This window comes from Hyperolius riggenbachi, chromosome 7 (assembly GCF_040937935.1).
Source record: "Hyperolius riggenbachi isolate aHypRig1 chromosome 7, aHypRig1.pri, whole genome shotgun sequence".
NCBI lineage: Eukaryota > Metazoa > Chordata > Amphibia > Anura > Hyperoliidae > Hyperolius > Hyperolius riggenbachi.
The window spans coordinates 111315798-111437099 of NC_090652.1; the positions used below are offsets into that span (position 1 = coordinate 111315798).

Genomic DNA, 121302 nt, shown 5'->3' on the forward strand with positions numbered 1-121302 from the left:
CGGCCGGCGACGGCCAAACCGGAAGTGTTTGCCGGCGTGTCCTGGAGCATCGGAGCGGGGCTGCGAGGGCTGAGGGAAGCCCCAGGTGAGTAAATCTCATTTCACTTTAAGTAGTGGGGAGCCTATCAATGGTCCAGAGGCTTCCTGTATCATCCTACAGCCATCAGTGCTATGTCCCTCTTATCTTCTGAGCGCGAGTGGGGCCGTGGAAGTATGTTTCTCTGTACTGGGCATGTGCAGGTACACTAGTGCACAGAAGAAACCCATTCAACTTGCTGAGTCGAATAGGTATAGAGGAACCCAGCGCTGGATCAGTGGGCTGTAGGAGGATTTGGGAAGTCTCTGGACTTCTGGAAAAAGTATCTCACTTTTTACTTTTTTCACTTCAGGATTGCTTTACGAGAAAAGAGGTGCCTTAGGGAGCTGATGGGTAAAACCAGGGTGCTTACCTTCCAATAAATGACACAATAATGGATGATTAAAATCAATTAGTTCTTAGCCCTTATTCACAACAATGCATTTTAACAGCAGATGCAGAGGGCTTCTTCAGGTGAAAGTCTATAATTATGTTACTGTATTGAAAGCTAACAGCCATTCTGAAGCAGAATCGAAAATAAATAATTTTCCGCTTTCTATCATGTTTAGTTTCAATGTCGTGTTTTATAAATTCACCCTTACACTGCTCACTCCCGCTGGCCGCACGTGGTCCCGTTCTAGTGGGAATCAAGGCTTGATTTCTGGGGACGTCTTGGGTGGCTTCAGCCAAAGGGAGCAGCTGGACATCGAAGAGGGTTTACTGTATAGGTAGGAGGAGGCGGCAAATTGAAAAGAGAGTCTGCAAAAAGGAGAAAACACATAGAAGAAGGGTTCTGTTGTTTAAAGGAAACCAGAGACGCCGCTGTAAAAAGATTTTTTACTTACCCAGGGCTTCCTCCAGCCCCATGAGCACTGATGCGTCCCACGCCGTCCTCCCACGTGCCTCTGTTCAGCGGCAATCACTCCTGGTAAACTGTCTCAGTCGCGCTAGCTGGCTCTTCTGCGCATGCGCAGCCCCTCCACGCCTATGCAGAAGAGCCCGACTGGCTCGGCTGAGCCAGTTGCCAGGAGTGATTGCCGCTGAACGGAGGCACGAGGGAGGATGGCGTGGGGCGCATCAGTACTCATGGGGCTGGAGGAAGACTCGGGTAAGTAATAAATCTTTTTACAGTGATGTCTCTGGTACACTTTAAGAAAGCTGTATATGAAAGAGAGGGGATGCTGTGCATGCGTGTTACCTATGGATGAGGGGGCTTCACATGAAATGGGGGTTCACTGCTGCACATGGATAGGGAGCAACAAGAAAGTTGGCCTAGGGGCACTAAAAGTATAAATCCAGCCTTGGTGGGAACCAAGCCTTACTGAGACTCTAATGTACCATTTATTTAAAACAATCAAACCCTATTTACCATATTGAAGCACTTGGCGCCACTTCTTCAGTTTCCCAGAATGACATTCATTTAGGTAAAGACAACATTATACATCTTTGCTGTAGAGCTGACAACGCAGTGTGCAGTCTTCCCGCTCTGCCTATAAATACCATTATGATGCAGCAGAAGGTAAGCAGTAATTGACACATATTGGTGTGCTTCATTTAAGTCTAAATGAAAGTCTGTTTGCCTTTGTGATCGCTGCACATCATCTGGCAGGTCAAGCTTTATTTATAGAACAGGAGTCTATATCAAGAATGGGAATCTATTTATCTGCATCATTATTTGAGCGCATGACACTTCTAAGCAAGAAGTAATTTCACAGGACTTTCCTGTAAATCCACCTGTCTGCTTGTTGTGAAAATACAATGAGCGTAAATCCACCTCTAGTTTCACCGAGCTTCCTACACCAGGAACCAAAAGGGAAACGCTTATCACATTTTCCTAATGTGCCAGGATTGGCCACTAGAGCTCAATGCATGAGAACACCACTGAGCCGAAGATCTCAATATAGGAAAGCACTCCTCGGCAAGGCATTTATGCAGGCTATATACACGCAATCCTTTTAATCCGTTAGGCAGTCAATGCAATAAACACATCCACTCTAACAAAACTGATTGAAAAATGAGGCCTCAGTTAATTGATTTCAATCTAATTTTAGTCCGATAGATGATTGGTAAAGGCAGTGGGGTATCTAGGGAAAACAGCATCTATGGCAAATGCTGAACTGAAAATAGGGTTAGAGGTGGCAGGACTGATGCTACCATATGGGCAACCTGGGCAGATGCCCAAGGGTTTCCAACTCAACAGTGAACCCCCCCCCCCCCCCCAGGTGACCTCCGAACCTAACTGTCTTCCCTGGACCTCTGCAATGTCTTAGGCAGAGTAGCCACTCCCGGTGGACATGCTCCTCTGTCACTCCATGGTTCCATGCACTCCTGTCTTCATCCACTGCTGGCTGCATCTTATCTATGTTATTACATAACAACATGCACCGGGGCACAGAGAAGATGCAGCCAGCGGTGGATGAACACAAGAAGCACGGCTCCATAGACCGACAGAGAAGGGACCAGTAGTCAATACTCTGCAGAATACATTGCAGGGAGAACAGTTAAGTTGCAGGGTGATCTGGGGGGCCCGGCAGCTGGCTTGGGGTCTGTTTATCATTATTGAGATTTTGTTATCGACCCGTGCCAATTCATTATCCAGCCGGGGCCCTTTATTCCTGGCACCCTTTTTTCATGCACCTGATTTAACTAGGCAGCAGAATGTCCCCTAAATAACAAGGAAGCAACATAACCCCCAAATGAAAGCTAGGTAGCATAATAACAAATTTAAGCAGGTTTTTCCCCGAATAACACAATTAGACCACATGGATAAAAACAGATCCTATTATAGACTCCAGTAACAAGCTAGTGCTCATGACAGACCTTGTTAACAGATGGCATCTCCTCACCATTTCAGTTAAAGTCCCACGAAAGACCCCTCATCATAAACCTCCAGTAGAAGGCTGCCCCCCCCCATTCCCCAAATAGACTCAAGTGACAAACAGCACCCCAAATAATGTACAGCCCTCTTCTTAAAAATTCTCCTCATTTGTAGAGATGGCAGCACTGACAGAGCTTACCTGTCTCCACGCCATCAAGTCTCCAGCCACTGATCTGCTCACCCCCACATCATGTGACGCAGGGAGCAGAACTGACATAGGGGGCCAGCCAGCTGCTCTGATCTCTGGGGAAGGGAGGAGGGATCTATGTGGGGAACTCCAGCGATGCTGTGGTGCAGTGCCCCAAGTAAGCGATGCCCATGGCACATGACATGCCTGTACCCCTCTAGATACACCTCTAAGGAAAGGTGGTGATTTTTATCAGTTGGGTATAGGGAGGAGTGGAGAAAATTCAACAGCTGCGTAGCTTTACATCAGCTAGTGGTCGGAGCATTTTTTTCAACCTTCTAATAGATTTCTGCTGAACTCTGATCTCAATCACAGGGCCAGTTCTAGGAACAATGGGGCACCCAGGGCAACATTGCAAACCTACCCCAAAGCGGCATTCGGGGCTGCCAAATTCAGCCGACATCCCACCAGGGCTCTCCCTGGTTTTCCCCCAACTTCTCACAGGGAAGCCTCTTCTCCGTTACCCAGCTTATATTATTACATGTGAGGATTATACGGGAGTGCACAGAGCCATGGACATATAGAGGAGCGTGCACTGGAACAGGTGAACCACTACACTGCAGGGGCCCCAGGTGTCAAAATGAAGTTGGGGGACACATGGAGGAGGTGGCAGTGTTCAGTGACCCTGGGACAATTGCCCAGGTTACCCATATTGTAGCACCGTCCCTGCAAAATAGCTACTCCATCACCAGTTATATCTTGCATTGGGCTGCCCTCGTGTATAGCCTCTTTTACTTGTGCCTTATTTTGGTTTTGAATACTGTGAGAAGGGGCTAGAATATTTTTGGTTATTATTGCCTTCCACACTGGAGAGTGTAAAAAATAAGTACAGCCTATTTACGTTTGATTATCTTAAGTCTTTTTTTTTGCCCCACTTCCTTTAATGAAATAGCACTTACCAAAGTACGCTAAATCCAAAGACCAATATTCTATACTTCTACTTATTGATCTGACCTTAGCATTTGATACTGCAGATCACTCCTTACTCCTTCAGACTCTCTCACCTTTAGGAATAAAGAGCCTTGCATTTTCTTGGATTTTTACATACCTCTGCGGATGGTCCTATACTCAGGGCCGGATTTGTACTTTTTACCGCCCAAGGCCAACTATACTGTCTGTATGGTTTTTATATCTATGTGCCCCACCTGGTCATGGAAAAAAAAAGAGGTTGATACATATGAAATAGGAGGCTGCAAATGGGGAGCAACACAAGAAAAAGGGAAGATGATGTCCATGCAAGCTGTTCATGAAAGATAGAGGCTGCAGCACATCGATACACATGGAAGAGGGGGCAGCACATGGAATGAGAGAGGCACTGTTGTACAAGGAAGGGAGTCATAACACATCTGGCCTAGGGGCAGAAAAGTATAAATCTGGCCTTGCGTATCTCTTCACTAATTTTCAGATACAACCACAACCTATATTCTACTACTCTCCCCCTTCTATTCTCTTCTAGAGTCACCACTTCATATCCATGTAGAAAGTGCTTCTCATAGAACTCTCCCCTCCTCTCTTATTCCAACCCCCCCCCCCCCCCACACACACACACACACACACACACACACACACATTGCATTTGAGACACGAACACCATACTGTAAAAAGGTAAAAAAGTCAACTGATTGCACTACTAAATGACCTTTCCTTATTATTCTGTATTGCTAGCCTGTGACTAAAGTTATTCCCCATCCCCACCCCCTTACTCCTCATTGCAACTTTATTTACATGGTGTCCAGTGTTGCTTGCACATTTTTGCCAGTGATTTTCAAATCGAAAATGCTATTTTCGATTTTGAGAAAATATTCACGAAAATACCTACCGTATTTTTGCAATATGGCAAAAATTTGCGGAAACACATAAAACTATATTTTAACCATGAAAATTCACAAAAAGCTCAAAATTGATTATTTTTTTTAGCTCAAAAATTTGTAAAAAATCACACTTATTACAAAATTATTTTATATGGCATTTTCGCTCAAAAGTTGAAATTTAACACTATTTTTACGAAAATCAATGTGAAAAGTATATCGGCATTTTCGGTGTTTATCCCTCTCTTTTGCTGCTGTGCAACAACTGAATCAGAAGACTAAGCAGCTGTTCAGCAGTCCTAATGACATTATTTACATAACTATCATTTTAAAAGGCAGGACGTCCCACACATTTTACCAGTGTGCCTTTTGCTAGGTATAGGGCTGATTTCTTTGTCTTACTTTAATTCTTCTGCAACTACCCAAGATTTAAATATCCATAAATGACGAAATGATTAGGCCAATTGCTCATGCAAGCCTGGGAATATCATAGCTGGGTCAAAGTGAAGAATTCTATTGGTTCTACCATAATGCAGGTCTTATGTCTTTCTTAGCAAACATTGAGTCATAAAAATCCTTACATGATTTCCTGGCTGGGACTGCAGCTTCTTGTCTCATGATCCTGGGCTGTGTGACTTTCTTCTCTGTGCCAGATTCGCTATCATCAGTGATATCCACGATGGGAAAAAAATGATTTTCAGATTTACTAAGTAAAACAAATTCACAATGACACATTAGTCATTCACAATGTGATTCCTGGCTTTACAGTGGAAGTGATGGCTAATATATATGTATACAAAATGTCCATGAAAGTTCAAATAACTATAATGTTAATCTTATTTTGTGGGATAACAAACAAAGGAGTGCATCATCCCACCTTAAAGGGACACTTAAGTCAAACCAAAAAAAATGAGTTTTACTCACCTGGGGATTCCAATAGCCCACTGCAGCTGTCCGGAGCCCTCGCCATCTCCCTCCGATCCTCCTGGCCCTGCCGGCAGCCACTTCCTGTTTCGGTGACAGGAGCTGACAGGCTGGGGACGTGAGTGATTCTTCGCGTTCCTGGCCACAATAGTGCCATCTATGCTGCTATAGCATATATCATATACCATATAGTAGCATAGATGGTGCTAATGTGTCTGGGAACGCGAAGAATCACTTGCGTCCCCAGCCTGTCAGCTCCTGTCACCGAAACAGGAAGTGGCTGCCGGCGGGGCCAGGAGGATCGGAGGGAGACAACGAGGGCACCGGACAGCTGCAGGGGCTATTGGAAGACCTAGGTGTGTAAAACTCATTTTTTTTTGTATGACTTAAGTGTCCCTTTAAGCCCAATCTACACGATACGATTCTTTGTGCGATTCGATTACGATTCTATTTACGATCCGATTAAATCCGACATGTCCGATCAGGATTCGATTTGATTCAATTCGATTTGCCAATGCAGAACAATGGCAAAGAATCGTATAGTGTAGATGGGGCTTATTATAGCCCCTTCTTACAAAATCTGGGTGGCTAGGAGGGCAAACCCTCCAAATATTTGGTACCACCTTCTCTGCTTTTAACATAGGGGGTATCTTATAAAGTGTAGGTTTGGGGTTACAATTAATTACAAAGCACTCTTGCCTCAATATTGAGTGCAACTGACTTGTCCCACTTCTGTGTGTCCAAAATTATGTGTGGGTAGTATAATGAAGTGGAATGATGTCACTGTCTGTTCACCAGCTTAATAAGAAAGCAAACGAATAGCCACCCTCCACCCACCTCCACCACTTAAAGGGGAACTTTAACCCAGAATTGAACTTCATTCCAATCAGTAGCTGATACCCCTTTCCCATGAGAAATCTTTACCTTTTCTAGAATAGATCAGGGACTGCGTGACTGATATTGTGGTGAAATCCCTCCCAAAGTGGCATGTCATGTCCATGTTCATGACAATTTCCTTCCTGTGAACAGTGTTGCATTGTGGGAAATAACGGCCGTTTCCAACTGCCAAGCAACCAGTATCTCCCTGTGTGCAGATGTATAATCTATAAATATAACAAAAACAACCTTTTAGCCTATCGCATTGTTAGGGGATGTGGTTATAGATAATGGCAGCAGTGTTGCCAACCGCCCGTAAATTTACGGGCAGCCCGTAAATTTGTATACAAATTAAGCTGCCCGTGAATTCCGTAAGGAATTCAGCAGCGTCCGTAAAAGGGCGGCCAATCGGCCGCCCGCTCTGTTGCAGGACAGCAGCGCAGTGGAGGAAGAGCTGTGGGCAGCGGTGGAGAAGGGGGCAATCTCCCCCCCTTCTCTCACCTTACTGCTCTCCCTCCCTCGCTGACTGTCCCCCTCTGAGTGACTGGCAGTGGCGCTTGGCAGCGGGCGGGACTTACCTTCCGTCTCGCTCCTGCGCCGAAAGTTCTGCTGCTCTGGTCTGGACCAGACCAGAGTAGCGGCAGATCATCCCGCGCCGGCGACGAGAGAAGACGCAGGTAAGTTCCGCTCGCTGCCGGCTGCCACTGCCACTGGCTACATCTACTGGGGACATATACATCTGGCTACATCTACTGGGCACATATATACCTCTGGCTACATCTACTGGGCACATATATACCTCTGGCTACATCTACTGGGCACATATACTTCTGGCTACATCTACTGGGCACATATATACCTCTGGCTACATCTACTGGGCACATATACATCTGGCTACATCTACTGGGCACATATACTTCTGGCTACATCTACTGGGCACATATATACCTCTGGCTACATCTACTGGGCACATATATACCTCTGGCTACATCTACTGGGCACATATACATCTGGCTACATCTACTGGGGACATATATACCTCTGGCTACATCTACTGGGCACATATATACCTCTGGATACATCTACTGGGCACATATACCTCTGGCTACATCTACTGGGCACATATATACCTCTGGCTACATCTACTGGGCACATATATACCTCTGGCTACATCTACTGGGCACATATATACCTCTGGCTACATCTACTGGGCACATATACATCTGGCTACATCTACTGGGGACATATATACCTCTGGCTACATCTACTGGGCACATATATACCTCTGGATACATCTACTGGGCACATATACATCTGGCTACATCTACTGGGCACATATACCTCTGGCTACATCTACTGGGCACATATACATCTGGCTACATCTACTGGGCACATATATACCTCTGGCTACATTTACTGGGCACATATACATCTGGCTACATCTACTGGGCACATATACATCTGGCTACATCTACTGGGCACATATATACCTCTGGCTACATCTACTGGGCACATATACATCTAGCTACATCTACTGGGCACATATACCTCTGGCTAAATCTACTGGGGACATATATACCTCTGGCTACATCTACTGGGCACATATACATCTGGCTAAATCTACTGGGGACATATATACCTCTGGCTACATCTACTGGGCACATATACATCTGGCTACATCTACTGGGCACATATACATCTGGCTACATCTACTGGGCACATATACATCTGGCTACATCTACTGGGCACATATACATCTGGCTACATCTACTGGGCAAATATACATCTGGCTACATCTACTGGGCACATATAACCCTGGCTACATCTACTGGGCACATATAACCCTGGCTACATCTACTGGGCACATATAATCCTGGCTACATCTACTGGGCACATATACCTCTGGCTACATCTACTGGGCACATATAACCCTGGATACATCTACTGGGCACATATACCCCCTGGCTACATCTACTGGGCACATATAACCCTGCCTACATATACTGGGGACATATACCTCTGGCTACATATACTGGGCACATATATCTGCTGGCTACATATACTGAGGACACTGGCTGTTTGCCATTATGTGCATTTACTGGTGAAAAGCTGTCTCTTATGTGCATTTACTGGTGAAAAGCTGTCTCTTATGTGCATTTACTGGTGAAAAGCTGTCTCTTATTATGTGCATTTACTGGTGAAATGCTGTCTCTTATTATGTGCATTTACTGGTGCAAAGCTGTCTCTTATTATGTGCATTTACTGGTGCAAAGCTGTCTCTTATTATGTGCATTTACTGGTGAAAAGCTGTCTTTTATGTTCATTTACTGGGGAAAAGCTAGCTCTCATTACGTGCATTTACTGGTGAAAAGCTGTCTATCATTACGTGCATTTACTGGTGAAAAGCTGTCTCTCATTACGTGCATTTACTGGTGAAAAGCTGTCTCTCATTACGTGCATTCACTGGTGAAAAGCTGTCTGTCATTACGTGCATTTACTGGTGAAAGGCGGTCTCTTATGTGCATTTACTGGTGAAAAGCTGTCTGTCATTACGTGCATTTACTGGTGAAAGGCGGTCTCTTATGTGCATTTACTGGTGAAAAGCTGTCTGTCATTACGTGCATTTACTGGTGAAAGGCTGTCTCTTATGTGCATTTACTGGTGAAACGCTGTCTCTCATTATGTGCATTTACTTGCCATGCCCACTTTAGTCGCCACAAATTTCCTCGAACATGTTGCCCCCTACCCTTTTGACTGCCCCCTCATATGTGCCAGTCTAGAACCGGCCCTGTACCCCTGCCTACATATACTGGGCACATATACCCCTGGCTACCTGTTCTGGGGACATCTCTCCCCCTGGCTACCTGTTCTGGGGACATCTATACCCCTGGCCACCTATTCTGGGGACACCTATAGACCTGGGGCTACCTATTTTTGGGGAACCACTGCTGTCAGATTAAATGTATTTTGGAAGAACCTCTGCCAGATTACGTGGATTTTTGGTGAAATGCTGTAAGATTACATGTATTTTGGGGGAAGGGGGGGAAACACTATGGCAGAGCTCAAACTTCCCTGGCAGACCTTTCACAGCAATATTAAAATAATGTATATTTGGCCCCACCCATGACCACGCCCACATTCTGTTGTGTGGCCACGCCCATTTTTCGGCTTCGCGCGGCGCAGGGTGTTTTGTCAGTAAAAAAAATCTTTTGGCATTAAATTTTTAGGTATTTGTCAGTAAAATATAACGTGAAAGGTTGGCAACACTGCATGGCAGTTGGTGCTGTCAATTGTTTCTTGTCTGCCAGTAGTAAAGATGATGACATGCTGGCTCATTGTAGACCAAACAACATGAAAGAATTGCATGGTAAATATCAATTATTTCTTGATCTCGCTTCTATTTCTTAACTTCTCACTTTGCAATATATTGAACCCCGAACCATTTTTGGTAAAGTTCCTCTTTAAAGAGACTGAGAGCCGAGTAAATATAATAGATTTTAACATTCCTGGGGATTCCTCCACCCCCATCCTGCCTTACGCATGCGCCTGCACAGCACAGAGGGAGCGCACTGCGCTTGCGTCAACTGGCCCTGACTGGTCGAAGCTACGAGACCCAGTACCGGCGATAGCGAAGGCGGAGGACGGTGGCGTGCGAGCAATCCATGCGGATGGGGCTGGAGGAAGCCCCAGGTATGTATAAATCTATTATTTTACTTGGCTCTGAGTCTCTTTAAGTAAATAGGTAAATGGGGTCTTTTAACTGATCTCTTACATCTTTACCACAAACAATTAAAGTGGAATCAAACACAAGGATGTTATAATATTTAACTTTTTTCCCTAATGACGCTATAAGTTGTTGAGGTGCTTCTCTGGGTCCCCTGTCTATATCTGCCGCTTATTCTGATTACTATAAGTCAAGTATTCTAAGTTGCTGAAAGTCTTCTTCTAAGATGATGGAAGAATCTTTTAATATTGTTGATATACAACACTCTCCCATTGCCTTGTAAGACTACTTTCAGTTTTTTATGTTGATTGCAGACTTGTGACCAGTAGCATCCATCCTCTACCAGCGCCAATGCTTGACTAATGTATTCCCGTTGGCCCCGCCTACATTGATAGATGTGATGGAATGATGCAGCAAGGTGGTATGTCTGAGTTACAGAAGTGGCATTGAGAACTCATATAAGCCCCAGAGGGAGGAGTGGATGGTCTCTTACTGCAGCTAAATGCAATAATGACCAAATGAAAAAATCAATTTCAGCCAGGTGCTATTCCTTCCTCAGAGGTTGGCTCTGTAAACCAATAGGAGCGTACAATCATTGTGCAGTCCAACCATAAATGACTGGAACATGTGCCAGTTATTCTCTCACGCTTTCTTTCTCTCTATATATCTATATATACACAGAAAATCTAATGGTTGCAGCACAAAAACCCTCTTTATTCAGCAAATCAAAATGACATACAGCACTCAATGGCAATGTTTCAAGTTTCACACCGGAAACATCGCCATTGACTGCTGTATGTCATTTTGATTTACTCAATAAAGGTCCTTCCACACCGAGTCCATTGCGATAAGATTGCAACACATTGTAGCCGAAAACCGTGTGTTACCGCTGCGGTGTGACCATACGGTGAGTCATACAGTACAATGAAAGTATGCCTCATTGCCACTGTGAACACACAAGGTACTAAGTTAACACACAGCTTGGTGTGCGTTACTGCTTCGGAACCCCCCACACCATACTCGATGTGGTATGCCCCGTAGGAATATTGTTGCATTGTGTTGCAATGAAGTGATATTTTCTGTCGGATGCAATGCCATGGACTTGGTGTGGAAGGGCCAAAAAGAGCGTTTTTGTGCTACAACCATTTGAAGTTGGTGACACTGATATATATATAAATATATATATATATATATATATATATATATATATATATATATATATATATACTCGTGCTCAGAATGAGCACAATGGCCTTCTAGAAGATATTGAGTAGTTAATCAGTGCTGCTTTGCTGCTTAAAGGGAACCTGAAGCGAGTAAAATTATTTAAAATAAACATATGGCTGCAAATGAATATTACATAATACTAACCTCACCATCAGTTCCTCTCAGAAGCTCACCATTTTCTTCTTACAGTGATCCCTTGCAGTTCTGACAATATTTTGTCAGAACTGAAATATACCAGTTGCTGTTAGTTATATATCAGCAGCTGTCAGTTACAACTGAATGTGCAAGGTAATGTCCATGTTTCCTTATGGCTCAAGTGGGTGATATTACAGTTTAACAGTGTGCTGACCAGGAAGCTGTTTTGGGGTAATGGCCATTTTTAAAATGGCGGATGGAGAATTCCATTGATCAGAGTGGACAAACAGGACGCAGGAGAGGAGAAAGAGATTGATGAGTAGACTACACTGGAGGTAAGTATGACCTGTGTTTATACGTTTTTTTTTCACTTTATATTTTCAGTTCAGGTTCTCTTTAAGAGTCCAAAGAGGTACACAAAGCCTGACTGGCCAGTCAAGATCTAATCAAAGCCTCTCATTGGATAAGTGTTGTTCAATAAGAAATTTTCCTTACTTCCAACAAGGAAGTACCATCCTGCATCACTATGGGCTCTTAAGGACCCAATTACTGATATAGATTTCTTTAAAAACAATCTTTCTTAGTCTTTTAGCCCCCATCAGCTTACCATGATTCTGACTTGTCTGGTGACAATGGGACGTGGTCATGAAATATTTAAATTTTCCAAAAAATCTAAAATTTACATTGTCAAGTTTTTATCTTTCAAAAAAAGAAAACAGTTATGAGAGTAAATTGGCCGCTTTTGCCTATCTCTTCTAGTTTGTGGTCTACAGTGTTATAGTTCAATGGGTTTTTATAAATCGTTCAATAGATGCCACATCATTCATTGTGCATAATTAATTTTCTTTAAATAATTATACATTTCCATTAAAAAAAATCATATATTGATTTTAGACGCATCTGAAAAGAAAAAAAAACTGGAAAGCTTTATTAGCTTCATTAACTCCAGCCTAATAAAATTGTTTTCCGCATGCCCATTGTTAAATGCCAGATTGCTGTCTTCCTACATTCCCTAGAGCTATAAAATGAAGTGTCAAGATAGCACAGGGCACAAGTCAATCTGAACCCATTAGCTCCATCCCCAGCCTACTCCTTGCACATGGGGAGGACGGTGGCCTAGTGGGGCCACTCCTGCGCCGGGCTCAGGTTTCCAGAGCGCCTCACACTCTACAGGGTTAACAGCTCTTTGTAATCACTAAATTTAATCCTCAAATGGGCCAGAGGCTCACGTTGTTCTGATCTGGTAGAGGGAAAGCGTTAACTATTATCTGCTTCTAGCTTGACCATCTGCTGTTGTAGAAAATTCAAAACCCTAGAGATCTACTTATATCCACATCGTAAACGAGAAAAGATGTTTTAATTAAGGGAAATCAGGTTAACTTAGCTCTAATTTACAAGCCGCCTGCTTAATGAATTGTCTATGCTGCTCTCTCTTTGTAGAGAGTAAATCTGAGGATCTCTTTCAATGTGCAGTTCAGACACTAATTAACTAAGCAAAAATTTCTGTAGCAACCCCAGCTCCCTCTAATAGTTTTACCTAAAGCCAGCCTGGCCATTGCTTATACAAATTGCCAATTAAATTTGATTGATATAATGAAATTGGATTTTTATTTTTCACTTACCTTATCCATTCTCCTCACTAATTCCCTGGCACCCATGTTAAATAACTTTCGCCTAATGACCAAAAAAAAAAATAAAAAAAAATCCCTGAACACGATTGGTCATATTTAAAAAAAAGACCCCTGTTGAAAATGTTGTACTTACTGCTTTTAAAGGCAATTCTCTCCTAGCTACAAGAGAAAAAAAAATGATGATAAAATAAAAAACATTAAGTCCACCATACATTTCCAGCACAGAAAATGTTAAAGGAGTTTAAAAACCTAATGTAACATTAACAGTTTTCAAAATCCATATAGCTGCTTAATTAAATATGTTGTCCTGTTTATAGGATCTGTGGATAATTATTTAGAGTCATTTAATCTACTCAATTTACACGTTAATTAAAACAGAAAGCGTTTTTTTTTGAATGGTTAGAGAGTTTAACAAGGACAAATGGCACCGCCTAGAGGATGATTGTAGACCTACATCCCCCGAGTAAAAAGAAAAAAAACATGACAGGACACCTAACGCAAGACACTGCAATAAAATGATTTGTTTTAGTTTGCCGCTTAATTTGATGTAATCAATTTAATTGTAATTTAATATGCACTGAAATCAGCAGCGTTTATGTAGCATTCTCAATGCCCGTATTATCGGGAGCCGAGATTAGGTAGACCGAAGTCATAAACGCTGCTGTGAAACCGAAAGAAAAACAAGTTTTAAGTATCCCATGTGAAGTGCAAGCTGGAAGTTGTAGTTCTCCAACAGAAGTCAAACGTTGCCCCATTCAAAAAAAACAAAAACAAACAAGAATACTTATCTTGTTATGTTAGTAGTATTACTTTGCTTATATTCTATATTATTTTAGTTTTTTTCGTTGTTGTTTTTGTAAGTGTAATAAATAGCCTATATGAGCCGGTTATGGTTTCTTCTGCCTCATTAGAAAGCCCTTTCTAATCTTCCAGGTCTATCCTAACACTGGTTTTGTGCTATGTAGTGCTATAGCATGTTGTTGTTAACTACTTTGCGGTTGTTTAAGCATTGTTGTAGCTGTAGAAGAGGCTGGAAAGGAAAACACGAGAGCTTTGATTTAGTGATGAATTATGTAGTTCCCCACTTTATCGATTCTTAATTGTTTTCCTCCTGTTCTCCTTTCCCCTTCCACCCCATCTGTCCCTTTGTAGCCTGTGTGTGTTTTGTCTTTGTCTCTCCCTCTTTTATTGACACCTTCATTTCAATGTTCACTTCTGCCACCATTGGCAATCTCTTCTGCCCCATTAACTCATCGGCACGGGGGCTCCCCGGACAAAGAGCTGAAATAGGATCTGCGCCTTTATTGAATGTATTGTTTGCTGCCTAATTCCTCTTCGCCTGCGAATAGTTCCAGCAGCCCTTTTTATACACAGAGAGACCACTGGCTACATACAGCCTCTGCCAGGGCAGCCAAAACTACAATACACCCATTACCGAAACTTTATCTGCTGAGCTAACAATATAATACCGTAGTAATAATAATAATAATAGCATCAGAAAAGTCATCATTACACGTAAGTGGCTTTAATATTATTATTACTATAATTTAGAATTGCATCTATCCTATCCATACACAAACTGGGATAATCTAACACAAATCCATCTGAGAAAAATAGACTTCATAGTTAAAAACTAAAAATTGTAAAAAATAAATAAATGCCAAGTAGTCAGATAAATGATTATAATTATTACTATTATACATCCATGAAATATTACATTATTATTATTATTATTATTATTATTATTATTATTATTATTATTATTATTATTATTTATTTATTCATTTCAGAAATCCTACTAAAGTAAAATGTCAAATATTTAAAACAAGGATTTGAGATTCATTAACATTTTATAGTGTTTATTGAATTGTGAGATCATTATACTCTAATGGCAGCTAACAAGTTTCTATGTCCATATCTACTCTATGAGCAATTGCTGCTGGCTTTTTAGTGGGCTATATAATAACTGTTAGAGCTACAACACTATCCCTGTCTCCCACTGGTAATAACCTAAAATGGGTCTTGCACCCCTTCTGTTTTTAGGGAGGTCAGAGGATAGAACTCTATACCCTCTGCGTTACAAGGGCAGCTGGTGCAATTTAATTACAAAAAAATGGCCTTTATTTAAATGAGTTTACCTTCCAATATCACTACTTGAGTCGCCTGAAGTTAATCATTGAGAATACAATAGCTTGCTGAATAAGAGGAAGGCATTATGTTCATGTAGGCTGGACTGCTAATAAGATATTAGACATATTTTGAGCGCCTATTAAGTGTGAATGAAGGTATGCAGAATGTAATGTCATTGTAACAGGCAGGTAATTAGGTTAAGTAATTTGGGGGAAGCTGCAGGAAGGTAATTATTGGTTTACTGTAAAACAATAGCCAAAGGGCAGTGTGTTTATGAGGGCAATGACACCTGACTTCACATAGGAGTACAAGGCTTACTGCTTATTATGAAATTGCACTTAATAAGTAATTAGCAGTCAGGAAGTAAACATTAGTATGAAATGGTTCTTTCCTCTATAGCTAGAATGAGTAATGTGGATCCTCTGAGCTGTTGATTAACTCCTTCTTTATTATGTCCCCATATTTTATGTTCAAAATCAGTTTACAAAGCTTCACATTATATAACATATGGTACATTGTAAGGCTAGGGATGGACATAAAGATGGCGCGTTGCTTTCAAAACCCAGTTAGGAGCACTATCGCGAAAAATTGAAAAATGTAAAATACATGTGTGCACATACTTATAAAAAGTACCTTTCTTTTCAGAATAAAATGCACTATAAATTAGTTTTCTCCTATGTTGCTGTTGCTTACAGTAGGCAGTAAAAGTCTTGACAGATCTGACAGGGTTTGGACTAGTCCACTTCCTCATGGGGGAATCTCAGTATTTCCTTTATTCTTTACAAAAGCACTCCCTGGAAAAGATCTATACAAAGATGTGGGCAAGCCTGCCTACTCCTTTGCACGCCCCTTTTGCAGTTGGACTGAGCAACTGCTATTCAGTAAGTACTTTTAAAAATAAAGAAAACCCTGAGAATACCCCATGGGGAGATGGACCAGTCCAAAACCTGTCAGATGTTTACTGTTTACTGTAAGCAACAGGAGCATAGTAGAAAAGTAATTTATAGTGCATTTTAACTTGTGAGAAAAGTACTTTTTATACTGTATGTGTACACATTTTACAATTTTTTTGTGATAGTGGTCCTTTAAGTAATTTTTTAAAGTTGTATTTTGACCTTAGATAAAATATATAACTTATCATGCCCAACCCCATGGCTGACCTACAGAAAAGATCCATTTTAACTGTAGACAGAATTATGTAGGATAAGCACTTAGTAGAAGTGACACATGATCACATGATCATAACACAAGCTAATCAGAGACTTAAAAACCTGTCATTTGTTACTGGGATGTTACTTGAAATGATCTTTTGTGATTGTATCGGGTGACAGTTTACTCAGTCACTGTCCATATGACTATTCCTTTCTCTGTCAAGCAGCCAGTCCTGTCCTATGGTGAAGAGAAGATAGAGGAAGAGCAGCTGTCAGCAGAAAGCCAGGAATTAACCAATTTAGCAGATCACTATAGAGCAGTGACGGCTAACCTTGGCACTCCAGCTGTGGTGGAACTACAAGTCCCATGAGGCATTGCAATACTCTGACAGCTCTAAGCATAACTCGGGGAGGCAGAGGCATGATGGGATTTGTAGTTTTGTCACAGCTCGAGTGCCAAGGTTAGCCATCACTGCTATAGAGTGTGAACAGTGCTGGAGGACACCAGTAAACATGCTAGATTGTCACCTGAAATATCCATGAACGATCAGTAATCTAGTATGTTTACATAGCAAAGACTTTATGTGGTAGTTTTAGGAATTATTTGTTACCTCTGAATTCTGTATAATCCTACAGCAAAACTCAAAACAGAAAAGATTCACCTGTGTTCAAAAGTACCTTACTTATAATCCAGAAGTTGTAATCATGTGACTGTACTTTAATTGCATTCCAGGTTCCTGATATTTTTAGACTGATCTCTCAACAACAGTGATAGCCCTGCCCCATACCTGATTCAGGTTTAGTGGATGGTTCTAAAGGAGTCGATGGAAGTTCTACCTTTCCATGGCATGTGTATGGTCTGTGATCATGATCACACACCACCACAAATATTGTGTTCTGAGATGAATGGGGCAGAAAGGGACAGCAACCATACCGATCACGTGACTACAAAATCATGATAAAAAAAGAATCCTATGTAATAATTTCCCTGTGTCTCTGCGTCCCCTGTCCCTGTGTCCGTGCGTTTGTGCTACTGCGCATGTGCCGCACGGACAGCTGTTGGGATAGGGGGAGGACAGGGTCAGGGGGCCGGGTGTGTGTGTGCGTGCGTGTGAATGTGCGTAAGGGCGCGCTTGCATGCATGCTGACTTTTTAAACGGGCTTAGGTCACTTAAAGAGACTCTGTAACATTAAAAAGATCCCCTGGGGGGTACTCACCTCGGGTGGGGGAAGCCTCCGGATCCTAATGAGGCTTCCCACGCCGTACTCTGTCCCACGGGGGTCTCGCTGCAGCCCTCCGAACAGCCGGCGACTGTGCCGACTGTCAGTTCAATATTTACCTATGCTGGCTCCAGCGGGGGCGCTGTGGCGACTTTCGGCACGGAAATAGACGGAAATACCCGATCTCCGTCGGGTCCGCTCTACTGCGCAGGCGCCGGAAACTTGCGCCTGCGCAGTAGAGCAGACCCGACGGCGATCGGGTATTTCCGCCTACTTCGGCGCCGACAGCCGTCAGAGCGCCTGCGCAGGAGCCAGGAAGGTAAATATTACGTCACCGCTGCACGGAGGGCTGCAGCGAGACCCCTGACGGATGGAGGACGGCGTGGGAAGCCTCATTAGGATCCGGAGGCTTCCCCCACCCGAGGTGAGTACCCCCCAGGGGCCGTTTTGTCGTTACAGTTCCTCTTTAATGTACACTTAAATAGTTGTGGCTAAAAGAAGCTGATCTTATTAACTTCATTTCTGCTTATATTAGGCAGCCCTGAAAAACACTGTGGGAAGAGGCTGTGTGAGACTACTGCTTGTAGCACAATGTATGGGAGGGTGGGGAAATATTTGCACCCTCAGGCAGATCATATATAGAACTTATACAAACATTAGACTTTTGTTGATCAAAGCAATTATTTGCCATGATATCAATTGAGCATCTGGTGTGTATATAAGCATTCCCTTATATGGTGGTGATTGGACATGTTGGAAAACCATGCTGCTACAATAATTGTGCGGGGGGAGGGGGACTGAGAGGAGTATGGCAGCTGCCATCTTTATTTTTTACACATCCCTACCGTGGCGTAAATACAACTCATGGGACTCCCCCCCAGCAAAACTTTGATGGAGCCTCCCAATGTTCACAACCCATCCCTTGCCTCCTATTGGTGCCTTTCATGGCCTAGGAGCCCATCTCAAAAGGGTTATACAACAAGTGTGGCCATCACCATCTTCACACCCGTCACAAGTGTAGCCACAAAAACACCTGATCTGGAGGATAGTCCCCTGTATCGGAGGAAAGGAAGGTTAGTAGTTGCCCCCCACACACACACACAACTCTGGGCCCGCCTGCAGTCGCAGGGGCTGCTACCCTCTAGTTACGCCCATGCATTCCTATTTATTTGTTCAATATGGCAAATGTTATCTTAAGCAGGAACAAGCACAAGAATGCAAACAGTAGAGTCAGAATACAGTTAGAACTTCTGATCAGTTTACTTTTTCGGGGCAGTGATTCAGATCTTCTGACTGGAATGGGTGTCAGATAAAGTGAGCATCACAGTCCAACAGCACCTACAGTATACAGCTTGGCTTGGAACTTTACTGGGTATTACAGTAAGAAAAAAGACTTTAGCTATGATCACTTATCTCTTCTGAAGTGTTCCTTCTGTTCTGTCTCTCCAGAGACCCTTCTGACAGCTCCTTGGCTTCTCAGAGACTTCTTCCTTCGATATTGAAAAACTTTTTCTGTCAACTCCATGGATATTCAAAAAGTTCTGCCAACAGTGTTTGCTGAGGAGCCTACAAATATATCATTACACTGTTTGTCTGAAAACAGCAGAACTGAGTGGCGATTAACTCATACCTATGGATGCCTTTAGACCCACCCATACAGTTTTTAAATAGTACATCTAAGGTGTAACTTTCCATTCCAAAAATGTGAAAGAATCGGAAATGACCACTGTCACGTGTGCCGGAAGTGCCGCTCTCAATACATGACTTCCGGGTAATGAACAGAACTATGCAATGCATTCCTTTATACCCTTATAAGACAATCGTATATTACAAAAACCCCTGTTAAGAACAAATCATCAATAAGTATCTTACAAAGCAATATACTGTATTACAACTTTCAAATGGCTGTTTTGGCCTTGATCAGAACAAAGCATGCTCTGGAGATGAGTAGCTCGGGCTTGTGACAGAAGTAATACAGGATAACCCATTAAAAAAAATCCGATAGCCATATTTATAAATGGGGATTTGCTCTACTGGATAAAAAAATAGCATTCTTTCTACAAAGAACCGATAACACATTGCTTCTCTTTGAAAATTAACTTTTTCAGATAACAGGCTGAGATAACACAGAGCACAGGGCACTACAAACCATGAATACTATGAGTTTTCCCTGTTCTTTGTATAGTGCTGGCATAATCGGCAGTCAGTATGCCAGTATCCATATAGTTAAATAAATAATATAATGACAAAAGAACACAGTACTCAAAAGGCCTCTGCATGGGAGAATGCCGGGTTACAACCACAACATGTTTTGGGCAGCGCCCTTCCTCGGGGGTAACACCCGAGGAAGGGCTCCGCCCAGTGATGTAGCAATAGGGGGTGTAGAGGTTACGACCACACCGGGGCCCCTGGAACAGATGGGCCCACTAGGGGCCCTCCTTCATCCATCTTATTAGCTTTTCATTGTTGCTATGCTGGTATTGAGCACCTCTATATGTACCTTGAATAGTAGTAATCCTCAACAAACTGTACCCTCACTCTGATTACACCTCTCTGACACGGCAGCAGTCCTTGATAGGTTTTGAGGCTCCATATCAATAGAGTGCTTGGGGACCCATGTAAAACTCTCACTGGGGCCCTAAGCTTCTTAGTTACGTCACTCGCTCCACCAGCAACATATTGTGGTGGTACCCCTGCATGCTCCTAATACAAAGCTTGAATCAGAAGCTTATTGAGTGTTGTGTCCATTTATCATTACTGTGTTGCTCACAGGCTTGGTGAACCTGCTGGACACACAGCACTGGCTGGCAGTACAGTGTACTGTTGTGCCATCACCTGAAAGGCCACTACTTGTCTTGTACAGTCATATAAATAGCCAGCTGAATCAGCAAGGCGGCTGTGGAAAGCATTCTGCTACTTCAATTTTCATATAATGTAATGTATAATGTAAGTAATTTTATAGTTACAGTAAATGTTACTAAAGATGAGTGTCTATTTCAGTTTGCAACCAGTTCTGAATGTCTACTAAGGCCTTGTTCACATCTATGCAGCGCAGATGGCCGTGCGATCGGAACGCAAAGCGTACGGTCGCACGCTATCTGCGCTGCTACCCGCTGCGCTGCTGATCCCATCCATTGACAGTGAAGGGTCAGCTCTGCACTTGCGGGCAGAATGCATTCAGCAGTATGCAAGCGCATCATAGTGCTGCACAGCGCCTTTGATGTGAACGGCAGAAGGGCTGTCTAAGCCCTTCTGCCTTTCTAGCCTGTGACACGTCATACGCGCTTCCAAATGCGCACGGAAGCACGTATGATGCGAATGAGCATCGTTCACACTTTGTGCACTTCTGTCGGCTTTTTTCCAGCACATATTGTTAACAGATACATGTTGCTGAAAAAGAGCACACAGAAGCAGACAGAAGCGCATTGATATGAATGAGCCCTAAGTCCTAATAGAACTTGCTTTTTTTCTCAGCTATGAAATCTATACATTTTGGTGTGGTCTAAAATAAACTCCCTGTCCAGTAACAGCCAAGTAACTCCTCTTTTTCTATATGAGCAATTACCTGCACAAAGCGGGAAACATTACACTCTATATGCATTGTGCTGTTAGACTGTCTCCAATCATGTGATCATGGGCTTAAGCAGTCTTTGCAGATTCAACTAAAGTAAGAAATATGAGGTAATGTGCACAAAATTCACTTTATTTACACATCAAAAGAAGAAAAACATCAAAAGGGGATTTTTTATTGATCAACAAAAACTGGAATATCATGTTAACTACAGGCCTGTTTTAATCAGCTGGAACCTGCCTGGGTGACGTGATATTTAAATGTTACCTCTTAATCAGGGGTCTCAAACTCGCGGCCCGTGGGCCATTTGCGGCCCTCGATACAATATTTTGTGGCTCTCGCCGGCAAAAGCTTCCTTATAGTTCGCTTCAGTGCTCCCAAGTAATCCGCCGCATCCCTGCCGCTAAACGAGGGCTGCAGAGCCCCCAAATCGCCCGGGGGGCAATCCGCCGACATTTCCTGGAAGGGGCAGAGCTTTCAGCTTCAGCTCTGCCCCTCCTGACGTCAATCGCCGCACGGATCGCCGCCTCTCCCCGGCCCCTCTCTGTGAAGGAAGAGTGAGAGGGGCAGGCAGAGGCGGCGATGCGCCGCAATTGTGAAATTCCTTATGCGGCCCAGCCTCATCCTGACTTTGCCTCCTGCGGCCCCCAGGTAAATTGAGTTTGAGACCTCTGCTCTTAATGTGTGTGTAAACAATAGTAGTCTGATCCTATTTCTGTATAAAGTGTTTTTGTGCTCTACTTATGAGATTAGTGGTCCAAAAAGTTGTATTTCCCTGGTTGACTGCTACTGTGTTCCCCCACAGTGGGGTATCCATTGTCTCTCTCCAACTTGTCCCATCAAAACAGGTATGCTTTGCTTGGCCGATAGAGGCTGCTCATTGTCAGGTCATGTTTCACACATCTGTCTGAAGGTTGTACCAGATTTGAGGTGTATTTTTTCATTGAATGGTTTGCAGTCCCCAGGTTAAATACGGTATATATTTTTTTAGCTACAAACATTCCTATGGTAAATACTAAAGGTGGTAACACACCACACAATAAAAGGATTCAATTTTACGGCAATTCAATCAAAAACGGTTGGTTGTGCTGAAAAAATTGAAAGCTTTTTTTCATTCATTCAAGAAAGCTGATCGAATTTCCTGTTTTTATTCGATAAAAGAAAGAAGATTGGGAGTGTTGGATTTTTCTGATCAATTTATATGAAAATTGAATGGTGTAGGGAAGATTGTTAATAACTTACTGTACAGACCCAAGCATTTTTTTTTCTGAGTTTTCAATCATTTAATTGGGAAAAAATGGAACATATGTGTGCGGTAGATTGGTCAGATTTTTGAAATGTTACAATCAGAGAAATTTATTGCAATTCTTGAAAAAATTGTATGGTGTGTTGTCCCCTAAATTGTACTGTGAGTGTTGTGTTTCCATATGTCTGCGGTTTCAGCGGATGTTTTTAATATTGCAGGGGATGCTAGGTAGCTAAATTGTACTTTCTTTCTTCTTTCTGTCTTCTAAGGATGACTTTGCTTGTATCCTTTGTTTTATCCTAACATAACATAACCATCCCCCTCTCATGATTCACGGATGGTAATTACAAAAAAAAGAGTGTACCAAGTGATTTAATATGACAGCCACATACAAAATAAGGTTTACATGTGACAGCTGTGACATTTGAAGTCACATAGCAGAATTGAAAGCACAATAGAAGGTATTGAGATCATGCAAATTGCGGCCCTTCCTGAATTTTATTAATGATTACAAACAGACCCCCGTGGAACTTACACAGCCTGAAGTTTAACTTGCCACCTGTCATTATATGACCCTAATGGGCCAAATAGAAAGGGGTGGGCAAGAGTAATAAATCTTGTGTTTTCAATTATTTTCACTTTGATTTGCGGTAAAGCTTTTCACCATTGTGTTTTCTCCATCGTTTTGTTATTTTTACTTGTGTGATGTGCTAATTTTCTTACAGCCATAAAAAGTAAAATCGGGATGTTTGCTGAATGCACTGCAAGAAAATGAATTGCAAGATAAACCACTTGGGCAGGGCTGGTTTTAGTAACAACGGGGCCCCTGGTAAAAATTAACTTGGGGGCCCCAACAGACACCCCCCCAGACCAAAAAGCGGCATTAGGGGCCCTATGTTGCAGCCAAATGTCACCCCAGGGCCCCTGAGCTGGCTATTGTCCCAACCCCCCTTCCCCGATCACCCCCCAACTTAAAAAGAACTAGAGACAGGCTATATGCTAGCATTCTGCACCTGCACAGGGATGGAAGCCCAGCGGGGGGGGGGGGGGACGACACACGTGCGCCTGATGCACCGTGCATGTGTTGAAGGGGCTGTGACAGGCCGCAACTGGCCAGAATACTTAAGGGAATCGCTACTGAGCGAAGCCACCGGTGAGGACGCTGGAGGAAGCCCTAGGTAAGTATAAATACTGGCATATAGCCCATCTCAAGTACACTTTAACTGTGCTCCCTGGTACCTCTGCAATGGCTTAGGCGGTGTAGCATCTAACCTGTCCCGGGGGGGGGGGGGGGGGGTCTGTCAGTCCTTTGGCTCTAGTGCAGGGTCCCAGGGGAGCACAGTTAAGTTGGGGGGGGGTGGAGACACCTTGGGAGACCCTATAGGATCCGGGGTGATTGCCTCCATGGAAGCTCCAGCCCTGCATTTGGGTAAAAGTGAAGAAAAATCTTATAGTTGTTGAATAGTGAGTTGGGTTTCCTGTTGCTTATCTGGTGATTTGGCCAATCAGAGGAAATGCGCACAACATCCTTTTACATCCTTCCATCCTCTCAGTAAGAGGGCGGGAGAAACAATTGTGCTGCACAGAGAATCTCCAAAAGGCTATATATACCGTATATATATATTATTTTTTCGTCTCAAATATACTGTGATTATATAGTGCAGCGAAGAGGGAAAAAGAGATGGAAAGAGAAGGTAAACCAGAGATGGTGACTTTGGCCCTTCTGCAATTCACTTTTCTCCTAACTGTTCTCCTAGGAGATAATGTTTCATCTTCTGTTTAAAATAACTTTTGAGCACTCTGCAACTGAAAAAAAGTACCACAAAGTAGGTGAAAAAAGTACTGTCAAAATTATACCGGGTATTTTCTTGTTTGCTGGTGGCTTAAAATGCATTTTATTGGCAAGGTGTGAAATGTCACGTAGGAGAAAAAAGTGAATTGAATAAGGGCAAAAGTATAACAACATCTAACAATGCTGGTACATATTCATATAGAACAATTACAGCAAACACAAGAAACAATAGGAGGAGGACTCTGTTCTTACAACCTAGATATATTTTCCCATTTGTTTAATTCACAGGATTTGCACAGAGGTTCGCCTTGCGATTGATGCGTCATGTTGATGAATATTTTGAGATAATTTATATTAATACATTACAAAGGAAAACTACACATCATTCTGAGTGAAGAAACCTGTCTAGGTCACATTGGGTGGAAGCCCTAATTTTATTAGCTTCGTAAAGGCTGGAATTGTAGCCTGTTCATATGCTAATCCATATTATTATAGTGCTGATATTGGACCTGAAGAAGGGCATAGGGCCCAAAACACAGTTGTGTGCTTCCCATGTTTGTGCTTTAATAGATTGGCCTCGGGGGGCGAAGCAGTAAAATAGTCATTTTGCTTTAAATGGCCTGCAGTTTGGTGTGTTTCCGCATCTCATTACACGTCATCTGACAAAACTGGATCTTGTTGTTTAAGGCCGGATCTCAGAATGTGCCAGCTAAGCAAATTTGGAGATTAGATTTTTTTTTAATATATTGTCACCATATTCAATTATACAGCCTGCTATTAGAGAATCAATGAGGGTGCATTAGCAAATTTGCTGTAAAACAGTGACATCTGGTGGTGGAAGGTAATTGCAGGAAGATTAAAGGGGAACTTCAGCCTAAACAAACACACTGTCATTAAGTTACATTAGTTATGTTAATTAAAATAGATAGGTAATACAATCTCATACCCACTGTATTAAAAGAACAGGCAAATGTTTGTGATTTCATGGGGGCAGCCATCTTTTTGGTTGAAAGGAGGTAAAAAGGAGCATGAGACACAGTTCCAATTGTCCTGTGTCCTGATCACCACTCCCAGCTGCACAAGCTAGGCTTCAAATATCAAATAAAAAAAAAATAATGCACCAAAACAGCAGAAGGAGAACAACAACATCAGAAATCCCATCATGCTTTGCACGGCATCAGGGGAAAAATGCCCGGGCAGTTTTCTTCTGTGCAGCTAAAAATGAGGCTTGGGTAAGAAAAACAAAGTTCTGATGCTGTGAAACTGTTAAAGAAACACCAAGCCTTTTTCAGTGCTGCTTTAGTCTGGAGGTTAACTTTAATACGGACAATTTTATGGAGCACTGAGGCAGACTAAAGGCTTGTATGCATGGCTGTTTACATAAACCTGGCACAAACTGGACTTTGTATTTGAAAGCAGATACCACTGGGCACCTGCACATCCCTTAAAGGCCCTTTTACACTGGCACGGTGCAATGTGGCATTTTGCTGCAGCCTAACTCTAGGGCAGTGATGGCTAACCTTGGCACTCCAGCTGTGACAAAACTACAAATCCCATCATGCCTCTGCCTCAGAGTTATGCTTAGAGCTGTCAGAGTATTGCAATGCCTCATGGGGACTTGTAGTTCCACCACAGCTGGAGTGCCAAGGTTAGCCATCACTGCTCTAGGGCAATGAAAGTCTATGGGGTAGTTCATATTGCATACTGTTCGCTGCACCAGAAGTACCCTATCTAATATATACCTACAATGCCATGCGGCTCCTACGGCAACATGCTGTGGACCGGAAGTTATGTAAGTCTATGGCGACACGTGTTTTGAAACAGACCACCGCAGTTTTACACATTGCACATGCGCGGAAGCATATTTTAGCAATACACTTCCACGCATGTCATCGTTTCACATACAGGAAGTGAGTGTCAAAACCTTTCTGTTTTAGGTTTGCCTCGTGTATCCTTTAAAGGACACCTGAAGTGAGAGGAATATGAAGGCTGCCATATTTATTTTGTTTTAAACAATACTAGCTCTGCTGATGTGATTTGATCAATCGACAGGGGCATCACTAGCCCTATTTTGGGGGGGCCCATGCCCCCAATCTGTCCTGGGGTGCCACGGATCTCCCGCTCGCAGCTGCCCCGCTCTGCCCTGTCCCCGCTGCCAATCAGACCTCGATCAGCGCCGGGCGACCAGATAGAGCGGGCGCTAGGACCTAGCGGACACCGCTGATATGCGGAAGTGACATCACTTCCGCATATTTGTGCCCAGCGCCCGCTCTATCTGGTCGGGTCGCCCGCTGATCCTGAGGTCTGACGCGGCCGGCAAGGTAGGTGGGGTGGGGAGCACGCCTGGCACTTACTACCTAAACGGTGGTCCCTGCTGTCACTCACTACCTAATGGGGGTCCCTGCTGTCACTCACTAACTAACAAGGGTCCCTGCTGTCACTCACTACCTAATGGGGGTCCCTGCTGTCACTCACTACCTAACTGGGGGTCCCTGCTGTCACTCACTACCTAATGGGGGTCTCTGCTGTCACTCACTACCTAACGGGGGTCCCTGCTGTCACTCACTAACTACCTGGGGGTCCCTGCTGTCACTCACTAACTAATGGGGGTCCCTGCTGTCACTCACTAACTAATGGGGGTTCCTGCTGTCACTCACTAACTAATGGGGGTCCCTGCTGTCACTCACAAACTGGGGGTCCCTGCTGTCACTCACTAACTAACTGGGGGTCCCTGCTGTCACTCATTACCTAACGGTGGTCCCTGCTGTCACTCATTACCTAACGGGGTCCCTGCTGTCACTCACTAACTAACTGGGGGTCCCTGCTGTCACTCACTAACTAACTGGGGGTCCCTGCTGTCACTCACTAACTAACTGGGGGTCCCTGCTGTCACTCACTACCTAATGGGGGTCCCTGCTGTCACTCACTACCTAACTGGGGGTCCTTGCTGTCACTCACTATCTAACTGGGGGTCCCTGCTGTCACTCACTATCTAACTGGGGGTCCCTGCTGTCACTCACTATCTAACTGGGGGTCCCTGCTGTCACTCACTATCTAACTGGGGGGTGCCTGTCACTACCTAAACTGGGGGCTCCTGTCACTACATACACTGGGGGGCTCCTGTCACTAAATGAGCTGGGGGGCTCCTGTCCCTACCTGAACTGGGGGGCTCCTGTCACTACCTAAACTGTGGTACTCCTGGTGCTACCTTAACTAGGGGGCACCTGTCGCTACCTAAACTATCCAGGCCAGCCAGCCCAGCATCACCACCAGCCAACCAGCCCAGAATCACTGTCAAAAAGGCCACAGCATCACCACCACTCAGGCCAGCATTTACTTCAACCAGCCAAGCACAGCCCAGCATCACTGCCAGCCAACCCAGCCACAACATCGGCCACAGCATCACCGCCAGCCAGGCCACAGCATCACTGCCAGGCCTTTAAGCTCACACATCATCCCCAATCCAGCCAAACACAGCAGCCAGTAGAGGAGAATTCAGAAGCCAGGTGAGAGGTGTCTACCATATTAAGGGGGCATTCTGCCTATTTATGTGAAATGCTGTCTATTTATGTGCCTCATGACTGCTGAATTTGTCTTGTTGGGGGCCTCATGATTGCTGAATTTGTCTTGTTGGGGGCCTCATGATTTGTTGGGGGCCTCAAGATTGCTGAATTTGTCTTGTTGGGTGCCTCATGATTTGTTGGGGGCCTCATGATTGCTGAATTTGTCTTGTTGGGGGCCTCACGCTTGCTGACTTTGTCATGTTGGGGCCTCATGATTGCTGAATTTGTCTTGTTGAGGGCCTCATGATTTCTGAATTTGTCTTGATAGGGGCCTCATGATTGCTGAATTTGTCTTGTTGGGGGTCACATGATTGCTAACTGCGAGACTATGGGAAAAGCTGAATCATCATCATATGCAATAGCATTAAACCTACTTTTTTTTTAGCTTTATAAAACAGAAAATAAAACTGGGAGGTTCTAAAAAAATTAATATATTTTTTCAGCAGTAGGATGGATGAAATTGTTTATCTTCACAGTTTTTTAACTTGGATTTTCCATAATGTTCATGTAGGTGTTAAAACGTTTGTATAGTATTTAGTTTAAATTGCTGTTTAAATTGCTGTTGCCACTTTGCGATAGATAAGTGACTTGTGGGTTGCAGTTTGGGGCTCCAAAAAGTTCGCCACGGCTGTCCTAATCTAATGTACGATTGGCCCCACCCATGGCCACGCCCACTCACTGCATGACCACACCCATTTTTTGCCGCGGCGCGCTACGCGCGACGCATATACCCCCCACCTAGTGCCCCCAGGTGCCACCGATCTCCAAGGACCCTAGGAATGCCCGTCAATCGATTCAGAATGTCAGCATATCGACTAGTTTATGGCCAGTCTTAGTATAGTTAAATAGTAAGTTATTTCACAATTAAAATCTTTTAATTGTTGATAGTGTACAGCAGATAACCAAAATGTAAGTTCCAGATACAAATCTGCAGCCCATTCACCATGTACATTCCCTTGTAGTATGGTTGTTGTTATTGTTTTTTGTTTTCTTTATGTGTTTTCTGTTTAGAACTCCAGCCATACAAAGCATTTTTATTTGTTTGGGGAAAAAGAAGATCTGTAACGCATTCTAAAGAAAGTGAATAACTTATTCGGCGTGTTATTTTGTCAATGTTGAGGGAATGAAATTAAAAATGCAGATCAAGCTGAAATCTGTCTACAATTTGACACCTTTGTGTAATTGTTTCTGTCTTCCTCTTACCTTATCCAGCAGAAGACGAGATCGGAAATCTGTTCCTTCGTATTGCCAGGCATATTTACATCTCAGCTCCGAGCGGCATATCTGCAGAACATATGTGAGGGAGAGGATAGCAAGTTATACAATAAACACTTGGTTGTGCACTAGGAGACCTTCTATGTCTTGCTGTATATATTTTTTAAAGTGAAATTTCACTTTTGTTAGGGTGGGTGGGGGCAGGGGGGGGGGGAGGGGGCGGGGAATCAATACCATACTAGCATAGCATCCGACCAGTGTTTCTCAAACCTGTCCTTGTGACTCCCCAACAGTGCATGTTTTGCAGGCAACCTCACCTGTGCACAGCTGGGATAATGAGTGTCTCAGCTACAGGGCCGGGCCGAGGCATAGGCTGGAGAGGCTCCAGCCTCAGGGCGCAGTGTAGGAGGGGGCGCACAATTCATTCAGCTGCCATTCCTAATTGTATATGAAGCAGAAAGAAATAAGAAAAGGGGATACATATCAGTGACTGCAAGCCAGATAACTAGATATTAAGGTGTTGAGGAGGTTGTGGGCCCTGTGGCCCTCTTAGTCTAATAGCAATCAGTGTGTGACAGCTGGGGTGGGAGGAATGGGGGGCGCACTTTGGTGTCTCAGCCTTAGGTGCTGAAAGACCTTGTCCCTGCTCTGCTCAGCTAAGTGAATTTCATGTAGCTGAGACACTAATTACCACACATGGTTGGGGTGCATAGCTAAGGTTGCCTGCAAAACATGTACTGTTGGGGAGTCACGAGAACAGGTTTGAGAAACGCTGTCTTAAACCTATCATTAACACACTAGGTGGTAGATTGACTGAGGCTGGTTTTACACTGCAGTCTGCAGATTGGCCAAGGCCACACCGCACAGCCAAAAACAGGCCTTCGGGGATTACCGAATTAGTACGCGGCAATTGCTGTCTAGCAGCCGGGCAAGCAGGAAGTGATGCTCACTTCCTGTTGGCAGAGTGGACACGTGCACGTAAACGTATTGCTAAAATAAGTTTCCACACATGTGCGACATGTAAAACTTGCGGTGGTCATTTTAAAACATGCGCGTTGCCATAGACTTACATGACTTCTGGTCCGCCACATGTCGGCGCAGAGCCGCAAGTAGAGATGGCCCGAATGGTCGCGGAGAACCGCAAACTTTTCCGGAAGTTCGGTTAGCCCTCATAGTGCATCATGAGGGTCAACTTTGACCCTCTACATCACAGTCAGCAAGCACATTGTAGTGACTTAGGCTACACTCCCTCCTGGAGCCCCGCCCCCCTTTATAAAAGGCAGGCAGCGTCAAGCATTGGACTCACTTGTGTACCTGCAGTAATTAGAGAATGGATAGCTGCTGCAGACTCTCATAGGGAAAGCTTAGTTAGGCTCTTGTAGGCTTGTTAGCTTGCTCCTTGCTGATTCTTATTGCTAAAAAAGCACCCCTCAACAGCTCTTTTGAGAGCTAATCTTGTTCTTGCGAGAGAGAGAGAGAGTGTGTGTGTGTGTGTGTGTGTGTGTGTGTGTGTGTGTGTGTGTGTGTGTGTGTGTGTGTGTGTGTGTGTCCGACTTGCATTATATACAGCCCTGTCAGTCAGTCGCAGCTGGTCTTTGGCCCCTTGGTGATATAATTACTACTGTGCCAGGTGCACATTGTAATACCCATCACTGCATATACCTACTACCTGTTGTTTTCTTCAGTGTAGCCACCTACCTACGTGAGTGTGCGCAGTGTCACTGTGCCTGTCCGGTACTTGTCTGTGTGTGACAGGTGCACATTGTAATACACATCACTGCATATACCTACCTGTTGTTCATCGTGCACCCACCTACCTACGTGAGCGCACGCAGTGTCACTGTGCCTGTCCGTTACCTGTCTGTGTGTGACAGGTGCACATGTAATACCCATCACTGCATATACCTACCTGTTGTTCACCTACCTACGTGAATGCACGCAGTGTGATATACCAATCCGTGCATACCTGTTAACTGCACCTGTGTGACTGACTGCACATTGTATTAGTCAAGTCAGTGCATACCTTTCACTTCATCCCCCCAATATGGACAAAGCAAAAGGCAGAGGCAGGCCACCTGGCAGGTCTGTTCGAGGTTGCGCTGTAGTGATTTCGTGCAGCCCTCGACCAAAGTACAGTGTTCAGAAGAAGGCACGTGCCATCAACCCCCAATATTGTCAGGACGTAGTTGACTATTTAACACAGAACACCTCATCTTTCTCAGCCTACGCACGGAAGCGTGACATATCTTCCTCCTCCTGCTCTGATTCTGGCACCCACTTAACACCCAGTCGGCCGCAAACCACCAAAGTGCCATCCCCCCAGGGCTCAGCGGTGTGGACATTTTTTTGTGTGTCTGCCTCAGATGAGAGCAATGCCATCTGTACTGCTCCCTACACGGGTCTTGGTCTTTCCATGGTTCAATTTTCGGTGGCAGACTCTGTCTGCCACCGAAAATTGAACCATGGAAAGACCAAGACCCGTGTAGGGACAACTACCTTACGAAGGCATATGATTACAAAGCACAAACTGCAATGGGATGACCACCTGAGGAAAAGCAGCACACAAAAGCAAAGCCACACACCATAGTGGAAGATACCAAGCCGCAATTTTTTCTCAAAAAAGGCGATACCTAAACTGTACCGTGATGTTGAAAGGCAAGTGGTGACATCTATTGCACACAGCGTTGGGTCAATGGTTTATCTGATCACAGATGCCTGGTCTGCAAAGCACATTCAGGCCTGCCGGAAGACTAAGTCAGTCCCCACACACAGCATCTCTGCCTGCACACCGTGTGACTGCCTGCCCCAAGACTAAGTCGCTCCCCACACAGCACCTCTGCTCACAGGCCGCTTGACTGCCTTCACCGCCACCACCAACACCTAAATTTTAGGAATCCAGTTGGATTCCTAAATTTTTAAGGCCGCTGCTAGCATCGGCCGCTACACTACTTTTTCTGGTGCGTGTACATGCCTGCCTAATTTTTCTAGCTGCACTGCAGCTGCAACAACCAAACAAAAGGCATGTACATGTGCCAATTCCCCTTTGTGATCATTACCTTGCCGCGGTGAAGGGGCTTGCGTATCACAATGAAGCAATGACCACCGGCTATATGAGTGTCTTGGGGGGGGGGGGGACACACCGAAGATAATAAGGTTGTTGCTTCATTGTGGACAGACCAAATTTGATCAGCTGGACAGTCACTGTTGTTCTATCATTGAACTACCACAGCCCGGCGACCATATGGGTTTGAAAACCGCCACAGCCTGCACTCTTGCCATGGTGCGCACCAGTCGTCACAACACAAACAGCTGTTTGCGGTGCGTTACACAGTGAGTTTGGTGTGTCAGTGTGAAGCAGTACTCTAATTACACTCCCTGATTGATGTATACTCATGCAAGATGTTTTAAAGCACTTTAGGCCTGCAATTTAGCATTCAATGTGATTTCTGCCCTTAAAACGCTGCTTTGCGTCAAATTCAGATTTTTCCCCGGGACTTTTGGCGTCTATCCCACTCATCCATACCCCTCTCCAGGTGTTAGACCCCTTGAAACATCTTTTCCATCACTTTTGTGGCCAGCATAAGTGTTTCTAGTTTTCAAAGTTCGCCTCCCCATTGAAGTCTATTGCGGCTCGCGAAAGTTCGCGCGAACCGAACTTTCGCGAAAATCGGAGGTTCGGGCCATCTCTAGCCACAAGGCAATGTAGAACAGCGAGGAGAACGCCAGCGCATACCACTAAGGCTGCATCCGAAATTACCACCAGCTCAGTGTGAAGCACCTAAATAGATTTTCCGCACACTTTGCATTCAATTCAGATGCAAATCATATGCAAATTTGCTACTACTTATTATGCAAACAGGAAACTCAGGAGGAGGGGCTGGGAGCAGCTAACTTGACAGTTACATAGTTACAAAGTTAAGGAAAGGTGGGGGGAAAGACATTTTGTTGAACAGCGAGGAGAACGCCAGCGCAAGTGTCTAGTATAATATACTTTGCATGCAAACCATATTGGAAGCTAAAGTTCCTCCTAGTTTAATAAATGTTAGCACTTGTCTAGGATGCAGGGCTCCTGATCTCCTAACCCCATCATTACTATACTAGATTAGCTCCTGATCTCCGAAACCCATCATTACCATACTAGATTGGCAACTGATCTCCAAATCCCATCATTACCATACAAGATTAGCACCTGATCTCCAAACCCCATCATTACCTTACTAGATTAGCACCTGATCTCCTAAACACCATCATTACCATACTAGATTGCACCTGATCTCCAAACCCATCATTACCATACTAGATTAGCACCTGATCTCCAAACCCCATCATTACCATACTAGATTAGCACCTGATCTCCAAACCCCATCATTACCCTACTAGATTGGCCACTGGTCTCCAAACCCCATCATTACCATACAAGATTAGCACCTGATCTCCAAACCCCATCATTACCATACTAGATTAGCACCTGATCGCCAAACTCCATCATTACCATACTAGATTAGCCACTGATCTCCAAACCCCATCATTACCATACAAGATTAGCACCTAATCTCCAAACCCCATCATTACCATACAAGATTAGCACCTAATCTCCAAACCCCATCATTACCATACTAGATTAGCACCTGATCGCCAAACCCCATCATTACCATACTAAATTGGCCACTGATCTCCAAACCCCATCATTACCATACAAGATTAGCACCTAATCTCCAAACCCCATCATTACCATACTAGATTAGCACCTGATCTCCAAACCCCATCATTACCATGCTACATTAGCACCTGATCTCCAAACCCCATCATTACCATACTAGATTAGCGCCTGATCTCCAAACCCCATCATTACCATACAAGATTAGCACCTAATCTCCAAACCCCATCATTACCATACTAGATTAGCACCTGATCGCCAAACCCCATCATTACCATACTAAATTGGCCACTGATCTCCAAACCCCATCATTACCATACAAGATTAGCACCTAATCTCCAAACCCCATCATTACCATACTAGATTAGCACCTGATCTCCAAACCCCATCATTACCATACTAGATTAGCACCTGATCTCCAAACCCCATCATTACCCTACTAGATTAGCACCTGATCGCCAAACCCCATCATTACCATACTAGATTAGCACCTGATCTCCAAACCCCATCATTACCATACAAGATTAGCACCTGATCTCCAAACCCCATCATTACCATACTAGATTAGCACCTGATCTCCAAACCCCATCATTACCCTACTAGATTAGCACCTGATCGCCAAACCCCATCATTACCATACTAAATTGGCCACTGATCTCCAAACCCCATCATTACCATACAAGATTAGCACCTAATCTCCAAACCCCATCATTATCATACTAGATTGGCCACTGATCTCCAAACCCCATCATTACCATACTAGATTAGCAGCTGATCTCCAAACCCCATCATTACCATACTAGATTGGCCACTGATCTCCAAACCCCATCATTACCATACAAGATTAGCACCTGATCTCCAAACCCCATCATTACCATCTGGATTAGCACCTGATCTCCAAACCCATCATTACCATACTAGATTATCACCTGATCTCCAAACCCCATCATTACCATACTAGATTAGCACCTGATCTCCAAACCCCATCATTACCATACTAGATTAGCACCTGATCTCCAAACCCCATCATTACCATACTAGATTGGCCACTGATCTCCAAACCCCATCATTACCATACAAGATTAGCACCTGATCTCCAAACCCCATCATTACCATACTAGATTAGCACCTGATCTCCTAAACCCCATCATTACCATACTAGATTTGCACCTGATCTCCAAACTCATCATTACCATACTATATTAGCACCTGATCTCCAAATCCCATCATTACCATACTAGAGTAGCACCTAATTTCTTAAACCTATCATCATCATACTAGATTCGCGCCTAATCTACAAAACTCATCATTACCATGCTAGTTTAGCACCTGATCTCAAAAACCCGTCATTACCATACTAGATTAGCACCTGATCTTCTAAACAGATAATTGCCATACTTGATTAGCACCTGATATCAAAAACACACCATTATTACCATACTAGAGTACCACCTAATTTCTTAAACCCATCATTACTACACTAGATTAGCACCTGATCTCAAAAACCCATCATTACCATACTAGATTGGCAACTGATATCATTACCATACTACATTGGCAACTGATCTCCTAAAAACTATCATTACCATAATAGATTAACACTTTATCTCCTATACCCATCATTACCATACTAGATAACGTAGCAAGATGGATAGAGAACAAGGTCGGCACTGCTAGAGTCCAATTTATTGGAAAGTGCAAAATATGTGCATACCTCTTGAATGCAAACAGGCACATATTAGCAAGGATGGTAAAAAAGATGGGTGGTGGGTGAGGGAGGTGGGGGATGTGGCCTGATAGCTGTTTCATGGTAGGGTCAGCAAAAACTCGGTATACAGAGGCGCCAGAGTAGAGTAAAACGTTTTAAAAACCGCTTAAAAGGAGAGGGGGATGTTAAGGTGGACTCACCTCCCTCTTACAAAAAAAGAAAACTCACTTGAGTCTCAATAAAATAGAATTGTCAAGTAATTTATTCAACTCCACAAATGCAAGGCGTTTCGCGCATGCGCCGTACTGTCACGCCGGCCGCCGTGATGACGCGAGGCGGCCGGCGTTCGACGTCATTGATGAGGTTTGCGGAAGAAGGAGCCCCGACACTCGTCCAGTGTCGCCCGGGGAGCCGCCGGACAGCCCTATATGGACTGCCGTGGGGAGAAGAGCCAGGAGGCCGGTATGGGACGTCCCGACCAGCACTGGGCTGCAGAAAGCCCCTGGTAAGTGAACATTTTTATTTTAGCCAGAGCTCGGAGTCCCTTTAAAATCATGCAAAATATGACATGTAACAGTGTGGGGGTGGTATATATGTTATGGTGTAGTTGTGGAAAACAATACATCGGGAGGACAACAAGAACAATGAAGGGCAGGGTCCAGGAGCACATTAGAAATGTTAAAAGAGGCTTTATTGGCCATAGTATATCAGAGCATTTCAGCAAATATCATAACTGTGATCCAAAACATTTATTTTTCTGTGGACTTGAAAAGATGAGGTACAGCTGGAGAGGATGCCATAAGGTTAGACAGATATCCATGAGAGAAACTAAATGGATCTATGGGATGGGATGCATGAAACCGGGAGGTCATCATAATATAGAACTAGACCTCAATTGTTTTATTGCAGACAATTAATGTTTATGCAGCATACTGTATGTTTGGTGTCCTAAAGACAGGATGGAATGAATAAAATGAATAGATGACATGTAGGGGGATCAAATGGTTAATGATAAGTGAGGATTGATGTAATATTACTACTAATGGCTATCTAAATAATATACCACTATGTTCAAATTTATAATGCCAATACAATTGGTTTCCTTAATAATAATAATTTAATATATACCTACTGTGTAAATGGTCTAGAGGTAGGCTGGAGAGAACATAATGAATAGAATGGAAAATGCTATGTGGGACATGATGTGATAGGAAAATAATACCATCAATGGATATGCCGTTATATATACATTCATAGTGTCAATAATAATTTGTTTCTCCCCCTGTCTTGTATAAAATGTATTTACTGTGTAAACGGGCTTTCCCCTGTATGTAAATATGGAGCGACGGGACAGTACATCGGGGTAATGGAGGTGGGGGGAGTGGTTACAAGTAATATGACAGACATGCAAGCTGAGCGAATCAGCAATGTGAAGAGGTGTGTACGCTTTGTCCGCATTTGAGGCGGACGATGAGGCGTACATATATGCCGGGCAAGCGCAGTCCGTAAGGGGAGGAGTAGCGTATAGGGCAAAGACGTTGGAGCCAATTAGAGAGCGGGTAGGGTGATCAATAGGAGTTAGGAGATGGCCACCAATGGGGACAACAATGATTTAAATATCCTGGTAAGGCGTCCAATCCCCATGCTCCTGATGAGTCACGAGGGAGTGACGAAACTAGTCGAGCGGGGAATTGGACGCACCAGGAACTGAGCGGCGGCGGCGTGGAACGCCTGAGCGTGGAATCTACATTCAGCCCGACCTGGCAACGGGGGAGAGCCCGTAATAAAACTCTGTGCCCTCTATACTTCAATTGACATGTGAGTGGAATATTTTAATAAAGTTTTAGAGTTTTTAAACGGTATCATGCTATGAGAAGCTTCTGTTTGAGGTACTGGAGATACATCATTTGGGCATATGCACCAGGATATGAAATGAAAGCTTAAGGAGACCGGGACCTGAGGCACTGGGGTATCCTGGAGGTGGGCGCTTGTTGACCAGTCTAACAGTGGTCGCACTGTGTCTGGTGAGTGTGTTTTATATTGGTGATGCCTGGTGGTGGAAAAATCAGAAGATTGAAGCATTAGCACTTGGTTTAGACTTTGATCAGTCTTATGTACAGATGTGCACTGGACTTTTACTATAAATAATCTGTGGAGTATTGCTGTACTCAGGTGTAAGCGCACTCTGTTTTTAGCCAATATAACTGTCAGCCTGAGCGCTTTGAATAATCAATAGAGAACCAGTTATGGCGGGCAAAGATGACACCACATTCCTTTCACGAGAATCATATGGAGGTGGGCAAGTCTGCCATTTGCGACCCCGGGTAATGGCCGGGGAATGAGGGATGGAATCCGGTGTGGAGCCTGAGCAACGGCTACCACTACACAGGCAAGGAGGGCAGCAGGCAGGCATGCACGCCCGCCCCGAGGTAGTGACCAAAAATAACAAGACAGGAGGACTATCGAGGGCTTGCTGTATTTGAAATGAATGTACTTTAAATCCTTTAACGAGAACCAGTTATGGCGTGCAAAGATGACACCACATTCCTTTCACGAGAATCATATGGAGGCGGGCAAGTCTGCCATTTGTGACCCCGGGTAATGGCCGGGGAATGAGGGATGGAATCCGGTGTGGAGCCTGAGCAACGGCTACTACTACACAGGCAAGGAGGGCAGCAGGCAGGCATGCACACCCGCCCCGAGGTAGTGACCAAAAATAAGAATACAGGACTCAGGAGGACTTTTGAGGCCCTAATTGTAATGAATTAACTTTAAATCCTTTAACGGGAATCCGTTATGGAGGGCAAGTCTGCCATTGTTTGTCACCACGGGTAATGGGCGGGGAATGATGGTTGGATTCCGGCCCGAAGTGGGAGCCTGCTGAGACCCATGCTGTAGCTGCCCAGACCGTGCTTTGTAGACCAGGCATCTGTGATCAGATGGACTCCTGACCCAGCGGAAGACAAACCAAGTCGAAAGCATTTGCCAAGAATGTTTTACGGAGGGCAAGTTTTCTGCCTTTTTTTTCAATTGTTTGAAACTGTAGATGGTTGTATTTTTAAATTGTTTTTAAAAAGTAGATGGTTGTATTTTTAAATTGTTTTAAAATGTAGATGGTTGTATTTTTAAATTGTTTGAAAATGTAGATGGTTGTATTTTTAAATTGTTTGAAAATGTAGATGGTTGTATTGCGTTCCGGAGTTGGAGCCTGAGAAACGGCTACCACCACACATCCAGGCAAGGAGGGCAGCAGGCAGGCATGCACGCCAGCCCCGAGGTAGTGACCAAAAATAACAATACAGGACTCAGGAGGACCTTTTTGAGGCCCTAATTGTTATAAATCAACTTTAAATCCTTTAACGGGAATTCGTTATGGAGGGCAAGTCTGATGGTGCCTTCACTGCGATTCACCAGGTTGGTCTCCGGCGAGAATCTGTTATGGAGGTCAAGTCTGCCATCGTGACCACTGACCATGGCTAATGGCGGGGGAACCCTTCCTGGTGTGATTCCGGTCCGGAGTTGTAGCCTAACAAACGGCTCCCACCACACATCCAGGCAAGGAGGGCAGCAGGCAGGCATGCCCGCCCCGAGGTAGTGACCAAAAATAACAATACAGGAGGACTATCGAGGGCTTGCTGTATTTGAAATGAATGTATTTTAAATCCTTTAACGAGAACCAGTTATGGTGGGCAAAGATGACACCACATTCCTTTCACGAGAATCATATGGAGGCGGGCAAGTCTGACATTGTCACCACAGGTAATGGGCGGGGAATGAAGGTTGGATTCCGGCCCGAAGTGGGAGCCTGCTGAGACCGATGCTGTAGCTGCCCTGACCGTACTTTGTAGACCAGGCATCTGTGATCAGATGGACCCTTGACCCAGCGGAAGACAAACCAAGTCGAAAACATTTGCCAAGAATGTTTTACGGAGGGCAAGTTTTTTGCCTTTTTTTTTTCAATTGTTTGAAACTGTAGATGGTTGTATTTTTAAATTGTTTGAAAATGTAGATGGTTGTATTTTTAAATTGTTTGAAACTGTAGATGGTTGTATTTTTCAATTGTTTAAAACTGTATCCATTCAAGTGCAAGTTATGCACTGACTGCCAGGTATAATGTGCAGTCACAGATGCAGTGAAAGGTATGCAGTGACTGCAAACAGCCGTTTGTGTAGTGACGGGCGTGCTGGACTGGTGCGCACCATGACGAGAGTGCAGGTGATGGTGGCTTTTCAGCCCATATGGTCGCCCGGCTGATGTAGCTGAATGACAGAACAGTGACTGTCCAGCTGATCAAATTTGGTCTGACCACAATGAAACAACGACCTTATTATCTTTGGTGTGCCACCCCCACCCGAGACACTCATATAGCCGGCGGTCATTGCTTCATTGTGATACGCAAGCCCCTTCACCGCGGCAAGGTAATGATCACGAAGGGGGATGGGCACATGTACATGCCTTTTGTTTTTTTGTTGCAGCCGCCTGCAGTTCAGCCAGAAAAATTAGGCAGGCATGTGCACGCCCCAGAAAAATTAGTATAGTGGCCGCTGCTAGCAGCGGCCTTAAAAATTCTGGAATCCGCCTAGAGTCCTGGACCCTGGTGGTGGTGGCGGAGAAGGCAGTCAAGCGGCCTGCAGGCAGAGATGCTGTGTGTGGGGACTGACTTAGTCTTCGGTCGTGCAATAGCCCTCAGGGATCCATGCCTCGTTCATTTTGATAAAGGTCAGGTACTGAACACTGTCATGACTTAGGCGACTTCTCTTCTCAGTGACAATGCCTCCAGCTGCACTGAAGGTCCTTTCTGACAGGACGCTTGCGGCAGGGCAAGAGAGAAGTTGTATGGCAAATTGGGACAGCTCTGGCCACAGGTCAAGCATGCGCAACCAGTAGAGCAAGGGTTCATCGTCGCTGCTCGCAGTCGCAGTGTGTACATCCACACTTAAGGCCAGGTAGTCGGCTACCTGCCGGTCCAGGCGTTGGTGGAGGGTGGATCCCGAAGGGCTACTGCGAGGCGTTGGACTAAAGAATGTCCGCATGTCTGACATCACCCCAAGATCGATGGAGCGTCCTGTCCTTGCCTGCGTGGACTGGTGAGGAGGAGGAGGAATACTGCCAGTGGTACCTTTATTGCGTTGTACTGTCACATCACCCTTAAATGCATTGTAAAGCATCATTGACAGCTTGTTCTGCAAGTGCTGCATCCTTTCCGCCTTGTGTTGAGTTGGTAACAGGTCTGCCACTTTGTGCCTGTACCGAGGGTCTAGTAGCGTGGCCACCCAGTACAGGTCATTCCCCTTGAGTTTTTTGATACGGGGGTCCCTCAACAGGCTGGAAAACATGAAAGAGGCCATCTGCACAAAGTCGGATCCAGACGTACTCTCCATCTCCTCTTGCTCTTCCACAGTGACGTCATGCAACTCCTCTTCCTCCCCCCAGCCACGAACAATACCACGGGAACGTGGAGCAGCAGAAGCCCTCTGTGACGGCTGCTGCGGTTGATCTTCTGCCGCTGCCGCCTCTTCTTCCTCCACTGAAACACCTTCCTCATAATCATCCGAGTCTGACTCCTCTCCTTCCCCACACGACTCCTCTTCTTCCTCCTCCTCCCTCCTCTGTGGTGCCGCAGGTGTTGAGGAAACCTGTGGTTCGGCTGAAAATTGGTCCCACGACTCCTCCTGCCGTAGCTGTTCCTGTTCCCGCTCCTCCACAGCTTCATCCACCACTCTGCGCACGGCACGCTCCAGGAAGTAAGCGTAGGGGATCAAGTCGCTGATGGTGCCTTCAGCGCGACTCACCAGGTTGGTCACCTCCTCAAACGGCCGCATGGTCCTGCATGCATTTCGCATCAGTATCCAGCTGTTGGGCCACAACATCCCCATCTTCCCAGATTGTGTCCTTCTACTACTGTAGTTGTACAGGTACTGGGTGACGGCTTTCTCCTGGTCTAGCAGGAGAGAGAACATGAGCAGGGTGGAATTCCAGCGAGTCGGGCTATCGCATATCAAGCGTCTCACCGACAAGTTGTTTTTCCACTGAATGTCCGCAAAGTGTGCCATGGCCGTATAAGACCGCTTGAAATGCCCACACCACTTCCTGGTCTGCTTCAGGACGTCCTCTAAGCCTGGGTACTTTGAGACAAATCTTTGCACGACCAGATTCAGCACATGTGCCATGCAGGGTACATGTGTCAGCTTTCCCAAATTCAAAGCGGAAAGGAGATTGCTGCCGTTGTCACACACCACGTTGCCGATCTCCAGCTGGTGCGGGGTCAGCCATTGCTCCACCTGTTTGTTAAGAGCAGCCAGGAGAGCTGCTCCAGTGTGCTGCTTTAAGGCAAGACATGTCTAACATTGCGTGACACCGTCGTACCTGGCATGCAGCGTAGGCTTGGGGCTGTGTAGCTGGAGGAAGAGGAGATGGCAGCACCGCTAGAGTTCAACTGACACTCAGCTGAGGATGAGGAGGTTGACAGCGAAGAGGATGTAGCTGGAGGAGAAGGAGAGGAGGTGGCAGGAGGCCTGCCTGCAAGCCATGGAGGTGTGACAAGTCGGTCCGCTGAACAGCCACGTACTCCCTGCTTGCTGCCATCGGTCACCAGGTTGACCCAATGGGCTGTGTACGTAATGTAGCGGCCCTGCCCGCGCTTGGCAGACCAGGCATCCGTGGTCAGGTGGACCCTTGACCCAACGCTCTTCGTAATAGATGACACCACTTGCCTCTGAACTGCACGGTACAGTTTGGGTATGGCCTTTCGTGAAAAATAAGTGCGGCCTGGTATCTTTCACTGCGTTGTCCCAATGGCCACAAATTTACGGAAAGCCTCTGACTCCACCAGCTTGTATGGTAATAGCTGGCGAGCTAATAGTTCCGCCACACCAGCTGTCAGACGCCGGGCAAGAGGGTGACTGGCTGAAATTGGCTTCTTCCGCTCAAAGACTTCCCTCACGGACACCTGGCTACTGCTGTGGGCAGAGGAGCAGGAACCGCTCAAGGGCAGAGGCGGTGTGAAGGAGGGTGGCTGTGAAGGTTCAAGGGAGAAAGCGGATGAAGACAATGCACCTGAAGGAGGAAGAGCAGAAGGAGGGTGGCTTGTCTTTTGAGGGGTGCTGCTTTTCCTCAGGTGTTCTTCCCATAGCTGTTTGTGCCTTCTCTCCAGGTGCCTTCGTAAGGCACTTGTCCCTACGTGAGAGCTGGCCTTTCCACGGCTCAATTTTTGCTGGCAGAGACAACAGATGGCTTTGCTCCGATCTGAGACACACACGTTAAAAAATTTCCAAACCGCTGAGCCCCCCCTGGGGTGATGGCGCTACGGTGGCATCAGCAGCTGACGTTGAAGGGCATGTTGGCTGGCTGGCCATAGCTGGCGATACATGGCGCCGGACACTGCCCCCAGCTGTTTCTGAGGACGAGCTCCCTCTGTTTCTATCATGGAGTTGTCTCCTCCTACTCCTCTCTGGCTCCCCCTCTGAACTGTCCCCCTGGTCATCTCCTCTATTGGGAACATACGTGGCATCCGTATAATCGTCATCATAATCCTCCTGCCCAGCTTCGCTTTCCTCAGACAACTCCACAACTGCACCAACTTCAGGTGGTTCATCATGCCCCTCCTCACACATTACGTCCATACTATCGCCACCTAACTCAGACGTATGAGGTGGTGTACCTGCGCCTTCTTCTTGTTGTTGCAGTAGTGGCTGTGAATCAGTGATTTCACCACCACCGCCACCAAATAACTCCTGTGAAGTGTCAAATGCAGCGGATGTGGTGCTTGTACTAGCGCTGGTAGCACTGGCTGCGGGAGATGAGGTCTTCTGTGTTAAATACTCAAGCACGTCCTCACAATTTTGGGAAGTGATGGCACATGCCTTCTTCTGAGCACTGTACTTTGGTCCAGGTCTGCACGAAATCACAGCAACACCACCTCGCACAGACCTGCCAGTGCCAGGTGTCCTTCCTCTGGGTCTTCCTCTACCTCTTCCTCTACCTGGTTTGTCCATTTTGTCCATCTCGGGAGGAAGCTAGGTATATGCAGTGAAGTGAGTTCACTCAACAGAAAAGGTAGATATGCAGTGAGGTGAGTTCACTCAACCCAAAGGTAGCTATATATGCAGTGAGGTGAGTTCACTCAACCCAAAGGTAGTTATATATGCAGTGAGGTGAGTTCACTGAACACAAAAGGTAGCTATGTGCAGTGAGGTGAGTTCACTCAACCCAAAGGTAGTTATATATGCAGTGAGGTGAGTTCACCGAACACAACAGGTAGTTAGATGCAGTCAGCTGAGTTCACTCAACACAAAGGTAGTTATATGCAGTGAGGTGAGTTCACTCAACAGAAAAGGTAGATATGCAGTGAGGTGAGTTCACTCAACCCAAAGGTAGTTATATATGCAGTGAGGTGAGTTCACTCAACCCAAAGGTAGTTATATATGCAGTGAGGTGAGTTCACTCAACCCAAAGGTAGCTATATATGCAGTGAGGTGAGTTCACTCAACCCAAAGGTAGTTATATATGCAGTGAGGTGAGTTCACTGAACACAAAAGGTAGCTATGTGCAGTGAGGTGAGTTCACTCAACCCAAAGGTAGTTATATATGCAGTGGGGTGAGTTCACTGAACACAACAGGTAGTTAGATGCAGTCAGCTGAGGTCACTCAACACAAACATAGTTATATGCAGTGAGGTGAGTTCATTCAACAGAAAAGGTAGATATGCAGTGAGGTGAGTTCACTCAACCCAAATATAGTTTTATATGCAGTGAGGTGAGTTCACTCAACCCAAAGGTAGTTATATATGCAGTGAGGTGAGTTCACTCAACCCAAAGGTAGCTATATATGCAGTGAGGTGAGTTCACTCAACCCAAAGGTAGTTATATATGCAGTGAGGTGAGTTCACTGAACACAAAAGGTAGCTATGTGCAGTGAGGTGAGTTCACTCAACCCAAAGGTAGTTATATATGCAGTGGGGTGAGTTCACTGAACACAACAGGTAGTTAGATGCAGTCAGCTGAGGTCACTCAACACAAACATAGTTATATGCAGTGAGGTGAGTTCATTCAACAGAAAAGGTAGATATGCAGTGAGGTGAGTTCACTCAACCCAAAGATAGTTTTATATGCAGTGAGGTGAGTTCACTGAACACAACAGGTAGCTATGTGCATTGAGGTGAGTTCACTTAAACCAAAGGTAGTTATATATGCAGTGAGGTGAGTTCACTGAACACAAAAGGTTCCTATGTGCAGTGAGGCGAGTTCACTCATCCCAAAGGTAGTTATATATGCAGTGGGGTGAGTTCACTGAACACAACAGGTAGTTAGATGCAGTCAGCTGAGTTCACTCAACACAAACGTAGTTATATGCAGTGAGGTGAGTTCACTCAACAGCAAAGGTAGATATGCAGTGCGGTGAGTTCACTCAACCCAAAGGTAGTTATATATGCAGTGAGGTGAGTTCACTCAACCCAAAGGTAGTTATATATGCAGTGAGGTGAGTTCACTCAACCCAAAGGTAGTTATATATGCCGTGAGGTGAGTTCACTGAACACAAAAGGTAGCTATGTGCAGTGAGGTGAGTTCACTCAACCCAAAGGTAGTTATATATGCAGTGGGGTGAGTTCACTGAACACAACAGGTAGTTAGATGCAGTCAGCTGAGTTCACTCAACACAAACGTAGTTATATGCAATGAGGTGAGTTCACTCAACAGAAAAGGTAGATATGCAGTGAGGTGAGTTCACTCAACCCAAAGATAGTTTTATATGCAGTGAGGTGAGTTCACTGAACACAACAGGTAGTTATGTGCAGTGAGGTGAGTTCACTCAACCCAAAGGTAGTTATATATGCAGTGAGGTGAGTTCACTGAACACAACAGGTAGTTAGATGCAGTCAGCTGAGTTAACTCAACACAAACGTAGTTATATGCAGTGAGGTGAGTTCACTCAACAGAAAAGGTAGATATGCAGTGAGGTGAGTTCACTCAACCCAAAGGTAGTTATATATGCAGTGGGGTGAGTTTACTGAACACAACAGGTAGTTAGATGCAGTCAGCTGAGTTCACTCAACACAAAGGTAGTTATATGCAGTGAGGTGAGTTCACTGTACAGAAAAGGTAGATATGCAGTGAGGTGAGTTCACTCAACTTAAAAGGTAGTTATATGCAGTGAGGCAAGTTCACTCAACACAAAAGGTAGTTATGTGCAGCGAGGTGGGTTCACTCAACACAAACGTAGGTGTATGCAGTGATGAGGTGGGTTAACTAAACACAACAGGTACTAGTAGTAGGTAAATGCAGTACTGGGTAGGTAGTACAATGTGCAGCTCCCTGTCACACACACAGGTGTCACTGAATGTGCTGCTGAATGCTGGTGGGCTGCTGGCAGTGGGACACACACATTATGAATTAGCAGTGCTGTCTAAGCAACACAAGTGTCTCACACACACAGGTAGTCACTGAATGTGCTGCTGCTGCTGCTGCTGGCAGTGGGACACACAGTATGAATTAGCAATGCTGTCTAAAAAGCACAAGTGTCAGTTTCAAACACAGAAAAAAAAATTGATCACACGAGCAGGATGAGCTCTGAAAAGAGTTTTTCTGGGGCGCTATTATAGCAATAAGATTCAGCTAAGCAAGCTAAGAAGGCAAGAGCCTGACTAATTTGTCCCTAGGAGAACAAGTCTGCAGCAGCTGTCCCTATTCTGTCTCTAGCAGGCACACGAGTGAGGCTAATGGCCGCCGGAGCCTGCCTTATATAAGGGGGGGTGGGGCTCCAGGGTTTAGTATAGCCGGATTGGCTACAATGCGCCCGCTGACTGTGATGCAGAGGGTCAAAGTTGACCCTCATAGAGCATTATGGGGCGAATCGAACTTCCGGGAAAGTTCGCCTTCGCCGGCGAAGGCGAACCACCCGAAGTTCGCCTGGAACCGTTCGCCGGCGAACCATTCGGCCCATCTCTATATGTAACACCTTAGTGAATTCAAAATTAGATTTCATCCATGAGGTAAATTATCGAACAATCGATAAAGTGTTTGATAAAGCTTAGTGAATTGGGGCCATAATGGCCACGCCTTGCTTTTAAAGAGACACTGAAGCGAAAAAAAAATTATGATTTGTATGTGTAGTACAGCTAAGAAATAAAACATTAAGATCAGATACATCAGTCTAATTGTTTCCAGTACAGGAAGAGTTAAGAAACTCCTGTTGTTATCTCTATGCAAAAAAGCCATTAAGCTCTAGGACTTTCAAAGTCCTGGAGAGGGCTGTTTTCCGACTTTTATTATCTCAACTGTTCCTGAACTATTTACTTTTTCTCTGCCAGAGGAGAGGTCATTAGTTCACAGACTGTTCTGAAAGAATCATTTTGAATGCAGAGTGTTGTGTAATCTGCACATATTAGAGAATGATGCAATGTTAGAAAAAACACTATATACCTGAAAATAAAAATATGAGAATATTTTCTTTGCTGCTAATCTTCTAGTAATTATTCATAGTACACAACCAATTCACTATATCATATTTTTTTTTTTCGCTTCAGTGTCTCTTTAAGTGTTTTTATTGCTTATAGGCATCAAATAAAGTTGTATTTAGAAATTACACTGTGGCATATGCATTTTTGAGTCATTGACTTTGGATGGGAGCTTTTCTTTTCTTTTCTTGTTCTCTTTCAGTTTATGCTTGTTGTTTAGGTTGGTGGCCCACTATACCTCCCTCTAATGAAATATTGGGGTATTAGATTAATTTAATATAAATCATTTTGCTATTTTTGTGTGAAAATTGAGGATAAGAGTGCCACCTCTCCAGCCTACAAGCTACTCCCCAAATAAAAAGTTGGTCAGGACATACACGTGTTTAAAGTGACCCTGAGACGGGACCACGTAAAGAAAATATACATACCTGGGGCTTCCTCCAGCCCCCTCCAGCCTGATCGCTCCCATGGTGTCCTCTTCTCACTTCCCGTTCTTCTGAAATTAGCCTCGGAAAGTCCTCCAGTCAGAGGCTCCGACTGACGGATTTTTGGGGGCCAGTACCAGGCGAACAGGCAGTGAGAAGAGGACAACGTGGGAGCGATCAGGCCAGAGGGGGCTGGAGGAAGCCCCAGGTATGTATATTTTCTTCATGTGGCCACGTCTCAGGTACACTATAAACAAAAGAGGATATGGCATTGTGTTCTACTTCCATATTAATCACTTAAGTACCAGTGGTGCCTGCCCCCTTAAGGACAAGAGACCGTTGGTACAATAAATTACGGTATACAGACGAATTGCCGCACAAACCTCTGCAACCGCCGTCCACACCGCACGCCGGGGACCTCAGGCCATCCACTCTGCCATCTCTATGTCCTCGCTTTCATTGGCTCCTGACCTTATCTATCAATCACAAACACTGGTTCGCACGACAGGCGGGGGCCCCAGTCACTCTCACTGGCCGGGGGCCCCCAAACCACCATGCGATACCTAGAGGGAAGTGAGGGTGGGCCCTGGACCTCTCACCCCCAGGGAATTCACCCCCACTGTCTCTGAACTAAATGCTAACTGCAAAACATACAATTTGCTCACTCCCAGCTAACGCACTTTCCTACCTTTATCTGGTCAGCAGGCACAGTCAGCCAATCAGGTGTACTGTCATACACCCTTTGCCTGCCATACCAAATCTAGCAGGAATTGCATAAATTAGGCATTCAGGTGGGAGGCTTCGGTTGGGCGTAATCATAGATTACATCTTTTACAGGGACGCCCCGTGTAGGCACATGTCCCACACGAATTGCAGTTAGCATTCAGTTCAGAGGCAGTGGGGGTGAATTCCCTGTCGATGAGAGGTCCAGGGCCCACCCACACCTTCCTCTGGGTATCGCATGGTGGTTTGGGGGCCCCAGCCAGTGAGAGTGACTGGGGCCCCCGGCTGTCATGCGAACCAGTGTTTGTGATTTTAAATTTCTTTTTTGCAGCTTCCAGGATGCGGTTGACAGGTGAGTGGTTATGGAGGGGACCGTTTGGGACATATGCCTACACGGGGCGTCCCTGTAAAAGATGTAATCTACGATTACGTCCAACCGAAGCCTTGTGCCTGAATGCTACCTAATTTATGCAATTCCTGCTAGATTTGGTACGGCATGCAAGGGTGTATGACAGTACACCTGATTGGCTGACTGGCGCCTGCTGACCAAATAAAGGTAGGAAAGTGCTTTAGCTGGGAGTGAGCAAATTGTGTGTCTTGTCTATCAATGTAAGCCAATGGGAGTTGCTTACGTTGATAGACAGAGTCAGGAGTCAATGAAATCTGCTCCTGACTAGCTCACAGGGCTCTGCCTTCATAGAGACGGCAGGGCAAGTGAGCTGCGGCAGGCAGAGAGTGACGCGATCTGTGGGAGCAACGAGTGCGGCAAGAACGTGCGACGGCAAGCTGAAATCTACACCCTGGCAACCACAACAGCATCAAAACAGGAGGTGGATTTCAACTAGCATCATCCTCAACTGGTTAAACATCCACACTTCACCGTGGAAGGTATGCCCAAATGTGCCTTCAAATAGCACACATAAGCAAAAAAACACCAAGCTGTGACTTGCAGCATGTTATCGTAGCCATGTCAAAGAGATGTGGGAATGTACAAACTGGGAACAGAGGTGGGGATGGACAACCATCTCAAACAAGCCACTCCTTCAGTGCTCCATTGCATATAGCACATAAGGCTCAGAAGTAAATACATTATGTAGAACCGTGCAGTCCAATGGGGACCACCTAGCACGCCACTAAGCACCAATATATTTAAACTAGGGCAATCAGAGAAAAGTGCTGCAAAAGGTGTAGCACACTACTATGGAGAAGATAATCCCCACAAACTCGCAATCAGGGGCGTAGCAATAGGGGGTGCAGAGGTAGCGACCGCATCGGGGCCCTTGGGCCAGAGGGGCCCCGGAGGACCCTCCCTCAACCACAGTATTAGCTCTCTATTGGTCCTGTGCTCATAATAATCACTTCTATAGATACTTTGAACAGTGGTAATCATTAACAAACTACTTCCCATTCCCTTCTTGCACCTCTGACACTGTAGTTGCCATTGGCAGGTTTTTGTGCGCCGTATTAATTGTTATGTATAGAGTGCTTGGGGGGCCCCATTGTAAAACTTGCATCGGGGCCCACAGCTTCTTAGCTACGCCACTGCTCGCAAGGAAGAGTAGTAGGGAGAAATGGGGAGGCAGACAGACTTGCTTAGGTATCGGTACTCAGTAGAAAGGTAACCATTGGCAGCACACCTCCCCAGACATGGCCGGACCACCTATGCTGCCCCCCCCCCCCAAAGGATAGATACCCTACCTTTGTGAATTTACTTACCTGTGGTGCCAATTGCATGGCCTGGGAGCAAACACACCAATGGTGGGGGGAGGGGGGCGAGGTGCAGTCAAGCCCCCCAGACGCTGCCACCGCTGGGTGAGCCCATCTGCACCCCGCCCCCCCACAACACCCCAGGAAAAAAGAAACACAATTGTATGCTGCACAAGAGAAAAGGGATGTGTGCTCTGACAATCAACTTTTTTTTTTTTTCAGTTGGCTTAAAGGAATCATCAGAGAAATTGTATTAAAATAAGTGCTACTTACCGGGGGCTTCCTCTAGCCCCAAGCTCCCAGCATGTCCCTTGCCGCAACTCTCCCCGCAGCCGTTCGCCGCAGCTCCGTCCCGGTCCCCGTCGATGACATCAGGGCGACCTCCAGGTCGGACTGTACTGCGCCTGCGCAAGCGGCGCTGTCAATCACCACCACGTGGGCCGGAGCGGACTGCGCAGGCGCAGAATTTTTCAACATTAACCTTCCTGGCGGTAACCCCGAACGTAGTTCGGGGTAAGCCGCGCAGGAGGTTTTCTCAGGCCCTGCGATTTACTTAATTTTTTTTTTGCTGGACGCAGCTAGCACTTTGCTAGCTGTATCAGCACACCGATCGCCGCCGCCCCGTGCTCGATCGCAGCTATCCGTCGCGCCGCGCCCCCCCCCCCCCCCTGATTGGAGATCGCCGAAGGCGATCGAAGCGGCTATCATGTAGCAAGCCCTAGGCTCGCTACATGATTTAAAAAAAAAAAATCTGCGCATGTCCTCCACCAACACAGCCGTTAGGACAGGGCAGGGCAGGAGGCGGGCCCGCCGGCCGAGAGGACTGGCGGGTGCGCGGGACGGTTGCGCGCGCAGTGGGCGGGCGGCCTTTGGTGAAAGACCTAGAGCCTGTTTTTAAAGGGGCTTAGGTCAGCTAGTCTTGTTATAATAAACTTAGGTATAGTAAACATTCGGGTATAGTAAGCTGCCTCTCCAGATCCTGGCCAATCTCCATTATAAGTCTATGGGAGAAACGCCTGGTATAGTAAACTCAGATATACAGTGGGTTGCAAAAGTATTCGGCCCCCTTTAAGTTTTCCCCATTTTGTCACATTACTGCCACAAACATGCATCAATTTTATTGGAATTCCACGTGAAAGATCAATACAAAGTGGTGTGTACATGTGAGAAGTAGATCGAAAATCATACATCATTCCAAACATTTTTTACAAATAAATAACTGCAAAGTGGGGTGTGCGTAATTATTCAACCCCCATGAGTCAATACTTTGTAGAACCACCTTTTGCTGCAATTACAGCTGCCAGTCTTTTAGGGTAAGTCTCTACCAGCTTTGCACATCTAGAGACTGAAATCCTTGCCCATTCTTCTTTGCAAAACAGCTCCAGCTCAGTCAGATTAGATGGACAGCGTTTGTGAACAGCAGTTTTCAGATCTTGCCACAGATTCTCGATTGGATTTAGATCTGGACTTTGACTGGGCCATTCTAACACATAGATATGTTTTGTTTTAAACCATTCCATTGTTGCCCTGGCTTTATGTTTAGGGCCATTGTCCTGCTGGAAGGTGAACCTCTGCCCCAGTCTCAAGTCTTTTGCAGTCTCCAAGAGGTTTTCTTCCAAGTTTGCCCTGTATTTGGCTCCATCCATCTTCCCATCAACTCTGACTAGCTTCCCTGTCCCTGCTGAATAGATGCACCCCCCGAGCATGATTATGCCACCACCATATTTGACAGTGGGGATGGTGTGTTCAGAGTGATGTGCAGTGTTAGTTTTTTGCCCTGTATTTGGCTCCATCCATCTTCCCATCAACTCTGACTAGCTTCCCTGTCCCTGCTGAATAGATGCACCCCCCGAGCATGATTATGCCACCACCATATTTGACAGTGGGGATGGTGTGTTCAGAGTGATGTGCAGTGTTAGTTTTCCGCCACACATAGCGTTTTGCATTTTGGCCAAAAAGTTCCATTTTGGTCTCATCTGACCAAAACACCTTCTTCCACATGGTTGTTGTGTCCCCCACATGGCTTGTGGCAATTTGCAAATGGGACTCACTTCTTATGCTTTCTGTTAACAATGCCTTTCTTCTTGCCACTCTTCCATAAAGGCCAACTTTGTACAGTGCATGACTAATAGTTGTCCTATGGACAGAGTCTCCCACCTGAGCTGTAGATCTCTGCAGCTCATCCAGAGTCGCCATGGGCCTCTTGACTGCATTTCTGATCAGCGCTCTCCTTGTTCGGCCTGTGAGTTTAGGTGGATGGCCTTCTCTTGGTAGGTTTAAAGTTGTGCCATACTCCTTCCATTTTTGAATGATCGCTTGAACAGTGCTCCATGGGATGTTCAAGGCTTTGGAAATCTTTTTGTAGCCTAAGCCTGCTTTAAATTTCTCAATAACTTGATCCCTGACCTGTCTTGTGAGTTCTTTGGACTTCACGGTGTTGTTGCTCCCAATATTCTCTTAGACAACCTCTGAGGCCCTCACAGAGCAGCTGTATTTGTGCTGACATTAGATTACACACAGGTGCACTCTATTTAGTCATTAGCACTCATCAGGCAATGTCTATAGGCAAATGACTGCACTCAGATCAAAGGGGGACGAATAATTATGCACACACCACTTTGCAGTTATTTATTTGTAAAAAATTTTTAGAATCATGCAGGGACGGATCAAGACCAAGTTGCGCCTGGGGCAAGGTTAGGTTTTGGCGCCTAAAGGTCAGGTTTTGGCGCCTAAACTGCCATTCATTTTGCTGCCTTTTTAAGAATTCAACAAACTGCGCCTGGGGCAAGATACCCGCCTGTATCATGTATGATTTTCGTTCCACTTCTCACGTGTACACCACTTTGTGTTGGTCTTTCATGTGGAATTCCAATAAAATTGATTCATATTTGTGGCAGTAATATGACAAAATGTGGAAAACTTCATGGGGGGCGAATACTTTTGCAACCCACTGTAGTATAGTAAACTCATAATAAAAGTTCGGTATAGTAAACATGTTTTTTTGGTCCCTATGCCACACTGTCTCCAGCTATAGTGAAAATGGGTGGTGCATGCGCCATGCATCAGTGTGAAACTTACAACAGGCTGCTCTCTTCATGCTGGTTAACTGGTTAGCTGATGACTGATTTGTATGCCCAAAAGTGATTTGGGATTGCAGTGAGGTGCAATGATTCAGTCCAACCCATGCTGTGGAGGTATTGGAGCCACTCGCATAACAGATGCCAGTGGCTTATCATGATTGCCTGCATCTTGAAGAGAGACTGCAAGAATTGGCCCAAGTGTGAGCAAAACGTTTTGTTTATATTTGTTGCAAGAAACTTCCTTAGTCCCATCTGCGGAGGTATCAGAGCCACTCATTGGAAGCGAGTAGCTGTCTCTGTTCAGTGACGTCTGCAATTTTTTAAATAAACCGGAGACGAAAGGGTTGAAAAGTTTTATACATAGCTGGGGCTTCCTTCAGCCTCCTCCATACAGATCACTCCCTCGCAGCCATCCTCCGCCTACTGGATGCTTTGATAGATGCCCCGTTATATTTGGGCAGTCGGCGGCGACGCAGTCCGCCGCAAGCGCTCCCGCGGCTGGGTCGCGCATGAACAGTATGCCCCACTGCCCGAAGATAACTGGGCATCTACCAAAGCACTCCACTCTACTCCTCAGCCCTAGTATTTATGTTTAATGGTGTGTTACAAATAGCACTATTTTTATTATTGCCTTAATGGATGAGTCCAAATCGCCGAAATTATGGTCACTAAAATATATGTGCCCTATTCTAGGCATGACGTTTGGCAGGAAACATAGTATACAATTCGTTCACAGACAGTATACCGCACTCTGCTGGTGGTTTTTATCCAGCGCGCGATTGACTCTTCAGTATCACTGACAGATTGGCTCGGTGCTACAAATGAGCCATGTGATGTACGCACTGTCTGACGTTTGTTTATGCGGCCCTATGGCCGCATGATTTGTTCCCTGCCAGCCACTGTCCCTTTTGCCGGGCGATCCGGACTCTTTCATTGGCGGCATCTGAGCCCCAATCACTACCGCCGCTGTGACGTCACAGGGGAGGCGGGTCCTCCCGTATGTATACTGTGACCAAACAGCGCCGGTTTTCAGTGGAACGCAGCGTGACCAAGCGTCCTGTAGGACGCGAAACGGCCGTCGCTAGGCCCACTTCTGCCCCACACTCCCACCTCCAATGCTGACAGGTTGATGCACGGAACCACAACCAAGGTATATGGCTCTATATATCTACATGTTGTACATAGATTGTGTCATTCAAAGGACTATTACTGGTGTTGTTCACTTGCAACAAACATATATGATTGGATGGAAGATGCACGCTATCTGTTTCTACATGTATACACATCTACCAAAGCATCCAGGAGGATGGTGGTAAGGGAGTGATCTGCATGGAGGAGGCCGGAAGAAGCCCCAGCTATGTATAAAACTTTTCAACCCTTTCGTCTCAGGCTTACTTTAAGGAGCCCTGGATACCAGCAATTTGTCCTGCCTATGCAGCCCTAAGGTTTGCTGAACCTTGTAGTCCACCCAATGTGCAAGTGCTTGTATTGTACCTCCAATGGGAGAACAGAGTTGTCCGTCAGCCAAAACTCTGTATGTACTGTATAGTCACATTATGGATGAATAATATGCTCCTTTTCAACAGAGAATGTACCAGGTTATGATGGGCCTTGTAGTTCCTTAGATGCATAACCTTTTGGCCCTGCCCCTTCCATGCTACCTGTCATGCGCTTGGGAATGCTGAGCCTTGTTGTGCCCCAGATAAGCAATGTACATCTCTCCAATACCAGAACAGGCTTAGTTATTTTAGGTTTGCATTTTCTATAAAAATGCCATTGCAAAAGAAAAAAATGGCTCCCAATTATTCAGTGTTTTAAAATACAGTACTGTAGTATACTTTATGTGCTTGAGAATGACAATTTCTGATATAGTAAACTTCTGATATAGTAAACCACTTTTCCGGTCCCTTGGAGTATACTATAAAGGGATTCTACTGTAGAGTATACTTAATAACTATTTTAATTGATGACGTACACTTGAATTAGTCCATCACAGTGATAACGAAAATCAGCCCCAGTGGAGGACCAGTGGATCATTTGGTAGCAGCGCGGGCACAGGGAAGCTGCAGGGGGCTAGCAGAATCCCCAGATAAGTGAAACTTGTAGTTCCTTAGATGCATAATCATTTTGGCCCTGCCCCATGGATGGACATAATATGGATGTATTATATGCTGCCTGTCATGCGCTTGGGCATGCTGAGCCTTGTAGTGCCCAGATAGGCAACGTACACTCCTCCAATACCAAAACAGGCTTAGTAATTTTAGGTTTGCATTTTCAATAAAATACCATTAGAAAATAAAAAATGACTAATTATTCACTGTTTTTAGATACAGTACTGTCAGGGCCGGGCCGAGTTAGAAACGAGAGAGGCTCCAGCCTCAGGGCGCAGCATAGGAGGGGGTGCACAACTCACTCAGCTATCATTCCCCCATTGTGTTTGAAGAAGAGAGAAATATGAAAAGGGGATACATGGCAGTGACTGCAAGCCAGATAAGAGATAAAGGTGTTGGGGGCCCTGGGCACCTCTTACTCTAATAGCAGTAAGTGTGTGACGGCTGGGGTGGGAGGGATGGAGGGGCGCACTTTGGTGTCTCAGCCTTGGGTACTGGAGAACCTTTTCCCGCTTCTGAGTACTGTAGTATACTTTATGTGCTTGAGAACGACAATTTCTGATATAGTCAAATACATTTCTCGGTCCCTTGGAGTGTACTATAAAGGGATTCTGCTGTTGAGTAAACTTATAATAATTATTATTGATAGAGTACACTTGAATTTTTCCATCACAATTTAATAAAACGCTTTCTAAAATTGTTGGTAGGAAGCCAAACGATTTGAAACCCCCATAAAAATCTACCCACTGGGGCAGGATCAGGTTAGCCAAACCATGGGTAGCAGCTGGAGAAGGAGGATCCGCAAAACACAGTGGGATAGATAAAAGCTGGTACACTTTATTGGAAAAACCACATACAACGACAAGAAAACGCCACAGGAACAACTGACGCGTATCGGGCTCAGAATTCAGAATTCGCCCTTAGTCATAACTATGACTAAGGGCGAATTCTGAGCCCGATACGCGTCAGTTGTTCATGTGGCTTTTTCTTGTCGTTGTATGTGGTTTTTCCAATAAAGTGTACCAGCTTTTATCTATCCCACTGTGTTTTGCAGATCCTCCTTTTCCTGCTTTCTAAAATTAAAAGAAACCTGAAGTACCTAAAAAAAAAAGAAAGTTTCACTTACCTGGGGCTTCTGTTAGCCCCCTGAAGCTGACCTGTGCCAGCGTCGTTACCAAACGACCCTCTGGTCCTCCGCCGCTGTCTATGTCTGCTCAGGACGCAAACAAGGACACACGCGGCCAGGGCACAGTGGACGTCGACTTGCAGGTCGGAAATGAGCCAAGGCGGGGGACCGGAGGATCGTTTATTAATAATAATAATAATCCGAACATTTGCATACGTTTGGTAATGGTGCGGGAACAGCCTGCAGGGGGCTGGCAGAAGCCCCAAGATAAGTGAAACTTTTTTCAGATACTTCAGGTATGCTATATGGCATGCTATTGTCTGCCTAAATGGAAATCAACGCCTGTTTCTGTGACAGTAGACATAATACAGTAAAATAATAACCATTCTATATGAGGTACAGTACTGGCTGGCTCCCCCTCCCTGGCCTGTTGTATACACAGCACACAACTTCTGCCAGTCATGCAGCACGTGTTGGTCTGTCACCATGGCTACAAGTCCTTATTGTCACTTGTCAGCACAACATGATCTCCCCTGACGTCATCAGCCTGCGACGAAATGCACTGTCATCAAGGGATGACAGGGCATTTCGTTGTGCACGGGTGCCTGGAAGTTTCTGGCTCCGGTGGGCGGAGAGCTCGGTGGATGACTTGGCATTTCTGCTCGGTTACTCAGCATAGGGGAGAGCTGCTATATAATGAGGATGACACAGGAAGCCGGGGCTTGGAGATACCAGGAGCTGCAGGTGAGAGAAGTGTATGTGTGTTGTGGATGATGATCAGAGAGTGTGTGTTATGTATAGGCGGAAATAAAGAGAAAACTGCATATATGTGCTTTATGTACATGGTGAAGATAAGGTGAGCGAAGTTTGCTATTGTGCTTATGAGGGCAAGGTGAGATATTTGTGTTATGTAAATATGAGAGCAAGGTGAGAGGTGTGTATCAGAAGGCAAGGAGTGTGATCTGTTTATATGTATATTGAATGAGTACAAGGGTCCCTGTACAGTTACCAATAACTTTTCTGTTGAGTTTTGTGACAGAAGATGTTTTTATTCCTTATCAGCAAGCAAGAAAATACTCAAAATAAGTTTTTCTTTTTCTACTTGTAGTCTTTTTCAACTGCTAACTTTTCAAGTGCTAATAAGTTGTGACTGGATAGTGTACTGGTTAAGGGCACCGCCTTTGACGTGGGAGACCAGGGTTGGAATCCTGGCTAGGGTCAGTACCTATTTAATAAGAAGTCCTTGGGCAAGAGTTCCTAACACTGCAGGGTGGCCGTTGAGTGGACCCTTAGTGGCTGAAGCTCTTGAGCGCTTAAAATCCAACAGGAGAAATGCGGTATTACAAATTTTTAGAGTATTGTTTTTTCATAGATAAGATCAAAAGTTATGTCCTAGGAGAAAATTTAGGAAACAGGTTAACTAAATCAAGGCCAGAGATCTGTGGAAAAGGTAATACCTGGTACACACCATGCAATTTCCTTTCAGAGACGTGTCGAATCGATTATTTCTGACAGGTCTGATCGTTTTTCTGATTGCTTTTCCTGTCTATTTGATGGGACATTGCATGGTGTGTACCAGGCATAAGAGATCTGTCAAGGGGGCTTAGAAGAAGCGTACATTTGAAATCGGCGCCGGTAGACTTGGGCGCAGGATACAGCGGTATATGGCTGATCCTGCTTCTGCACAAGTCCGGGCCGATTTAATTACTATTCCCCCTCCAGGCCGACATGGATAGTGGGGGAATGAAATAATTCGGCTTCCAGCGATTGCTGGAGGCCGAATTATTATGTTTTTAAGCAACTTCGGCTCTGTCTTCTGACGGAGCCGACGTTACTCACTGAGCGCTTCAATAGGAATGATTCCTATTGAAGTCTATGGAGGCGCCGGCTGCGCCCAAATCTAGCAGCGCTGAAAAGCACTGCTCCGTTAGAAGAAGATAGAAGGTGAATATTGGGTAGGTTAGTTGTCAATTGGGGTGGTTTGGAGGTAGGGAGAGGTAATATAAAGATGTTTTAGAGAATGCAAAAATTGGAGCTAAGGTGAGGGTGTTGATTCAGGTGTCAGTAAGGGTTAATTTTTTATTTTTTTTTAATTGAGTGAATATACTGAAAGGATAATTTAGGCAGTTCCCTTCAATTACATAGAAATGGTAACATTGGATGAAAAAAAATTGTACCATGTATGGGAACCTTGGGTCAAAAGCTAAATACTCTAAAGTAGAGGGAAGCCTCTAGATTCTCAAGAGGCTACCCATGCTGTCCTCTGCCTGGGTTCCTCCTGCACATTGTGACAGCGTGAGTTGCGATGCACGCAACTTGTATTCTGTGGCCCTCGATCAGCCCTGCCGCATCAGCAAAACAGCCAGACTGCTGGATCTTCTGGACACCCCCTGCTGCACCTGCGTGAGAGAGCAGTACCACACGAGGCGTGTACACTCTGGACCCCCGATCGGCCCTGACTGCTGGATCATTTGGAATCGCCCCCTGTGCGCAAGGGCAGGGTCATGTAGTACTCACGCAACTAGAAACTTGTGACCCCCTGATCAGCCCTGACGCATCAGTGAGACATCAGGACTGCTGAATCATCTGGACCTCCCTGCACGATAGGGCTGCACATCAGGACTGCTGAATCAGTGGACCCCACGCTGCACCTGCACGAGAGGAGTGCCGCACAAAGTGTGTATACTGTGGACCCCCAATCAGCCCTGCTGCATCTGGGAGACATCCAGACTACTGGATCATCTGGACCCCCAGCTGCACTCGTCCAAAAGCAGGGGTGCGCTGTACCCAAAACTAGGAATGTGTATAGTGTGGTCCCCAATCAGACCCGACTCATCAGCGCAACAGATGGACTGCTGGATCATCTGGAGCCCCACTGCAGCTGAGTTGCACCCGCTGGATTCCTTGGGAGGAGGTCCGGATGATCCAGCAGTCCGCATGTCTCCCTGATGCATTGGGGGGTCATAGTATACACAATCACATTAGATTTTCCACAGAGGTGGTTGATTGGGAAACAGACTAGTGTGTGTACAAGGCTTTAGTCTCGAGAGCCAATTTTTGGTGGAAATTAATGAACTTATGATTAGGTTTCTAAGTTAATGGGAAAATAGCAGCACCCATAGGAAACCCATGTAAACAATGAGAGAACAGATCTATATACTGTCCTACCTGGGATCCTATCAAATTGTACTATGCTTGGTTTGTAAAGTGGCAACATTTTACATGGATGGTTTTGAATTTGTGTTTAGTTGTGTATTATTGTCGTCATCCTCATCGTTAGGGTAGGGAACCTGATACTTGTGCCAGAAAAACATCCCACTTTTGTGTCATCGGCATTAGATTTGCCCTTGTAGTGGATATTTTCTCAGACAGGAAGTAAGTTTAGTTTGTCAGCAGCAAGGACTGCTGTCACAAATGGGACTGGGCTACTAAACCTTTCATTTCTACAATCCTCTTCTGTAACTGTTGTATCATATACAGTATGTGTGCTAATTACTATTTAAATTTTTTTTTTTCTTCATTTATAGGGCTTTCCCTTGTTAAGAAAACTGTTGTACAATGGAGTTACCAGAGTTAGGACACCATTGCTCAGAAGTGACCTGCAGACAGCTTGGTATGTAAACATTGTGACCCCAACCTAAAGCCTCCCCCCCCCCTCCTTGGCCCATACTCACGGGCGAGAAATGTGGCCTGTCGCCAGCACACGTGAATGTGTGGGCGACAGGCCGGCGACAGCTTCTCGCCAGGTCCCTCCGCGTACACACGCGGAAGAGGGACCAGCGGCAAGGCGGAAGCTGTCGCTGACGTTCCTCCTCCCCCCGCCGGAAGCTCCATGTACCTACATGGAGGTTGCTGTCGCTAGTCCGCGTACTCACGCGGACTAGCGACAGTTGCGGCGGGGGGGCAGCGGCGACTGTCGCCATGCGATTGAAAGTTTCAATCGCCTGGCGACATGAGCGACGGGCGACAGTTCGGGGTGCGCGCGTGTGCGGCGGCCCATACTCACGGGCGACCTGTCGCCGCAACACGCGCGCGCCGCGTGTTGCGGCGACAAATGTCACTCGTGAGTATGGGCCATAGACAGCCAGACTCCCTCCTCCTGCCTCTTGAAGCCTGTTTGACCAGATCAAACAGCAGGGAGACTGACATCTTACCATGCTTTTTCTCAGAAGACATTGCTAGAGGCAGCCTAAGCTGTGCACTTTTCCATACACATAGCTCCCATCTGTCCCTCTTTTGGAACCCAATCCCTCTGTCCCTGTTTCTTCCTCATTTGTCCCTCTTTCAGGATTCAATGTACAGATCTATGTAAATAAATGTATGTATTTTTTTTACTGAAAACTGTGCTTAATTGACTAAACTTTATTCCCATCTTTTAAATTAACATTTCTTATATTCAAATGTTAATATTAAGGAAAATGAACCAGGATAGAAAGAACCAGTGTGGTTTAAATTGTAAAACAACATATTTTTCTTACAAAATCTTTATGGTATGCGTGATGAAGGGTGTGGCAGGAGTGTGGCTTAAGTGTCCCTCTTTCTTATCTCAAAAAAAGTTGATAGGTATAGATAACAACAGCAGGAAGAAGGGTGTGTCATTCGGGCCATGCATCTTTCCAGTAGATGCTTCAAGAGGGTGTGATAGAGGCAGCCTGCATAACACACTTTTCCAAACAAAAGGGAGGATGAGTAACATCAGGGTCATTTCCCCTCCATGATGGTCCTTAGGAGACTAAGTGGAAGCCTATGCCATTTCACCAATATGAATAAGATGAAGTTCATGCCATGCCCCCATGTGAGTGGAAGCCTATGCCATGCCCCCATGTGAGTGGAAGCCTATGCCATGCCCCCATGTGAGTGAGTGGAAGCCTATGCCATGCCCCCATGTGAGTGGAAGCCTATGCCATGCCCCCATGTGAGTGAGTGGAAGCCTATGCCATGCCCCCATGTGAGTGAGTGGAAGCCTATGCCATGCCCCCATGTGAGTGAGTGGAAGCCTATGCCATGCCCCCATGTGAGTGAGTGGAAGCCTATGCCATGCCCCCATGTGAGTGAGTGGAAGCCTATGTCATGCCCCCATGTGGCTGATTGGAAGCCTATGCCATGACCCCATGTGGGTGAGTGGAAGCCTATGCCATGCCCCCATGTGGGTGAGTGGAAGCCTATGTCATGCCCCCATGTGAGTGATTGGAAGCCTTTGCCATGCCCCCATGTGAGTGGAAGCCTTTGCCATGCCCCCATGTGAGTGACTGGAAGCCTTTGCCATGCCCCCATGTGAGTGATTGGAAGCCCATGCCATGCCCCATGTGGGTGAGTGGAAGCCTATGCCATGCCCCCATGTGAGTGGAAGCCTATGCCATGCCCCCATGTGAGTGAGTGGAAGCCTATGCCATGCCCCCATGTGGGTGATTGGAAGCCTATGCCATGCCCCCATGTGAGTGATTGGAAGCCTATGCCATGCCCCCATGTGAGTGATTGGAAGCCTATGCCATGCCCCCATGTGAGTGATTGGAAGACTATGCCATGCCCCCATGTGAGTGAGTGGAAGCCTATGTCATGCCCCCATGTGGCTGATTGGAAGCCTATGCCATGCCCCCATGTGAGTGAGTGGAAGCCTATGCCATGCCCCCATGTGAGTGGAAGCCTATGCCATGCCCCCCATGTGAGTGGAAGCCTATGCCATGCCCCCCATGTGAGTGGAAGCCTATGCCATGCCCCCATGTGAGTGGAAGCCTATGCCATGCCCCCATGTGAGTGACTGGAAGCCTATGCCATGCCCCCATGTGAGTGATTGGAAGCCTATGCCATGCCCCATGTGGGTGAGTGGAAGCCTATGCCATGCCCCCATGTGAGTGATTGGAAGCCTATGCCATGCCCCCATGTGATTGGAAGCCTATGCCATGCCCCCATGTGGGTGAGTGGAAGCCCATGCCATGCCCCATGTGGGTGAGTGGAAGCCTATGCCATGCCCCCATGTGAGTGGAAGCCTATGCCATGCCCCCATGTGAGTGAGTGGAAGCCCATGCCATGCTCCCATGTGAGTGAGTGTAAGCCTATGCCATGCCCCCATGTGGGTGAGTGGAAGCCTATGCCATGCCCCCATGTGAGTGATTGGAAGCCCATGCCATGCTCCCATGTGGGTGAGTGGAAGCCTATGCCATGCCCCCATGTGGGTGAGTGGAAGCCTATGCCATGCCCCCATGTGGGTGAGTGGAAGCCTATGCCATGCCCCCATGTGAGTGAGTGGAAGCCTATGCCATGCCCCCATGTGGGTGAGTGGAAGCCTATGCCATGCCCCCATGTGGGTGAGTGGAAGCCTATGCCATGCCCCCATGTGGGTAAGTGGAAGCCTATGCCATGCCCCCATGTGGGTAAGTGGAAGCCTATGCCATGCCCCCATGTGGGTGAGTGGAAGCCTATGCCATGCCCCCATGTGAGTGAGTGGAAGCCTATGCCATGCCCCCATGTGAGTGAGTGGAAGCCTATGCCATGCCCCCATGTGAGTGATTGGAAGCCTATGCCATGCCCCCATGTGAGTGAGTGGAAGCCTATGCCATGCCCCCATGTGAGTGAGTGGAAGCCTATGCCATGCCCCATGTGGGTGAGTGGAAGCCTATACCATGCCCCCATGTGGGTGAGTGGAAGCCTATGCCATGCCCCCATGTGGGTGAGTGGAAGCCTATGCCATGCCCCCATGTGGGTAAGTGGAAGCCTATGCCATGCCCCCATGTGAGTGAGTGGAAGCCTATGCCATGCCCCCATGTGAGTGAGTGGAAGCCTATGCCATGCCCCCATGTGAGTGAGTGGAAGCCTATGCCATGCCACCATGTGGGTGAGTGGAAGCGGAGCACATGCCATGCCCCATGTGAGTTATTGGAAGCCTATGCCATGCCCCCATGTGGGTGATTGGAAGCCTATGCCATGCCCCATGTGAGTGAGTGGAAGCCTATGCCATGCCCCATGTGAGTGAGTGGAAGCCTATGCCATGCCCCATGTGGGTGAGTGGAAGCCTATACCATGCCCCCATGTGGGTGAGTGGAAGCCTATGCCATGCCCCCATGTGGGTGAGTGGAAGCCTATGCCATGCCCCCATGTGGGTGAGTGGAAGCCTATGCCATGCCCCCATGTGAGTGAGTGGAAGCCTATGCCATGCCCCCATGTGGGTGAGTGGAAGCCTATGCCATGCCCCCATGTGGGTGAGTGGAAGCCTATGCCATGCCCCCATGTGGGTGAGTGGAAGCCTATGCCATGCCCCCATGTGGGTGAGTGGAAGCCTATGCCATGCCCGCATGTGAGTGAGTGGAAGCCTATGCCATGCCCCCATGTGAGTGATTGGAAGCCTATGCCATGCCCCCATGTGAGTGAGTGGAAGCCTATGCCATGCCCCCATGTGAGTGAGTGGAAGCCTATGCCATGCCCCATGTGGGTGAGTGGAAGCCTATACCATGCCCCCATGTGGGTGAGTGGAAGCCTATGCCATGCCCCCATGTGGGTGAGTGGAAGCCTATGCCATGCCCCCATGTGGGTGAGTGGAAGCCTATGCCATGCCCCCATGTGAGTGAGTGGAAGCCTATGCCATGCCCCCATGTGAGTGAGTGGAAGCCTATGCCATGCCACCATGTGGGTGAGTGGAAGCGGAGCACATGCCATGCCCCATGTGAGTTATTGGAAGCCTATGCCATGCCCCCATGTGGGTGATTGGAAGCCTATGCCATGCCCCATGTGAGTGAGTGGAAGCCTATGCCATGCCCCATGTGAGTGAGTGGAAGCCTATGCCATGCCCCATGTGAGTGATTGGAAGCCTATGCCATGCCCCATGTGAGTGATTGGAAGCCTATGCCATGCCCCCATGTGAGTGGAAGCCTATGCCATGCCCCCATGTGAGTGAGTGGAAGCCTATGCCATGCCCCATGTGAGTGGAAGCCTATGCCATGCCCCCATGTGAGTGATTGCAAGCCCATGCCATGCTCCCATGTGAGTGAGTGTAAGCCTATGCCATGCCCCCATGTGGGTGAGTGGAAGCCTATGCCATGCCCCCATGTGGGTGAGTGGAAGCCTATGCCATGCCCCCATGTGAGTGAGTGGAAGCCTATGCCATGCCCCCATGTGGGTGAGTGGAAGCCTATGCCATGCCCCCATGTGGGTGAGTGGAAGCCTTTGCCATGCCCCCATGTGAGTGAGTGGAAGCCTATGCCATGCCCCCATGTGAGTGAGTGGAAGCCCATGCCATGCCCCCATGTGAGTGAGTGGAAGCCAATGCCATGCCCCCATGTGAGTGATTGGAAGCCCATGCCATGCCCCCATGTGAGTGGAAGAGGAGCACATGCCATGCCCCCATGTGAGTGAGTGGAAGCCTATGCCATGCCCCCATGTGAGTGGAAGCGGAGCACATGCCATGCCCCCATGTGAGTGAGTGGAAGCCCATGCCATGCCCCCATGTGAGTGAGTGGAAGCCCATGCCATGCCCCCATGTGAGTGAGTGGAAGCCCATGCCATGCCCCCATGTGAGTGAGTGGATGCCCATGCCATGCCCCCATGTGAGTGAGTGGAAGCCTATGCCATGCCCCCATGTGAGTGGAAGCGGAGCACATACCATGCCCCCATGTGAGTGAGTGGAAGCCCATGCCATGCCCCCATGTGAGTGAGTGGAAGCCTATGCCATGCCCCCATGTGAGTGGGTGGAAGCCTATGCCATGCCCCCATGTGATTGGAAGCCCATGCCATGCCCCCCATGTGAGTGGAAGCCTATGCCATGCCCCCCATGTGAGTGGAAGCCTATGCCATGCCCCCATGTGAGTGGAAGCCTATGCCATGCCCCCATGTGAGTGACTGGAAGCCTATGCCATGCCCCTATGTGAGTGATTGGAAGCCCATGCCATGCCCCATGTGGGTGAGTGGAAGCCTATGCCATGCCCCCATGTGAGTGATTGGAAGCCTATGCCATGCCCCCATGTGATTGGAAGCCTATGCCATGCCCCCATGTGGGTGAGTGGAAGCCCATGCCATGCCCCATGTGGGTGAGTGGAAGCCTATGCCATGCCCCCATGTGAGTGGAAGCCTATGCCATGCCCCCATGTGGGTGAGTGGAAGCCTATGCCATGCCCCCATGTGAGTGAGTGGAAGCATATGCCATGCCCCCATGTGAGTGAGTGGAAGCCTATGCCATGCCACCATGTGGGTGAGTGGAAGCGGAGCACATGCCATGCCCCATGTGAGTTATTGGAAGCCTATGCCATGCCCCCATGTGGGTGATTGGAAGCCTATGCCATGCCCCATGTGAGTGAGTGTAAGCCTATGCCATGCCCCCATGTGGGTGAGTGGAAGCCTATGCCATGCCCCCATGTGGGTGAGTGGAAGCCTATGCCATGCCCCCATGTGAGTGAGTGGAAGCCTATGCCATGCCCCCATGTGGGTGAGTGGAAGCCTATGCCATGCCCCCATGTGGGTGAGTGGAAGCCTTTGCCATGCCCCCATGTGAGTGAGTGGAAGCCTATGCCATGCCCCCATGTGAGTGAGTGGAAGCCCATGCCATGCCCCCATGTGAGTGAGTGGAAGCCAATGCCATGCCCCCATGTGAGTGATTGGAAGCCCATGCCATGCCCCCATGTGAGTGGAAGAGGAGCACATGCCATGCCCCCATGTGAGTGAGTGGAAGCCTATGCCATGCCCCCATGTGAGTGGAAGCGGAGCACATGCCATGCCCCCATGTGAGTGAGTGGAAGCCCATGCCATGCCCCCATGTGAGTGAGTGGAAGCCCATGCCATGCCCCCATGTGAGTGAGTGGAAGCCCATGCCATGTCCCCATGTGAGTGAGTGGATGCCCATGCCATGTCCCCATGTGAGTGAGTGGAAGCCCATGCCATGCCCCCATGTGAGTGAGTGGATGCCCATGCCATGCCCCCATGTGAGTGAGTGGAAGCCTATGCCATGCCCCCATGTGAGTGGAAGCGGAGCACATACCATGCCCCCATGTGAGTGAGTGGAAGCCCATGCCATGCCCCCATGTGAGTGAGTGGAAGCCTATGCCATGCCCCCATGTGAGTGGGTGGAAGCCTATGCCATGCCCCCATGTGATTGGAAGCCCATGCCATGCCCCCCATGTGAGTGGAAGCCTATGCCATGCCCCCCATGTGAGTGAAAGCCTATGCCATGCCCCCATGTGAGTGGAAGCCTATGCCATGCCCCCATGTGAGTGACTGGAAGCCTATGCCATGCCCCTATGTGAGTGATTGGAAGCCCATGCCATGCCCCATGTGGGTGAGTGGAAGCCTATGCCATGCCCCCATGTGAGTGATTGGAAGCCTATGCCATGCCCCCATGTGATTGGAAGCCTATGCCATGCCCCCATGTGGGTGAGTGGAAGCCCATGCCATGCCCCATGTGGGTGAGTGGAAGCCTATGCCATGCCCCCATGTGAGTGGAAGCCTATGCCATGCCCCCATGTGAGTGAGTGGAAGCCTATGCCATGCCCCCATGTGAGTGAGTGGAAGCCTATGCCATGCCCCCATGTGAGTGAGTGGAAGCCTATGCCATGCCCCCATGTGAGTGAGTGGAAGCCTATGCCATGCCCCCATGTGAGTGAGTGGAAGCCCATGCCATGCCCCCATGTGAGTGAGTGGAAGCCAATGCCATGCCCCCATGTGAGTGATTGGAAGCCCATGCCATGCCCCCATGTGAGTGGAAGAGGAGCAGATGCCATGCCCCCATGTGAGTGAGTGGAAGCCTATGCCATGCCCCCATGTGAGTGGAAGCGGAGCACATGCCATGCCCCCATGTGAGTGAGTGGAAGCCCATGCCATGCCCCCATGTGAGTGAGTGGAAGCCCATGCCATGCCCCCATGTGAGTGAGTGGATGCCCATGCCATGCCCCCATGTGAGTGAGTGGAAGCCTATGCCATGCCCCCATGTGAGTGGAAGCGGAGCACATACCATGCCCCCATGTGAGTGAGTGGAAGCCCATGCCATGCCCCCATGTGAGTGAGTGGAAGCCTATGCCATGCCCCCATGTGAGTGAGTGGAAGCCTATGCCATGCCCCCATGTGATTGGAAGCCCATGCCATGCCCCCCATGTGAGTGGAAGCCTATGCCATGCCCCCCATGTGAGTGGAAGCCTATGCCATGCCCCCCATGTGAGTGGAAGCCTATGCCATGCCCCCATGTGAGTGGAAGCCTATGCCATGCCCCCATGTGAGTGGAAGCCTATGCCATGCCCCCATGTGAGTGGAAGCCTATGCCATGCCCCCATGTGAGTGACTGGAAGCCTATGCCATGCCCCCATGTGAGTGATTGGAAGCCCATGCCATGCCCCATGTGGGTGAGTGGAAGCCTATGCCATGCCCCCATGTGAGTGATTGGAAGCCTATGCCATGCCCCCATGTGATTGGAAGCCTATGCCATGCCCCCATGTGGGTGAGTGGAAGCCCATGCCATGCCCCATGTGGGTGAGTGGAAGCCCATGCCGTGCCCCATGTGAGTGATTGGAAGCCTATGCCGTGCCCCCATGTGAGTGGAAGCCTATGCCATGCCCCCATGTGAGTGAGTGGAAGCATATGCCATGCCCCCATGTGGGTGAGTGGAAGCCTATGCCATGCCCCCATGTGAGTGATTGGAAGCCCATGCCATGCTCCCATGTGAGTGAGTGGAAGCCTATGCCATGCCCCCATGTGGGTGAGTGGAAGCCTATGCCATGCCCCCATGTGGGTGAGTGGAAGCCTATGCCATGCCCCCATGTGAGTGAGTGGAAGCCTATGCCATGCCCCCATGTGGGTGAGTGGAAGCCTATGCCATGCCCCCATGTGAGTGGAAGCCTATGCCATGCCCCCATGTGGGTGAGTGGAAGCCTATGCCATGCCCCCATGTGGGTGAGTGGAAGCCTATGCCATGCCCCCATGTGAGTGAGTGGAAGCCTATGCCATGCCACCATGTGGGTGAGTGGAAGCGGAGCACATGCCATGCCCCATGTGAGTTATTGGAAGCCTATGCCATGCCCCCATGTGGGTGATTGGAAGCCTATGCCATGCCCCATGTGAGTGAGTGGAAGCCTATGCCATGCCCCATGTGAGTGAGTGGAAGCCTATGCCATGCCCCATGTGAGTGATTGGAAGCCTATGCCATGCCCCCATGTGAGTGAGTGGAAGCCTATGCCATGCCCCTATGTGAGTGAGTGGAAGCCTATGCCATGCCCCCATGTGAGTGAGTGGAAGCCTATGCCATGCCCCCATGTGAGTGATTGGAAGCCTATGCCATGCCCCCATGTGAGTGATTGGAAGCCTATGCCATGCCCCCATGTGAGTGAGTGGAAGCCTATGCCATGCCCCCATGTGAGTGATTGGAAGCCTATGCCATGCCCCCATGTGAGTGAGTGGAAGCCTATGCCATGCCCCCATGTGAGTGAGTGGAAGCCTATGCCATGCCCCATGTGAGTGAGTGGAAGCCTATGCCATGCCCCATGTGGGTGAGTGGAAGCCTATGCCATGCCCCCATGTGGGTGAGTGGAAGCCTATGCCATGCCCCCATGTGGGTGAGTGGAAGCCTATGCCATGCCCCCATGTGGGTGAGTGGAAGCCTATGCCATGCCCCCATGTGGGTGAGTGGAAGCCTATGCCATGCCCCCATGTGAGTGAGTGGAAGCATATGCCATGCCCCCATGTGAGTGAGTGGAAGCCTATGCCATGCCACCATGTGGGTGAGTGGAAGCGGAGCACATGCCATGCCCCATGTGAGTTATTGGAAGCCTATGCCATGCCCCCATGTGGGTGATTGGAAGCCTATGCCATGCCCCATGTGAGTGAGTGGAAGCCTATGCCATGCCCCATGTGAGTGGAAACCTATGCCATGCCCCATGTGAGTGATTGGAAGCCTATGCCATGCCCCCATGTGAGTGAGTGGAAGCCTATGCCATGCCCCCATGTGAGTGAGTGGAAGCCTATGCCATGCCCCCATGTGAGTGAGTGGAAGCCTATGCCATGCCCCATGTGAGTGATTGGAAGCCTATGTCATGCCCCCATGTGAGTGGAAGCCTATGCCATGCCCCCATGTGAGTGAGTGGAAGCCTATGCCATGCCCCATGTGAGTGATTGGAAGCCTATGCCATGCCCCATGTGAGTGATTGGAAGCCTATGCCATGCCCCCATGTGAGTGAGTGGAAGCCTATGCCATGCCCCCATGTGAGTGAGTGGAAGCCTATGCCATGCCCCCATGTGAGTGAGTGGAAGCCTATGCCATGCCCCCATGTGAGTGAGTGGAAGCCCATGCCATGCCCCCATGTGAGTGAGTGGAAGCCAATGCCATGCCCCCATGTGAGTGATTGGAAGCCCATGCCATGCCCCCATGTGAGTGGAAGAGGAGCACATGCCATGCCCCCATGTGAGTGAGTGGAAGCCTATGCCATGCCCCCATGCGAGTGGAAGCGGAGCACATGCCATGCCCCCATGTGAGTGAGTGGAAGCCCATGCCATGCCCCCATGTCAGTGAGTGGAAGCCCATGCCATGCCCCCATGAGTGAGTGGATGCCCATGCCATGCCCCCATGTGAGTGAGTGGAAGCCTATGCCATGCCCCCATGTGAGTGGAAGCGGAGCACATACCATGCCCCCATGTGAGTGAGTGGAAGCCCATGCCATGCCCCCATGTGAGTGAGTGGAAGCCTATGCCATGCCCCCATGTGAGTGAGTGGAAGCCTATGCCATGCCCCCATGTGATTGGAAGCCCATGCCATGCCACCATGTGAGTGAGTGGAAGCCTATGCCATGCCCCCATGTGAGTGAGTGGAAGCCCATGCCATGCCCCCATGTGAGTGAGTGCAAGCCCATGCCATGCCCCCGTGTGAGTGAGTGGATGCCCATGCTCCACCAAGCGTGGAGTACCTTTGGCAGCCAATACATTATGGCTAGAAAGTATTATTTGTTTGAATGTTTGACTATTTTAATTGTTAAGGTTTAAAGCATTGCATGTAATCTAAGAGGCCCTGTCTTTTTCTCATGCACAGATTTTCTTCCACTGAAATGTGACGCTTGTCAAGATCTGTTCTGTAAGGATCACTTAACCTACGAGCAGCACAAGTGTCCTTCTGCATACAAGAAGGTATGTTACTGGATTGTACAGAATGCAGACATGAAGGTGTGATTCGGGAGGGTTGGTTTTACATGACAAGTCACCACCAGTATGTACAGTGTAACTTAGTACTCTATGCTTGATGGTAAACTGTAGTGTATGTTGATCCATGTTTGAAAAAATGACTTATATGTTGTTGCTATGGCTTCTAGGTCTTATCAGCAAGCATGTAGTAGTGCAGGGTAGCAAGAAGTCTTTTTTAACGTAAGCAAAGGCAGTGACATAGGAGAATTGTAATAGGATTAAAGTTGGTGATGCATGTGAATAGCATTATTGATCAGAGACTCTCTTCTTGAGAGCTGTAACATAATTTCTATTTTAACAGGGCTGTGGAGTCAGTCGAGGAGTCGGAGCAATTTTGGGTATCTGGAGTCAGTCAGTGGTTTCAATAAACTGAGGAGTTGGATGATTTTTTTTTACCAGATTAATAGCCTTTGTAAAAATTAGACTTAGGCCCATGTTACACTTAATCAGGTGCTCTCAGTTTAAATAGAAACTCTGACCAAGAATTGAACTTTATCCCAATCAGTAGCTGATACCCCCTTTTACATGAGAAATCTGTTCCTTTTCACAAACAGACCATCAGGGGGCGCTGTATGACTGATATTGTGGTGCAACCCCTCCCACAAGAAACTCTGATGACCGTGGTACTCCTGGCAGTTTCCTGTCTGTGAACCTTGTTGCATTGTGGGAAATAGCTGTTTACAGCGGTTTCCAACTGCTAAAAAAGCATGCAGCAGCTACATCACCTGCCAACAGTAAAAATGTCACCATGTAATGTCAGAATGTAAATCAGGGATTTAAGAGATTTTACAATGGGCAAACACTGACTAAATCATTTATACATAATTATTGTAAAAATGAAGCACTTTTTTATTACATATATTCACTGGAGTTCCTCTTTAAACTGAAAGTGTCTATGGGCCTGTTTCCACTAAACGCGATTTTTTTTTTTTTTTTTTTTTTCTGATGCAATAATCCCATAGGCATTCATTTGAGTCCGGTTTTTATGCATCCAATCTGCATGTAGTGGAAACAAGCCTTTATTGTCATTTGAATTTGTTCTGTTGGACGACAAACGGGTGTATTTTGCACGTGGCAAATGGCTAGACGAGCGACTGATAACCGGTGGTTTTCCCAAACCTTCCGGCAACTTAATTCACACAACTGTTGGGCTGATATCGTGCAGTTGGCCACGTCTGTACAATGTCGTTTGAATGACATACTTGTTTTGAATGTGGCCATGTTGTGCAAACCATTGTTTCGCTTGCACACGCAGCATTGGTCATTCACTTTGTTGGTGTGTGAATCAAAAGTGTATGACCAACACCTCAAGATGACCAACCATTTACATGACGTAAATGGTTGGTCATCTTGAGGTGTTGGTCATACACTTTTGATTTGTGTACGAACTTTAACTGTCAAAACAAGATGTGTTTGTCTTTACATTTTGTTTTATGCATCACTCAAAGTATTCTATTGCTGTTTCTAGGATGTGAAAGTACCAGTCTGTCCACAGTGTGGCGCTGCTGTACCAGTAAAAAAAGGAGAATTGCCGGACGTTGTAGTGAGCCATCACATTGACACAAACTGCAGCTCAAAACCGAGACAAAAGGTATTTTATTCTTTCTGCATTCTGTAACTCCATTATTGGCAAAACTGGAAACACTGCAACTTCTGAAAGAGATCTGTCCATTGATGTTTATGCATTTTAGAGGACAGATATATCTGAATAGTTCCCCCTTATCGGCATAGATTCCACTGATTATTTTCGTCTGATTGGATTGCTTATGTCCTCTGTTGGTGGGCCTGAAGGATTGTTTCTGATCGGACAGTCAATCATTTGGAAAATTAAAACATTAAAGGATACCTTATCTCAAAATGAAAGAAAACAGGGGGAGCAGGCATGCTTAGTGGGCTCTCCTCATGCCTTCCCCCCTGTTACACCACACACACACTCACACTCACACTTTTCAGCTAAGGTATCCTGAATGGGAACCTCAGAGCATTACATTACAAACATGCTAGAGAAAGCTTGGCTGATTCCTCAAAGTGTGATTTTATTTTCTTCTTACATTATTATTATTATTATTATTATTATTATTATTATTATTATTATTTATTTATCTATCTATATATTTTCTTTGTTTGTTTAATCAAACCTTCCTATAGCCTTTACAATTAGGGCTTTGTGCAGCAGGAAAGGATTAATGCACATGCATTCATTTTACACATACTGGTTTACGCGTGGAGACCATACATATACGCGATGGAAATTTACTGAAGTTACACTTAAAGAGAGTCTGAAGCGAGAATAGATCTCGCTTCAGACCTCATATATAGCAGGGGCACGTGTGCCCCTGCTAAACCGCCGCTATCCCGCGGCTTAACGGGGGTCCCTGTCCCCCCAAATCCCCTCCGTAATGCGGGGGAGCGCTTCCGCATTGGGGCAGGGCTAACCGCTGCAGCCCTGCCCCACGCGCGTCTGTCAGCGCGTATCTCCGCCTCTCCCCCGCCCCTCTCAGTCTTCCTTCACTGAGAGGGGCGGGGGAGAGGCGGCGATGCGCGTCTGATAGACGCGCTGGGAGGCAGGGCTGCAGCCGTTAGCCCTTGCCTCCAGGAAGCAAAATCAGCGACCAAGTCTGCGACCAAGGTTTGCAGGGGGTGGGTTGGGGGGTCAGGGACCCTCGTTCAGCCGCGGGATAGCGGCGTTTTAGCAGGGGCACACATGCCCCTGCTATATATGAGAGCTGAAGCGAGATTTAGTCTCGCTTCAGTGTCTCTTTAAAAATACGCGTTTACGCATGGATACCATATATGTACGCGAGATGGCACATAGAGGTTTAAATTCTTAGTTTCAATAAGCAATAACATTTTACGCGTGGTAGTCATATTACGCATATTTGATAGACATTATTGTTGTTTAATATTAAGAGGTGTAATACCCAAAGAAAAACATTTGTTATAATTTGTTTGTACAAATAATACTGCAACTTACAGTTGTACAATGTTGTATATTGTATATGATACATATGTTTGTTACTATTGATAATAATTTCTACCTGATTGTATATAATTGTTTATAAGAAAACTCCAATAAAAATTATTGGAACATTTTACACATACTAGATAAAGTTTGGGTAACTTTGACTTGTCTGATCTGTCAATTTGGTGCTTTACTTAATCTGCAGATTTTCACAAATCGATGCTGTAAACCAGGCTGCAAAAAGAAGGAGCTGATGAAGATTGAATGCGATCGCTGTCACAGTAACTTTTGCCTGTCCCACAGACACCCACTGGACCATGACTGCAAGACCACAGGGCCAGCGCTTTCTAGAGCCGGGTGAGTGGATTGTGGTCTTCTTGCCAGCTAGTTGTTGCTTGCTTTGGACCTTAGTGTTGCTTGCATCCTTGATATGAGCGATGTGTCTTTTTTTTAATGCCAGTGGTTTCATTGTCTGTTTACCTGTTTGCAGATATGCAGCTTTAATGCGACTTCAGAAATCCTCTGAGCTGAGTTTGGAGGAGGTGAATAGGCCAATCGTGATCCAGAATGTGGAGCAGCCTGAATCCTGCAGGGCTGAAGCTAAGAGGTGATTATCCGCTGAACTGCTGCTGGGAATACACCTTGAGGGTGCATTCACACTAGGGGCGTTTTCAGACTTTTTTCAAGCGCAGGCGATTTTTAAATCGTCCACAAAAAACTTGTGCAATAAATCTCTATGAGAAGGTTCATGTCAGCGCGGTTCGTGCGCTGTGAGTGCAGAAAAGCGGTGTCTGTTCCATTTTTGGGGCAATTTTGCCTCAATGGAAGATATAGGGAAAAACGCTCACAAAATCGCTTTGTGCAGCGATTGCGTTCGCATTTTTTAAGAACAAATACAAAATTGCCTCAATTCTGGTAGGATTACCTCATTTGAGGTAATTTTACCTCGTGAGGTAATGACCTTTGACAATTCTGGTAGGTTTTAGTCATGTTTTACCTCATGAGGTAAATTATAAGGTAATTTACCGAAAATAGCTATTCTCATGGAAATTAGGGGGCATGTTTGCACATAATTTACCGATCATTTTAAGACCTGCCTGTACCTGGAGGTAAAGTCAATTTGTATACATTTTGCAGTTTTTAGCGCAGTTCCTATTGCTGTTTTAGTGCCATCCTATTCAGGCTGTGTAATAGAAAAGAATAGTAAAAATAAAACTCCAAATATTTACTGGATTTTTTTTTTTATAAGGGATGCCTATAAATATACATTTCATAGGTTGATACATAATCAAATGCCCCCCCCCCCCACCCCCCAATCTTTCAAAATTGCTTTAAAATAAACCTACAAAAAAAAATATTTACCTCACACAGCTACCAGAATTGAGGCCAATGTCTACTAGCTACCTTCCTCCCTTATAAAGTTCCCTGGTGTCTAATGGTCCCCCTCCAACCCCTATACAGTTCCCTAGGGTTTAATGGTTTCCCCCTACATCCCCCATATGGCTTCCCTGGTGTTCTAGGGCTTCATCTCCAATATAGCTTCCCTGGTGATCTAGAGTCGGCCAAATATAATTCAAAGTGGGGAAACCACTTAAAGGCCAAATTTAATGGCTCTGAGGGCCAGATTTGGCCCGTGGGCCGGAGTTTGACATGTATGATCTATGTATATTCTGTCTTATGGTAGACGATGTGGGACCTTGCCTGACTTGTGCTTCTCATATGCAGTGACCCTCTCTTGGCTTCAGGACCAGCGGTACTATCTGACCTTGATCTTCAGAATGGATTGGTAAGAAATCTATTATTGCTATTTAAATTTTAATCTTTCTAAAGAACAGCCCTTACATTGTCTGTCTGCAGATGCCCATAGTTGAGACCTGACCATCATGAATCTATATGTACAGTATTTCTCTGTTGGACAGCAGGTGTTTAGGGTATTGGATTGGTGGAAATCAGTCACCTGACCAAATCAATGATATACAACGAGAGCAATACCAGTTGCCTGGCTATCCTGCTGATCCTCTGTCTCTAATCCTTTTTAGCCATAGACCCTGAACAAGCATGTAGATCAAATGTTTCTGATGCTGTATACCCACTGCATGATATTTTCGGCTTCAGTCAGAGCCTGGAACAGAACTGGGGACAGAGGGGAGCCTGGAAAACCAGATCTGTAAGCATCAGGACGTCATAACGCACATTATGTTAATTTGGGGATTTTTAGGAATGGCAAGTCATGTCACTTCTGCTTACTAGTCTACACAGGAGGGAGAAATTACACTTGATCACATGATCAAGACCAGCCATTCAGTAAATAAAGGTGCGTTCACTTGCACAATCGTTGGCACCTTTAACAATCATGCTTGATCTTAATTGCATATATCCATAAAATCACTGCGCTTGCTCAGCACCCTGTAATACAAATTAAAAAACGCACATAGTGCCCAGCATTGTCTACAATAAGCTATATCCAGCACCCGTGCTGCACTCCTGGGGGTAGTTCCACCACCTTAATAGGGATCACAGTTACTTTCCCCCTTTGTGGGAGCACTCACCGGAAGCGCGTCTTTCAACAATGCACATCAAGCCTCTTTAAGTCAGCCAAGGAGGAGACCCAGATGTAAAAGCAGATTCAGTTTAATATCAAACGCCAGGTTACAGAGATTGTACTTGCTCCAGCCGCGGACAAACTGGGCAGCACATTACCATCCGGCTTCCCTGTTTCCTGATCGTGACGTCAGCGCACTCCTCCGACTCCGCCCTACGCGTTTCGTTACAATGCGTAACTCATTCAGGGGCTGAAGAGAGCCGGCCAACGTCGTATACAAATACCACACCGCGCCTCCTCCGTCATCGGGTCCGCCCGCAATCCCGCCCTCTCCTTGTTGCTAGGCTCCCCCTAACGTGCTGACTTGCGTTTCTCCGCAGTGTGGCAAATTTGCGATAACAATCATAACATAAAATCATAAAAGCACAAGCCTTCCTAACTATATATGGGGCATCTAGCTACACTCGTTTGCATATTTATCAGCAGCAGAATGGGGGAATGAGCATAGCATTCTGTACAGCATCTTCCCTCTATTCCACATCAAAATCTAAAATACTAGGAGTTTAAATATCATCTAATTCAAATACCCCACCCTCGCAATGTGTAAATATAATAAATTATTATATTCCATCCCACACAATATCCACTATACCCATCCCTATACGTGCTTAAATACAATAAATCCACATACTCTCCATAAATAAATCACATTAGTCACCAATTGACCCTCAATTAACAGTATAAATTTCACATCATAGTATATCAGTTTACCCTATAAACTCATAAATTCACTCTTTACCACCCCCTCCCCCCTTAATTACACACTCCTCACCATATTGCTTTAAAGTGACAGTGCTTACATGCTACCCATATAGAGTAACACACCTCCTATGTCCTCCTGTTCTCCACGGTATAATTAATTTGGCATAATTCACTAGTTACCACCCCTCCCCCATAAGTTACACACATCACCATATTGCTTTAAAGTGACAGTGCTTATAAACTAACCATATGGAGTGACACAATAACTATGTCCTCCTATTCTCCATAGTATAATTAATTGGCATACCATAACAGTGAGCACAGAAAATTGACAGTATCATAATTCATTCACTCCCCAAATCCCTTACACTAATTCATAAAATTCACATAAACACGTGAAACTACAGTGCATATACAGTGCATATACAGTGCATATACAGTGCATATAAAAATCCAAAAAATTGTAAAGTGCATACAACAAATACCTCATCCATTAGCAATATTAGCAATGAAACAATTAATATCCAATTCAATATTTAAACCCCTCGAAGATATTTATCATCTTTTAAGCAATACCAGTTGCCTGGCTATCCTGCTGATCCTGTCTCTAATCCTTTTTAGCCATAGACCCTGAACCAGCATGTAGATCAGATGTTTCTGATGCTGTATACCCACTGCATGATATTTTTGGCTTCAGTCAGAGCCAAGAACTGGGGACAGAGGGGAGCCTGGAAAACCAGATCTGTAAGCATCAGGATGTCAACGCACATTGGCCTCAATTCACTAAGCTTATCTCCTGTCTTTAATAACTCTTTTAGAGTTGTTACCATGGTGATTAGGCATGTCGTATTCAGGAAACATTTTACCTCAGGCAAGCCTAAAGTTAACTCATCTGTATTTAAATTAACTCTCCAATCCTTAAAATAACTCCAGAGTTAAAGACAGGCTGTTAATTAACTGCGTGTGAAAATAACTACAGAGGAGGTAAATTAACTACAGAGGAGGTAAATTAACTACAGAGGAGGTAAATTAACTACAGTAGAGGTAACTTAAGGAATGAAGAGGTAAGATAACTCTCTCACGTGTGGAGGTAAGTTTTCTCTTGCCTTATTATCTCCAGCATGATCTTAGTGAATTGAGGCCAATATGTTAATTTTGGGATTTTTAGGAATGGCAAGTCTTGTCACTTCTGCTTACTAGTCTACACAGGAGGGAGAAATTACACTTGATCACATGATCAAGACCAGCCATTCATTAAATAAAGGTGCGTTCATTTGCACAATCGTTGGCACCTTTAACAATCATGCTTGATCGTTAGGGCGACACTGCAGGGCACAAGTGCGATTTATAGATACGTTGCTTGGCTATAGCAGAGTAGCATAGACTGTTCAATGGAGGAAGAACCGGGGCGGACCTCAATGGAGCAGCTTCCGGTGGGTGGGGTAAGCCAAAAGCAGTGGGCTTGACAGTCACTTGTTTGCCAGTGTCACTTAGAGACCCAGCATGATGGATCTCTTAAACAGCGTAGGACACATGTACACCTGCTAGATTCTCGGCAAGACTGCGCCGAATGTCCAACGTGGCGGAATTGCGTCTAGCTTGCATACAAGGCTTTAGAAATCGGCCAACTGATCAAAAAATGATATGCTTCTCTTTTAAGTCTGAGGAAAATGTATGTAAAATGTATAGGACACCTGTACTCCTGATTAAGGATCTTGGCCCATGTGCAATTAACTTTTTTTCTCTTGGGAGATAATTTTTCATTTTCTCTTTAAAACACCTTTTCAGCACTTTCCAATTGAAAAAAAATCAAAAAGTTGGTAAAAAAAAAGTACTATCAAAACTATTTTGAGGATTTTCTTGCTTGCTAGTGGATTAAAATAATTCATACATGTCAAACTCCAGCCCATGGGCCAAATTTGGCCCTCAGAACCATTATGTTTGGCCCAATCTAGACCACCAGGGAAGCTATATTGGAGATGAAGCCCTAGAACACCAGGGAAGCCATATGGGGTATGTAGGGGGAAAGAGCTAAACCTTAGGGAACTGTATAGGGGAGGAGGGGTCCTCTAGTCACCCGGGAACTGTATAAGGGGGGGAAGGTGGCCAGTAGACATTGAGGTTGGCCCACGAATAGGTCCCAGTGTACAATTTTGACCCAATTTGAGTTTAGCACCCCTGAAACAATTATATTGGTATGGTGTGAGAAAAAGTTAGTTGCATATTACTTGCATATGGGCCTTTGTGTTCTAGGAGTCCTCCACTTTAAAATAAATAGGATGTTTTGCTAACTTTCATCTAAAAAGTTAATCTTCATATAATGCATGATTTGTATGAAGGCAGTGTGGCAGTGATGGAGGAGTCAGCTGGCTATGCAGTGTAGCAGAGGTGTGTAATTCATGAAACTGCTTAAAGGGAACCAGAGACGAAGCACCCTTGTGTATTTTAAAATATATATTAGTAAGAACATTAGAGAAAACACTTACCATGCTCTTGGTTTCATCCTCACTGCTAAGTGTCTGTTATCAGCTGTGATAAGAGTCCCGGACTGAGAATTCAGTCTGGCTTTGCAGGGAATAATTATAGCTGAGTCATTATAGCAGAGCCACAAGGGGGCAGGCTTGGGCTTGAAAAGACACCAGAGAAGATAGACTCAGCTATAATCTTTCTGTAGCAAAGCTAGACTGAGTGCTCAGTAGGGGATTCTTATCAGAGGTGTTAACAGCCAGATTAAACAGAGAACAATGAAACAAAGAGCAGATTAGGTGTTTACTGTCATGTTCCCACTGATTTATAAGGTACAATACAAGAGGGTGCTTCATCTCTGGTTCTCTTTAAACAGAATTACAGCTGTTTTCTTAGTGTTTTCTCTGAATAGTAGCAGAATAATTGCATTTGTGGTTTTCAGAACTGCAGACATACTAATATCTTAAATCTTTTCCAGACTGAAGAAGAAGCTCTACAGAGGGCTTTGGAGTTGTCCTTGTTGGAAGCGGGAATGAATCATTTACTCACATTGAGGTATGTGATGTTGGAACTGCTGCCGCAGTCTTCCTGCTTTAGCATGGCAAGAAAGCAATCCTGTATTCTAAATAAATATCTGAGAGCTCTAGAGCTTATTCAGGGTATATGATGCCGGTAGTGCTTATTAACTATGTATTATGCCTCTGGAGCTTACTCACTGTACACTTAATCTGAAGCTTAACTATACATTACATCTCGGGGGCTTACTCGCTGTATTATTCCTCTAGAGACTGCTGACTGTGCTCTCTGCCTCTAGTGACTGCTGACTGTGTGTGCTCTGCCTCTAGAGACTGCTGGCTCTGCGTTCTGCCTCTAGAGACTGCTGACTCTGCGCTCTGCCTCTAGGGACTGCTGACTCTGCGCTCTGCCTCTAGGGACTGCTGACTCTGCGCTCTGCCTCTAGGGACTGCTGACTCTGCGCTCTGCCTCTAGGGACTGTTGACTCTGCCTCTAGGGACTGCTGACTCTGCGCTCTGCCTCTAGGGACTGCTGACTCTGCGCTCTGCCTCTAGGGACTGCTGACTCTGCGTGCTCTGCCTCTAGGGACTGCTGACTCTGCGCGCTCTGCCTCTAGGGACTGCTGACTGTGCGCGCTCTGCCTCTAGAGATTGCTGACTTTGCTGGATGTGCCCCTGTAGATTGCTGACTGTGCGCATTGAGCTTCTACCATCCTGACCTGTATTTTTTTTTTTATTCTCTCTTTACAGGTGTCCACCATTAAGTGCAATAAAGACCACAGGACAGTAAATTAAGTCTAGGCACAATGAATCCACACTTCAACAATATATTTTTATAGAATCGGAACTCTCCTGTAATCCTGAGTAGAAAATTGGCAGCTTTTGTTTAGTAGTTATCACGTGAAGACTTGATAGTTGAATTGTGGCCCCCAAGGGTAGAGGAGACTTTTCTTTCCACCTGTAAATAAGGATTATTGTAATTATACATTTGTTTCGAATATTATTCCAGATAGTTTCATGTACATATATATGGAGAGTTGTGAGTTTCAGACCCATTGAAGAATTAATAAATGTCTGTCTTTAAAGGACTCCCGAGTTGAAGCAATAAATCTCTCTTTACTTAACTGGGGCTTCTTCCAGCCCGTTAGTCCTTTGGGTCCCTGGCCACAGCTCCAGTCCTCCCTGGTGTCTCACTGGCTGCATGTAAGTATTGCCGACCCGTCCGTGCCTCTGCGCATGAGCCCGCATGCAAATACGCCCACATCATCGGACACGTGTGCGCGCCTGTGCATATGCAGAATTGCTGACCCACCGATCAGTTGGCAATACTTACAGGTGGCCAGCGGGACACCGGGGAGGACTGGAGCTGCGGCAAGGGACCCAAAGGACTAATGGGGACGGGAAGAAGTCCTAGCTTAGTAAAGAGAGATTTACTGTGTCGCCTCGGGAGCGCTTTAAGATTTCTGTCACAAAGACACCCATTCAGTCTTCTAATATCATTGGTGGACCTTCCTAACGAGCAGTGAGACTTGACGCAGTCAGTTACCGCCAGATGCATCACACAGTTGTCTTTCAAATTGCGCACATTTCATGTGAAACAGGAAATGACTGCGGGCAAATCCAAAGCTATGAACTGTGAGTCATTTAACCAGCAGCTTTGTACAGTTATCATCTGCTTAAAGGGTACCTGAGATGAAGATAAAGGCTGTATTTGTACTTACATGGGGCTCCCTCGCTGTCCACTCCTGTCGCTCCGTTATCTTCGAATCCGCTCCGGTAATCTGGCCAGTAGCAGCCAGTCGTGCTGCGGTTTTGTGCCTGCGACAGGAAGTGTGTAGAAGAGCGTAGCCGGGCACATTACCGAGGCTGATTAGAAGACAATCGAGTGGCCGGTGAGGACAGCGAGGAGCCAATGCACCTCATGGGGCTGAAGAAAGCCCCAGGTAAGTATTAAATATAGCCTTTATCTTCATCTCAGGTTCTCTTTAGTCAATGATTACCAGTTTGCCCAAGGCATTATTATCTATTTTATATTGACCAAATGTTTTGTTCTGTATAAAGTAATATTATCGGCAGAAATAGGAAAAATGATTTTAAAGAGGAATCTAACCCTGCATTTGAACTTTGCTCTAAAGCATTATTTACAGCATATTATATGCAACCAGCATTGGAAGGGTTACACACAGAGCTTTAAAGTCCCGTGGAGAGACATACTGCCTGCAGCCGAAGATTAGATAGATACATTTAAGTAAACACAATGTAACAAGTGGTGAATGTTACACACTCTCTGGCTGTCCTCCAGCTCCTGCACAGTCAGAGAGTGAGTCGCATTCCTCACTTGTTACATTGTGTTTACTTACACAATGTAACATCTAAACTTCGGCTGTGGGCAGCATGTCTCTCCACAGGACTTTAAAGCTCTGTGTAACCCTTCCAATGCTGGTCTAGTAAAAAAAAAATGCTGATTGCATATAATATGCTGTAAATAATGTTTTAGAGCAAAGTTGAAATGCTGGGTTATATTCCGCTTTAATTTCTCATATGCATGACCTGCATAGTTCTCGAAAGCCAGCAAGAAATATGCCAAACAGCTTGTAGTAATATTATTCCTCCTTTGCTGGAGATGGTTTGTGTTGATTTGTTTATTTGGGGACAGAAATAATGATCAGCGTCCTTCTAAGGTTAAAGAGAACCCGAGGTGGGTTTGAAGAATAGTATCTGCATACAGAGGCTGGATCTACCTATACAGCCCAGCCTCTGTTGCTATCCCAAACCCCCCTCAGGTCCCCCTGCACTCTGCAATCCCTCATAGATCACAGCCACGCTGCTGACAAACAGCTTGTCAGAGCTGGCTGTGTTTATCTCTATAGTGTCAGTCTGCTGCTCTCCCCGCCTCCTGCAGAACTCCAGTCCCCGCCTGCATCCCTTCCCTACCTGCTGATTGGAGGGAAGGGATGGGGGCAGGGACCAGAGCTCTGCAGGAGGCGGGGGAGCAGCTGAGACTGACACTACAGATGTAAACACAGCCTCACAGCACGGCTGTGATTTTATGAGGGATTGCAGAGTGCAGGGGGACCTTAGTGGGGTTTGGGATAGCAACAGAGGCTGGGCTGTATAGGCAGATCCAGCCTCTGTATGCAGATAACATTCTTTAAACACACCTCGGGTTCTCTTTAAAGTAACCTGAATGTTAAAGTTTTAAGTCTGACGCCATCCACTGGTTTACTGGAGGACTGCAGCCATGCTGTAGCCGTTTCCTCATTTGGCTTATTCTTCCTCATACTTTGAACTTTCACTTCTGTACAAGTAAAAAAATGTTATGGGATTTCATTGATGGAGTATACATAAATGCTGAACTGCAATGTACATATTTAATAAACACAGCAGATATATTTTTAATGAGTGAGTCTGTCTGTTTAGTTAGTAGTAACCTGATCTAGCTTTGCCTTGCAGCACTAGAGGCCCATGATGATGAATACTGTATATACACTATTAGGAATAATTAATTGGACACAAAATCTTCTTTAGGTCAATAAAACAGTGCCTGGAGACATGGAGTGAGCAAAAAAAAGCCTATTGGGGAGTTAACTGGCAGAGTGCCAGTCCCCCCTTCTCCCCTGCCACCTAGGCCCAAACCTTTCTGGCCTTGCCAGAAAATCCAGCCCTGGCTAAAGGTATATGGCTTTAGGGACACTTTCCTTAGCTTCATTTTAAAAAATAGCACATTTTTTTTTACAATATTCATTGTTTAAATTATTTACCATATTTTTCGGACCATAAGACGCGTCCAGGTTTAGAGGACAAAAATCAGGGGGGGGGAATATACTAAACCTGGTGGGTCCATGGTGAACGGTCGTCTTGTGGAGCTTTTCCCCTTCTAAACAAGGCAAGGTAAGGACAAAGGCAGATATTTGCTACAGGAGAAAACAAATCTTTAAACCACATCTTGTTAAGAATGCTCTTATTTATTTCAGTTTAAAACAGTAAAGTCGCCGGACCAAAAGTTGTTTTGTGAGTCAAACGGGCTTCCTTAAAGGAGTTCTTAGCTAAATAATGCTGCCCCCGCTCTACTTACCCAGGGCTTCCTCCAGCCCCTTGCAGCCAACACGTCTCACGCCGCAGCTCTGCTCCCAGCTGCTGGCCCGGGGTCCCCGCCGGTGCAGAGGCCGACCTCGAGGTCTTCCTCTACTGCGCCTGCATGAGCGCAGCTGTCAATCAAGTCCTCGTTGTCCGGAGTGTACTGCGCAGGTGCAGTAGTTTTGTGCATGTGCAGTACACTCTGGACAACGTGGACTTGATTGACAGCTGTGCTTGTGCAGGTGCAGTAGACGACGAGGTCGAGGGACAGCATTATTTGGCTGATAACTCCTTTAAGGTCAGGCCATATGTTCTGTGAGGGAACAAACACATGGGGCTCAATTCACAACCTCCAGCAACAATGTCCATGCAGTGAGATGGGTCCTTATCTGCAGTTCCCCCACCCTCGCTGCAATGTCTGTGCGGCTCACTCCTTATAATACACGTGCGGCTCCCAACTTATAATGCCTGTGGGACTACCCCCGCTGTAATGGCCGGCTTTTTTTTTTTTTTGTGGCTACACGTATGCTTTAAAGTCACTTTAAATATCATCAAAAAAATGATGCCAGCGTAGTACGTCTGGGTCAGAGGTCACCGACCACGACGATCAGGATGCAAAGAACCGGGCTAATAACCTGAGAACGGAGGGTGATGCCAGGGCACGGGAGGTGCGGTAAGCATCTGCACAACTTCCCACATACACAGTAGGCGTCTTTTTTTTTATTTTTATTTTTTTATATATTTTAAGTGCTAAGGTATCCTTTAAGAAATATCTGGCAATTACACACCTTAAATGATTTGTGGGCAGACTATATCCACTGGGATGGATTTGAAAGATTGATAGATACAGTGGCTTGCAAAAGTATTTGGCCCCCTTGAAGTTTTCCACATTTTGTCACATTACTGCCACAAACATGCATCAATTTTATTGGAATTCCACATGAAAGACCAATACAAAGTAGTGTACATGTGAGAAGTGGATCAAAAATCATACATCATTCCAAACATTTTTTACAAATAAATAACTGCAAAGTGGGGTGTGCGTAATTATTCGGCCCACTGAGTCAATACTTTGTAGAACCACCTTTTGCTGCAATTACAGCTGCCAGTCTTTTAGGGTATGTCTCTGCCAGATTTGCACATCTAGAGACTGAAATCCTTGCCCATTCTTCATTGCAAAACAGCTCCAGCTCAGTCAGATGGACATTCTAACACATAGATATGTTTTGTTTTAAACCATTCAATTGTTGCCCTGGCTTTATGTTTAGGGTCATTGTCCTGCTGGTATGTGAACCTCCGCCCCAGTCTCAAATCTTTTGCAGTCTCCAAGAGGATTTCTTCCAAGTTTGCCCTGTATTTGGCTCCATCCATCTTCCCATCAACTCTGACCAGCTTCCCTGTCCCTGTTGAAGAGATGCACCCCCAGAGCATGATGCTGCCACCACCATATTTGACAGTGGGGATGGTGTGTTCAGACTGATGTGCAGTGTTCGTTTTCCGCCAAACATATCGTTTTGCATTTTGGCCACAAAGTTCCATTTTGGTCTCATCTGACCAGAGCACCTTCTTCCACATGGTTGCTGTGTCCCCCACATGGCTTGTGGCAAACTGCAAACGGGACTTCTTATGCTTTCTGTTAACAATGCCTTTCTTCTTGCCACTCTTCCATAAAGGCCAACTTTGTACAGTGCATGACTAATAGTTGTCCTATGGACAGAGTCTCCCACCTGAGCTGTAGATCTCTGCAGCTCGTCCAGAGTCACCATGGGCCCCTTGACTGCATTTCTGATCAGCGCTCTCCTTGTTCGGCCTGTGAGTTTAGGTGGATGGCCTTGTCTTGGTAGGTTTACAGTTGTGCCATACTCCTTCCATTTCTGAATGATCGCTTGAACAGTGCTCCTTGGGATGTTCAAGGCTTTGGAAATCTCTTTGTAGCCTAAGCCTGCTTAAAATTTCTCAATAACTTGATCCCTGACCTTTCTTGGATCTGTCTTGTGAGTTCTTTGGACTTCACGGTGTTGTTGCTCCCAATATTCTCTTAGACAACCTCTGAGGCCCTCACAGAGCAGCTGTATTTGTACTGACATTAGATTACACACAGGTGCACGCTATTTATTCATTAGCACTCATCAGGCAATGTCTATAGGCAAATGACTGCACTCAGATCAAAGGGGGCCGAATAATTATGCACACACCACTTTGCAGTTATTTATTTGTAAAAAAATTTTGGAATCATGTATGATTTTCGTTTCACTTCTCATGTGTACACCACTTTGTGTTGGTCTTTCATGTGGAATTCCAATAAAATTGATTCATGTTTGTGGCAGTAATATGACAAAATGTGGAAAACTTCAAGGGGGCCGAATACTTTTGCAACCCACTGTAAATATCTGTGGCCACTATCTTTGGATATCTTTTGCAAACCTTTATGATTATCAACAGATTGATTGTTTGTTTTCCAAAGATATTTATCTTGTTTGTACACAGATTAACAGGAAGCTTTTCCTATCTATGCCTAAAGGCTCGTACACACGCTTGATATTATGGAACGACGGGTCCGTCAGACCCTCCCGCTGGGCGGGTGTTCCAGCGACAGTCCAGCGTGTGTATAGTCTGTCAGGCAGACTGATAAGGCTCATACCTCCCATCTTTTTGAGATGAGAAAAAGGGACACTTAAGCCATGCCCCTGCCACACCCCTTGTCTCGCCCCCACCACGTCCCTAGTCACGCATACCATAAAGATTTCATAAGAAAAATATGTTGTTTTATCATTCAAACCACACTGGTCCTTTCTGTCCTGGTTCATTTTCCTTCATAGTAACATTTTAAAATTAGTAATATATCAATTTAAAGGATGTGAATAAAGTTAGTCAATCAAACACATTTTTAGTATAGAAATATATATTTATATAGAAAGAGGAACAAAGTCCTGAAAGAGAGGGAAAAAGGGACAGAGGGACAGGGCTCCCTAAAAGGGACTGTCCCTCCGAAAAAGGGACAGTTCGCTCAAAAACAGCCTTATCAGTCTGCAGACAGACTGTATACACTCTGGACTGTCGCTGGAACGCCCGCCCAGCGGGAGGGTCTGACGGACCAGTCGTTCCATAATATCAAGCGTGTGTACGAGCCTTAACACTAAATTATATATGATCAGCGCAGAGTCCAAAAACAAAAGACATGTGCAACAAAGAATAAGAGCAGGTAAATCTCCACCACAATAAATATTGGGGTCACGGCACAGCTCTGCAATCATGGATACCCAAAAAAAAAGGAAAGAGGCTTACCAGCTGGTGACAACCCACATTATAAGGTTGTATCAACGCTTTGGTAGGACATCAGGAAGCAACAGTCTGTCCAGGATCTACCAATTCAGCAATGATTCATCTCACAATGGATGTCAGTAAACATCATAAAAAACAAACGGCAACTGTAGTTAACCGTTTAATATAGAGTTTTCATAATAAAAACAGCTTAAAAATAGCATAAAAACAAAACTTACATACGGGGTCCAAGCAATGGGAACCCTGAGAAAGTTGCACGCGTGTATGCTGCCTGTCTCCTTCCTGACCGTTTTCGCAAACTAGCGTCATAAGGGGATTAACACTAACCACCATCACCTACTTGCCGCTCTTTTACAGTGGATTTCATCTACAGTGTAGCCAAACTCCAGTGAACGTCTTTCTTCTCCCAGCTGCTTGCCGCCTTTCCTGTAGAGTTCTGCTACACTGCAGCAGAACTCTGCCGCCACTATTTTTCGTAGTTGCTATGGCACCCACTATTTTTTCGAGTGCCTTCCATTGACTTTTTTTTTTTTTTTACACACAATTGTCCATTTACAGAGATATTTCTCCCACTCAGCATGGGTATGTGTAAAAATACACCCCAAAACACATTATACTACTTCTCCTGAGTGTGGCACGTTTTTGCACCCTAAAGTCCAATGAGTACCTTTAGGATTTCACAGGTCATTTTGTGACATTGTTTTCAAGACTACTCCTCACGGTTTAGGGCCCCTAAAATGCCAGGGCAGTATAGGAACCCCACAAGTGACCCCATTTTAGAAAGAAGACACCCCAAGGTATTCCGTTAGGAGTATGGTGAGTTCATAGAAGATTTTATTTTTTGTCACAAGTTAGCGGAAATTGATTTTAATTGTTTTTTTCCACAAAGTGTCATTTTCCGCTAACTTGTGACAAAAAATAAAATCTTCTATGAACTCGCCATACTCCTAACGGAATACCTTTGGGTGTCTTCTTTCTAAAATGGGGTCATTTGTGGGGTTCCTATACTGCCCTGGCATTTTAGGGGCCCAGACCAGAGTAGCGGCTAATCCATCCGGCGCCTGCGACGAGACGAGGTAAGTTCTGCCAGCCGCTACACACTTCGTTCTGGACTCCGGAGGGGAGAGCGAGGCAGGGAGAGCCCCCTAAGGTGAGGGAAGGGGAGGGAGAAGTCCGCCCTTCCCCGATATCCACACATAGCTCTCTCTCTTCTCTGCGCTGCTCCCCTCCTGCTGGGGCACACCTGGCTACTTATTCTGGGGACATATACCCCTGCCTACATATACTGGGCACATATACCTCTGGCTACATATACTGGGGACATATACCCCTGCCTATATATACTGGGGACATATACCTCTGGCTACATATACTGAGCACATATACCCCTGACTACATATACTGGGCACATATACCCCTGCCTACATATACTGGGCACGTATACCCCTGACTACATATACTGGGGACATATACCTCTGTCTACATATACTGGGGACCTATACCCCTGCCTACATATACTGGGCACATATACCCCTGGCTATATATACTAGGCACATATACCCCTGCCTACATATACTGGGCACATATACCTCTGGCTACATATACTGGGCACATATACCCTGCACATATACCCTTGACTACATATACTGGGCGCATATACCCTTGACTACATATACTGGGCACATATACCCCTGACTACATATACTGGGGTCATCTATACCTCTGGCTACATATACTGGGGACATCTATACCTCTGGCTACATATACTGGGGACATATACCCCTGGCTACATATACTGGGGACATATACCCCTGACTACATATACTGGGCAGATAAACCCCTGACTACATATACTGGGCACATATACCCCTGACTACATATACTGGGCACATATACCCCTGGCTACCTGTTCTGGGGACATCTCTACCCCTGGCTACCAGTTCTGGGGACATCTATACCGCTGGCCACCTATTCTGGGGACCCCTATAGACCTGTGGCTACCTATTTTTGGGGAACCACTGCTGTCAGATTGAGTGTATTTTGGGGAACTGCTGCCAGGTGAGAGGTGTCTACCATATGAAGGGGGCATTCTGACTATGTGAAATGCTGTCTATTTATGTGCCTCATGACTGCTGAATCTATCTTGTTGGGGGCCTCAAGATTGCTGAATTTGTTTTGTTGGGGGCCTCATGATTGCTGAATTTGTTTTGTTGGGAGCCTCATGATTGCTGAATTTGTCTTGTTGGGGGCCTCATGATTGCTGAATTTGTTTTGTTGGGGGCCTCATGATTGCTGAATTTGTCTTGTTGGGGGCCTCATGATTGCTGAATTTGTCTTGTTGGGGGCCTCATGATTGCTGAATTTGTCTTGATGGGGGCCTCATGATTGCTGAATTTGTCTTGTTGGAGGTCACATGATTGCTAACTGCGAGACTATGGGAAAAGCTGAATCCTCATCATATGAGACAATAGCATTAAACCTACTTTTTCCGCTTTTTAAAACAGAAAATGAAACTGGGCGGTTCTTAAAAAATGAATACATTTTTCAGGAGTAGGCTGGATGAAATTGTTTATCTTCACAGTTTATTTTCAACTTGGATTTTCCATAATGTTCATGTATGAGTTAAAACATTTGTATTTAGTTTAAATTGCTGTTGGCACTTTGTGATAGTAAAGTGACTTTGCAGTTTGGAGACTCGACCTCCAAAAGGTTCGCCACCACTGTCCTAATCTAATGTCCCAGGTGATTGACAGGTGATCAGTGGGTTATTACAGGGAAGAACAGATGTAAATAATGCACTGGCGAATTGATAAGGGGGGGTCTGAGGTCAATCTGAGCATGTGGGCGGGTGATTGGGTGCCCGCAAGGGGCAAATTAGGGTCTGATCTGATGGGTAACAGTGACAGGTGGTGATAGGGGGTGATTGATGGGTAATTAATTGGTGTTTAGAGGAGAGAACAGATGTGAACAATGCACTTGGGAGGTGATCTGACGTCGGATCTGCGGGCGATCTGATGGTGTGGGTGGGTGATCAGATTGCCCGCAAGGGGCAGGTTAGGGGCTGATTGATGGGTGGCAGTGACAGGGGATGATTGATGGGTGACTGACAGGTGATTGACAGGTGATCAGTGGGTTATTACAGGGGGATAGAGGCATACAGTACACGGGGGGGGGGGGGGGTCTGGGGAGAATCTGAGGGGTGGGGGGGGTGATCAGGAGGGAGCAGGGGGCAGTTTAGGGCATTAAAAAAATAGTGTTGACAGATAGTGACAGGGAGTGATTGATGGGTGATTAGGGGGGTGATTGGGTGCAAACAGTGGTCTGGGGGGTGGGCAGGGGGGGGGGGGTCTGAGGGGTGCTGTGGGCGATCAGAGGGAAGGGGGGGGGATCAGTGTGCTTGGGTGCAGACTAGGGTGGCTGCAGTCTGCCCTGGTGGTCCCTTGGACACTGGGACCACCAGGGCAGGAGGCAGCCTGTATAATAGGCTTTGTATACATTACAAAGCCTATTATACATAGGGGCAGCGGCGATCGGGCAGCTAGTAACCCGCCAGCGCTTCTGAACGGCCGGCGGGTTACAGCGCGAGGGGGGCGGAGCCTTTCGCCAGTGGCTGATCGCGTCACGAATGACGCGATCGCCGCACAGCCATGCCTGATGCCGCCGCCGATGGGCGTATTGCGGTGGTTTGGGCTCAGCCCTTGCCGCCGCCCATCGGCTGGGGGCGGTCCTCAACTGGTTAAAGGCAGGGGCGTAACAATAGACCCTGCAAGGGATGCCTCCGCAGGGGGGCCCAGAAGCCTCAGGGGGCCCCGTGGGGGAAAAAAGTTTGAGAGACTGACAAGCTACTAAGGGCATGGAGAGAAAACGTATTCTACTCATATCATTGTAATGTTGACTGCATGTGTCCACTACACAGATAAGGAATCATACACACTTTGGAAGTTGTACACTGTCCCTGCTCCCTAGGGTTCGTAAAAAACATCTGTCTCACACTGCAGCAGTTTTGATGACTTCATGTACAACATTACATACAAAGGAGTCACAGTTGGAAAAAAAAGTTTTAGACTGTCCCTCAGAAGAGATTCCTAGAAAAACACACACGCAACACACATGCACCACACGCAACACACACGCAACACACACGCAACACACACACAATATTTTGCCAAAGTTACAGTGAATACAATGGGCGTGATTCACAACAGTTAGCACGCTGGTGAAAAGCCCTTTATCACGCCTAAACTCAGTTTAGGTGTGATAAGTTTAGGCGTGATAAGTTTAGGCGTGATAAGTTTAAGCACCAACTGGGTTAGCACCGCAGTGCACAGCTGATCAAAAGTTTTGCGCTAGCAAAGTCTGGTGCACTTCGCATAGAGTTTAATGGCGCTGCTTTGCGTGCGGGACTTTGCGTGCGATCTAAACTTATCTAAACTTATCATGCCTAAACTTATCACGCCTAAACGTATCACGCCTAAACTGGCATTTCACCAGCATGGTGCAATGGTTATCACGCCTAAAGTCTCTAACTGGGTTAGCACCGCTTTGTGAATCGAGCCCTATATCTTATATTCAGCATGTCATTGTTGTTCCTCCGTATAGCATGTGCTCTCATGTAGTAAAATAATACAGCTGTGTGTGTATGTATGTACTGGGAGCAGAGCTGCGACGAGGGACTTGTCGGCTGCAAGGGGCTGGAGGAAGCCCCGGGTAAGTAGATCTGGGGGTAGCATAGATTGCCTGGCGTTTCCTTTAAGTCTAAAGGTGGCCATACATGGTACAATTTTTCTTTCTTTTTTTTTTCAATTAGCTAATTTAGTTAGATTATTCCGTTGGTTCGAATATAAAGATTTTTCCAGCATGTCCGATCTGATTTTTCTCGAAAAAACGGGATAATCGTTCAAATTTCTTGATCGAAAAAATATATTTTCAACTTTTATTTGATTTGATCATTTAGATCGAATAAACGGGATAATCAAACGTTTTTCTTGTACCATGTATGGCCACCATTTGTTTTTCTCTGTATTGGGAAAACACATTGGTCCTCAGTTTTCCTGTGCGGAAAGCGAGGGGGGTGGGGGGCCCCTTCCAAAGTTTCGCGCAGGGGGGGGGGGGGGTGTCCGCCAGTGATGTCTAGTTACGCCCCTGTTGAAAGGAAAATTCAAAAAAACACTCCCATTGACTTGCATAAAAATTGTGATTGCTGTGATTTTGCCGTGATTTTTATGCAAGTCAATGAGCCCTTTTATGAAAAATACAAATGCAGCGCTGACGGATCAAAAAGTGCTCCGCAGTGTGTCTCAGGCCTTAGGGCCTTTCAAGTTCGCCTCCCCATTGAAGTCTATGGCGGTTCACGAGCGTTCGCAAGTTCAAACCGGGTTCGCGAACCTAAAATCAGAGGTTCGGGCCATCTCTAGTAGCGAGATGTAGGAGCCCGCAGGATAGATAGCTAGTAGTATGTCCCCTTAGGATAGATAGCTAGGAGTAGGTCCCCTCAGGATAGATAGCTAGAAGTAGGTCCCCTCAGGATAGATAGCTAGAAGTAGGTCCCCTCAGGATAGATAGCTAGGAGTAGGTCCCATCAGGATCGATAGCGAAAAAAAAAAATATATATGGGGCACTGCGAGGCATAAAGCAGACCACGCGGCCGCTTGGGGCCTCAAGATCTTAGGTGCCTCGGCGGCTCCGTGACGTCGGCGTGACGTCACTGTTTTCCTGCAGCCCCGCGGGGCTGGCAGAGCAGAGCAGCGCAGCGCTACGGGAAGATGGCCGCCGCCGAAGCCCTGCTCTGGAGACTATTTATGTCTCCAGTACAGGGCTTCAGGTGGCCATCTTCCCGTAGCCCTGCAGTGCATTCAATCAGCGCGGGAGATTGGAGGAGGGAGGGAGCTCCGTGGGAACTGTGCGCCTGCTGGAGCCGGCCGGGAGACGGGGAGAGAAGACTTCTGCCAGTGCCAGCCTGCCAGGTGAGTAAATTCTTTTCTTTTTGCAGCCCTAATTGCGTTTATCTGCTGAAAATGTGCCCTAATTGTGTTTGATATCTGCTGAAAATGTGCCCTAATTGCGTTTGATTTCTGCTGAAAATGTGGCCCTAATTGCATTTGATTTCTGCTGAACTGTGCCCTAATTGCGTTTGATTTGTGCTGAAAATGTGGCCCTAATTGCGTTTAATTTCTGCTGAACTGTGCCCTAATTGCGTTTGATTTCTGCTGAAAATGTGGCCCTAATTGCGTTTGATTTCTACTGAAATGTTCCCTAATTGCGTTTGATTTCTGCTGAAAATGTGCCCTAATTGCGTTTGATTTCTGCTGAAAATGTGCCCTAATTGCGTTTGATTTCTGCTGAACTGTGCCCTAATTGCGTTTGATTTCTGCTGAACTGTGCCCTAATTGCGTTTGATTTCTGCTGAAAATGTGCCCTAATAGCGTTTGATTTCTGCTGAAAATGTGCCCTAATTGCGTTTGATTTCTGCTGAAAATGTGCCCTAATTGCGTTTGATTTCTGCTGAAAATGTGCCCTAATTGCGTTTGATTTCTGCTGAAAATGTGCCCTAATTGCGTTTGATTTCTGCTGAAAATGTGCCCTAATTGCGTTTGATTTCTGCTAAAATGTGCCCTAATTGCGTTTGATTTCTGCTGAAATGTGGCCCAAATTGCGTTTGATTTCTGCTGAAATGTGGCCCAAATTGCGTTTGATTTCTGCTGAAATGTGGCCCAAATTGCGTTTGATTTCTGCTGAAATGTGGCCCAAATTGCGTTTGATTTCTGCTGAAATGTGGCCCAAATTGCGTTTGATTTCTGCTGAAATGTGGCCCAAATTGCGTTTGATTTCTGCTGAAATGTGGGCCAAATTGCGTTTGATTTCTGCTGAAATGTGCCCCAAATTGCGTTTGATTTCTGCTGAAATGTGCCCCAAATTGCGTTTGATTTCTGCTGAAATGTGGCCCAAATTGCGTTTGATTTCTGCTGAAATGTGGCCCAAATTGCGTTTGATTTCTGCTGAAATGTGGCCCAAATTGCGTTTGATTTCTGCTGAAATGTGGCCCAAATTGCGTTTGATTTCTGCTGAAATGTGGCCCAAATTCTGTTTGTTTTCTGTTGAAATGTTGCACAAATTGCATTTGTTTTCTGTTGAAATGTTGCACAAATTGCGTTTTTATTTTCTGGTGTCTGGGGTAACTGTTGCTGCATTTATTATTTAATGGTCATAGTTGGCTATATTTGCTGTGCTACGGTTAAGCTCCGCCTATACAATGTCATGGCCACGCCCATCTTACGGCACGGTGCGCTGTGCGCGCCTCAATCACCCCCACATCAATTTTTCCCCGCAAACAGCCCCGCCCCAATCCGCCCTCCCGCTCCACCCACATGTCATGGCCGCAAATTACTACAGTCCGCTTGGGGCCACAAAAACCTTAGCTGCACCCCTGTATATATATCCATCAATAATGGTATCTAGTGGATCCCCTAAGTGTTAAGTAGTCAGAGGCAGCCCCCAGTATTAGCCAGATATCCCCCCCCCCCCCCCCCAGTATTAAGCAGTTAGAGGTGCCCCCAGGGGAGAGCTACAGAAGAGCTGCGGGGGGGAGGTGATTGTAGAATATCAGTAATGTTACCTTTAATGATATTCTATCAGATACTGTACATCCAGCACCCAAATTACCTTTTTAAATGTACGCAAGAGAGGAGCATAGAGTGCATGGAGGGGAGAGAAGCAGAAGGGATATATCTGCCACAAGACAAGATAGCAGTCTTCAGCTGTCTTGTATGGCAGGAGTGAAAAGAGGGCTCGCTTCCCAGTTGCACAGAAAACTTACCTACTATTTCCTGCAGCGCAGCAAAACGCAGCAAATGGATCTAATATTAAAAATACCAAGTGAAAGCACCTGTTATTTTTTAACAAATCCATGCACCAAATGCAACGTAAAGTCCAAACTTGCAGCATCTTTTCCAGATAGTGGATATGTTACCCATATTAACCTATGGTGGAAACGCATCCGCTTCAGACACAAACTGGACAATGAAGCTGAATTGGAGCGGACACCAAACCAGTGACCTGACTGCCCTAAAGATGCCATCATAGACTGTTTTTTAGGCGGGTACTACTTAAATTAAAGTGAACCTAAAGTGAGAAAAAAAAAAAAAATCTTAACTTACCTGGGCCTTCTACAATCCCCTTGCAGCAGTGCTGTGCTCACCCCATGATTCTGCGATGCTTCAATCACCCTCAGCGCCACTCTTTCAGCCAGAGGTCACTTATGCGCGGAGCCAGCCGTGCGTCTTCTTGATCATGCTTATGTTGCTGGGAGTGCTGCGCGCATGCGCAGTAGAGATTTTTATGAGCTGCGCTTTCACAGACCGCTCCTGTCCATGGGATTGCATTCAGGGGGCAATGTGGACTGGGGTCGTCCAGCTGAAAGAGGGGCGCTGTGGGTGACCGGAGCATTGTGGAACCACGGCGCAGATGCATGGCGGCTGCAGAGGGCTGGTAGAACCCCTAGGTAAATTACATTTTTTTTTCACTTTTTCACTTTAATCTTTATAGATTTTAGTGCTCCTCAGTACGATGCCTCCATTACAGCGCCCTTGATATGGTGCACACCAGTGTAATGCGATAGTTAAGATGCCTTCTGCTATAAGGTCCTAATTTATCTGCTGTGATCCCCATCCTCCCTTCCTGCAAAGATCTACATGTGGGAATATAAATCCTTACAGATATGTAGTAGGGGTGTCTCAGCACCCTGTAGGAAAAAGGCACAGGAGACAAAAATCGGGAGCCCAGTAGTGCAAAATGTTAATGGTCAATGTGAAAAAGTAATAAAAATGCTACTCACAAAGGAGGGTTGCATAGGGCAACCGACCACAGGGAGCAGGTGGAGACCATAAACCCGACTCCACTCAGGGTGGTCCTAGCCAGTACCTGGACATGGTCGCTCTCTTGAAGAAAAAAAGGGGACAGGTGTCCACCGTGGTGGAAACCACAGGTGTTCTGTCATCACCCTCGGACAGGGGATGTACGGGGATATACTAAGCACAACTGGGAGAAAGAGGCGCCCTAGTTGAATAAAAGCGTCTAAAAACAGCTTAAAAACGAAAACGAGGTGGCTTACCTCAATGATGAAATCTTCGTAATTTACAAAAGATTTTTTTATTTAGCATAGGCAACGCGTTTTGCGGGTCTGAGCCCGCCCTACCAGGCCAATAACAATGCCAAATGAATGAATCAATCTAGCAAAGGAAGCTTCTCAAGGCTCTCTTTGCTAGATTGATTCGTTCATTTGGCATTGTTATTGGCCTGAGGAAGCGGGCTCAGACCCGCGAAAAGCATTGCTTGTGCTAAATAAAAAATCTTTTGTAAATTACAAAGATTTCTTCATTGAGCTAAGCCACCTCGTTTTCCTTTTTGTTTTTAAGCTGTTTTTAGATGCTTTTATTCATCTAGGGCGCCTCTTTCCCCCAATTGTGCTAAATACTTACAGATTTAGAGTCCTACAGTGTTGTCATACTTCAACCCTCCTGCTTCTCCGTTGCTGGCACAATGGTTATGCATCATGGAGCACAACACACAGTCACATAATCATAGTGAGGAAAAAGCAAGTAGTCAAAGGAGCAGAGCTGCAGAAACCCAAATAGTTTATTAGTTACATACCAATAAGTTCCAGTGTGCTAATTTCTGCATGGGTGGGGGCAGAAAAATCGAGGCAGCAGGCCATGGGCCATAGTTTGATGATGGCTGGCTTTAACCACTTCACCACTGAGGGGTTTTACCCCTTGAACACCAGAGCAGTTTTCACCTTTCAGCGCTCCTTCCATTCATTCGTCTATAACTTTATTATTACTTATCACAATGAAATGAACTATATCTTGGGGTTTTTTTTGCCACCAATTAGGCTTTCTTTAGGTGGGCATTATGCCAAGAATTATTTTATTCTAAATATGTTTTAATGGGAAAATAGGAAAACATGTGGGAAAAAAATATTATTTTTCAGTTTTCGGCCATTATAGTTTTTAAATAATGCATGCTACTGTAATCCCATGAAATGTTTTTGCCCATTTGTCCCGGTTATAAAACCGTTTAAATTATGTCCCTATCACAATGTTTGGCGCCAATATTTTATTTGGAAATAAAGGTGCATTTTTTTCAGTTTTGCGTCCATCCCTAATTACAAGCCCGTAGTTTATAAAGTAACAGTGTTATACCCTCTTGACATAAATATTTAAAAAGTTCAGTCCCTCCAGTCCATATCATTTGATTCTATTAAAGGTAAGCTAGGACATATTCTCTTTTTTGAAAAATTAAGAGCTCGCATGAATGACACTATGAAGAAATTTTATAAAATATGGGACCCTTTGATCACCTACCTAATAAATCCTGACCATAATAGAATCGTACACACCTGCTGAGACCAACAACATACTCTCCTCATAGAGACTGATGAATATCCCTTATTGAAGACATAAATCGGGATCACTCCCCGTCTCCGTGGTTTCCTTTCCTTTTCTTTTCTTTCTCCCCTTTTATACTAATCTCATCCTACACCCTTTCTGTTTTCTTCTTAGCTATCCTGTTTTTTCCTCTCTCTTCTTTCTTTATACTCTCTCTCACACAGCTTACTTTTCCAGTTGCGCAGATACAAGTACTCACTATACAACGGTTCTACACCCAGCTAACAAATCTATCTCTCAAGCCCTCGCTTATTCTAAATCTCTAGCAGTGCCGCAAAATGTATCACTATATCATCTGGGCCACTATGACGCCTACGGTCAATAACATGCCCTGCCTCACTGGAGGAAGGGTACCATTTATGGCAGACAACCAAATGTTCAAGAGCATTCTCCATCCAGCCTTTTAAGGTTTAGTGAATGGATGGACGATATGCTCTACTAAATTATCTTTGTAATACATTCCTTCTACTTCCACTTTTGCACTGATAAGTCTTTTCTCTAGACCAAGTGTATTTATAAAACGGTAAATATCTGTCACGATCTGTTCCTGCTGGTGACGTTTGTGAACTGTATGGACTTCCTCTGTTCACCAGCAGATGTCCCCTTATTTCAAGAACATTTTACATTCCTCCTGAAGTTCCCTCTGCCCACCAGCAGAGGTCTCTGTATTCAAGAACTGTGTCTCTGCAGCCTTGGAAGAGGTCACATGACCATCCTGCAGAGTATATAAGTCCAGCTACAACAGAACACTGTTGCTAGTTCATTGATGTGGATAGCCCTAGAGCCTGTGTTCTGGTCATTGCTCCTGTTACCTGCTTCCTGATACCTGTTTCCTGTAACCTGTCTGCCTGTTACCTGATTGTTTGACTCCCTGGTGTATGATATTGGCTTTGTCTGACTATTCTTCTGCTCACTGATTGTATTGCTTGATGTCCTGGTATCTGGTCTCGGCTTGTTGACTAACCTATTGCCTGCTGCATATGTCCTGCGCTTGATTGTATATTATCCTGTGTATATATATTAGTTAGTTAGCTTAGTTAGACAGGGTCCGGGGTTCACTGTGTGCACACTGTATATATTATATTTGGTTTGTGTATGTCTGATCGTAAGACATTTGCCTGCAACCGTATTGCCAGTTTGCAATCATTTTGCTACTTGTACAGTTCACTTGTATTTATGTTCATTCACCAATTGCAGCATCACTTGTGTGTATATATCCTGCCCTTGTAAATAAATCATTACTTTATTTCACCTTATCCCTGGTTTGGTCTTCAGTATTTCTACATTAAGTGACATTCTGCATTCAGTGCAAATCTGCATGCACTGCTCGTTACAGAATGAACTAGCCAAAACAGTCACTAGGAAAGCCATGGGGTTAAACTGGACTCCGCAGGATATAGATTACTTTGCCATATTTGCAGAGGAGGATAGAAAACACTGTTATAAAGAGTTTTTAGATTACTCTTATGATGAATTGCAGCAATTAATTTCACAAATTAATTATTTTGTGCAGCAAAATATTTTTTCAGTGTCTGATGTACAAGCCCTGCTGCAGATTCTGCAAAGTCTTTTGGTAGCTAAAAATCCAGCTATAACAACCTATTACCAGCCTAATCAACAGATTAAGCCAATTAACCCTTTAAGCTATGTTCAGAGTAATCTATCTGCTCCCATTAAAAGTGACTGGGACCCTCCGTTTGGAAAATGGGAGATTGAGTGTCTATTTAATGATTTGAATGATGATTGGAGGTCTTTTATTAGCTATTATGCTCAGAAAGATAAACAATTTGTTTCCGCATTTATAAAATCTGCAAAAACTTTGGTTGATTTGGGTGTGTGCATGCAAAGGTCTGTTTCTCCTTTAATTGATGCATGGGAGAGAGTTCTGTCCACTTACTTTCCTTCTGCTAATCTTTCTAATGACCAGCTCACACAGTGCTCAGTGGCTAAGGTTAAACCTGCTTCTAATCACAAATCAGTTCCCCTTCAGACTGCAAAAAGATCTACACCTTGGTTAAAGCAGTATCCAGTTACATACCAAGAGCCTGTTCTCGCTTTGAAAACCGTCAAGAAAGCAAAGAATAAACGGAAATACTTTCCAACCTCATCTATTCACCATTTACTACCTGTTGCACCAGATCCAGGTGGAATCACCTTACAAACTTTGACACAAAAGCCTGCAGACTCTTGCCTCCAGCCTGCTGCAGAACCTCTCATCCAGCCTGCTGCAGAACCTCTCATCCAGCCTGCTGCAGAACCTCTCATCCAGCCGCCTGCAGAACCTCTCATCCAGCCGCCTGCAGACTCTTGCACCCAGCCGCCTGCAGACTCTTGCACCCAGCCGCCTGCAGACTCTTGCACCCAGCCGCCTGCAGACTCTTGCACCCAGCCGCCTGCAGACTCTTGCACCCAGCCGCCTGCAGACTCTTGCACCCAGCCGCCTGCAGACTCTTGCACCCAGCCGCCTGCAGACTCTTGCACCCAGCCGCCTGCAGACTCTTGCACCCAGCCGCCTGCAGACTCTTGCACCCAGCCGCCTGCAGACTCTTGCACCCAGCCGCCTGCAGACTCTTGCACCCAGCCGCCTGCAGACTCTTGCACCCAGCCGCCTGCAGACTCTTGCACCCAGCCGCCTGCAGACTCTTGCACCCAGCCGCCTGCAGACTCTTGCACCCAGCCGCCTGCAGACTCTTGCACCCAGCCGCCTGCAGAACCTCGAATCCAGCCTCCTGCAGAACCTCTCATCCAGCCGCCTGCAGACTGTTGCACCCAGCCTCCTGATGAACTTTTCATCCAGCCACCTGCAGAACCTCGCATCCAGCCTCCTGCAGAACCTCTCATCCAGCCTCCTGCAGACTGTTGCACCCAGCCTCCTGATGAACTTTTCATCCAGCCTCCTGCAGAACCTCTCATCCAGCCTCCTGCAGACTGTTGCACCCAGCCTCCTGATGAACTTTGCATACAGCCATCTGCAGAACCTTGTCTCCAGCTTCCTGCAGACTCTTGCTTCCAGCCGCCTGCAGACTCTTGCTTCCAGCCGCCTGCAGACTCTTGCTTCCAGCCGCCTGCAGACTCTTGCTTCCAGCCGCCTGCAGACTCTTGCTTCCAGCCGCCTGCAGACTCTTGCTTCCAGCCGCCTGCAGACTCTTGCTTCCAGCCGCCTGCAGACTCTTGCTTCCAGCCGCCTGCAGACTCTTGCTTCCAGCCGCCTGCAGACTCTTGCTTCCAGCCGCCTGCAGACTCTTGCTTCCAGCCGCCTGCAGACTCTTGCTTCCAGCCGCCTGCAGACTCTTGCTTCCAGCCGCCTGCAGACTCTTGCTTCCAGCCGCCTGCAGACTCTTGCTTCCAGCCGCCTGCAGACTCTTGCTTCCAGCCGCCTGCAGACTCTCGCTTCCAGCCGCCTGCAGACTCTCGCTTCCAGCCGCCTGCAGACTCTCGCTTCCAGCCGCCTGCAGACTCTCTCATCCAGCCGCCTGCAGAACCTCTCATCCAGCCGCCTGCAGAACCTCTCATCCAGCCGCCTGCAGAACCTCTCATCCAGCCGCCTGCAGAACCTCTCATCCAGCCGCCTGCAGAACCTCTCATCCAGCCGCCTGCAGAACCTCTCATCCAGCCGCCTGCAGAACCTCTCATCCAGCCGCTTGCAGAACCTCTCATCCAGCCTCCTGCAGACTGTTGCACCCAGCCGCCTGATGAACTTTGCATACAGCCATCTGCAGAACCTTGTCTCCAGCTGCCTGCAGACTCTTGCATCCTGCCAGCAGAACTTTGCATCCAGCTTGCAGAAACCTGTATTCAGCTCACAGTCTTCTTACTTTCGGTACAGCAGTGGTTAACTTCATCTCTTCCTGCCAGATCTTTGCAAACTACAATTTCTGACATGTCTACACAGCCTACAGCTCCTGCCAAGTCTGCAAGGGACAGCACTTCGCTCCAGCCACTGCCAACCAGTTTACCAGCCTGTCCAGGTGCATCTTTGCCAACCAGTCCAGCTGCATCTCTGTCACCAGGTCCAGCAGAAAGTTTGCTATCCGGCCCAGCTACATCTTTACCATCTTGTGCAGCTGCATCTTTGCCAACCAGTCCAGCAGTAAGTTTGCCAGCCCGTCCAGCTGCATCTCTGCCCTCCTGTCCAGCTGCATCTCTACCATCCTGTCCAGCTGCATCTCTGCCAACAGGTACAGCGGAAGTTTTGCTTCAGCCCGCACAGACTTTGCTTCAGCCCGCACAGACTTTGCTTCAGCCCGCACAGACTTTGCTTCAGCCCGCACAGACTTTGCTTCAGCCCGCACAGACTTTGCTTCAGCCCGCACAGACTTTGCTTCAGCCCGCACAGACTTTGCTTCAGCCCGCACAGACTTTGCTTCAGCCCGCACAGACTTTGCTTCAGCCCGCACAGACTTTGCTTCAGCCCGCACAGACTTTGCTCCAGCCCGCACAGGTTTTGCTCCAGCCCGCACAGGATATGTTTCAGCTTGCACAGACTGTATTGGGGTGTCTACCAACGGTCCAGCCAGGTGCTCAGCCAACGGCCCAGCAAGGTGCTCAGCTAATGGTCCAGACCCCTGAAGCCAGCCAGCCTGTTGCCACCCTGCCTGAAGCTTTCCAGCCTGTTGCCACCCTGCCTGAAGCTAGCCAGCCTGTTGCCACCCTGCCTGAAGCTAGCCAGCCTGTTGCTACCTTGTCTGATGCCCACCCTATAAAGACTTTTGTTGATGCCCACCCTCAGACTTTTGTTGTTCCTCAGCTCCTACAGACTTCTGACAACAAAGCCCAGTTTTGCAGACCTCTGCTAAAGCCAAATCGGTTGTCCTGGTGGAGGTATACTATTGAACTGTTTGGCTGGAGACTTGTTTACATGCTGTCCTTCCTGCTGGTGTCTAGTCCACTGCCCTGCTTGATGACATCTGCTTCCTGGTTCTGCCTGCTGCCTTTCCTGATATCTGGTTCCTGGTCCTGCCTGCTTCCGTTTCTGATGACATCTGGTTCCTGGTTCTGCTTGCTGCCTTTCCTGATGACATCCAGTTCCTGGTTCTACCTGCTGCCTTTCCTGATGACATCTGGTTCCTGGTTCTGCCTGCTGCCCTGCTTGATGACATCTGCTTCCTGGTTCTGCCTGCTGCCTTTCCTGATATCTGGTTCCTGGTTCTGCCTGCTGCCGTTCCTGATGACATCTGATTCCTGGTCCTTCCTGATGTTCTTCAGACTGCTGTGTATCTTGCCTTGTTGCCTGACGGTCTCCAGTCTGCTGTCTGCCTTTTCGCCCAATGTTTCTTGGGACCCAGGTGGATGTGAATTGGTAGTCTGGTGGAGCGTCCTGAGGCCGCTCCTCAAGGGGGGGGTACTGTCACGATCTGTTCCTGCTGGTGACGTTTGTGAACTGTATGGACTTCCTCTGTTCACCAGCAGATGTCCCCTTATTTCAAGAACATTTTACATTCCTCCTGAAGTTCCCTCTGCCCACCAGCAGAGGTCTCTGTATTCAAGAACTGTGTCTCTGCAGCCTTGGAAGAGGTCACATGACCATCCTGCAGAGTATATAAGTCCAGCTACAACAGAACACTGTTGCTAGTTCATTGATGTGGATAGCCCTAGAGCCTGTGTTCTGGTCATTGCTCCTGTTACCTGCTTCCTGATACCTGTTTCCTGTAACCTGTCTGCCTGTTACCTGATTGTTTGACTCCCTGGTGTATGATATTGGCTTTGTCTGACTATTCTTCTGCTCACTGATTGTATTGCTTGATGTCCTGGTATCTGATCTCGGCTTGTTGACTAACCTATTGCCTGCTGCATATGTCCTGCGCTTGATTGTATATTATCCTGTGTATATATATTAGTTAGTTAGCTTAGTTAGACAGGGTCCGGGGTTCACTGTGTGCACACTGTATATATTATATTTGGTTTGTGTATGTCTGATCGTAAGACATTTGCCTGCAACCGTATTGCCAGTTTGCAATCATTTTGCTACTTGTACAGTTCACTTGTATTTATGTTCATTCACCAATTGCAGCATCACTTGTGTGTATATATCCTGCCCTTGTAAATAAATCATTACTTTATTTCACCTTATCCCTGGTTTGGTCTTCAGTATTTCTACATTAAGTGACATTCTGCATTCAGTGCAAATCTGCATGCACTGCTCGTTACAATATCCTCCTCGTTTTTGTTAACCACTGTTATCCTTTTTTACACCTCTTGTCGAATACTGAAATTATTATGCAACACTGGTAACCCCATGCCTATGCCAATTTTGTTGTAAAACTGTTTTACTTGTACCTTTACGCACTTTGTGTTATATGCTGTAAGTTTACCTTTTTGAAAATTCAATAAAAATGATTGAAAATAAAAAGTTCAGTCCCTAAGGTAACTATTTGTTTTTTTTTTTATTGTATTTTTTGTTTTTTTCTTAAATTACAAGAAAAAAAAAATTGGGGAGTGTGAGAGGTAATGAGTTAATTTATTGTGTAAAACAATGTATTTGTATGTGTAAAATGCTTTAGAGTGTAGTTTACTATTTGGACACAAGATGGCCACAGTGAGTCTGTTTACATGCGACCTGTAAGCGTCCGGAAGGGAGAATCATAATCAATAATCTCGCTGTTTCTCAAAGAAGCAGCAGATCATTGCGGGGGCTTAGATCAACGAACGGGAATGGATTTTCCCGTTCAATAATCTCCGGGCGAGCGGGCGGCGGCGTGCACGAGCAGCGGGAGCGCCGCACAAGCGGCGGGAGCGCGGACAGCGGCGGTAGCGCGGAAGGTATGGATTTCTCCGTTCCTGTTTTTTTAGGGGGAAAAAAGGGATGGAGAAATTCGTACTGCCGGGGGTAAAGTGGTTAAACTTTATCCACAGTTAAAACAAAACAATAAACTAAACGCATACAAAAAGTGTGTGTGTGTGCGCACATGCCTGTGTGTAAAATACAGGGGGTGAGCAGCACAAACCAAATTTTATGCAATTCTATGCAAAGCATGCACACAGCACTGGAGATCCTCAATCTCCATAAAGAATACATACTGCATTTTTTGGACTATAAGTGTATGTAAATTTGCATGCGGATGCGAATTTCGCATGCGGCTGTATGCAAATTTTTATGTGAATGGATGACGATGTATGCAAATTTAACCATGGCAGTGCCTGTGTGCTTTTCCATTGATTCCATGCGAAATCGCATACCAAAACCTCATGCGAATTCCCTATTAAACACATTGTATGCGAATCGCATAGCGGTATGCGAATTCTGATGGCTCTGCCGTGCAGATTTTTTCTGCACAGAAAAACGCAAAGGAATCCTGACAAGTGGAAACAGGCCCATTCACTTGTATTGTCTATGCAAATCTGCAAACAGGAAACGCATGCAGATTCGCTCTGATGGAAACGGGCCCTAAGACTAATTTTCTCCCCCAAAAGTGGGGGAAAAAAGTCACTGCGTCTTATAGTCCAAATGCAGGGAGTTCCTGAATTGCAAACGCCTGCCAAAACAAACCTCCAACCCACTGCAGTATCCAGGACTCCCTGTACTGTGCCCATGCAGAGGATGACACGGGGACACAAAGAGGCATAGAAGAGGACATGAAGAGGCATGAAGGAGGACACATGGGGGGCACAAGGGGGACAGAGAGGACACAGGGAGACACAAGAGGTACAAAGGGGGCATAATCTTCAAGATGCCCCTTCACCATGGATGCACCAGGTTTAATATTCCTCCCCCCCCTGGTTTTTGTCCTCTAAACCTAGGTGCATCTTATGGTCAGGCGCGTTTTATAGTCTGAAAAATTACGGTAAATACAAGGGGCTGCAGCACGCAAAAGGAAAAACAGCAACAGGGCTCTTGGTCACGCTTTAAAGCACTTAAAGGAGTCATCAGTCAATTTGTCCTACCCCATGAAATACTTACCCGGGGCTTCCTCTAGCCCCTTGCAGCTAACCTATCTCATGCAGCATCTTTGCTCGCAGCAGCTGGCCTGGGGTCCCTGCCGGTGCAGAGGCCGACCTCGAGGTCGTCCTTACTGCGCCTGGGTGAAGCGCCACTGTAAATCAACTCCACATTGTCTGCAGTGTTCTGCGTGTGCGCAGTAGTTCTGTGCCTGCGCAGTACACTGCGAACAATGTGGACTTGATTGACAGCAGCGCTCGCGCAGGCGCCGTAGAGGAGGTTGGCCTCTGCACCGGCGGGGACCCTGTGCCGGGGCGACTGCGAGCGGAGATGCTGCATGGGATATGTCAGCTGCAAGGGGCTGGAGGAAGCCCCGGGTAAGTATTTCATGGGGTAGGACATATTGACTGATGACTCCTTTAAGCTCACCAACTGCGCCAAAGTGTCCCCAACTGGTGAGTCCTACTCTAACCATGTAAAAATACTAATTTTTTTTTCTAATGGGAACTATTCCAAAAGCTGTAGAGTCAACTAAATGGAAAAAAAGGAAATAAAAAACACCTCACCTTCCAACTACCTACTGACTGAACTCTATGAATATGTGCAATCTGCTCATTTATATGATTTGACTGTGCTAGTGGTGGGCATGGTTATGCAAGCTCACAGGGGTAATGAGTATATATTATATAGGGGGTGAGCAGCACAAACCAAATTGTATGCAAAGCATGCACACAGCACTGGAGATTCCGAATCTCCATAAATAATATATACAGTATTTATACACAGACACACACTTCTTCTTTACAGTTTGACATTGGGTTTCTATACAGTTCTGTCATATCTTATTGTTCAGACCACTTCCCTATTTATCTATTACAACACATTCCACGGAACATTAGTTAGGCTTTTTTTTAATTAATAGAAGAAATGAACTTGTAACTCCAACCTTCAGACTTTTTATTGTCAATGGTTAAAAAAAAGGGCTTTTCATTAGTAAAATCAAGTCTGATCACTGTGGAGACTGATATTTCACAGTTGCTCTGATGTCAACTATTTATTGCAAAAGTTGACATTTCCATAAAAAAAAAAAAAAACACACAAAAAAATATAAAAACAAAACAATGAACCAAAAGCACCAGCTAGCCAGCAGAAATGTCAGCAAAATGAAAAATCTAAATATTTATATAAGTGAGCACACATTGTAAGCTAGCATTGCCTTACTTGGATTTCCAGCATGATGGAGAAATTAACCCTTTAACAGCCAATTTATTTAGAGGCTTGCAAGTGCTCCAGGCCAATTTATTTTAGCACAATTTTTACATGTATTTGTGTAATTTGCCTGCTTCTAATTAGTACTGCATTAATGTGTATTTATCAGGGCTGTGGAGTCGGTACAAAAATCATCCAACGCCTCAGTTTATGAAACCACCGACTTCAGCTCCGACTCCAGGTACCCAAAATTGCTCCAGCCCCTCGACTCAGACTCCTTAGTATAATTGTTACTAGGGGTGTGGAGTTGGTACAAAAATCATGCAACTGCTCAGTTTACTAAATCCACGACTCCAACTCCAGGTACCCAATATTGCTCTGACTCCACAGCCCTGGTATTTATGGCCACTTGTCACTAGGGGGCAGTGTGAGACAATAACAGAGGACTTCTGTGTTCATTTTCTGCTAACAGAGAGAGATCAAGGCATTCCAAGAATTTACAGCACTAGTTCTGCCGACTGAGGTCAGAAGCAGTGCACTTATCTCAAACAAAATAACTCTATTAAAGCTGTTAATGAGTTAAATGAGAAAATGGTTCTTTATTATGGTTATTGTCAACTTCTCCCTTGCTGGTAACTACAGTATGTATTGTTGTAGTAATGGAAGTTCCATTGTCACCAGTCTAATCCCATCACTCCATTCCATAATCTCTACTGCATTAAGGACCTTTAAAAGATGGAGGAGAGGGGCAGAGGTAGTACTTCTATAGTCAAAAGAGAATGCTCCCAGTATGAGTCCATTTTAGGCCTCCAGGCAAAATACTATGATGAACAACTTCAACTTTGGTGGCTCCTAATCTTTACTAAAGTTTCTAATCAGGGTTGCTCGGGTAGTACTTTTCAATACCCGCCCAGATCCGGGTACCCAGATATCCGGATCCGATATCCGGATATCCGACCAAATTACCCGCGGGTACCCAACCTATTCGGGTACCCGGATAGAAAAACCGGAAGTGCCCTTTAAATAGCTTTTAAAAAGGGTTTTTAAGGTAAATGATGCATGTAGCATCATGTTTTTTTTTAAGGGAAACACTAATTTATTATTTGGTATACATAAAATGAAAAAAAAAAAAAAAAAAGCTGTCAATTAACATCAAGACTTGATTCCAGACAGCGGTCGTGCAGCCCACATTGTGTCCAAAGTCCAATCGCACAACTGGCACATGACAGTTTTCAGCCAAGACACCTCCAAAAAATGACACCGCAATTGTGTTTTGGGTTGAATATAGGTGGTGGTATCAGCAGCAGTGGCCTGTGGCACCCTGGCGGTGGGAGCCAGCACCAGCTTGCTTCAGCCTCTTGAACTCCTCATGCTCAACAACATGTTTTTTGGCCAGATGGGTGATGAAGCTGGAGGTGCCATACTTGTAGGGGTCACAACCTCTGCTCATCTGTAGTTTGCAAACATTGCACATGGTAAACTTGCTGTCCAATGAGGGCAGATTGGGGAGGTGAACATTCCCCTGCGGCCTGAATGGGATGCTGCGGCTTTTCTCCCTGTGTCGGTTGGGGGTTGAGTGGTGCGGCTGGTGGTAGCGACAGAAGGATGTGGTGGGTCCCGCATTCCACGGCCACTGTCTGCAATGCTGATCCTCCGTGCCAAATCCACCGACGCATCCTCCTCCTCAGAGTCAGAGCTGACATCCCCATCCTGTGGATGGTAGTCACGGTCCTTCATCCCATCATCAACATCATACTCCCCCTCGTCAAAACCCAGAACATCCTCCTCAAACTCCTTGCGGCTAACAGCCCTGAGTTCAATCGTGGCGCCTGGAGCGAAAAGCTTGTTGACGGAGGGTAGGCTGCCCGCTGGGGTCGACACTGACACGGCAGACCTGAGGGTGGCCGTAATGTTGCTCCCTGTCCTCTTGCCCTTGCTCCCCCTCCCCTGGCTGCCGGTGCCAGCAGACATAGTACAACTTATACGTGATGATGTCACCAGATGATGTGGGGTACTTTTACTTTAATGAAATCGGGGTTGGACTTTAAAGCAAATCAGCACGGAGTGACAGACCGCAGAGTAGAGGACAGACAGTGCACACTATCTGTCTAACTGTCACACTGACAATGCTCAGCACAGCAGCACTGTAGTAATCTGTAGTAAGCTAACACAGCACTACTCTCTCTAACAACTAACTGCAGTACTAACTATATAATACAATACAATACCACAGTAATCCTATTCCCTAACCTATACTGTCCTGCTGGCCTGCACTTCACACACAGACACAGACAGGACCTAACTGAGTGAATGAAATCAAACAATTACACTAGCTAGCTAAAAAACAACAACAATAGTGTAGTGAAGGTGTTTAGCACTCAAAGCTTTAGGTTTATCACTGTATACTGGCAGCACTTGCTAAGCCAACAGCACTGGAGCAAGTCTGTCAGTGACCAGCCAGCCAGCCAGCCACACAAGCAAGGATGATCTGTCTCATCATGCCAGCCCTCTTATTACACAGGGGGGCTGGCCAGTGTTCCCTTCTGTGATTGGGTGCCAGGGCTTAGGCTGGGAGGCCTCTGATTGGCTCAATGAGGTCAGGTGGGGCTGGCCAGAGTTCCCCTCTGTGATTGGTTGCTAGGAGCCCTCTGATTGGCTGGGAGCCCTCTGATTGGCTCAATGACATCTCCTTAGTCACTCTACCCGGATCCGGATATCCGTGGGTACCCGGATTATGCGGCCAGATATCCGCATAGAGCTATCCGGATATTGGCCCAGGTATCCAGAATCCAGATCCGACCCGGATAGCGGAAAATGGTCGGATACCCGGGTTAATCCGGGTACCCGGGATCCGGATGAGCATCCCTGTTTCTAATGTGATCAGAACGACTATCATCCTGTGCTTAGTACTTTTTTTTTAACACAAAATAGAAACAAAAATGTTGACGCAAGAAGAACAAAAAAACAATATCACATTCTCTGCAAACATCCAATTAGATGCAGACTAAATTATGAATAGGGCTAGTAGACAGGCTGCTGCACTCACGTATGTAACCCATATGGGAGCAGGGAAGTTGAAGCCAAAATGTCCAGAAAGTCCAAAGAAATCCCACTACACCAGATGGTGGGATATATCAAAACGACCTTTATTTGTAATCCAACAATGTTGCAAGAAAAGCTCATGCGTATCGGAGCAACGGCTCCTTAATCATAGCTTACAAAAAACAGACATTACACAGCTTATATAGGTGAAAAAAGACACACCCATAGGTGTCGACTCAATACTTAACCACCCTGGCGTTCTATTAAGATCGCCAGGGCAGCTGCATGAGGGTTTTTTTTAAATAAAAAAAAAAATATTTCATGCAGCCAACTGAAAGTTGGCTGCATGAAAGCCCACTAGATGGCGCTCCGGAGGCGTTCTTCTGATCGCCTCCGGCGCCCAGAATAAACAAGGAAGGCCGCAATGAGCGGCCTTCCTTGTTTTGCTTAGATCGTCGCCATAGCGACGAGCGGAGTGACGTCATGGACGTCAGCCGACGTCCTGACGTCTGCCGCCTCCGATCCAGCCCTTAGCGCTGGCCGGAACTATTTGTTCCGGCTGCGCAGGGCTCAGGCGGCTGGGGGGACCCTCTTTCGCCGCTGCTCGCGGCGGATCGCCGCAGAGCGGCGGCGATCGGGCAGCACACGCGGCTGGCAAAGTGCCGGCTGCGTGTGCTGCTCTTTATTTCATGTAAATCGGCCCAGCAGGGCCTGAGCGGCACCCTCTGGCGGTAATGGACGAGCTGAGCTCGTCCATACCGCTAAGGTGGTTAAAGAGACATGGTTAAAATTGGTGTAGACCAGTACAATACACCCTATAATAAAAGCATACACAATAAATGTCATTTAAAAACATTGCATCAACTATCACATGGTAGCAGTAATGTACAGATCAGAAAGGACAAGGGAAAGGACAAGAGCGGTAATGGAAGGAAAGAGAAGGGGGGTTATGGAAGAAAGGGGGTGGGGGAAGGAAGGATTGTCATGGTAAAGGGAGGTAATACATAGACACATGTGCAAACCCATCATATATATATATATATATATATATATAAACAGAAGATGTCTAATGTATACCTACAGGCTATGCTGGTCACTGGAAAATGTTAAACACTATATGGATACCCGCTTAGAACCCAACCCAGAATGAGCATACATCACTATACTTTAAACATTATAGATCGTGCTCAAATCTAGTCTAGAATTCAAACCTAAAGGTAAGCGGGTCCCCAATTTCCAAATCCAGTATGCTTCGCTTTTTAACAATATCCTATTTATATCCCCACCCCTCACAGAACCCACAACCCTCTCTACACCTTGAAACTGGACATGTCCCCAGAATGGACATGTAGAAAATGTTTAGAGACGCTGGAGATTTTAGTGATATAAGACTTATCCCTCATGCACCTACCCGCTCCATTGTAATATTCTTTGTCGCAATGGGCGCGTGGTGCAACCAACATACTGGACTTTGCATGTCTGACACGAGATTAAATAAACAACATTACATGTCTGGCAATTAATATATTGTTTCATATCATGAGTGGTAGATTTAGAATATGAGGCAATTTCTCGAGTCTGATTGTGAACGCCACAATATCTACATGTATTGTACCCACATTTGTAGGAACCCTTATAAGTTAGCCAAGTTGGAGTTTGTTTGGCTTTACTGCAATACAGGCTCGGTGAGAGACTTGCGGCAAGAGTGGGAGCACATCTTGAGGAGAAGCCGCATCCCTCCATTAATACCCTATGTAATTTCGGGTCTGCATGCAGGACAGGCAAGTATTTTTTGGATTACAAATAAAGGTCGTTTTGATATATCCCACCATCTGGTGTAGCGGGATTTCTTTGGACTTTCTAAATTACGAATACCTCTGCATGTGACTGAAATATTGGATGTGGACAGGATAAAACCTCACTCAACTACAGTATTAGCAAAGAAGCCCTATAAGTACTGATATTTGTATATTTTCCCTACTCTTCTCCTTTAGCAGCGCATCATCCGAACAGCAGAAAGGATAATTGGCTGTAGCTTACCTTCCCTGCAGGATCTTTACGCTAGCAGGTGCAGAAAAAAAGCAACCAAAATTGCCTCTGACCCCTGACACCCAGCTCACTCCATCTTCCAGCGCATGCCTTCAGGAGTAAGATTCCGGTCAATCGCTACCAAAACCTCCAGGCACAGGAACAGCTTTTTTCCTCAAGTGGTAGCCATACTTAATGCTGAACCACGTTAGAGCTGCTAGGACTTGAAAGTAATAAGCACAGAACTGAAAAATTCTCACATTGCTTACTGCTACTATACTTGCATAATGTCCTTGACTTGTAATATACACACTGTCTGTCCTTGTATTGTTTTTGTTTGTGTTTGTTAAGCAACTTCCAGGACAAATTCCTTGTAGGTGCAAACTTACTTGGCGAAAATAAATAAATTGATTCTGATTTAACCATGTTTTCTACTGATTAAATGCACAGCAATAGGTCTTTGAAATGTTGTCGGACTTCTCTTTTGTAAATTGAAACTTGTGCAATGAAGTAGGTAAAATTTGATACAAGGTTGTGAATAGCCTTGGTAACAGAACTGAAGACATAATTAGGATATGGGTGAGGCCAGTACAGTTTCAATCTACAAAGGATATATGACGGGGTTTTAAATGAACAAAAAGTCTTTTATTCTTCAGTTTTCCAATTTCTTCAAGATTGCGGACAAGTACATACACGACCCAATACAGAACTCCACATCATAAAAAAGGACTGCCTGACACGTGTTTCACGGCCAAAGACCGCTTCCTCAGAGGCATACAGTGTACACACATATCAACTGTCGGATCAAAGACAATATCACAACGCAATCTGTAAAATCAATAGATCTGCACTCAGCGGTGCAATCCTGAGCGCTACGGCTTATCCCAGAGAAGAAAGTCACTTTCTTCTCTGGGATAAGCCATAGCGCTCAGGATTGCACCGCTGAGTGCAGATCTATTGATTTTACAGATTGCGTTGTGATATTGTCTTTGATCCGACAGTTGATATGTGTGTACACTGTATGCCTCTGAGGAAGCGGTCTTTGGCCGTGAAACACGTGTCAGGCAGTCCTTTTTTATGATGTGGAGTTCTGTATTGGGTCATGTATGTACTTGTCCGCAATCTTGAAGAAATTGGAAAACTGAAGAATAAAAGACTTTTTGTTCATTTAAAACCCCGTCATATATCCTTTGTAGATTGAATCTGATATTATACCAGGGGTGGAACTATACTACTGTATTTTAAGTGATCTTGCATTGCTGAGGCCAGTACAGTGCCAGCCATGTATACATCATCACGGGCACAGCTACATCTAGAATATGGAGTACAATTTTTGGTCACAGTGTTAAATTGAAGATGAATACATGGACAACTAGATGAGCAAAAGGTAGAGGAAGCCTATTTTACATTTCCATGTTCAGAAAACTGGAGCTCTTCATAAAAATGGGACATCACGCACTTCTGGAGAAAAGGCAATCTCACCATCCCTCTTGAATGCAAGTCTTCACATTTAAAGAGAACCAGAGACGTTGGAAAAAAGATTTTATACATACCTGGGGCTTCCTCCAGCCCCATAAGCCTGGATTGCTCCCACGCCGCTGTCCTCCGCTGCCTTTGTCCGCCGGTACCGGGTCCCATACTTTTGGCTAGTCGATGAAAGTGCAGTGCGTCACTGCCGGCGGACGCGGCCAATTGTACACAAGAGCAGGGACTCCCTCCATATCCTTACACATGCGCCTCCATACTACGCAGGCGCAAGTGTAAGGATATGGAGGGAGACCCTGCTCTTGCGTACAATTGGCCGGAAGTGACGGGACCCGGTAGCGGCGATAGAGGCAGCGGAGGATGGCAGCGTGGGAGCAATCCAGGCTTATGGGGCTGGAGGAATTCCCAGGTATGTATAAAAGCTTTTTCATTTTTTTAATACTGTTCGTCTCTGGTTCCCTTTAAAGGCCAATTTACACAAGCATCTCAAATTGCATATGTATGAAACAGTTTATATTATATTACAATACAAAATTTACCAGGCGCTGAAGGGGATCATTTATTCCAATGAGCAACGTGTAGGACTGAGGAGTCCCTTAAATCCTCATAAAACATCCAAAATATGAACAAAAAGTCTACCACGCGCTAAAATTCAAATCTATAAATCTCTTTTATTGAATAAAATTCCTCAATAAAATTCTCAGAGCTACATAGAATATTGCATCCTTATATATTCACTATTCCATCCTACACCGTTCTTTCATCCACATACTAGAAGGGCCCTTCTAAAAAAAAAAAAAAAAAGGGGGAGTCCAAAAATTCTTATTATAAGATTAAAAATACCAATAAAAAATCATTCCAATCAAAAGGAAAATATAAAAAGGTCATAAAAGACCAAAAAGTAGGTGGAGAAAAAAATAGTATTCTTTCTCATGTCCGAAATATTTCTCAATAACGTCCTTTAATGGTTTCCCTGTGGAGTGCCCTATACACATAGAGTCTCTATCACAGTGTTGGCCTATTCCTTCATTCAATATGAATTACTTATCTCAATTAAGTCTGTTGAAAACAGGAGTGCCACACTCACAGTTTGATCTGCTAACGTCCTCAGATATTGCAAAGCACCCTCAGTGGTTCTTTTCACCGCTGACTTACAAAATCCTCCTGAGGAAGGCCACTGCTAAGTGGCTGAAATGCATTGAGGTTTTCACTCTCACACTCAACTCTATAAGTTTGTAGGAGATCGCTGAAACCAGGATTATCCGCAGAAGTGCGCAGCTGTATCCCTTACATCAAGTTCCAGCGGACTTTATGGTGGTGACGCCACCCGAATACATCCAACACGAGCGAGAGGTGGCTGGAAGTGCAGCGAGCGGACCACTGTGTTTACAGGCAGCACTTGGAGACCAGCGAGAGCAATAGTACGTGAGTAGTCTGATAACAGACGGCCCCGGTCCCGCGGCGGTGAAAAGAACCACTGAGGGTGCTTTGCAATATCTGAGGACGTTAGCGGATCAAACTGAGTGTGAGACTCTATGTGTATAGGACACTCCACAGGGAAACCATTCAAGGACGTTATTGAGAAATATTTCCCACATGAGAAAGAATACTATTTTTTTCTCCACCTACTTTTTGGTCTTTTGACCTTTTTTATATTTTCCTTTTGATTGGAATGATTTTTTTATTGGTATTTTTGATCTTATAATAAGAATTTTTGGACTACCCCCTTTTTTTTAGAATGGCCCTTCTAGTATGTGGATGAAAGAACGTTGTAGGATGGATGAGTGAATATATAAGGATGCAATATTCTATGTAGCTCTGAGAATTTTATTCAATAAAAGATTTATAGATTTGAATTTTAGCGTGTGGTAGACTTTTTGTTCATATTTAAGTTTATATTATATTGTATGTCCTCACAGGTGAACGTTTGTTGGGCATTCAGCAATAATGTTTTTGGAAACTGCCGCAAATAATGTCAGGTGGTGACTTAGTGATGGTCATGTCTAGAGCTCATGGAGAAGCATGTGATGCGTTTAAACAACCGATAGATTTGAAAACCTCTCATTTGCTGTGATCACATCCAGCGTTAGCACATGATCATGACCAGCAAATCAGAGGCTTACATATCTATCACCTGACCAAACTGATCAGATGCTTCTCCATGAGTTATAGACATGACAATCACTAGTGGTGACTGCTGGTCTGTGGGTGATTACACTGGTAAATTGCTCACTGGGCATCTTTACAGAAAAGATGGTGGTAGGGATACGGATGCATATATCACAATAAAAAATGAAAAGGCTGGGAGGAATTTCTTATGCATAACGATATCTACAATTGTCTTGAATATTAGTAAGGAATAACTTTGGTCTAAGGAACGTATCTGACTTCTCCTTCAGCTATAAAGAAGACACTAGACTATTTTGTGTTTTTAGCTTTGTTATACTTTATCTTCCTCTGGAGCAAACCTATAGGAATTGTTACTTGATGAAGTGTTTTCCCAGCTTTGGTAAAGGACAACTGAAGCAAGAGGGATATGGAGGCTGCCATATTTAAAGTGAACCAGAGACGAAGCACCCTCATGTATTTTACCATATATATTAGTGGGAACATTAGAGAAAACACCTACCCTGCTGTCTGTTTCATTTTTAACTGTTCAGCTTGCTTCTTATCAGCCCTGATAAAATCCCTGACTGAGCATTCAGTCTGGCTTTACTCAGGAATTTTTATAGCGGAGTCTGTGTTCTCTGGTGTCTTTTCAAGCCCAAGCCTGCCCCCTTGTGGCTCTGCTCAGGAATCATTATAGCTGAGTCATTATAGCAAAGCCAGACTGAATGCTCAGTTGGGGATTTTATCAGGGCTGATTAGAAGCAAGCTGAACAGTTAAAAATGAAACAGACAGCAGGGTAGGTGTTTTTTCTAATGTTCCCACTGATATAAATGGTAAAATACAAGAGGGTGCTTCATCTCTGGTTAACTTTAATTTTAAACAATACCAGTTGCCCAGCTGTCCTGCTGATCCTCTGCCTCTAATACTTTAAGCAATAGCCCATGAACAAGCATGAAGCAGATCAGGTTTTTTTCCTCAAATTTGTCAGAGCTGACTAGATTAGCTGCATGCTTGTTTCTAGTGTAATTCAGATATTACTGCAGCCAAATAGATCAGCAGGTCTGCCGGCCAACTGGTATTGTTTAAAAGGAATTAAATATATCAGCCTGCATATTCTACTCACTTCATCTGTCCTTACACTCTGCATGTATAGCTTCTAGGAAGTAATTGTATGCAACAACTAACTTCTCTTTTCTCTTAACTTCTCTTCACTACTGCTTGCAGCACGCTGTCTATGAGTGCATTAACCACTATGGTAGACAATGTGAACAGAATTAGAACATTTCTCATAATGAAATAATCTTAATCCATAGCATTTTTGTGTAATCAAATTTTTATCTGCATTAAATAAAATTAGAAATTTTCATTTACAACAGCTTTTAACTTTTAAAAGTTACCAGCTGCAAAAGTTTTAAAGAGAATCTGTACTCTAAAATTCTTACAATAAAAAGCATAGCATTCTCTTCATTATGTTCTCCTGGGCCCCTCTGTGCTGTTTCTGCCACTCCCTGCTGCAATCCTGGCTTGTAATTGCCAGTTTTAGGCAGTGTTTACAAACAAAAAGACATGGCTTCTAACCAGAGTATGATAGGCTGAGAACAGCTTACTGTGTGACTCGTGCAGAGCTTGGAGAGGGTGTGTAAAGCTTCTGCCAATGACAATCAGTGCGGCACATTCCACACATTCCAGCCTGAGCCCGACAGAGGAAAGAAGATAAGATTTATTACAGAGACAGTGCAACTAGAAAAGGCTGCAGTATGCCAGACCGCATTAGAACAGGCATAGGAACTTATAGGATAGAAGAAATAAGGCTCAACATTTTGTTACAGAGGCCTCAATTCACTAACCTTAACTCCTGTCTTTAATAACTCTTTAATAACTGTAAAACAGCTCAGAAGAGTTATTAAAGACAGGAGTTAAGGTTAGTGAATTGAGGCCATAATAATCTCTTAAAGACTCCTATAATACTTTCAAGCTGCATGACTGTTGTAAGGTATGTGTGTAAGCACGTACAATTACTGTCACCCACAGAGATCTCGGGACTGGATCTGTGACATTTCAGGGCAGAGTGCTTCTGTTCCTATGGAGTGTGGAGGAGGGACAATGGTGCGGCGCATGGCAGAGCAGCTTCCAGCAGGAGGGATAGGGAGGTAAAGAAAAATATGATTGGTGCAACATTAGTGCTGCTATACACATGCTACAGCCTCAGCAGAGATGGCCCTAATGAGGGAATATTTCTTCAAAGCAGAAGCTGTACAAAAAAAAAAAGTGAACAAATAACCAGGGCTAAAAAGTTGGCGTCGAGGAGTCGGAGCAAGTTTGGGTACCTGGAGTCGGTGGTTTCAATAAACTGAGGAGTCGGATTATTTTTATATCAACTCCACAGCTCTGGTAAGTATTAGACTAAGGAGTCAGAGTCAGGGAGTTGGAGTAATTTTGGGTACCTGGAGCCAGAGTTAATGGCTTTAATAAACTGAGGAGTCGGAATTGGATGATTTTTGTACAAACTCCACAGCTCTGGTAAGAATTAGACAAAGGAGTCAGAACTATTTGGGGTATCTGGAGTCAGTTGTTTCATAAACTGAGTTGGAGTTGTTAGATCTTTGTATGGAATCCACAGTCCTGCAAATAACCCCTACTAAACTCACCTCAGGATACACGACTAGATTTACCACAGCCGCCATGAGCAGTGATTCATGGGAATCCAGGAAAAGGCCAGCTCAAGCCATTTATATAAAAATAATAATAAAAAAAAAATACAATTAACCATTTCGTACCCACTGCTATGTCCTTACGGGTGCTGGCTGCGGTGATCATCAGTAAAGCAAACAATGCTGTTTTGTAACCATGCATTTTATATGGAAGACCTTTCTTTTCTCACTGTTTCAACTTCTAATGATTACTATCAAATTTATAACATTTGTAAAACTGTCACTTCCTGCACCATTATTTTAACCAGCTATGATTACTTATTTTTCTATTTCAAATTACCCTTTGCTAATCACATGTATTTGTTGTATAGAAGAAACCGAGGGCCACCCAGAAGGTAACAGTCATTTTAATTAAATCAATTAAAAATTGTTTTTATTTATTTTAGACAGATTGTATTTTCTAATTACTTCTCCACATAATCACCCCCTTTATTTAACACTTCGCACCCATACCTTGTTTCCCCATTATGGACCAGGGCGGGTTTGCATTGTAGCTATGTCCCGATTTAGTCTGCAATAACGTTATCCATACTTCTGACACCTAAATGAAATATGTATCTTTTTTTTTTAATGAGCAACTAGGCTTTCATTGTATGGCATTTTTTTCCCTCGAACAATTTTGTTTTCTATGCATTTTAAAAGAAAAAAAGAGGGAAAAAAAACACAAACATTATTTCTCAGTTTTACCATTGCTAGTTTAAAAACAAAAATCGCTATTGTAGATAAAAAACAAAACAGAAACAACAACAACATTTTTTGCTTATCGCAAAACTTAAATTACATTCCTGTCACAATTTATGGTGAACATATTTGATTCCGAAATAATGCTACGGTGTGTATTTTTCACTATGAACTGAGAAAATAAAAGTATTTTTAATGGTAAAGGTCTTATTGGCTCATGAAGCACTATATTATATATATATATATATATATATATATATATATATATATATATATATATATATATATATATATATATATATATATATTCGCTTTCACGCTTTCACCAATTAGTTCTGCAGCAGACAGTGCTGGAGGTATTGCACAGGAGCAATGCCCAATCATGCACAGCTTTGCTTCAGCTACATGACTTATATCTATGTCCTCATGGCTTAGATGAAGTCACAGAGGATGTAGATATACTGTAATGGTGGAAAAAGTGGTTAAGCACTGATCATATTTTTTCACAAGGTTGCAATCCAGTTGTAGTAGCCTCACACACCTACTCACAAATGATTTAAGGGATGGAGGATGAAGATGAGATGGGCATTTCACATTAAAGCTTCTGAACAGTTACCGATGTTCTGCAGTCATGTGACGATTGGTGAAGGCAGAGAAGAGAATACCCTGACAGATGCAAGTTAAATGACACAGAAGGAACACCTTGAGTGGCAGATAAAAGCAGTTGGCTGTTTATTTCTGGACAACCCGTGTATATGAACTAAATCAGGGACATTATTCATTCAAGTTTTTTTAAAAGTAATTTATTTCCGCATTTATTACAGTGCATGAGGTCAAATTTGGAACAAGAAAACAGCTTAAATCAATCAAAAGATGAAATGTTGTATTCCTTTAGCAATGCATCACTGCAGAGCCATGAGAACCCGATTACAGGTAACTGCGAATGCACACCAATTTGCTTACCAGGCATTTCCTCAGGTCACTAGGTGATTAGTGCGGGCGTTGCAGCAGTGCCACCACTGGTGATGAACATGCACTACTGAACAATCATGCAGGAGGTTCTATTAATTTCAGTGGAAAAAGGCAAATAATGATATTACTGGTAATTAATGTAAGTCAATGAGATAAGGGTTATGAAATAAATTCAAGACAATTGATTAAAATTCACATAAAAAGATTTTTTTTAAATAACATCTAAGGCATAGAGTTGATAAAGAAGAAAACGTATTCAGGTCACTGTTTGAAGACTCGGATTACTGCACATGGCTGTGCGCAGACGTACAATCAGAGCTGACGCTGACTGGTAGAAATAGCCCATGATGAAAATTGAAGGTTTGTCCTTTGTGAAACTTAGAACATTGGGCTAGCAGTGTTCACAGATGCACATAAGACCGTTTTTATAAGCAGAGCACAGTATAATCTCGTTATAGTAAACTCTTGATATAGTAAAACTTCGGGCATAGTTAACTAAATGTTCAGGTCCATGCCAAGCACTATTATAAACTATATGGGAGTAACACCAGGTGTAGTAAACCAGGATATAGAAGAACTTCTGTTATAGTAAACCTATTTTTTGGCCCTTGCGGTATTCTGTATCCGGCTACAGTGGGTGGGTTGCATGCATCATACGTCAGTCGGAGACCCAGGAGCTGCTGTTGGTGGCGGGTGGGCCAGCAGCCACTTGTAGCCTGCACGATATCGGCACACTACTCTTGTCCTGTGTGGCTTACCTCAAAAGTACCAGCCAGTGAGACCTATGCTTCCGGTGTAAGCTGCTGTCTGATTACTGAGGGAATTGCCTGTCATCTCTGACTTGCTTGTGCATGGCTGCAACACTACAGTATCATCCAGAATGCACAGAAATGTGGACAGAAGAGCACACAATAACTAATGTACCTGCATTAACTGGTGAGACCTATGCTTCCTGTGTAAGCTGCTACCTGATTACTGAGGGAATTGGCAGTCATCTGTGACTTGCTTGTGCATCGCTGCAACACTACAGTAGCATCCAGGCTGCAGAGAAATATTGACAGAGGAACACACAATAGGTACTGTTAATGCAAAATTGATAGGTGCTCCACAGGAAATTTGTGGACTTGCTTCACATGCCCCTCGAGCAGCTCCTTGGTGGGGATATTGTGAAAGATCTGGTAGGAAAGTGGCGCGGTCTATGGTGCATGAAATCCAACATTCAATGACATAAAAAAAAAGTAATGCACTTACAGCAATGAAGTTAAACACCCGTGTGTAACAAATGTCTTGGAGGTGGGCTCTCTTCTTCTCAGTGGTGTGGTACTCCAACGCTGCCCGAAAGCCGGAAATCCAAGACACCAGGATGCTGCTGGCCAGATTGCTGTCCGAGAGAGTACTGCACCACCGGGAAGAAGGGAGCCCACCTCTTTGAGGGCCCTCACACAATAAAAGTGTTTTGTGGGTCGTTTTAGGTTTTAATCGCTTCCAATGACTTGCATTACATTTGCAGTAAAATCGTAGCAAAATTGCTGCGATCGCGGGTTTTTGAAAAATCACGATCGCGTCTATTTTGCCATGATAATACTGCAATTTTAATGTAAGTCAATGGAAGCGGTTTTTAAAAACCAAAAACAACCTGCTAAACGCTTTTTTGGTGTGT

At 45.7% G+C, this 121302-nt stretch overlaps 1 protein-coding gene and 1 long non-coding RNA gene across 2 annotated transcripts; one reads left to right on the top strand and one right to left on the bottom strand.

Moving 5' to 3' along the window:
- Positions 1–19387: 19387 nt before the first annotated feature.
- LOC137525624 (uncharacterized) lies at positions 19388–56797 on the bottom strand. The gene is made up of 3 exons (XR_011022962.1): positions 56728–56797; positions 29344–29424; positions 19388–19534 (listed from the first exon to the last, which is right to left on the bottom strand). It is a non-coding gene; the product is annotated as an uncharacterized lncRNA (long non-coding RNA).
- Positions 56798–56904: 107 nt separating this feature from the next.
- Positions 56905–81927, top strand: ZFAND2A (zinc finger AN1-type containing 2A). The gene is made up of 9 exons (XM_068246772.1): positions 56905–57088; positions 59872–59957; positions 70332–70426; positions 71949–72071; positions 73648–73799; positions 73933–74049; positions 75168–75228; positions 79691–79767; positions 80478–81927. Exons 2-9 carry the CDS (start codon positions 59903–59905, stop codon positions 80515–80517), a joined length of 720 nt encoding a protein of 239 aa, XP_068102873.1. The 5' UTR covers positions 56905–57088; positions 59872–59902; the 3' UTR covers positions 80518–81927.
- The last annotated feature ends 39375 nt before the right edge of the window (positions 81928–121302 follow it).

Excerpts from the sequence above, each read along its gene's own strand:
- ZFAND2A (XM_068246772.1), top strand. The coding sequence starts at position 59,903 with ATGGAGTTACCAGAGTTAGGACACCATTGCTCAGAAGTGACCTGCAGA. Across the intron at positions 74,050-75,167 it reads TGCAGGGCTGAAGCTAAGAG|TGACCCTCTCTTGGCTTCAG; the intron begins GTGATTATCCGC and ends TCTCATATGCAG. Across the intron at positions 79,768-80,477 it reads AATCATTTACTCACATTGAG|GTGTCCACCATTAAGTGCAA; the intron begins GTATGTGATGTT and ends CTCTCTTTACAG.